The sequence below is a fragment of the Brienomyrus brachyistius genome, chromosome 5, assembly GCF_023856365.1.
Source record: "Brienomyrus brachyistius isolate T26 chromosome 5, BBRACH_0.4, whole genome shotgun sequence".
NCBI classification, from domain to species: Eukaryota; Metazoa; Chordata; class Actinopteri; order Osteoglossiformes; family Mormyridae; genus Brienomyrus; species Brienomyrus brachyistius.
In genome coordinates, this window is record NC_064537.1 from 2,431,529 (window position 1) to 2,553,424 (window position 121,896).

The 121,896-nt window shown below is 51.0% G+C and overlaps 8 protein-coding genes, 1 long non-coding RNA gene and 1 pseudogene across 72 annotated transcripts in view; 5 read left to right on the forward strand and 5 right to left on the reverse strand.

Moving 5' to 3' along the window:
- The window catches only part of sun1a (Sad1 and UNC84 domain containing 1a), a 17,576-nt gene extending 12,370 nt beyond the window's left edge, over positions 1-5,206 (reverse strand). For 3 of the 9 annotated variants that reach the window (XM_049013244.1, XM_049013239.1, XM_049013235.1), the window contains exons 1-2: positions 2,722-3,112; positions 1,453-1,538 (exon numbers count right to left, since the gene is read on the reverse strand). In XM_049013244.1, coding sequence (XP_048869201.1) covers positions 1,453-1,538; positions 2,722-2,787 — 152 coding nt within the window. In that variant the 5' untranslated portion in view covers positions 2,788-3,112. The other 6 variants (XM_049013241.1, XM_049013236.1, XM_049013240.1 and 3 more) reach the window with 6 other exon arrangements.
- Positions 5,207-5,329: 123 nt separating this feature from the next.
- Positions 5,330-14,735, forward strand: LOC125741832 (centriolar coiled-coil protein of 110 kDa-like). Of its 50 annotated transcripts, none has more exons than XR_007397892.1 (16): positions 5,330-5,526; positions 6,399-6,567; positions 7,698-7,826; positions 8,726-10,085; positions 10,495-10,616; positions 10,726-10,879; positions 11,129-11,241; positions 11,341-11,457; positions 11,567-11,668; positions 11,917-12,033; positions 12,237-12,313; positions 12,418-12,543; positions 12,755-12,826; positions 12,913-13,828; positions 13,922-13,968; positions 14,016-14,735. XR_007397892.1 is itself a non-coding variant. In XM_049013234.1 (14 exons), exons 1-14 carry the CDS (start codon positions 5,501-5,503, stop codon positions 12,986-12,988), a joined length of 2,757 nt encoding a protein of 918 aa, XP_048869191.1. In that variant the 5' UTR covers positions 5,330-5,500; the 3' UTR covers positions 12,989-14,735. The 50 variants fall into 50 exon arrangements, 1 of the variants encoding a protein (XP_048869191.1); XR_007397910.1 differs by lacking the exon at positions 13,922-13,968 and having other exon boundaries at positions 14,016-14,062; positions 14,157-14,735; XR_007397888.1 differs by having other exon boundaries at positions 12,913-13,735; positions 13,782-13,828; positions 13,922-14,735.
- Positions 14,736-18,779: 4,044 nt separating this feature from the next.
- LOC125741835 (gastrula zinc finger protein XlCGF8.2DB-like) lies at positions 18,780-20,444 on the reverse strand. Its single transcript, XM_049013246.1, has one exon. It carries the CDS (start codon positions 20,420-20,422, stop codon positions 19,391-19,393), a length of 1,032 nt encoding a protein of 343 aa, XP_048869203.1. The 5' UTR covers positions 20,423-20,444; the 3' UTR covers positions 18,780-19,390.
- A 5,872-nt stretch (positions 20,445-26,316) lies between these two features.
- LOC125742560 (rho GTPase-activating protein SYDE1) lies at positions 26,317-47,799 on the reverse strand. 6 transcript variants are annotated; one of them, XM_049014666.1, is made up of 10 exons: positions 47,637-47,799; positions 47,461-47,544; positions 44,737-44,947; positions 34,604-35,419; positions 31,901-32,782; positions 30,916-31,148; positions 30,703-30,829; positions 29,795-29,976; positions 28,128-28,398; positions 26,317-27,925 (listed from the first exon to the last, which is right to left on the reverse strand). In XM_049014666.1, exons 3-10 carry the CDS (start codon positions 44,819-44,821, stop codon positions 27,420-27,422), a joined length of 3,102 nt encoding a protein of 1,033 aa, XP_048870623.1. In that variant the 5' UTR covers positions 44,822-44,947; positions 47,461-47,544; positions 47,637-47,799; the 3' UTR covers positions 26,317-27,419. The 6 variants fall into 6 exon arrangements, with proteins under 6 accessions (XP_048870623.1, XP_048870621.1, XP_048870619.1 ...); XM_049014664.1 differs by having other exon boundaries at positions 44,737-45,053; XM_049014662.1 differs by having other exon boundaries at positions 44,737-45,469.
- A 4,877-nt stretch (positions 47,800-52,676) lies between these two features.
- LOC125742564 (cytochrome P450 4F3) lies at positions 52,677-65,730 on the forward strand. Of its 2 annotated transcripts, none has more exons than XM_049014671.1 (13): positions 52,677-52,907; positions 53,164-53,374; positions 58,871-59,015; positions 59,363-59,416; positions 60,164-60,291; positions 60,800-60,921; positions 61,448-61,721; positions 62,008-62,074; positions 62,567-62,696; positions 64,201-64,334; positions 64,535-64,599; positions 64,698-64,780; positions 65,061-65,730. In XM_049014671.1, the coding sequence occupies exons 2-13, from the start codon at positions 53,171-53,173 to the stop codon at positions 65,236-65,238; spliced, it is 1,584 nt and encodes a 527-aa protein (XP_048870628.1). In that variant the 5' UTR covers positions 52,677-52,907; positions 53,164-53,170; the 3' UTR covers positions 65,239-65,730. The 2 variants fall into 2 exon arrangements, with proteins under 2 accessions (XP_048870628.1, XP_048870627.1); XM_049014670.1 differs by having other exon boundaries at positions 52,678-52,918.
- LOC125742570 (uncharacterized) lies at positions 62,929-63,531 on the forward strand. The gene is made up of 3 exons (XR_007398132.1): positions 62,929-63,033; positions 63,382-63,439; positions 63,498-63,531. It is a non-coding gene; the product is annotated as an uncharacterized LOC125742570 (long non-coding RNA).
- A 406-nt stretch (positions 65,731-66,136) lies between the features above and the next one.
- Positions 66,137-70,163, forward strand: LOC125742565 (E3 ubiquitin-protein ligase TRIM35-like; annotated as a pseudogene).
- A 555-nt stretch (positions 70,164-70,718) lies between these two features.
- On the reverse strand, positions 70,719-95,311 carry pnpla6 (patatin-like phospholipase domain containing 6). The gene is given in 39 exon segments (XM_049014675.1): positions 70,719-71,737; positions 71,865-72,007; positions 72,247-72,322; positions 72,324-72,335; positions 72,439-72,555; positions 72,863-73,015; positions 73,283-73,431; positions 75,272-75,388; positions 80,136-80,205; positions 80,434-80,550; positions 80,672-80,828; positions 80,910-81,028; positions 81,118-81,300; positions 81,704-81,872; positions 81,993-82,056; positions 82,152-82,203; positions 82,205-82,302; positions 82,402-82,477; positions 83,033-83,146; positions 83,237-83,360; positions 83,466-83,597; positions 84,159-84,364; positions 84,826-84,903; positions 86,388-86,558; positions 87,042-87,148; positions 87,261-87,332; positions 87,760-87,889; positions 88,002-88,082; positions 88,170-88,298; positions 88,878-88,958; positions 89,146-89,305; positions 89,546-89,686; positions 89,795-89,886; positions 89,966-90,048; positions 90,278-90,365; positions 90,671-90,724; positions 91,817-91,899; positions 93,697-93,775; positions 95,210-95,311. Coding segments are annotated over 37 exon segments (4,035 nt in total). The 5' UTR covers positions 91,859-91,899; positions 93,697-93,775; positions 95,210-95,311; the 3' UTR covers positions 70,719-71,659.
- Positions 95,312-98,019: 2,708 nt separating this feature from the next.
- LOC125742568 (ATP synthase subunit d, mitochondrial-like) lies at positions 98,020-101,906 on the reverse strand. The gene is made up of 6 exons (XM_049014673.1): positions 101,767-101,906; positions 101,013-101,143; positions 100,539-100,635; positions 98,947-99,018; positions 98,487-98,549; positions 98,020-98,250 (listed from the first exon to the last, which is right to left on the reverse strand). The coding sequence occupies exons 2-6, from the start codon at positions 101,132-101,134 to the stop codon at positions 98,119-98,121; spliced, it is 486 nt and encodes a 161-aa protein (XP_048870630.1). The 5' UTR covers positions 101,135-101,143; positions 101,767-101,906; the 3' UTR covers positions 98,020-98,118.
- A 5,423-nt stretch (positions 101,907-107,329) lies between these two features.
- Positions 107,330-120,999, forward strand: LOC125742563 (monocarboxylate transporter 6-like). Its single transcript, XM_049014669.1, has 5 exons — positions 107,330-107,502; positions 112,524-112,812; positions 116,702-116,845; positions 117,245-118,078; positions 118,555-120,999. The coding sequence occupies exons 1-5, from the start codon at positions 107,362-107,364 to the stop codon at positions 118,806-118,808; spliced, it is 1,662 nt and encodes a 553-aa protein (XP_048870626.1). The 5' UTR covers positions 107,330-107,361; the 3' UTR covers positions 118,809-120,999.
- The last annotated feature ends 897 nt before the right edge of the window (positions 121,000-121,896 follow it).

A 121,896-nucleotide genomic window follows, 5' to 3' on the forward strand; every position in this document is an offset into this window, starting at 1 on the left:
CAGGCAACATCTGGTGGTCTTCAGCGTCACTGCCAGCCATACTACAGCGGAAGAGGAGCGAGGTCTCCGACAGAGAAGCTAGGAAGCGTGAGCTGCCATCGCAGCTCTGCCAGCCACTCGTGCTGCCCGACACACGGACACTGGAATTACCCACAGGACAGTCCATCCCCAGGAGTCCAGACCGCAGCTCCCCTCGGCCATCATCCTACAGAGAAACCCCCAGTGCGGAGCGGCGGCTGCGATGGGGTTAGCGCCGTGCGCACAGCACAGATGTGACAGGACACGCGATAGTGGGCACCGCGCAGCAGGAAGGCGGCCAAACAGACAGAGCCAACTACCGCCTGTGACGGGGACCTTTGACCGTAATCCAGTGCCGGTTTTCCAGCCGCTCAGGCCCGACGTCTTTCTCAGAGCTGGCACAGTGCCCGAGCTGCAGACAGAAATGCCGTTTCAGCGCACTGTGTACATGGATGTGGAAGGACAATAAAGAACTTGAGTCACGGGCTTTATTCACACAAGGGCAGCAGGCTGAGTGAGTGACTTCAGCTGCAGGTTCAGTCGCTTACTGACATCTGCTGGACTGGTGACGACAGAACCCCCCCCCCCCCCCCAAAATTACTTCAGGCCTGAGCAGGGGAACCACTGCAGCGCCACCTTCCCCAGTGAGGATGAACACTCAACCTCACTCATTTTTAAACAAATGGAAGGAAGCACATTCTGAAGCACCAAGCTGAAGGTCAGAATAATTAACGCTGGCAGAGAATGTTCTCACACTGAGAGTCAACAGCAAGAAAATGAAAGTTAAACAGGGCTGCCCTGCGAAGGCTACGCCCCCCCGCGCGCAGGCTACGGCCCCCCCCGCGCGCAGGCTACGGCCCCCCCCGCGCGCAGGCTACGGCCCCCCCCGCGCGCAGGCTACGGCCCCCCCGCGCGCAGGCTACGGCCCCCCCGCGCGCAGGCTACGGCCCCCCCGCGCGCAGGCTACGGCCCCCCCCGCGCGCAGGCTACGGCCCCCCGCGCGCAGGCTACGGCCCCCCCCGCGCGCAGGCTACGCCCCCCCCCGCGCGCAGGCTACGGCCCCCCCGACGCGCAGGCTACGGCCCCCCCCCGCGCGCAGGCTACGGCCCCCCCCGCGCGCAGGCTACGGCCCCCCCGCGCGCAGGCTACGCCCCCCCCGCGCGCAGGCTACGGCCCCCCCGCGCGCAGGCTACGGCCCCCCCCGCGCGCAGGCTACGGCCCCCCCCCGCGCGCAGGCTACGGCCCCCCCCGCGCGCAGGCTACGCCCCCCCCGCGCGCAGGCTACGCCCCCCCCGCGCGCAGGCTACGGCTCTGCCTTCCCTTTTTGAGGAAAGACCCTCTTTCCCAGCTGTGTCATCAATTTAACAAACAAAAAAAAAAAAAAAGAAAGCCGACTCAAAATTGAGCCACACCGCACCGCCACCTGGCGCTCACCTGGGGGGTGACGTGTAGCCCGTGTTGCCAGGAGGGGGCGAGCGCCGACACAGCGGGCGCGGCTCCACGGCCCTCTTCGGAACACCCTGCACAAGCAAAGGCAGTGGGGAGTCAGGTGACAAAGGGCGGGGGGCTGCTGCTCAGGCGGGACAGTGACTATCACACATGCACACGCCGTCCCACCTCACAGCCGCTCTCCGAGACACAGCACTCACCTCCCCATTCAGTCCTGCGGATGGGGGGGCATTCGAGAGAGGCGGCACTACAATAGCTGGCATTAAGAAGCCAGATCCTGTGGGGCAGGGAGGGGCCACACTTATCTACAGCTCCCAGCCAAAAGCTCGGCGTTAGACAGCCTACAGGAGGCTGGGAGCCACTGATTATAGGGAAATCAACTTTTTAAAAAAGCCGAATTAGAGAAAGAGTTCAAAAAGAAAAAAAATAAAAACTGTTTCCCAATTAAGTGTTCCACAACACAGACAGAAATCGGTGGCTGTCAAAAAGAGCAGCAATTTGCACCTTTGCTTGTCACTGGGGCTGCACCCTCAAGGGTCCGCCCACTGTATCCAATAGCTGTAGGTAATTGTGCCTTTTAAGGTAGAGAAATTGACTCTGTGGTACATATTTGTACCATTGAGGGTGCATTAATGTTTGCCTTTTGGGGATGTTCATCAGAGTCCTTTAAAGGTACATTTACCTACAGCTATAGCGTACAACTGGCAGATCCTTGAGGTGTAAACTTTATTCTTTCGGACAGTGTAGTAACGTTTCCCGATTACAACATTTAGCCAAAAGGGAACAAAGCCGACTGCAACAAAAATAATCAGTCTTCCAATTAACTTTGTATCGTTGGCGTTACCAAAGTAAAATATTGAATCTTAATTCGGCCTTTCGTGTCCTAAACAGAACAGATATCAAAACAAGCTGAACAACAAGGACAACTCCCCCTCCCCCCAAGAAAAAGGCTACTGATGGACAGCATGCAAGGTATAGAGACAGCCATACCCAGCCATAAAAAAAGGTTTTTTATGCAGTTACAGTTTAAATAGCGTGGGTCTCCAGTAAACGAAAAACACATTAACCTGTAACCCTGGCCGTTTAAGTGTGACCCTATAGTATAGGCTACTCGACGGAGGAGTGTTTAAGTATAACTTCCAGCATAAAGGGGTCTGATTTAAATCCCGCCCTCATCCTGACTAATTCTTGGATAGTAATACAGCATATTACTAAAAATAAATATTCGTTTAAAAGGGATTAAAACGCGTCCACCTGCAGGTTCAGCTCGCTCCCTGGAGCGCGCTCCTGTCGACCGCCGCGGCTGCCAGGGATGCGCATCCTGCGGATCCCCGCACGGCCTCTACGGTGGACAGATCCCAGAAATGGAGGTCTGCCGTTAGTCTGTCGAGGGTTTTCAATCCTTAGTCGCCACAGACAGAGGTGCGAAGCGGCTCCTCACAGGCGGGGAAACGGAGCCCGATTGACCTGAGCAGCCCGGGTTCCTCCCCCTTCAAGCGCCGCACGTGTGAAAAAGCGGAGGAGCGCAAACTTTCCTGCGTTATTCTAAGATTTCGCGTTTACCGCTGAGCCAGTCCGCAAGGACACGAGGGTCTTACTCCGCTGAAACCTACATTTCAGAACAAAAAACCAAAAAAGTGTTTTATGTGCAAGACAGACCTCAAAGCGTCCCACGCATTTCAAATAAAAAGCCAGCATTTCCCATTTTACTTTCCCCCAATGAGACAGACGCAGCCAAAGGAAATGCTGGAATACGATAATGGCAACACACCAAGCTCACATTTGATCTATCTTTATCTATTTAAACGACCCGGACTGAGCGAAAAGGGGAAGTGGAGAAACTTGCTGTGGCGTGACAACTTATGCAAATACAAAAACACGGTGGATAATAAACAAGTCACAAGAAGGGCGGCTTGAAGAGGAACATTATTCATTTAATTCATTTTTTCTTTTGAGCATGCCTGCCCACCACAGGGGCGTCTACAGTTAAGTGATAGTAAAAGGTAACCAGAAACTTAAAGCCCTTGCTGAAATCTCAAGTCGCCGTGCTTCGTGTTGTCCAGCCATCCTACTTAAAATGTTCCTGAATTCAGTGACTGTGAACACAAACTATCGGAGTAGAAACGAGGCAGATCATAAACTGTCCCCTTATATCATTTTATTCTGTGTTCACAGCCCATTGTAATGTACCGTGCACCTTGGGTGGCTTCAATCGCTGTTAAAGATTAAATATAAGCTATTATTGTCCCTGACTGGGGAACCCGATAATTAGCGTCATCGCCTTAGAAACGCACTTACTTCTTTGTTCTATATATATATATATATATATATATATATATATATATATATATATATATATATATATATATATATATATATATATATATATATATATAAATACCAACATCAGAGTTCCACTTAAGATAAATCGGAAACGTATGAGCATAACAACTGAAAACCCGCGCCCCAAAGGTAAAATTACCAATGCTTTCTGAACAAATTATACAGAAATAATAGGGCTGCTATTAATTAACCCAGTGAGTCGAATTAATCAGCACTGAGACATTTCCCAGATTAAGGTTGTGATTTCTAAGGGTACCATGACGCAATAGCTCTCTGAAAAACATTTGTAATTTAGGATTCCCAAAAAGGTGTCTCAGACTATGAAATCATAACATCACAAAAATGCAATGGCTCTTTTCTATAAATACTTGGTGAAGGTTCCACAACACAGAAAGAGCCAGGCAGTCTGTCATAGACTAATCAAAATAAAAGTAATTCCCCGAATACCTAACTAATACTATAAAAACGTGATTAGAATAACCAAGATACCTATTTAACATAGAACTAGCCATTACTTTACAAAGTATAATACCATAATACAATGTCTTTCGCCGAGAAAACGGGACAACCCCTACATCACAGCAGAACACCTAACTAATCACTTAAAAAAACTCGACCCAGCTCACATACATTAAGATCAGGCTGACAAACACCGAAAAAGCACCACAGTCAACACAGGCACCTTCATTAGGAACTTGTTGCCAACTCACTTACTATATATAATTTTTTTGTGGTGATTCCAAGTCAACTTGAGTTCTCCTTTTTTGCCGTAAATAAACCGTGATAACCGAATATAGCTAGTAACAAGGAACTTCACTTAAAATGTTTTAAAAGATTCAAAGCGGCGAAAATATATGGGACCTCTGCTATTACGCAGTTATAATAGTATATGACACAGCCCTGACTGGTTTTAACTACTTATATTTCTAATCAATAAAATCCACTTTAATTAAAACCTACTCAATCCGAACTAAAGAGCAGCGATAAATGCGTCACCAAACGGATATTACGTCTCGCAGCCCGAGAGCCGCTTTAATTAACCGGATGAAACGTTACTGCTCTTAATTATAACGATGCTGTAAACTATGTAATTTGTCACATCGCAAGACGCTAGTATGTGTTTTGATCTATGTTAATTTGATATTATATTAAGTATTGGTTTTATTAGATGTCCGCCCCCAAACAAAAACTAGGACTTGGGATAAAATTGCATATTATTGGCTTGAAGATCAGCGGGCTGCAGTATTTGGGGTCTGAGTCAGTGCCTGTCAGTGCCCGGCTGTGCCATACATACACTCTCTGCCTTTATTCACGATACAGCCCATTATAACAAAATCTTATTTTACTAATGAGGCCTATTTTTAACGAGCCCGAAAAACCGCCGCCTATTTCAAAACTATCGCCGAACCTTGCGCGGCGCGCTGTCAGTCACCGACTTTAAGCCAATAGGAGGCGTTAATTTCATAAGCGTGACGTTAAAGGGGCGGAATCATTGCGGTTGCTAAGAGGCGCTGCTGCCGCCGGAAGTTGACGTGCGGGACGCACGGGAGCGGGAGTCGCAAGAAGTATAATACAGACTGATTTAGCAATGACAAATAAAATCATTTAGTGGTCCCGGCCATCTTATCTCTGCATTTCCCTGCCACCCTCCCCAGAAAAGAGGCGCGACGAGCGAAGCGGCGACCTAGATATGAACGTGGATGATCAAGCGCCAAGGTAAAGGAAATGCAGCCTCGTTTATAATCCGTTCCGTGCGGGGCCAGCCTGTCAGCGGCATCGCGATCCATGCTGTCCCGATCCGCCTTACTGTTAGACAGCTAGCTGGCTCTCTCTCTTATACCTTTGTTCTGTATGCGTGGTTTCTCACTTAAACTCACTTAACGTGCCCCGCCTGTTATTTCCTAATGCCGTATAACGCACAGCCCCAGTCAGTATTCTACTAGTCTTAGCCTGCGGGAAATGCGATGGCGATCTGCCACCTTTAAATGATTGACCATAGCATGGAGGTGCTTTATGGTGCTATGGAAACAAAGGCGCAGCGCATACACAACTCAACCGGTAACTAGTGACTACAGGAGACATTCAAAGGAGATCCCGTGAGCCGAGCCGCGTTGGATTGCAGCGCTCCTCTAGGGCTGGGAATTCAGATGTTTGCTCGTTTTTCCTCCCGCTGCCTGAAGACACGCAAGCTAATTGGTATCTAAGAATTGCCCGTGTGTGTAGCTTTGTAAGAAAAAAACTCATGGTTTATGGAATTAATAAAAATAGCAGATGGTATTTGAGTATATGGTTATAATAAGTTACACTTTACCCACGTCAGAAATACTTTTTATAAATTAAGCTGTGAAAATGTAATACAATTACAAGAGAGCACGGGATGTAATAGATGGCAAAATAAAATGTACAGTTTCCAAAGCTGTTATGGGTTTAGATGTCAGTGTTTGCTCCTGTCACACACTGGTTTGCTGCGTCACGCTTCTCTTTGTCTGCTGAGGGATTCCACTGGGCACCGTAGGAGCTGCTGGTGTGCCGTCTGGGAGGGCAGCAGGATATAGCCAGTCTGCTTCTCCCTCTGTCGCACCGTGCAGCATGCCGGATGGCGGACCGCGGATGGAGAGCTACGAGGAGTTCTGCTCACGGAGCCTGGCCAAGCTGCAGATGGAAGCTGAGCATCCGGCATGCCGCCGCTCTGCTGGGCCACCGGTGGCGGCGCGCTCCAGCATCCGGTTCCATGGCATGGCTGTGCTGTCGCCGTTGGTAAGCTCCAGCCCGCCCAAGTTCAGCTCTCATCTTACCCTTCAGGAGCTAAAGAGTCCAGCCAGTGATCCAGGGTCAGACCTTTTCACCATGTCTACCTTGCCAAGCCGTGCGAGGGAAACCTTTATTAAAAAGCTTCTGCAAATCCTTGAGCTGTTCACAGGGTTGGTGATCTCCGGTTATTCATGAGCGCTGTTGGCTTCCTTCTGTCGCCCCAGTCAGGGGGTGGCCATGCCGTGTTCCTGTGCTGTTTGGGTTAGTCTCCAGGCCCCCCAGTTTAGAAGCTGGATGGATGTTGTATTTATTGTTAGAGAAAGAGTTACACCCCTCTCTCTCTCTCGGTTTGGTTCTGTCCTTATCCTGTTGCCTAGTAACCAAACATGATGCTCATTGGTGTAGCTGTTGTTGATACCATAGCAGTTGTAGGCGGTTTAAGAGTAGGACACACTCACAGGCTGGTGCTGATCTCTCTGAGTAGTTAGACGTCAGCTCTGTGGTTCCCAGGGACCCCTGCAGGTTACTGACTACAGCAGGGATGAACTAACCTGCACTTCATGCATTCATCATGCAGAAAACTGCAAGTGGCTGTTGGTGTCACCTTAGATCATAGGTGGAAACATGATCATTTCTTCCACTCTCTTTCCCGCCTGAAATGTTGCTACGTGCTGCTTGGTCCTCAGAGTCGAGCAGGTGCTCGGTTTGTCCTGCCATTATCTGGCAGGAAGCAGATCACTCCGCATCCACTGACCTTATCTCGCTTCTGTGTGGCGCGTGTCGGTTGACAGTGGGACAGTTGTGTTGAGGCGTCTCCCGTGTTACTGGGCTGGCAGTGGGTCGGGCAGTAACTGCCCTGAGTGTTAGATGGGTCCAGGCCCCGTCTCTCAGCGACGCTGAAACGGTACCTAGCAGTCGCAAAGAAAGCTCTCCTTCCAGTTAACCTCAGAGGTCTGGCCAAAGGGGGACGTGATGGAGCTTAGGGGGAATGGGACAGTCACCCAAGGGGGGAGTCCGGGCTCCCAGGGATCCATCTGGAAGCTTCTGCAGTGTGCAGTGTTGCTGAGGAGGGCGAGCGTTGCTGCCGGTGCTGCACTGACACGGTCTCTCCCCCCCTCCCAACCCCCCACCCTCAGCTGAGTGTGCAGCAGCGCCTGGAGATGAAGCAGCACCGGCAGAAGGCGCTGAAGCTGGAATCCGAACGGCAGAGTCTGCGCAGGGCCGCGCTGCTGGCCCGCGTCCAGAGCATCCTGGACAGCGTGAAGGTGAGCCCCTCTGCTCCGCCCCCACCCGGGGTAGCCCCGCCCCCACCCGGGGTAGCCCCGCCCCCACCTGGGGTAGCTCCACCCCCAGATTCACCCTCTCTGTTGAGCTTTTTTGAGCCCTCTGATTCTGTAAAATGAAGGATAACATTTCTGATGCTACACAGCATTCTACCAGCGTGAAAAACTCAGGACTGATTGTCTGCCAGAGCCGGGAGGGACTGTAAACCCTGCTGGCTATATTGGCATGAGCGCAGGATCCTGGGATATTTGGATTCTCAGTTTCCTATAATGGCCCCTTGGGCTTCAGCCTGGGATAGCCTGTGCATTTAAGCACTCCTGGCCACATGGGAAAACTTCCCCTATAGCTGCTCTGCGCCTCAGTGGATTAGGCCTCTTTGTCTGTGATCAGAAGGTCAGTGGTTTGAATCCCGGGGATGATGGACCCCTGAGCAAGGTCTTTAAGGCCCAGTCACTGGAGGGTCACTGGATGCTGGCCAGCTCTACACTGTGACCCCTTTTGTATTTGTGTCTCATGGAGAGCAGAATAGTGATGGGAAATCCCTGTTGTGTTCTAAATATTCACTCCTTGTGCTATTCACACTGACCCATGAATTGTGTTCCCAAGCTGGGAAAAATATAGCAGCTACGGGGGGGGGGGGGGGCTCCTGGTTGCTGTCTCACGGCATGCTGAGTCTCCCACCCAGTGCCGCACTTCGGCTTCACGTAGCTGCGATGGGCAGCCTCTGCTCATGTATGACAGCACTGCCAGCCTGCTGGCACCAGCAGGGCACTGCCAGCGTTTATAATGAGGCTTCGGATCCCGTCCACATGCTTCCCCTGGAGTCCCATCCCAGCTCTGGCTGTCAGCGTCCCCAGCATGTCTCTCCCCCATCTTGCAGGTGCGGCAGACAGCAGGGGAACCACTGGCCCCTCCTGCCGGTTGCTCCCAGAACCCGGATCCCCGGAATGCTCTTGATCCTCCTCCAGAGCCGAGAGGCCCTTCTAGGAACGGGTTGGGTAGCCGGACTGCAGGACCCGGTGCCGAGGAAGAGCTGCGAACGACGAAGGGCCCCGTACAGCTCAATGGGGCAAAGGGAGGAAGAGGGGGGGGAGAGGAGGAGGAGGAGGACAGTGAAGGAGGACAGAGCTGGAGCCTGCAGGTCCTGCTGAGACACTCCAAAGAGCTCCTGGAGGAGGAGCAGGACCGCAAGCGGGCCCAAGCCATCAACGGATCCGCGCCCACATCTGCAACAGCTGAAGAGGCTCCTCTTAAGGGAAACAAGCCAAGCACTGCTGGGACCCAGCCGAGCTTTAGCCCCTCCCACCGTCCAGTCAGCAGCACCCAGCCACATCCCAGTTCTAGCTCCACCCAAACCCCCTTTAGCTCCGCCCAGTTCCAGCCCAGTGCTAACGCCACCAAGCTCCAGAACAGCCGTAGCCCCACCCATAACCCTCTCGGCTCCCCCCAGCTTCAGTCCAGTCCTAGCTCCACCCACAGTCCTGTCAGCTCCACCCAGCCAATGCATAGCCCCACCCACAGAGCTCTTAGTCCTGTCCGGGTGCAGCCCAGCTCCTCCCCAGACAGCTTCCCAGACTCTCTGCTCGGCTGTATGCCGCACAGCCTCACTGGCTCATACGCCCAGCTGCCCTGCCCCGAGCCCAGCCTAAGCCCCCTCCCTCACCGTCGCCGGCCACGCCCCGTTTCTGCCGGAAACATCCTCATCTCCTGTCCTATGAGCGCTGCAGAGCTCAGTCCCCAAAAGGCCCCAGAAGGGCAACCATGGGCAGCCTGGGGACCAGGCGTTTCTGCCACCTACACAGACTGGAGCACAGCGGACCAGCCCTCCACTGTCGACTCTCTGCCGCCCTCCACAGGCAGTGGTTGGCCTTGCAGCCCCTCCTGCCTGAGTTCAGTCCACAGCGCGAAGAGCCCTCCCACATCCAGCCCGTTATTGCTAGACGGCATCACGCCAGACTTCCGCAGACACTCGCAGACACTAGACAGTCAGCTGTGCCTCCCTCACCAGGCTGAGCAGAGCCAGCAGAGCGTGCTCCGTTTCCCTTGTAGACAGCCTCAGCTGGTCTCCAGCCGCCGCTCACCACCCGCACCTCTCAACCAGTCCTACGATGTGGAGAGCCCATCCCCCTTACTACAGCGCCCCCATGTGGACACGGACCCCACTCCCAGAGATTCCGGGACGAGTGCAGGACACCAGAGTGCTGTGGTCACACCGGAGGGGAGACAGGACCCCAGTGCAGGTGATGCATGCTGTACGAACGTCTGTTGCACATTACAATGCAGTTTCTCCACATGCACCTTGTGCCTCAGCGGGTTAGGGTGCTGCATCTGTAATCAGATGGTCGCTGGTTCTAATCCCAGTGTCAGCAGAGTGATGTCATCATCAGGCCCCTGAGCAAGGCCCTTAACCCCCAATCACTTTGATCCTACTTCCTCAAATGTTGATTGCATTGGATAAATGTCTGCTAAATAAATTAAATGACACTTAATATATCAATATACTGCTAGTAGTCATGATAATATTTAATAACTGCTTCTATGCACAGTGATTTCTGCATTTTAAGCTCAACTGTTAGTACTGCCGTGTAAAATCTGCAGCTAAATCCATACATGGACATTCAGAGCTGTGCGTGTGTACGTGTCTCACAGGCAAAGTTCAGTGGCAGCTCCAGGCCCTGGAGGAGTTACAGTGGCGCCTGTGGGAGGATCATGCCCAACAGCTGTCTCTGCTTAGAGCTGAAAAAGAACGGGAGCAGCAGCGCCTCCAGCAGGTTGGAATGTGACATGACAAATAATAAAATGCATAGGTTACTTAAGCGAGCCTCACTCAGAAGGATTTTGGTTGCTTAGTGTCTTTGCCCTGCGGCTCACTGTGTGTAGCAGCTGGAGGAGGACAGGAGGCCAAAGGAGCAGAGTGGAAGGCTGGTCCAGGCTGAGGCCACCGGACACCAGCGGAAGGCTCTGAATGACAGCTGCCCCCTGAGCCCCATGCCCCTCCCAGACGGATCCCCCGGGCTCAGCAGTCACAGCACGGGTATGCAGGCGGCCCTTGGCGGATACTAACCCTGATACTCTGTCACTACAGGGACAGTACTTAATGCACCAGAGTGTACATGTGCAGGAACTTAGGACTGTGGATGATAAAGATGCTAATGCAGAAGGGGCACGCAGAAGGCATGCTAACTGCTGTGCTGATCCAAACATTAGTAAGACTAATGCCCACATGAGCTGTAGTAACCAGTAAAATGCTGACAATAACCTTGGCTAACCCATTTCTTTCCAGGTTACTCCTCTTTCTTTAGCAGTTCTGATATGCCTTCGCTAGCTGTCCAGAGCCCTGCTTACCTGAGGGGGACTTCCTGGGGGGGCAGCAAGCCCAGAGGCAGGCACAGCGAGGTGGGTGTGAGTACAGCATGTATATGCTCTCTGCGTGTGTATGTGTGTGTGTGTTCCCTTTTTTTTTTCCCCCTGGATGTGACATGTTGCCGGTCCCAGGTGATGACCCCCGAGCAGCAGAGGGCGCTGTGTCGTGTGGGTGCCATGGCTCGCGGGTTCCTCACACGCAGACTTCTGAACACGGCGAAGCTGAAGCACTTGCGGCAGACCGTGAAGGTAGGAGTGTGGAGACAGCTGGGTTTACACACACACACACACACACACACACACACACACACATGCAGGGACACAGTGGCCTTCATGGTGTGTGTGTGTGATCCTGCAGGACACACAGGAGTTCATCCGCTCCTTCCAGAAGGAATCTCCTGCGATGAGGAGCTCACTGTGCACCCAGGACTTCACGCTACAGGAGAGAGTCCAAGCTCAGGTGACCAGGCGTCACAGCAGCACACGACCATCTCCAGAGAGTCACATGACTGTACTTCATATTATTTATGACTTTCCACTTCTTTGCTGGTCTTCTTCAGAAATATATATATTTGTGTATGATTTCTGATATAACTGATATTCTGTCCTACTGTAACCAGCGTGCTGCATCACATCTTGTACGAGCTTCCCCTGCAGTCTTGCGCTTGTGAACCTGTGTGTGTGTCTCTGCTGTCCTGTGCCTCGCAGCTGCGTGCTGCCCTGTTCGACGTCCACGACATCTTCTTCGTGATGCCCCTGAGAGACAGACTGGCACTCCTGCGACAGGACAGGGATCTGAAGCGGGAGAAGAAGCTGCGAGAGATGGTGAGCTGAACACTTTGGCCGCCTCCACATAACCAAGTCCCGCCCCTTTCTGAATGAGCCGTGCTCATTGGCTCGTGGTGGTACAGATTAATAATCCTATCGAGACCCTTTCTCCTTCATCAGCAAGCCTGAGACAGATGTAAAGATGATATTTACTGTTTGGATGTTTTTAATACGAGCTCCATGTCCCATGTGGATTGTAGGAGAAAGCTAGGAGTTCCCAGGATAAGGTGACACTGTCCACAGCCACCCAGAAGTCGATGGATCGGAAGAAGCAGAGGTGAGATGTGACAGAGGGCTTATGAATCTGCTGGTTAAAATGACACAGCCCAAGATAACAGACTATGGATCTGATCTGTCTTTCTCTGTCTGTGTCTCACTCAGGGTGAGTAACGCGGTGGGACAATGCCGGAAGTCCCGGGACAAGCCAAAGAGTCCCATGGCGAAGAGGTGCGGCGCTCTCTGCTCCGAATCGACGTCCCGGGGAGGGACTCCCAGCCCGGTGCTCCGGTGGGTCTCATGGGGCTTTGTGATTGGATGAATGTCCCAGGGTGACAATTAGGGCCCTTTGTTTACTTAATTATTGAATATCAATCAGTGTGGTAGCCCAGGTATTTAGTGTAATTCCTTTGCATTTCTAGGGCGTAGAAGCGTGAATCTGTGCTCCTCACCGTGTGTTTTATTCTTTCCCCGTCTTGCACGTGCAAACCGTTCCGGACAGAAACCCGGCTCGGGTCTTGCAGCCGAACCAAGGCCAGAACGCCCCCCGTCCAGGGCAGCTGCCAAGACATGGGTGAGAGGCGGGGTGGTCGCCGTGGCTGGGTCCATACACATGCGCTGGAGCGTAACACGGGCTCCCCGTCCCCCTGCACCTTTCAGGAGCCTGTACAGGAGGAAGCCAGAGGAGCGGGTCAAGCGCTGTGACAGCCTGAGGAGGCAGCACTCGCTGGGGTAGCAGCCCCCCATCTGTAATCCCCGAAACTTCACCTGTGTGATACGCCAGCAGAGTGTCCCTGTGCCAGTCACAGTGCTCTGTAAAGCCCCTCGCTCTGAAACTCTGCAGCCGATCCTCATTGTTGCTGTCTCTGTAACTCCAAACTTACCATGTTTTACCCTGACATTTCCATGCTCTTCTCACACACGCACAGATAACCTCTTGCCAAAAAAGTTACAAAACCTATTTAATTATATTCTGCCAGATTAGTCTGTTTCCCATGGGGTGTAAGGAGGTCCCACGGTCTGTTGCGTAAGCAGAACATGGCACATGGAGACATGTTCGTGGATCATAGAAGAAAATTCCATGTCATCTAACTGTCTCACTGCACAGGTGCCATTCCCTGTGCCCTCCCCCCATCTAACCGTCTCACTGCACAGGTACCATTCCCTGTGCCCTCCCCTCATCTAACTGTCTCACTGCACAGGTACCATTCCCTGTGCCCTCCCCCCATCTAACTGTCTCACTGCACAGGTACCATTCCCTGTGCTCTCCCCCCATCTAACTGTCTCACTGCACAGGTGCCATTCTCTCAGCCCTACCCCATATATCTGTCTCACTGCACAGGTACCATTCCCTGTGCCCTCCCCCCATCTAACTGTCTCACTGCACAGGTACCATTCCCTGTGCCCTCCCCCCATCTAACTGTCTCACTGCACAGGTGCCATTCCCTGTGCCCTCCCCCCATCTAACTGTCTCACTGCACAGGTGCCATTCTCTGTGCCCTACCCCATATATCTGTCTCACTGCACAGGTACCATTCCCTGTGCCCTCCCCCCATCTAACTGTCTCACTGCACAGGTGCCATTCTCTCTGCCCTACCCCATATATCTGTCTCACTGCACAGGTACCATTCTCTGTGCCCTCCCCCCATCTAACTGTCTCACTGCACAGGTGCCATTCCCTGTGCCCTCCCCCCATCTAACTGTCTCACTGCACAGGTACCATTCCCTGTGCCCTCCCCCCGTCTAACTGTCTCACTGCACAGGTACCATTCCCTGTGCCCTCCCCTCATCTAACTGTCTCACTGCACAGGTGCCATTCTCTGTGCCCTACCCTCATCTAACTGTCTCACTGCACAGGTGCCATTCTCTGTGCCCTACCCTCATCTAACTGTCTCATTGCACAGGTGCCATTCTGTGTCGCCCCGTCCCCCAAATGCTGTTTTATTCTCCCTTTGCCTCTTAAACAGGGCTTCACTGTTTGACAGTGTAACTCCTCACTGCAGCATCACTGCGTCCATTCCCATCAAGATTGGTGCTCAATCTCAGACACTTGAGCTCCTTGACCTTGTCACTAAGGTCCTGTTTAAAGTTCTGACTGACCTTTTTCGTTCTTAGTTTTGTATCGTCCCTAAGGCTGATTTGACCATAAAGTGAGTGCCCTCAGTTTGGGAAATGTCCAACTTTACACTTTTGAAGGAGTCTGTGCTTTGTGTTTTCGTGACAGACTGGCAGTGATGTGGCATGTAAACACCCACAGATATGTCGGGTCAGTGTGTTTTGGTATTGGTCAGTGCCCACAGCCCCTGGTGCCCCAGCTCTCATCCCAGCAACATTTTGCGACTGGTTCTAATGGAATTGGGTATTCATTGTGTTTTTATGGTTACAGTTCCTGATTCATTACACTGTGTTGTTTTTGTACTTTTACCAACATTTTACAGTTATGTCGTGTTAATAAATTTAACAGTAAAACTAATTTAAACATTTGAGTATAATATTGTCCTCTCTAAAATAAATGAGTTTATAGAATACAGAAATATTCATAGGTTTAAATTTTAATGTTTGGGCCTGGGAATGTGCAGTGGCTTTGCAGTCAGGCTCTGTAAATGCGGCAGGATGGCCTGGGAATGTGCAGTGGCTTTGCAGTCAACCTCTGGAAATGCAGCAGGATGGCCTGGGAATGTGCAGTGGCTTTGCAGTCAACCTCTGGAAATGCAGCAGGATGGCCTGGGAAGTGCAGTGGCTTTGCAGTCAACCTCTGGAAATGCAGCAGGATGGCCTGGAAATGTGCAGTGGCTTTGCAGTGAGGCTCTGTAAATGTACAGCAGCAGAATCATCTCCCGACCCAACTCGCATGCGCTCCTGTAGCCCAGCAGTGTCGACACCCGCCTTCCCCTGCAGGCATGAGAAAAGATGTATCTGTGCACTGATTGGCAAGTGCTTTGTTCTCTTAACACTGATGCTCTTTTAGGGTACTTTTCATACTGGGGAGGGACCTCATTCCTGCAGCAAGTGCTATTAGCATTTTAGTAAAGTAGGAAACCTGTAAAAAACATTGCGAATTCACACAGGAGAAAAGCTTCATCTTTGCCTTGAGGGTGGGAAGAGTTTTGGGCAGCTGGGAAGTTTGTAAGAGCACTAGAAAATGCACACAGGAGAGAAACCTTTTTTCTGCACGGACTGTGGGAAGAGCTTTGGGCATATAGGCAACTTCAAGGAACATCTGCGAATTCACACAGGAGAAACTACTCGTGCACAGTGCGTGGGAAATGTTTTAGCCATCTTGGGAATTTAAAAGAACATCAGCAAATTCATACTGGAGGGAAACCATACAGCTGCATTGAATGTAGGAACATTCAACAGTTTCAGCAATAACAGCAATTTGAAAGAACACAGGTGAGTTCTCACTGGGGAGAAACCCCACCTTTGCACCGAGTGTGGAAAATGTTTCCAACAGTCAGGAAAACTGAAAGAGCATCGGCGTATTCCCACGGGAGAGAAACCACACTCATGCTATGAATTCGGCAAGCGCTTCCGTCAGATAGGACACTTGAGAAAACATTAGCGAACTCGCAAGGGGCAAAAATGTAAATGAAGATCTTCATTCGTCGAGTTATAAAAGTTACTTTACGATAATTTCTTTGTAAAAGTAGCTCTCACTGCAAAAAAAGGTTGGAAACCCTTGTTCTAAACCACGTATCCTAACAGCCAGATAGAGACGTTAGGACGATTCCAAGGGCCCCTGGGTGACTAGGGGCCTCAAATCTAAAAAATAACTGGATTGGTCTGGACTGTGGGGCCCAATATACAGAGGTGCAGATTTCAAATCTAGACCAAGATTTTGTTTCAACCAACCAGTTGAGTACTCTGTGACTGAGACTCTTTATACTCATCTTGGTCTGGATTTGTACTCTCTCAACCTGAAATCTCCACCTTTCTCTATCTCTAGCAACACCCCTGGCTGTCTGTGCGGGGCATCCTGCAGTGTTCAGATTGTAGGCTTGGGTGGCAGCCCACAGTTTTTCTGCAATAAAATGATTGCAGGTTTGTCTATGTAGAGAAATGACTGTTGTAACCATATGTAAACACTTTTTTAATGTCCCCTTTGTCCTGTCGGGCAGCTTTAGCAGAATCAGGGTCTGAATGCCCTGCTGTGCCAAACATGTTTGCTTTGCCATGAGGGGCTGTATGAACTCTGCACAGGCCCCTCATGTTAATCGATTTCTTTTTTTTTTTATTTGTTTATTTCATTTTTAACACACGTAAAATATTGCAGTGGGTGAGCTGGCCGAAGATATGGACAGATATGTAAACAGATATGTAAACACTTTGCTATATGTAAATTAAGTTTAAAAATATGTTTTGCGGGAACTGCTAAAATTAATTTACATAACGTAAGTATACATTTTTAAAAAGCAAGAGTGTGTTTTGAAGATGAGCTGTATAAATGTGTTCATGAAAGGTATGTGTGTGTTGTGTATATAGCAAACCAGAACAAAACAACTATATTATCTTCCTTTGGCAGCTATTGTGTGTCAGTCACTTTTTTTTCTACAGAACAGCGAGGAAGGTCTTAGACCAGTTTTTTTTCCAGAGTTTCTATGTATTCATATTTATCTTATACCCCATAAATAAGCCTGTCAAGTAAAATTCAAGCCTCTGTTAAGTCTTGTAATCACAATTTTTTGTGGCCCATCAGTGTCCCCTAGAGGGGGAGGAGTTCCTTGGTGCTCCGGCTCACAGCAGGTCCCTCCTGCCTGCTCACCATGCTGACCAATCCCACTCAGCACGGTTTGGCCCCACCCACTTCTTCAAGGCTATGCACTCTTTCTGGGGTGGGGGTGTGTTGCATACGCAACAGAGCACCAGCCCCCCACTCTTCCTCCATGTCCTCAATCTACCATCTTCCCCAGCCACCCCCTGCCCCTGCCCCCACCCCCAGCTCACTAATCCATCTGCTTCATTCCTTCCTCTCTCCACCTTGTGATGACATAGATGTGGTTTTATTTAACTTCCCTGAACATGGACGAACAGACTTTACTTAATTTGAGACATACATACCCTGTCTTTATCATAGTTACACCACACTGCGTCTTCAGAACTAAACAGCTCCTTGCACGTTTACCATACATCTCTTACATGCACCTCACTGGAAGATACCAAGGTGACCAGAAGCGAGGGAGCCCAGAACAGGAAGGATATTTCAGCCGCACATCAGCAACCCCACATGTTGGCATTACAAATTGTTTATGATTTTGATTTGGGCAACAGCTTCTGAGTGGGTGTTCTTTGTGCACATCTTTCGCTGAACTACAGGAACTGTAATACATGAAAATCCCAGAAGAGTGGCTTGGATGCCGAAACCACTAGGTCTGGTATGAAAAATCACCACCTAGATCGCAGGTCTTAGCCGTTCTAATGCTTTGTCACACAGTGACCTCCTCGTGAAACAGAAGCTTTCACTTCTGCAGATGTTTCAGGTCAGCGGCCCCTGTGGAGGCATGGCTGCAGGAAGATCTGGCCTGAGACACTGGAAACACTGGATGTGACACGGATGATGTGGCCCCCAGCTATCGGGACCCACACTTCTCAGCCTGCCTGGGGAAGCTCACGCCAGCGGAGAGGAGAGGAGCCTCCACCTACCGGCTGAACCTCAGACTCAGGAGGAATGATGCAGGTTCTGGCCTGGCAGTGGAACAGTGCATGGCACAGTTTTCCGAAGGGATTATGGGAATCTGGAAAAAGGGCTTTGTGGACATGCGGTCTATGGTGGTGAAGCTGATTGAAGTCATCAGATGACACATGGGATTCTGGTCATTTTACTCTGATGAGCCAGAACATCACTATCGTGATGCATCACTGCTGTAACCGTCGGTAGAATCACGCGTAATTTGTGCCACAGTAGCCTGTCTGTTGGTTCCTACCAGACAGGGCAGTCTTTGTTCCTGTCTATGGAACAAGTTGCAAGTTGGAGTCCCTGCTTGCAAGACTGGATGTAGATTAACATCATACCCGGGATAAAGAAACTGCTGGTTAAGGGCCTTGCTCAAGGGCCCAACAGAGTAGAATCACTCCTGACATTCACAGGATTCAAACCAGCAACCTTCCGACTGCTGGCATAGAGCCCAAGCCTCAGAGCCACCACCACATGATAAGGTGAAGAGTTCAGAAACCCAGAGGTCCCTCAGAATAGAACCACTGCTCCTTTGGATCAGGAGTAGCCAGCTGAGATGTTTGGGCATTAAATAAGGCAGCCAAATGGTCATCACCCAAGGGAGATGTTCCAGGCATCTTCCACTTGGCAGAGACCCACAACATGCTGGAGAGACTATATTTCCAGCTGGTTTAGGAACCTCTGGGGATCCCCCAGAACCAACGAGAATCTAAAGCAGTGCGAAGAAGATAAAGAGGAAATTAGGCAATAAAATCAAGCAAAAATTAATTACAGTTTTGCAAATATAACGACCACAAACTTCAGCGACCCAGAGAGTAGTGCCAAGAAATTCTGTTTAAATCAGAAAAACACCAAGTTTCTCCAAAAGGAACCTGATTTAATATGATTTTCTAAAAATATTTGTCCTGGTGCTCCAGCAGGTGTCTGTCTTTTGGAATTCACAGGTCAACTCCAGGGCAGCTTTAGTATCATAGCCATGATGCTATCACCATGGTAACCCTCAACGTCTCCAGATCTCTCGGTTTCTGAAGGACGCTTGGTTGGTGCCTCAGAGGAAACCAGTTCCATGCATATTGACATATATATTGATGTCTTGTCCTTAATAAACCATAATAAACCATGAAGACCCAGAAATGTTCTAAAGTGGCTTATACTGGAATGGGGGGATTTACAGAACAGTTTCAAGCAAACTGAAAAAATGAGAAAACAGACTAGCCATGTTTTTTGTCATGAAAAATTTATGGAATAAAACACTTGTACCCAAGTGTAAACAGCAGCTGTTGGAGATCTCCCATGACAAAAGGGGCCAACTTCTCAGATACCCAGATTTGTTTCAGGGCTTAAATCTTCAGCAGATTGAGTTTCTCCACAAAGGCTTCAGATAGGTGACATATAACTCCGTGCATTCATTTGGTTGACTCCTCCTTCAGTATAATATTACATGCTCGTCTCTAAAGACATAAAGTGTCACTGATGTCTGTCAGTCGTGTGCAGTCGCTGGTGCTCTTCCAAGTGCTCTGGTTCGCTGAAGTCCATGTCACATTCGAAACAGGTGTGATTCTTCTTGGCCAAATGAAGGCGCTTTGCATGTTTCTTCAGATTTCCCAGCCGGCTGAAGCTCTTCCCGCACTCGCTGCAGGAGTAGGACGCTCCCCCGGTGTGGATCCGCTGGTGCTCCTTCAAGCTTCCAAACTGCCTGAAGCAGCGTCCACACTCTGTGCAAGAGTATGGTTTCTCCCCTGTGTGGATTCGCAGATGCTCCTTCAGGTTTCCCCTTTGACCGAAGCACTTTCCACATTCAGGGCAGCAGAAGGGTTTCTCTCCCGTGTGGATTCTCAGATGCTCCTTCAGGTTTCCCCTTTGACTGAAGCATTTTCCACATTCAGGACAGGAGAACGGTTTCTCTCCTGTGTGAATTTTCTGATGCTCCTTTAGGCCACTTAATTGTCCAAAACTTTTCCCACACTGAGTACAAAAATATGGTTTCTCTCCAGTGTGAATTCTGAGGTGTTTTTTAAGGTCTCCTTCTGTATTAAATCTCTTATCACACTGTGTGCAGCAGCAAGGTCGCTCCCCGGTATGAATACGCTGGTGTTCTTTCAGGTTCCCTAATCGAGAGAAGCCTCTTCCACATTCCGTGCAAAAGAACGATTTTTCTCCAGTGTGGATTCGCCGGTGCTCTTTCAGACTATGCAAACGCTTAAACGTCTTTCCGCAGTCCATACAAGAATGTGGTTTCGCTCCTGTGTGAACTTGCTGATGTTTTTTCAGATTTTTCAGACAAGTGAAAGTCTTTCCACACTCACTACAAGAGTGTGGTTTTGCTCCTGTGTGATTTCTCAAGTGTTTGCTCAGGGTCTGCAAGTGAAAGAAAGGTTTTCCGCATTCGCTGCACGCATACGGTCTCTGTCCTAAATGTATTTTCTCATGCGCCTGCATGTACTCTCTCTTACTGAAACTCTTTTTGCAATGCAGACAAGGCCACCTCTCTCCCAGCATGTGATGTTCACTCACTTCCTCGATCTGAGTGCTGAGCGGGTCTCTAGCACTGTCGCTGGGCTCACAAACATACGCTTCTGCCTTCATACAGTCAAGGTCGCTCTCTGTTTTGAGCACAATGTCACCGATTTGCTCATAGTTGACCTCACCAGGTTCACCCGGCTCAGATTTGATTGGGTCTGAATGGACAGGCTCCTCAGCCGTTTGGCTAGTGAGGTGCCCTGATTGGGCAGGGTCCCATCCGTGCATGTCCTCTGCTTTAATCTGACTGCAGTGGAAGCTGGGGAAGTTCTCGCGCTCTGGTGAGCACAGAGACATGCTGGAATTATTTACAAACATCTCTAGAGACATACGAAGTAGGTTCAGGCTCCTGCAGTGACATGTTCCAACATGAAACAAGACAGCATCTGAGAGCTTCACCACAGCTCAGGCTGCAGGGTCTCGCCCCTCTTGCCTGGGACTCCGATAGAATCAGAACCAAACTGTCCGCTTCTCCTCTTGCATGTTGGGGTCTGCAAAATGAACAACACAAATGATTTCATGCTGCACAGGAAAGGAATATTAATGACATTAACATTTAGCAAATATTTATCACTTGAAATAAGCAATTTACACTAAATTTACACTAAAACAAATGCATAACAATATCTTTTTTTACATTAACTTCAAATCAGGAATATGCATAATTTTTGCCATATTCTAGATCCAACCCGGCGCAATAGGAAGAAAAAAACACTGCAAGAATTCAATGCACAGAAAAGGCTTCCGTATCTGTCTGGCAAAAACATATAATTGACGGTCTGGATAATTACTTCTGGTCTTTAATTAATATTTAAGTATTTGTGTGATAACATATGGTGACATTAGACGCATGACAGGAGATTCCCCAGCATGCAAAAACTGACATAAGAAAATCAAAACTGCCATTTGGTCGCGGATTCTGGATATTGCAATTGCACAACAGTTTGCGCTCACTGCTGTCGATAAATACGGTAATGTTTAGAAAATGATTCTCCACGTCCATGCCTTTAGCTGTTACGGTGCGGAAAGGCAGCTGCAGGCATCCTGGACCTGAACGTCTCGTCGATCCGGCTGTTCTGCATCCTTAACGAGTCACGGGTCCGGCCCGTGTTTAAGTGAACTAGGGAAGGGGATTCGGGCGCAGCACCCATGACCAAGCTGCTGCACCGAAAAATAAAATGAAAATGAATAGGACAAAGTTTACCGCCGCTCTTACTTCCGGGTGGCTCCGGTCCAGCTGCGCCAGGCAGGTTTTCCAGGTCTGATCAGCGACGCTGCAACTATGACAGCTGGACGGCTTCCTCCTTGGCGAATGACGTCATGCTGCTAGCCGCTGGATGTGGCGCGCAGCGCCCCCTGCCGCCCGACCGCGGAGCCAATGATGAGTTTTATACTATATTTACATATATCGTCGCACAATAGTGAAGAAAAATAATCTTAAATTCTTAACATAATCACACGTAGACCGAAAATCCCAAGGTAAAAAAAAACTCCCCCGTATGAGAAAAATATCTTTCACTTTGGGGAGAAAACAATAAAAAAAAGATCGAATATTAACGTGTATTTATACACCTAAACGCTAGTGGGCGCGTACATGAAGGAAAGGACGAAGTTATTGTGAGCATTTCATTCTCCACGCGGCTTTATTCCTCATTCGTATGTACCGTTGTGAGCGAGGCTTTCTCAGTATGTCGTTGATATTAAGAAGGGATTGAACTCGATGGTTTTCACATAACCGTCATAACGGCATTTAAAAAAGTCTTTTAATTGTAATATATATCTGTGTAACCCACACGTAATCTGTCGATATCTGTATGCTGACCACACATGCTTATGTCAAAAACAAGATTAGGCTTTCTCTGATACTTGATACTAGTTATTTTTTTTCTGCACAAATTCTCTAAAAAGTCTTCTGTTTTAAAGATGGGCTATACTGCTCTGGTCATGAGATTCTTTTAGTTTCTGATCTGGGATCAGTGCTGGCCCCGTTTAGCTGTTTTTTTCCTGCAAACGGGATCCATCAAGGCCTCTACTGCACCGCGTGGGACATGAACCTGCTTTAAGCGTCTGAGCATGGCTGCCTGGTCCGTATAAAGCATAAGCGTGGGCATTTAAAGTACCCAGCTCATTTCCTTCATGTGAGCCCTGACAGTACCACTAGGACCTTCCGCAGTTCGTGTTCTGCTTTTGGTCTATGAAGACCACGAGGCGTTTACAGACTCACACAGGGTGGGTTTCTGCGTGAGGTTTCATCACACTGGGGCCCTCGGAAAAAACAAAACCCCATGAGTCCCAACCAACGCCGCCTCCCCCAATACGGCAGATTTATTACCATTATTTTAGATGATGTCAAGGTTAATAATATCAAACAAAGAATTGAATAAACACAAGTTCCTCATTTTCACTTTATGAAAAAACACAATACACAAATAAAGCAGATTAGTTGTGTCAATGTACTAGATAATATGCAGTGGCGGCTGGTGAAAAAAATTCTCAGTGGGGCTGACGTACTAATAGATGTCCCTTCTTAGTCCAATATAAGTATTGAAATGAACAGTCAGAAAATGACAATAATTTCACAGTCATAATGTAATTTCCTTACTTGGCTGAGTGATATTTATTTCGGGCTTGTCGGGTCCCAGCTCCTTATTTTTGGATTTTTTCCACCATTGTCCTTCTCGCAAAAAGGTAATTCAATAACGATCTCACCGAACTCTCTGGAAGCTGCCCCTCGGCTGTCGTCGTCGAAATCATCTCTCTCTGACTGACTGACCTGAGAGCGATCCAAAACTTTCCCGCATTTTCTGTAGCAGGGGCGCAATTTCCAGCGCCCCAAGACCATTTCATTCGGCGATGCTGATAGGCGAAATCTTTATTATATTCGCATAGCAACCAAACACGATTGGCTATTTCGCTACAAGAAGAGAAATGGTTTGTGGAAATCTGTTAGTGGAAATTCACTGTTGAATGAGAGTCAGTTTGTGGTAAAGTTGTTTAAATAATTCATCTTATAATCGCCATCTCGACAGGCGTCATCACAGGCGTCAGGGGAAAATCGCCATCTCGTCTGTCGCCATCACAGGCGTCGGGGAAATCGCCATCTCGCCCGTCGCCATCACAGGCGTCAGGGGAAAATCGCCATCTCGCCCGGCGCCATCACAGGCATCATGGGAAATCGCTATCTAGCCCTGGCGCCATCACAGGCATCATGGGAAATCGCCATCTAGCCCCAGCGCCATCACAGGCGTCAGGGGGAAATCGCCATCTCACCCGGCGCCATCACAGGCGTCATAGGAAATCGCCATCTCGCCCGGCGCCATCACAGGCGTCAGGGGGAAATCGCCATCTCGCCCGGCGCCATCACAGGCGTCATGGGAAATCGCCATCTAGCCCCGGCGCCATCACAGGCATCATGGGAAATCGCCATCTCGCCCGGCGCCATCACAGGCGTCATGGGAAATCGTCATCTCGCCCGGTGCCATCACAGGCGTCATGGGAAATCGTCATCTCGCCCCGGCGCCATCACAGGCATCATGGGAAATCGCCATCTCGCCCGGCGCCATCACAGGCGTCAGGGGGAAATCGCCATCTGACCCGGTACTATCACAGGCATTGGGGAAATCGCCATCTCGCCCGGCACTATCACAGGCATCAGGGGGAAATCGCCATCTCGCCCAGCGCCATCACAGGCATCATTGGGAAATCGGTATCTTGCCCGGCACTCTCACAGGCGTCAGGGGGAAATCGCCATCTCGCCCCGGCGCCATCACAGGCATCATGGGAAATCGCCATCTCGACCGGCGCCATCACAGGCGTCAGGGGGAAATCGCCATCTGACCCGGTACTATCACAGGTATCGGGGAAATCGCCATCTCGCCCGGCACTATCACAGGCATCAGGGGGAAATCGCCATCTCGCCCAGCGCCATCACAGGCATCATTGGGAAATCGGTATCTTGCCCGGCACTCTCACAGGCGTCAGGGGGAAATCGCCATCTCGCCCCGGCGCCATCACAGGCATCATGGGAAATCGCCATCTCGACCGGCGCCATCACAGGCGTCAGGGGGAAATCGCCATCTGACCCGGTACTATCACAGGTATCGGGGAAATCGCCATCTCGCCCGGCACTATCACAGGCATCAGGGGGAAATCGCCATCTCGCCCAGCGCCATCACAGGCATCATTGGGAAATCGGTATCTTGCCCGGCACTCTCACAGGCGTCAGGGGGAAATCGCCATCTCGCCCCGGGGCCATCACAGGCATCATGGAAAATCGCCATCTTGACCGGCGCCATCACAGGCGTCAGGGGAAAATCGCCATCTCGCCCCGGCGCCATCACAGGCATCAGGGGGAAATCGCCATCTCGCCCCGGCGCCATCACAGGCATCATGGGAAATCGCCATCTCGCCCGGCACTATCACAGGCATCAGGGGGAAATCGCCATCTCGCCCGGCACTATCACAGGCATCATGGGAAATCGGCATCTCGCCCGGCGCCATCACAGGCATCATGGGAAATCGGCATCTCGCCCGGCACTATCACAGGCGTCAGGGGGAAATCGGCATCTCGCCCGGCACTATCACAGGCGTCAGGGGGAAATCGCCATCTCGCCCGGCGCCATCACAGGCGTTAGGGGGAAATCACCATCTCGCCAGGCGTCATCACAGGCGTCATTGGGAAATCGGCATCTCGCCCGGCACTATCACAGGCGTCATTGGGAAATCGGCATCTCGCCCGGCACTATCACAGGCGTCAGGGGGAAATCGCCATCTCGCCAGGCGTCATCACAGGCGTCATTGGGAAATCGCCATCTCGCCCGGCACTATCACAGGCGTCATTGGGAAATCGGCATCTCGCCCGGCACTATCACAGGCGTCATTGGGAAATCGACATCTCGCCCGGCACTATCACAGGCGTCATTGGGAAATCACCATCTCGCCCGGCGCCATCACAGGCGTTAGGGGGAAATCACCATCTCGCCCGGCGCCATCACAGGCGTTAGGCGGAAATCACCATCTCACCCGGCGCCATGACAGGTGCCAGCATCATAGATTCGATTGAACTTACTGAATGTTCAGGGATTTTGTTGAAGCTGACATTGATCGTAAATGATTCGGAAGGACGTTTCAGACCAAGCCGTTAAAGTTACCATTCATAGCTACTGGGAAAAAAATGGTTATTTTATTAAAACACCTTGAACTTGATAGCAAGAAGACAGAATGGCATGATGTATAAACCTCTTCATATATCACAGGGCACCCGGCAAACAGCAGGGGGCAGCAGTAGATGAAAAATACCACGGTTCCGCTTCCCTTGACTGAGTACGACGTTAACGATGAGCATCGCATACATGCTGGATGTGCTAGGAGCCAGTAAAGGTGTGAGGCAGCAGATTCTGGTCGGCGAGTGGGTTTTAGGCGTTTAAGCTTTTGCGGGAATCACGCTGTGCTCTGCTTGTGGAGATATATCCAAAAGTCTGAGTCTCCAGACCTTAATGCAGACAGTGAGTGAGAGAATAAGCAGAGAATAGAGTGTAAGGTGGGCTTTGATTAACATTGTCTGAAAATAGCTCAGAGACCGCAAGCTGTCCAAAGCCTTTTATCAATGTCCTCAATTAACTCCCTGTGCGCCACACAAGCCGAAAACGTTTTATACGTTTTATATAAAAAAATACAAATATATAAAACAGCAGTAATAAGCAGAAACATCTTTTATTATCTATGGAATAATAGTATTTTTAAATATAGGCCTGGTAATAAAGGCACAGACCGTAAGTAAATAAAATCTAGATACTGATTATAGGATGAATTTATTTGAGGAGTTGGAGAACATCCACATGTTGTTTATTGCGGACAGAAAAAACACTTTTGGCTTAAATATAATACTGTGCTTTATTTTTTGATGACTGTAATTTTTGGTAGATAACACTGTATGGCATGTTACAGTACCCCATTTATGACACGCACACACAAACATTTACAGATATAGAAAATAAGACAAGTGCTTGTTGTAGGTGCAACATCAAGTAATACTGTTTATACAACTAAACAAAATACACAAAAATTACGCAAAAGTCACGCGACCCAAGTCGACCCAAAAGAAATGTTTGGCGTCGCCCCGTCAAAGAGAAGGTCTGCTGTTTCACACAGGGGACAGAAAAGACCCACCAACACATATGGCTGTTGAATTCCTTCTCTGGTTTTGTAGAGTCACAGTTGGGCAAATACCGTACCGTGCCTAGGAACTGAATAACAGTTACAAAAAGTCACACTGTATTATAATAAGCAGCAAGTACAAAACTTACAAAAGGTGTGGTACGAAAGTGCAAAAAGGACGCCGTCGACAGTCGGGTGAGTCGGGTGAGTGAGTGCAAGCAGAGACCTGCTTCGAGCTCCCCTGCCTTCAAGTTAGCTGATAAATACTGAATAATAATCTAAACTAGACAGAGCCCACCGGTCTGATGCACGACAGAAAGGGCTCCTTCACTTTGGTTTGAATGTGCCCTGCGCTTCTCTGGGGAGCAACATCAGCCTTAAGGAAAGATTAATCGAAAAAAATTAAAAGAGGCTAATGTAATGACAACGTTACAAAATACACAATGAACCTCAGATGTACAGATCAGGCATGAGACGGTATTTGAAGCAATTAACGGCTGTCAATGTGAGGTTTTTTTAAAGAGCTTATTAATGTCGATTGTCCAGAATGAAAGGAAACTGCTTCATATCACGCTAATCAAGCCTGATGCAAGAGCTCAATTACCTGTCAGAGACACTCTTTGGAATTACAGAATTACATACTGTGACGGTAAACAGTGCCCACGTAATGTCGGCAGTATTAATACGCCTATACATAAACCGATTGAAGCAAAAATCATTGCTTGTCGTCTTTGGTCTTTCAAACAGAGCGTTAAGGAAAAAAAGGAAAGTAATAATCAGCATTTCGGCGTCCGCCCTGCCGCTCCGCCTCTCGTCACCGTCAGAGGCAGATGTTGATCTGTTTGGCCAGCTCTCTCTCCAAATCAGAGATCAGAGTGTCAAAGTCCTTCAGACTCAGCCGGCAGGTGAAGGGAGCATCCAGGTCCAGGGCTTCAGTCTCCAGGGAGAAGCTGTCCACATAGACGCCTCCTGATGGGGCCCAGCTGGCCTTCTTTATGGCTCCCTGCTCGCGCCTCCTCCTCACCTCCTCCTCATCCTCCTCACTGTCGCTCCCCGCCACCTCGTCATAGTCGGCCTCGGCGCTTGTCAGGAAGTCCCCCCCGCAGATGCTCCAGTCGCCGGCGTACCTGTTGCAGGGGGGGCTCTCCAGGCGGCCCCGCCCTCGCCGGGACACCACCACCTCCTGAGGCAGTTCCAGGCGCAGAGGCAGGCGCAGGCCTCGCTGGCGTGGGCCATCCTGGGAGGCGGGGCGAGCAGCAAGCGGCGGGGCCAGTCCAGAAGTGGGGGGCTTGGAGGGAGGCTCACCCACGGCCCGGTCCACAGGGACTGAGGCAGGGACACGAGGGAGAGGGTCAAGGAAGGAGGAAGCAAGGAATCATGGGACACAGCCTGAGTCATGTGACCACGGCAGGCATGCTGTTCTTCATCTCGACTTAAAAGTTAAATGAGAATCATAGATGGACCAGGGGATGCACAACACCCCCCCCCCCCTCCGCCCCACCCCCCACCCACACACATACACACTCACTGGGCCACAGCTGCAGCAGGTAATGCAGGACCTCGATGTGTTTCTTGAAGTCCACGGCGCTGGTGATGTCCTCGCCGTGCGAATACCCCCGGCCCCCTCTCTGGGTGCTGGTGCCAGAGTGGCCCACCGGGGCCCCGGGTCTCCAGGATTCCTGGCTGGGTGCAAGCAGTACGGGTCCGAAGCACACTGCCAGGTTCTGGCAGGTCATACGGTTGCTGTGGCTGTAGGAAGCGACCAGGCTGAGATGGTCCAGGAGCAAGGTGAGCGTGGCCTGGGGGCAACAGAACAGAGGGGCATCAGAGGAAGAGGAGTGTCAGAGAGGAGCGTCAAAGGGAGGAAGAGGAGTGTCAGAGAGGAGTGTCAGAGAGGAGCGTCAAAGGGAGGAAGAGGAGTGTCAGAGAGCAGCGTCAAAGGGAGGAAGAGGAGTGTTAGAGAGCAGCATCAAAGGGAGGAAGAGGAGTGTCAGAGAGGAGCGTCAAAGGGAGGAAGAGGAGTGTCAGAGAGGAGTGTCAGAATGAGGAAGAGGGGGTCAAATTGAGGAAGAGGAGCATCAGATTGAGGAAGAGGATAGTCAGTGAGGAGCATCATAATGAAGAAGAGAAGCATCAGAGAGAAGCATCAGAATGAAGAAGAGGATAGTCAGTGAGGAGTCAGTTTTGGAGATATCTGCCGTGGTGTTGGTCTTCTCTCAAATATGATGGCACTGAACGGAATTTTTTCTATGGTGTTTAAAGTGACAAAAACACTACATTTGAAAAACTCAACAGCAATGACTCTGACCAGAAATCATGACCCAGTTATCACATCAATATCGTCTATGAACCATGAAACACGGTCGGGGAGCTTGCGCTATTATTATCAGTGCAGTGATTCGATTGGTGCGTGGAGTTTGGTAGAAGAAAATAGTTCCTACATTAAACTGCTTATTAGAAAGTCTGAATTTTCTTCAGTAACTGGGTCATGATTGCTGGTCAGACACATTGTGGTTTAATGTATTTTTCTGGCACATCAATGACCACAGAAAGAGTGTCATTCACTCCCATTATATTCCAGAGAAGCAGCTCCAGGATAGATGGATGGATTGATGAATGGATGGATGGAATATTTCCATCTTTTTCATGCAGTGACTAGAAGCCCTTGTCCTTAAGAGCTATTTTAATTGGTCCCCATCTAACAGTCCAATCACCAGAGCAGGTAACCTGTTCAAATTAATGAATTAAAACAGAAATTAACTGAATTTTTGGCTGTAATAAAATGTGATCGACTGACAATGATTTATAGGTCTTTTGGGGGGGGGGCACATGGGGTTAAACTCCACAGCCTGCAGGAGTGCAAACAAAAGCCGCAAGGACAGAGGGAGGGCACGTTAGTGAGAGCGAGACCCCCGGCACCCCCGCTAACCTCAGTGGACCCTGATCTCCAACAGGACTGGGATGGAAAAAATATTTCAAACAAATAAATAAATCTGACATATTTGAGGCGAGAGCCACATCTGGCAGTAGTTGGTGGGCAGCTGTGAGACTGTTGTCAATAATTTTCCGTTAATATTTGACTCAGCGACTGAAAGTGGGTTACTGTCAAATAAACGGAGAAAGAGGGAGGGAGGGAATGAGAGCGAGGGCCAGAAAGGAAGACGAGAGGGAAAAGAGAGAGAGAGTGAGAGAGACCTTCTCTGGTTCCGGGAGACACTCCAGCAGAGCCACCGGGCTTTGGGGCTGCTGCAAGTCCACATGCGTCCGGAGGGGGGCGCCGCGGGGTGGTCGCAGGGACATGGCCTCCAGCACCACCTCATAGAGCGTGCGCGTGATGAGCGGCGAGGGCAGCTCGCGAAGGTAGTCCTTCAGAATGCCTGGGGGAGGGGGCAGTGAGCGGGGAGGGTCACAGCACTGGGGGTCACACGGACCCCCACAGGCAGAGAATATTCTAACAAACACGGGCAGCTACCGAAGATGCGTGGAACATAACACCCATTCCAGTAGATTATAAACATACAGGCCCGGGAAGAATAAGCATCTAACCCGTGTTTTATTTGGACGCCGCCTCCATGGTAACGGGCGGCGTCGCTGGCGGGAATGCGGGTGCTAGCCTTCCCGCTAATGCTAACACGGCCGTGCTGCCAAGGTGCCCCGCTGAGCCGGCAGCCGGCCGCCTACGTGAGACGGTAAACAGATGCGGGCAGAGTCTCGGGAGACCAGAAGCCTCCGTAACTGCCTTGGAATGCCAGGCTGGAAAATTACACTCCATTCCCACAAGGTAAGTACTTCTGTTTTAAAGTGAAAAAAAAACACTAATTAAAGCACCGAAGCTGGGTGGCTGCTGCCAGCTTTCATCTGAATTTGAGTTTCAATGGGGAGGAGCCACACACTCACAAAACGGGAGGGGGGCCGTCCTGGGGTGGGGTACAGTCAGGTGACCAGCACATTCACTGGCTTACATCGTCCCCTTCCTATGCCTCTTGTGCTAAAAGCCTCCCCAGACAAAAGATACACGCTTCTGGGTCGTACCATATCGCAGGGGGGTGTGGGGTGGCCTGTCCCGCCCCCGGTTATCAGGCAGACGGCGAGTGCAGACTGACCGGTGATGACATTGATGTCCGGGTAGATCTCCTCGTTCAGAGTGACTGCGGCACTGTCCCGCTCAAACGCGTCCCTCAGCTCCTTCTTCACGGCCGCCGAACCGCAGAGGCGATACAGGCCCACCACCTGGGGGCGCCAGAGGTCAGCGATGAGCACACACAGGTACACCGTCACCAATCGCACAGACACTGTCCCCAGCCCCGCACAGCCACCTTCAGTCCCCTCTTTTCAATCTCCGCCACGCTCTTCTGGATCAACAGGGGAACTTTGAGCGCAGAACCCTCCTTCTCCACCAGGTGGCGCAGTTCCACACCAAACACGCTAGCTGGCTGGAGGTCGCTGGGCCGTGGGGGGGCCGGCTCCCATTGCTCCAGGAGGGTCAGCTTCACATAGAGGAGGCCCCGCGGGTCCAGCTTCACACACAGCTGCTGCGAGCGTGAGCCTGCTGGGGGAGGGAAGATTACCAAGTGGTCACTGGAGTTTCAGACTAATCCTGATCTAACCCCTCCCCCTTGAAAGAAACCACAGCTGAACACTGAGATGCCAAATTGACTAAACTTGGGAAACAATTAGTTCAGACTGAGTGCTTGGGAGGTGGAACATGCCGGAAAGCCGGGAGAGAGCCTGTCTGAAATCCACCCACGCAGCTCTGCCAGTCAGACTGAGCACCAGCCACCCCCAAGCAGCTCGGAGAACTAAAAATACGAGCGTGTGATGTAATGAGGTGCGTTTAACGCACTGTGTACAGAAACGCCTCGCCCGCTCTCTGAAAAGGCCTCTGTTTGTTCACCAGGGGAATGTCGGCCCCACACACGCCACCTCTAGGAATCGCTGCATTACTGCAGTCATCTGTTGAACAATCCAGCTGATGCTCTGATCCAATCAGCTTGCAGTGATGGGTGTGGGCCCCTCCTGCTCAACCCTCCCCCCCCACACTCTGCCATGATTCGTCCGGCTTCACGACCAATAGGTCTCCATGTCACCACCCCCTAACCCTGTTAAAAACATTTGTACTGCCTGCTTCTCCTCACGCACACACACACGCACACACACACACACACACACAGGCACACGGCACACCCTGGAGGCCAGTGTGTCTGGTTTTCTCTCCCCTCTGCCGCCTTGCCCTTTCCCTCACAACTCTGGGCTAAAGTTGGGTTTAACCAAGGCACCATGAAGCTGAACTGAACGGCTCACCTCTGAAGAGTGGAGGGATAGCCACGCCCCCCAGGCAGCAGACTCGGTTGCGGGCTGGGGCAGCGGGGGCCTGGGGGGTGCTGGCGGTGGGGGAGCTGGGCTGTGGGGCTAGGATGACTAGCTTGAGCAGCCGGGCGCGCTCAAGCTCCAGGTTGAAGGTGTGGTTGAGCGGGAGGGCGGCCCCACGGCATACGAGCAGCGCCGTGCGGGCCCTGGTCACGCCGTCCACCTGGATGGCACAGAACACCTCGCGGGCCACCTCTGGCTGGGCTGAGCGGAACAGCTGGTCAGCGCCAAGCAGGTGCACTGTGAGCAGCCCAGACACCCGCTGGGCGCAGCGCGGCTGCTCCGACAACTGGTACGGCTGGAAGGACCCGGGGTCCAGCCCCGCCTCCCCAGGGGGCGGGGATGTGCTCTGGGGCGAGGGTGGGGCCCCTTGCTTGGGCAGGAGCTCGGGGGAGTCGCCATCGCTCAGGTAGCCGACCTTGCCGGAAGAGCGCCCTCTAGAGGAGCAGCGCTGTGGCCGTGCTGGGGCACTGGTGTCCAGGTGATAGCGGCTGATGACGTTACTGGAGGCCTCCTTGCGAGCATCGGGCGGGGAGCTGCCCCCAGCCCCGCCCACAGCCCCGCCCACAGCCCCGCCCTGTCCTTGGCCATGCCGCTGTGAGCGCGAGGAGCGCAGGCTCAGCTTCCGCCGCAGTTCTGGCAGCTTGCGCATCTTCATGGACAGCCGCCGCACCGTGCCGGGGGACTTGATCTTGTCCATGACACTGCTGGCCCCGCCCCCCTTCTTGTGGGACCCTGGGCTGTCCGAGGGTCCCTGCGCGGTGCAGACACCCCCGGCCACCGCAACCGGCACCTGGGCCTCCGGCTGGGCCAGATCTGACAGGAAAAAATGACAAAAAATAAAGGATGAAGACGGAGGGTCATTATGTGCAATTTATGGCGAGAAAAAGCAGTCCCAAAACGGACGGACTCGCAAGCGGACATCTGCACAGCCGAAACCTGTGTTTGATCACAACTCCGCCGGTATTTATAGAGAGAGCTGCACTTGCAGGGGTATTATATCCAAAACTGGCAGGAGGCGCTAAAAATGTGCAGCCAGGTTTACCTTTTAAAGCCTTTTCTAAACGAATACCGGAATTGTGAATGAGTGAAGAGCGAAGCGGACACCAGCTGCAGTGCGTATGTCAGAGCGTGAAGTAAAAAGATAGAAAAGGTCCAGGTAACCATAGCGATGACTGAGTGGGACCCTTGGGAAGTGAGTTTCTGCAGTGACATACCCAGGAGTGATGGTTAAATCAACAGAAGATTGGTTTTGTGAAAGTTTTAAAACTTCTGTGCCAAATAGCAATAGTTTAAGAATTAAGACGAAGACTGATATAAAAATCAACATTGTAAAGCTGTTGTTTAGTCCTTTCTGGGCACCGCAATGTTAAGACCCTCCATTCACGTCTCTCAATATATCCACTACCGAGAAGCTACAGCAAAACCCGGCAATTCAGAGACATCTTACTGTGTGCCTTATAGGATGACCACTGCAGCGACATCGGAGAGTTTGAGTGTGACTCTGGGAGCAAAGAACTGGAGCAGCGGTGGGGGGCGAGGGGTGTGGGTGCCAGACCCTTACGTAGATGGGCTTGAATCTAAATAAATGGAGCCTTCTTTAGGCAGAAAAGCGGCCTGTTCTCTGAGGCCTGGCAGCCGCATAAGTGCGCGAATGAGCAGGGCGTCTCTGGACGAAAGACTGTTTGCGGACGGATGTCAGTGGTCGGCAGCAGCGATTATTTGAAGGGGACAGTGGCCTGCGATCGGCCGTCCACGCGCCCCAGGCCTCTACTGGGAACAGAACTGATTTATGTCATAGAAATTCCTTGGCAGGCGGAGCTTTCCGCTGCTGACGGTGCGTGCCGGCGACGACCACATCTGCCAACTAATGGCCCGGCGATTTATTTTCCACAGCCTGACAGCTGGTGGGCCTGAAACGCGGCCGGCTGGGAGGGGACGCTAGGTGAGCCTCATCGATGGGCCCTGCCCCTCACTGGAAATGCTGGGGCCACTGTGCATCTCGCTGTAAAACCACTCTCCCCACCACCCCAAGGATTTTGTGTTTTCTCTGGACACTGAGACGTTCTTTGAGTTCCTCTCAAGAACCGCAACGGGTAACAAAATAGGAACCACTGGAACACGGCAGCGAGCCATCAGCTCGGAGAGCGAAGGTGTCCTTCACTCACGCTTCAGCTCCTGACGCGCGATTTTGTTTGCAGAGAGACCCGCAGAAGGTTGACGCTTGTTCAATTTTGTGCCGCGTCACCAGCGTCACGACCAAACACGAATGCACACCCATGCTGGGGTCTGACGCTGGGATGCAACTGGAACAGCAGCACAGCAGGCCAACAGCAGCACAGCAGGCCAACAGCAGCACAGCGGACGCTACTGCTGGGAACCCGAAGGCGGCAGAATCCACACTGGGACGTCTTCACTGACATTAGATCTACCTTCAGACAAAGCCGAAGCTCTCCAGCAGCCCCGTGACGTGTGATCAAGGGGATTTAATCTCAGCGGCTTGGGCTCCTACTTTCATATTACTGTATACTGTATGGTAATACGTGTCACCTGTAAAAAAAATAGTTGGGGCTGAAGCCCACCAGTCAGGCCTCAAGCCTGCCATGATTTCATGGTTCTAAGCTGCGGAACTCGTACCTGGGATCTCCCTCCTGCCTGCTGAGGCCATTTCCACGGAGATCTCCTTGGAGGGGGGGTTCCCAGCGCTCCCCTGTGTGCCACTGCTGCCACGCCTCTCCGCGGGGAGGCCGCAGTCCCTGGCCTGGACATCCCTCTGGTTCTCCCCTGATGCCTCAGTGTCCCTCCTCTTCCAGGGGTCTCCGTAGTCGACCCTCTCTGTTCCTCCTCCAAAACCACGCAAGTCCTCCTCTTCCGGGATGGGGTTGTACCAAATGTTGCTCTCCCCATCCACCCCTCGCCTCCACTCCGTCAGGCGGCTGGGGAGGGAGAAGGGGACCACCTCGGCCACGTGGGGCTTGCCACTGGAGAGCACCCAGGCACGGCTGCTGCGTTCCAGGCTCTGGAGGTATGCCCCCTGGCCAGGGACCTTTACAGCGCTGGAGGAAACACAAGCCCCCACTGACCGGGTGAGCTCTGGAAGGCCTGCATTGTAGGCCTGACAGGAAGTTCTACAGATCCCAAGCTCCCTCTCGAAATGTCTGCTTTCCAGGCCATCCTCCACTAAGGTCTTCTGGCTCCAGGCCTGTCGTGAGACCTGGGCTTTTCCTGAGCTGTTCTCCCAGTCCTGGGCTCTGGGTGCTGGGCTGTGAGGTCCCTCTGAGGTAGGGGGTTCCCACGACAGAGAGGGAAGCTTGGCCCAGTTCTGTTTCTTGGCCACGGTTATCTGGGTCCCCCGTCTGACAGAGTCTTGCACCGGCTGAGATGGGGGGGCCTCGGCCTCTGCCGGCGGCGATGATGAAGAGCTTGGGGGCACGTTGTTCTTCCCCGGAATGTCTGGGAAGGCAAACGATGGGCGTTATTTCTATTGTTAAAATCACAACTGCTGCCATCTGCATTTTTTCCTGCTTTTGAGGTTTGAGAGAAATAAATAAATGCACTAATGCATAATAGTAACTGTGCCTGTGGGTAATTATTTGCTGTAATTAACCAATGAAAATAAGCAGAATGGGTATCTCATTTACTCCTGATATAGCTCAGCGTGGGCCTATTAAACTCCGCAGCCTCAGGCTTTGAAACAGAGGAGAAATGGATCCAAGCTCTTGTACAACCAGCCGGCAGCTTCAGTAAACAAAGGCCGCTTGTCGCCAGTTGCCTGCACGCCTCTCCGTTCTGATTAAGTGCGGCTGGTGGGTCATGCTGCAAACACGGGTGAGGGGCAGCCTTTGGGTACGGAGGTGCTTCGCCAGGCAAGGGTCACGAATGCCGAATGCGCCAGAAGGTTGAAGGTCACACTACTGCCACGGCGAGACATAAAATGAGAGGCACGAGCACGGAAGGTAGCTGGAGGACAGCTATAGGGGTGATTAATCGGTGCGGTTAAGAGAAGATCAAGGCAGGACCAGTCACACATCAGGCTGAGAGACTGGTTACAGGAATCCAGTTCAGGAATTAGTTTCAGGAATGGTAATAGATTGAGTGGAGGGACTAGTTAACTGAGAGGGTTAGGGAACGTTTCCTGCATCTCGTAAAAAAGGCTCAGATGAATTCCTTGTCAGCAAATTCTTTTTGGCCGGTGAGGATAACCTGCTACAGCCTACATGATTAGCATGATTGCCAGTTGTCATCTTATTTTACTAGGTGTGGACAGACCGTATAACAAGTGATAATTCTCCCCAAACAGCATGGGGTAAAGGTCAAACACCTTTAATGACAGCCAGAAGGCTGTTAGCTCAAATCCCCACACGGGATGCCATATGTTTCAGGCTACTTAACGAAATGGTTCTGGAGGTGTTTGGTCGTTGAGATGTAGGAAGTGATGAGACCATGGTGAGGTTTGCGGTCATGAAGCGCGATGGACCCTAGAACGCCAGACAAATGGGCCCGACTCAGGATTCATTCTGCAAGCTGCTAACCAACCAGCGCCATGGATCAACACAACGAAGTACAAACAGTGTTCCACACGTCTGCCAAAAATCACACTGCATTTCGCAGTGGTACTACAAACGATGAGCTTCATGGAGCTTGAGCGGCATTATTATTATATTTCAATTCATACGATTGTTTAAAACGTTGGCTTTATGTGCAGCACAATGAACACAAGGCCGGCTTGAGAAGAGCAGCAGACGTTTTTAGCTCCTGCACTCAAACTTCGGATCCTGCATCGGAAACGTTTGAAATGAAATGAGAACCATATTTGTCAACAAAAGCAAGAAGGCAAGAATACAGGAATAGTCAGGCTGGAAGGAGAGAGGAGAGAGGGAAGCAGGAAGGCGAGGGGGGGGGCGGCTGCTCCTCCTGTGACACCCTGCACATCTGGATGGCCTCGTGGTCCTGCATGTGACTCGGCGTCCCAATGTGAGCTGCATCCGGCCGAGGGCACGTCATGAGTCACTGAGCTGCGTCCCTGTCTGTCTGCAGACCAATAAATGACCCATTTACATCCTTCCACCCGTCCATCCATCCATGGAGGCCTCTCTGCGCAAACACGTGTGTGTAAGGAGCCCCGCATTGGCCATGGCCCTGAGTGTGAGCGCCCCCTGCTGATCGTGCTGTTAGGGTCATCAGGATCCATCGCTCCCACTACAAGCCACTGTAGACACCACGATTTGCCCCCCCCAAGCTGCATGAGGGTGGGCTGATTTAATCTGGCCGTACAGAAACGCAGGCAACATCAGCCAGGACACAGGCCTCCCCGATCCTCATTAATCAGCGCGGCCTGTGTTGCCTGCCCCCCCCCCCGGATTCTCAGAATGCATTCCAACTGAGAGGAAGAGGGGCTCATCCCGTGCTGGGGGGGGGGGGCAGATAGAGAGGGAACAAACAGCCTGATTCTGTGAAGGCCGTGCTTGGGTGGGGGGGCTGTCAATGAGCGGCCTGTCCTATAGCCCCCCCACAGCTGGAGGGGGGCAGCAAACACATGCGCACAGACACACACACACACACACACACACACACACACACACACACACCACCCCATTCACTATTCATCACAGTGCTCAAACAAGAAAACATAGACTTATATCTTACAAATACTCAGTCTTAGTTCAAACTGCCCCTCCCACCCCAACACACCTGTGTGTGTGTGTGTACGTGTGTGTGTGTGTACGTGTGTGTGTGTGTATGTATGTGTGTGTGGCTCTCGCTCTCCTTCTGCTTGATGTTGATGTCGTAACTCTAGAATTGGTTTGTCGGGAAATATGTGCATCGGCCAATGGCTGCACTCAAATGTTTACATTCCGAATTAAAAGGTTTTTGTGACAGAGGTGCGGCTGGAATAGAGCCGGGGATGGGGGGGTCCCGGGTGTCTGTCTGTGAGCAGGACCCCTGGCCGCTGGCTCCCCTTTCCAACGTCACTGTATAATGCCAGCGTGGAAATTTCATTAGGTTGGCATTTTTTAGTAACTTTAGTGTAGCGTTCAAATTGTACAATGGGATCCGACTGGGGGGGAGGGGCGAACCAGAGGGCAGTAAGAATGTTCTGGAACCCCAGAAGACAAACGGTGCACAAACCTAAAATGGAGTCCTCCCTCCCCAGTGTCAGCCCGCCCCCCACCCCCATCTCCAGGGTCCAAACCTCCCCCTGGCCAGTACACATACCAGGAACCCGCAGGCTGCAGCGATGGCTAAGCCCTCTGACCAGAATCTTCTCCAGAAACCCTCAGTCAAATAATGCAATAACTGTTTGGGGTGAAACCGCACCAGCAAGCAGACCAAGAGCGATTCCGCGCAACAGCCGCCTTCTGAAAATCAGTCCCCTAAATCTAATGGAACAACAATAAAAATGGAAATAAATAAGACTTAAAATATTTAAGCGCTCAGTTTTGTGGTCTGAGCCTCCCTGCCTTTGTAGGCTTCCTCTGAAATGTGCAGAAATTTTCCCAGAATGCACCTTGCAAACCACCATAGAAATTCTCATGAAAAAGTGACCGGGGGCAACATCTGTGGGCCCAGAGGCTGAGCTCCATCTTAATGGAGTGGAGAAGGACACAAAAACAGGCAGGAGACATGGGGTCCATCACTATCTTACAGATCAGCTCAACATTTCAGGAAGACCGGGCGTTTTTCACGTGCAAAATTACAGGAACCCTTTTGCTTAGCTGATCAGCTGATAGCGAGTTATGTTTCAGGAAAACACCAAGATTGGCTGTTTTCTTTACTGTTGTTGCTCAGTTACATTTATTACCAGCGGCAACTGACATAAGTTAATAGCCAGTAACATCTAACTCCTAAAAGATACGAGAGGCTGATTTTAGGTTCCTTCTGCTGTTGCTGTGTTTCCGAAATCACAAACAGGAAAGGAAGTTTCTTTCCCTCGTATCCCGCCTGCCCCCCCGGCACTTCAGACACGAGATGCCAAAACTCTCTGAGACAAATTTAAAAAGCGGCCATTATTGATTTGGTAGGAACAACAGCATGTAATCTGCAATGCTCCCAATGACCGTACACGGACATTTCTTGGTTGCCGGAAACCTGGAGATGATGTCATAATTTGTGTGTGTGGGCAGATGCTACCCAACATGCTAAACAGTAATCTGACCCAACACTGTGGTACCCTGCCCTAACACTGGGGTAACTGGACCCAACCCTACTCCGCCCTACTCCACCCTACTCCGCCCTACTCTGCAGCTTTTTCTTATTGTTGCCACCGATACTTGCTGAAAAACAAGCTTGTCTTTAGTTCTCAGTTTATTTATGTTCTGTCTGAAGACCCTGTTTTAGAAAAAAAAATAAGTTTGCTTGATATCAGCCCATGAAGATCTGTTGTTTATGAGTGTTTTTGTCCCAAGACGTCCCTAATTATATAGAGAAGCGTAAATGGCTTCTGTAGGCGATCCAGCAGGCCGCACAGGAAGGGGAAGTAAAATAAAAAATAAAAATGAAAATACTCGCCAACTGAAAGGCAGGAAGAGCAGCAGAGGGGAGCGGCGTGGGGGGAGCGGCGTGGGGGGAGCGGCGTGGGGGGAGCGGCGTGAGGGGGAGCGGCGTGGGGGGGAGCGGCGTGGGGGGGAGCGGCGTGAGGGGGAGCGGCGTGGGGGGGAGCGGCGTGGGGGGAGCGGCGTGAGGGGGAGCGGCGTGGGGGGAGCGGCGTGGGGGGAGCGGCGTGAGGGGGAGCGGCGTGGGGGGAGCGGCGTGGGGGGAGCGGCGTGAGGGGGAGCGGCGTGGGGGGAGCGGCGTGGGGGGGGAGCGGCGTGGGGGGAGCGGCGTGAGGGGGAGCGGCGTGGGGGGAGCGGCGTGAGGGGGAGCGGCGTGGGGGGAGCGGCGTGAGGGGGGAGCGGCGTGGGGGGGGAGCGGCGTGGGGGGAGCGGCGTGGGGGGAGCGGCGTGAGGGGGAGCGGCGTGGGGGGGAGCGGCGTGGGGGGAGCGGCGTGGGGGGGGAACGGCGTGGGGGGGGAACGGCGTGGGGGGGAACGGCGTGGGGGGGAGCGGCGTGGGGGGGAACGGCGTGGGGGGGGAGCGGCGTGGGGGGAGCGGCGTGGGGGGAGCGGCGTGGGGGGGGAACGGCGTGGGGGGGAGCGGCGTGGGGGGGGAACGGCGTGGGGGGGGAACGGCGTGAGGGGGAGCGGCGTGGGGGGGAGCGGCGTGGGGGGGGAACGGCGTGGGGGGGGAACGGCGTGAGGGGGGGAACGGCGTGGGGGGGAGCGGCGTGGGGGGGAGCGGCGTGGGGGGGAGCGGCGTGGGGGGAACGGCGTGAGGGGGAGCGGCGTGAGGGGGAGCGGCGTGGGGGGGGAACGGCGTGGGGGGGGAGCGGCGTGGGGGGGAGCGGCGTGGGGGGGAGCGGCGTGGGGGGGGAGCGGCGTGAGGGGGAGCGGCGTGGGGGGGGAACGGCGTGGGGGGGAGCGGCGTGGGGGGGGAGCGGCGTGGGGGGGGAGCGGCGTGGGGGGGAGCGGCGTGAGGGGGAGCGGCGTGGGGGGGGAGCGGCGTGGGGGGGAGCGGCGTGGGGGGGAGCGGCGTGGGGGGGAGCGGCGTGGGGGGGGAACGGCGTGGGGGGGAGCGGCGTGGGGGGGAGCGGCGTGGGGGGGAGCGGCGTGGGGGGGGAACGGCGTGGGGGGGAGCGGCGTGGGGGGGGAGCGGCGTGGGGGGGAGCGGCGTGGGGGGGGAACGGCGTGGGGGGGAGCGGCGTGAGGGGGGAGCGGCGTGGGGGGGGAGCGGCGTGGGGGGGGAGCGGCGTGGGGGGGGGAACGGCGTGGGGGGGAGCGGCGTGAGGGGGAGCGGCGTGGGGGGGAGCGGCGTGAGGGGGAGCGGCGTGGGGGGGGGAACGGCGTGAGGGGGAGCGGCGTGGGGGGAGCGGCGTGGGGGGGAGCGGCGTGGGGGGGGAGCGGCGTGGGGGGGGAGCGGCGTGAGGGGGAGCGGCGTGGGGGGGAGCGGCGTGAGGGGGAGCGGCGTGGGGGGGAGCGGCGTGGGGGGGAGCGGCGTGGGGGGGGAACGGCGTGGGGGGGAGCGGCGTGGGGGGGGAGCGGCGTGGGGGGGAGCGGCGTGGGGGGGAGCGGCGTGGGGGGGAGCGGCGTGGGGGGGGAACGGCGTGAGGGGGAGCGGCGTGGGGGGGAGCGGCGTGGGGGGGGAGCGGCGTGGGGGGGAGCGGCGTGGGGGGGGAGCGGCGTGGGGGGGGAACGGCGTGGGGGGGGAGCGGCGTGGGGGGGAGCGGCGTGGGGGGGAGCGGCGTGGGGGGGAGCGGCGTGGGGGGGGAACGGCATGTGCAAGACAGGCACACGAGGGGCAGCTCCCGAAAATTAAACTGTGTGTTAATACCACGAGGGGCTGAGAATGAGCATGCCTCTGTCCTCTCTCTCTCTCTTTCTCTCTCTCTCTCTCACACACACACACTCTCTCTCTCTCTCACATGCACTCTCTCTCTGTCCCTCTCTCTCACACACACACACACACTCTCTCTCTCCCTCACACACACACACTCTCTCCCTCTCACACACACACACTCTCTCTCACAAACATTCTCTCTCTCCCTCTCTCTCACACACACACACACACACACACTCTCTCTCTCCTTCTCACATGCACACATACACACACTCTCTCTCTGCCCCACTCTCTCATACACACTCTCTCTCTCACGCCCTCTACTCACACAGTCCCCATAATATAATGCATACCTGGACCACACACACACACAGTCTGCCAGCTTCTCTCCCTATTTTAGGCATAACAAGGAGTGGTTGGGGGGGCAAAAGTAGAGCAGGATGTTGTAAAGCAGTGAGGTGAGAGTGGACACAATGACGGCGACAAGCACCATGACGACAGGCCCACATGGCCTGCTACGCCATCGGCACACTGACGGCGACAAGCGCCATGACGACAGGCCCACGTGGCCTGCTACGCCATCGGCACAGTGACGGCGACAAGCGCCATGACGACAGGCCCACGTGGCCTGCTACGCCATCGGCACACTGACGGCGACAAGCGCCATGACGACAGGCCCACGTGGCCTGCTACGCCATCGGCACACTGACGGCGACAAGCGCCATGACGACAGGCCCACGTGGCCTGCTACGCCATGGGCACACTGACGGCGACAAGCACCATGACGACAGGCCCACGTGGCCTGCTACGCCATGGGCACACTGACGGCGACAAGCACCATGACGACAGGCCCACGTGGCCTGCTACGCCATGGGCACACTGACGGCGACAAGCACCATGACGACAGGCCCACGTGGCCTGCTACGCCATCGGCACACTGAGGGCGACAAGCACCATAGCGACAGGCCTCCATGGCCTGCTACGCCATCGGCACACTGAGGGTGACAAGCGCCATAACGACAGGCCTCCATGGCCTGCTATGCCATCGGCACACTGAGGGTGACAAGCGCCATAACGACAGGCCTCCATGGCCTGCTATGCCATCGGCACACTGAGGGTGACAAGCGCCATAACGACAGGCCTCCATGGCCTGCTATACCATCGGCACACTGAGGGTGACAAGCGCCATAACGACAGGCCCACGTGGCCTGCTACACCATGGGCACACTGACGGCGACAAGCACCATGACGACAGGCCCACGTGGCCTGCTACGCCATGGGCACACTGACGGCGACAAGCACCATGACGACAGGCCCACGTGGCCTGCTACGCCATGGGCACACTGACGGCGACAAGCACCATAGCGACAGGCCTCCATGGCCTGCTACGCCATCGGCACACTGAGGGCGACAAGCGCCATATCGACAGGCCTCCATGGCCTGCTACGCCATCGGCACACTGAGGGTGACAAGCGCCATAACGACAGGCCTCCATGGCCTGCTATGCCATCGGCACACTGAGGGTGACAAGCGCCATAACGACAGGCCTCCATGGCCTGCTATGCCATCGGCACACTGAGGGTGACAAGCGCCATAACGACAGGCCTCCATGGCCTGCTATACCATCGGCACACTGAGGGTGACAAGCGCCATAACGACAGGCCTCCATGGCCTGCTATACCATCGGCACACTGAGGGTGACAAGCGCCATAACGACAGGCCTCCATGGCTGACCCTGTGCTAGACCACAGACTTTGCTCCCAACAGCACATGTGTGTTTGTACATCTTGAGGGAGACAACGAGGGGGTGTGTGAAAACTAAAGAATTCCACTGTAGGGTACTTCATCATTGCAGCAATGCAGAGGATTAGCCAGCTCGTTAGCGTGTACATCCGGTCTACATCACGGAAATTTGATTTTAAGCAAGAATCATCAGAGGATAATGCTGCCCTATCCCACAGGGTTAACGTGGCCTTTCCACCGCTACTAACTCGCTGGGGTTTTAGTGCGAGACCAACACTGCCCTTATGGTGCCTAGAACCTGAACACAGTGCGAACATCAGCATTTATACACTGTGTTCAGCGGCACAGACACCATGTCAAATTTATATGACAAGTAACATTATGACAATAAATTATTTTATACATATAAAAGTTGTTAAAAATACACAACATACTAACACATATCATAACAAACAGGCCAATAGTATGACCCAACAGATGAGTACAAAAGTAGCATTAATCAGAATTATAACATTTAAACTGGTTGAGTGACTAAGAAAAACAACAAACCAAGACTATATGATTAAAACAGGTCTATGTCTTAACATAAAGGGGCGGTTCAGGAACGGTATACAGAGACTCCACTGTGGAAAAAAAGTTATAAGAAGTATTGGAAAAAATATCACAGTGGCCCTTTCAGCTGGCCAACACCGCAAGCTACTATACTATCCGGTGCGTCAGGGCGCCCGCCTTTATGAAGCGGGTTCACGAGGGGCGCGCACACCGCGGGTACGGCGCCCCTGTTCAAATTGGCCCGGGGACCCGAAGGAGCAGCACAGTGCATGCTGGTGGAGTCTGGCTGCGTCTGCAGTTTGGTTTACTGATGTCTCACCGTACTGAGGCACGGGGAGAGTTTGACACAAATCGGAAGCAAAACCGAAGCAAAACAATACAATACAATAAACCTGATACGTGTTCATCCGCTCCTCGCACTTTATTAACTACACGTTTGGTTCATGAGCAAATTAGAGGCCAACGTCCGGCTGACAGGTATCTGGAGGGCCGTCCTGTGGCCGATGGCCCCTCCCAAGCAGAGCAGCGGCTCTGGCTCGTGGATGTTTCGCTTATTTGCAGACGAACTCGTGTCCATCTCCTTATTTCATCTAACGGTGCGGGGATATTCCCAGTGCCGCCATGCAGTACCTCTGTCCCGTGTGAAAGTGGCGCTTGGTGGCCACACGAATGCAGGGAATGCAAACACTGCAGTCACTTTTCGCCGTCCCAGTTGCAACACAAGTCCGACTCAGATTTACTTTGGAGGGCTACCATCCCCTAACGGCACGTAGGCGCTGTCATGTTAATTATTAAAAATGACCAAATATGTTTGTACGGAGAACGACTACTTTCCCCATTTAATGCATACGGCAATAGAAGATAAGAGGAGAGGACCAAAACATATTAGGGCATTAAAATACTTGGAATGCAATTCTGTAATGTGCCGAGCAGAAAGAAAAAGTTTATTTCGAAACCAAGGCTTTATTTCGATGCTCTTTTCTCATGTCTGATACACTGCTTGCTATTGTCGGTCGTAATGTACAAAATATTACAGCACTAACCATATTAACTTATTATAAATTTGATATAATTAAGGCATGTAATGTTGCCCATCACACTTACCTTCAGGTTTCGGGTCTGTTTTCCTCCGGGATCTGTCTCTACCTCGAAGCCGAGAGAAAGTCCTCTTCAGCAGAGGCTCTGCCATGATCTAATCCCACAACGTGCTGCGCCGATCGGGGTGTGGAGAAGGACAAGCCGCCGCTGTCAGACGGGGAAGGCAGCGCCTCCGTGCGCCTCCATGCCTGAGCTCCCAGCTCCGTCAGCCCTCCGCCTGTCCCGGTCCCCCGGAGAAATTTCACAGGAAACAAATTCCAGGGATTCTTTCCCAAACTTTTTTTCAAACCTCCTCCAGCAGAGAAAGGGGCTCCTTAGTGATCCTGCGTTTATGGGAGCTGTAGTTCAGAATTCCCCACATCTTGTATAATTAGGGCTAAGTATGTTTTTCCCAGCAGATCGCGTGGGTTACACTTGAATAATAATTGACATTTTTAAAGGAATACGTTACAATCGAGTATTTATCTCAGTCATTTAACGAAAACAATTAATGGTCTCATGAATCCTGCGATTACACACTGAAAAGATCCGCAGATGAATTAATAGAGAAAAAACAGCCGAACCTTTCGATGGGGGCAGTTCCACTTTCCAGCTCAGAAAGGCACCCAGAACATACACTGGACACCTACTTCGGCCGCAGAGGAAAGGACGTGCAACGCTTCCGACCGGGCTCTCTGTGTTAAACCCTTTATCAGGGTAATTCATTCGGACTGGCCGTAAAATGGTAAAGAGGGTCACCCTGAAGGACAGAGCAACTAATTAACCTGATGCACTGTGGTCAGTCCCACGCAGCTTGGCTCACAAAGCAGGCGGTACGTCCTGGGTGGCGATTTAGAGGCGCCAATTAGGGTAACTGCGTGTCGCTGTACAGGGAGGGACCCGGAGTGCCCAGATCGCGCGGGCGTGCGCACGCACGCACACACACGCACACACACACACACACACACACACACACACACACACACTCGTCTCCAGGTCTCCACTCATTACGGGAGAAACATGATTATTGGGGGGGCGTGTTGTATTAGCTGGTTTTGACATGGGGGGGGAGGGGGCTACAACCTCCCCACCCCCCATGTAATTTACGCCCATGATTGTGGGACAAGTTGGCTCTTCTTGAAAATGCAGTCTAATTTCTTTTAAGCTCGGAATTAGCCGTGGTATAGTTATATTTTATTAAGACAAATAGATGGTAACCCTTGTGTTGGCCTCTAATGAACTACAGAAAGAACATTCTCGGCGATACTGTTCCAGGAATTTCAGAAAATTCACCCATTGGTCTTATAACGGTCACTGGCCGCAAAGTTCTCACTGAGCTCGCAGCGGAGTGACAGCTGTAATCATTAGCGCGTCTTTCAGACCGCGAATCTTACACAAATAGCTAATTACTTGTTGAAAAGGAATTTCACATCGCTGGCTGAGGGGATGGATGGAAGTCCAGAGTAATCGGCGCAGTAAGAAGTAACACTTAAGGACAGAAGTGCGTGTGAGACACAGGACATGACAGCGGTGACACTGGTGACATTAACCTTGTCTCCCTGTATTCCCAAATATAATCCCAAATGCACCCTCCATATGCCCCCACGCCCACACCAACATTTGTTTTATTTTTTTTCTTCGTCCGCCGTTTAAGGCCAAAAATAGACCGCGTTCGTGAGTGTGAGATAATTTCAAGGAAATTCAGCCCGAAGCAAAACATGTTCGCTGCCAAGAAAAGGGGTCTCTTTATAGAGGAAACAAAGGACGGGAGGGGGGCGCAAAATTGCTTATGTGTGTGTTTGAGAAAATACGTTTGTGTTATTGAATATTTCAAGCGTCAATGTGACACATGCGATTGAGAAGTAACAGGTCGACTTTACGTTTCAGTCTGGACGATGCAGAACTCTAACACACTGAATTTCAAACCTTGTTCTATCACGGTAGGTAATTCATTAATACCAATTTATAATTCACTGATCTTCATTAAACTTAAGTAGCATAGCTTAAAAGTTAGTAATAGATAACGTGAGCGTAATTATTCGACTTGTCCGTAAATGGTCAGATTCAGGTTTCCTGAAAGACGTTAAATCGTCGCCTTAATATCGACATGAATGAATTGCTATGAATCGATGCATTGGCGCATAATGTTACATTGTTGTCTCATGTTCGGGAAGCGGAAGAGGATGTGGTGAGGATGGGGGCTTTTTCTGGTTTCTATACTTTTGGGTCGCTTCCAAGTGACTAGGCAGAGCAGCTGCTTTATCAGGCCAGATTCCGAGGCTGCATTCAGTGGGGCGCAGGTTCAGTTGTACGACAGCGCCCTCTCGCGGTACATTAAAAAGATTCCGTTCGATCGCAGTTGCATTCCACCGACATTATCGTAATCCTCCTTATGTTTACCATTTTATGCCACTGAAACGTCTGTAACAAAACATTCAGTAATTAAGTCTGCATGAACATTTAAATGGGGAAGAATGGGAATTATTACTCTAGTACGGAAAATGAAAACAACCAAAATGTTGTGGTTTAAATTAGTCTCTTATTGAAAAAAGTTGACAGTTGAAGCTGTTTTAGTCTTGTAGATAACTATCCGAATGTGCAAAGTGTGAGCAATACGTTCCCTACTGCCACAGAGGATTTGCAATTGAGTCCCTGCCGCTCGGCCACGCAGAGCCGGCCGGCTGCCGGGCACCTGGAAAGGCATCAGGAAACGTTTACTCACCACTTTCCAAGCTTCCGAGCAAAACCCACCTCAAAATGTGTCCAGATCCGCCATAACTCGACCGCAACAGAGGCGAAGTACAGCGGCTTTTGTATGTACTGCATAATTGCCACCTGAAATAAATGGAAAGCCTGTGACAAATGTAGCCGGACAAATACGACATAGAATTTGGCGCAGAATATATGCTATAATTTTTATCGCTTACATAGAAGAATGCGTAAGGTTTCCAACTATTCGTACTGTCGTTACTTCTTTAAGTTCATCCAGTAAGTTTTATAAGCCGGCTGCGGAGTCTATCAGGCTCAGCCGAGGACGGCTGCTGGCCGGACGCTGTCAGCGTGGGCCTGGACTCGCAACCTTATTGCTTTTGGGCTGTTTTATTATTGAGGGGTGGCTGGGCGCATTGACTTTGCGATAATTATTAATCAGTCTTACATCCCACTGTAAAGCTATCACAATTTTGACTTTAGCCAAGCTGGGCACCGCATTTCTGTCCACGTTTCTTAAAGGCTTCGGCAGGTTGCCATACAGAGCATACTCCTATGACGGGACGATACACCTTTTTCTTCAGCTCCAAAAGCTCTCAGTTTTCCCTTTTTAGTGATCTGTGTCTTATTGCTACCCTCATGTCAGCATTTAACTGTCACGAGGATAAACAACAAGAGATGAACGCGGGAAGCTGGCAGCACACTCAAGAAAACGCAGGTGGACACGTGACCCCTCGCCACATCTGTCCCCAATGGCTCCTTTCTCTCTAGGAAATAGAAATATTATACGTACAAGTGGCAGATCAAGATGCCAGGCCGCCCCCACACAACAGCTCTTCTGGTGAACGCCTCTCATTTTTACTTAATAAAGTTATGCTACTTTATGACCATTAGATTAAACCATCATTGTACAGCCGCTGCTTTAAGCATTTCATGTTGGCTTTGTATGTGTTTGCCTGTGTGTTTCCTTCGTTGTATGAGGCCACACACTGCTTCACTGTCACCTGTTTCGTTACAGTATTTCGTATAAAAGATGTTATGCATAAAACTTAAACCTCCACAATATGGACGCTGTGTTCCACACACTACACAAAAACTGCAAATTCTGTTTTTTATTTGAAAACGATTATAAACCTTTTTCCTCGTTGGAATTCTATACTTCTTTGGCATGGTGGGTTTAAAAACACACCTCCACTCTGTATGTCTGTGTGTGCGTGTCTGTGTGTGCGTGTCTGTGTGTGTCTGTGTGCATGCGACGTGGGTGTGTGCGTGTGTCTGTGTGTGCATGAGTGAAACATGTGGGTGTGTCTCTGTGTGTGTGTGCATGTCTGTGTGTGCGTGCGACATGTGGGTGTGTGCGTGTGTCTGTGTGTGCATGAGTGGGACATGTGGGTGTGTGTCTGTGTGTGCGTGCGACATGTGGGTGTGTGCGTGTGTCTGTGTGTGCATGAGTGGGACATGTGGGTGTGTGTCTGTGTGTGTGCGTGTCTGTGTGTGCGTGCGACATGTGGGTGTGTGCGTGTGTCTGTGTGTGCATGAGTGGGACATGTGGGTGTGTGTCTGTGTGTGTCTGTGACTGCGATGAACTGGCATTTCATCTAGCCTGGGGTGATCCCCAGGTGACCCACAGAGCCCTACACGGCCAGGGGTGACCCCCAGTGTGTGAGGTGACTGTGTGTGAGGTGACTGTGTGTGAGGTGACTGAGTGTGGGGTGACTGTGTGTGAGGTGACTGAGTGTGGGGTGACTGTGTGTGAGGTGACTGAGTGTGAGGTGACTGAGTGTGGGGTGACTGAGTGTGGGGTGACTGAGTGTGGGGTGACTGTGTGAGGTGACTGAGTGTGAGGTGACTGTGTGTGAGGTGACTGAGTGTGGGGTGACTGAGTGTGAGGTGACTGTGTGTGAGGTGACTGAGTGTGAGGTGACTGAGTGTGAGGTGACTGAGTGTGAGGTGACAGTGTGGGGTGACTGTGCATACAATAGACCTACTATTCTAATATATGTATATAGCATACAATTAAGTGAACAATGTATTGCAAACAAATTGCACGAATATGTGGATGCAATTACTTGTATTCACCAATATGATAAATAATTATAATGGCTCCATTGTCATGAGTCAATAAAACATACAATTCACATTAATGACACTGGCCACGAGGGGGCGCTAAACACGAGTATAATATATCATCAGTATAATATCAATACGTTTTCGAGGCGCCCAGTCAGCACTTCATAGTCCACAGGATCGAGGGTGCAGTGCTCTGAAACATGACTGAAAAACTTGCAGTTAATTTGCAGTTAACAATGGCAGAAGTTGAGGGAAAAAAAACATTTTCCAGTAATCTAGACCAAAAGAAATTGTAACAGGCCAAAAATTACTGGGTGGAATGAATCACGGAAGCAGTTCCAGGAGCTAGTGCCGATCTTCCCAAAGCCCGATTAACGGTTTCAGCACCTGAGGCATACAAATTCACGGTTCTGTGTATTCTGACCGTTTGAATGTTTTTACTGGCCTTTTCTTTAACAAAATGCAGAAAAAGACCTAATGTGCTCAATCTTACGTTCAAAAGAACGACTTACTGTAGGTGAGAACATGTAAGAAGGCTTAAGGATATTATGCAAATGACCAAATTGGACTTGATTTTAGTTGTACACAGGGGGGCGTTGCTAGATTAAACTGGGCTCTCTGATAAAACGTCACCCTGGGCTTCCAGTAGGATAGTAACTTTCAAGCTGAAGAAATATGGATCCCCTACTGTATTTTTTTTGAGGTAGGACTATGATCCATATTTTTCAATTTCCTTTGTCCTGGGTATGATGTTAAACTGCATCCAGCCCTACAGACGGTCCTCATTGGCCCTCCAGCTACTGTAAAACCACTGGAAATTGACCCGGCATAAACAGGGACAGTGCGGGAGTAGCTCCATGAAGGGGATCTGGGAGCCTTTGGGAGCCTCATACCCGGAACAGTTGAAACCACCAGAGAGATAATTGGGTCAGGCCTGTTGGAGATTGGGGCTGGTGCAGTGCTGAGGTGTAGCCTGGCAGGACTTAGGTCCCAGTTTGATGCGGCCCATCCGAGTAGGCATGTGGAATGTCTTCTCTCTCCAGCAAGATCTTTCTCTGCTGTCCAGGGAGCTTCATAAACTCCGCGTTTCGGTGGCAGCACTCTCTGAGGTACGCAAACCGGGGAGTAGCTAGATCTCATTTTACTCAGAACTTCGCTCGGTGGTTGATGGGTGCCCACGAGGTGACGCTCCTCTGGTCACAGGTGACTTCAATGCGACCACTGGCACTGTCAGAGCTGGCTATGAGGATTATGTCAGTCTCCATAGGTCTGGAGACTGGGGTGAAAGTGGCTCCATGTTCCTTGACTTTGTGAAGAGTCAGGGGCTGCGGGTCACAGGATCCTGGTTCCAACACCCTGAGCTGCATCGTTTGGCTGTCCTCCTGGCATTGCAGGCAATCTTTGCTTCCATTTGGGAGTCAGGCATCATCCTAAGTGGCTGAAAAACGGGACTTGTGTTCCCTATCTGGAAAAGGAAGGGTGATCGCCTGGATTGCAGCAACTACAGGGGGATAACACTGCTTTCAGTGCTGGGTAAGGTCCTTGCTAGGGTTATCCTCAACAGGATCCGTGATCACTAGTTCATCTACCACAGCAGTCTGGTTTTACACCTAAGAAGTCTACCATCGACCACATCCTGGCCCTGGGGGTTCCTATTTGATCAAGATACCCTGTAAGACATCCTGAGACTTCGCGGGATCCCCCCGAAGTTGCTGGACGTCATGGCCGGCCTGTACACTGGTACTGTCAGTGCTGTGCAGAGTGGAGGGAGAACCTCCACGTTCTTCCCAGTTGACTCTGGGGTTTACCAGGGGTGTGTTCTGGCTCCTACTCTCTTCCGCACTACGGCCATGTGCCGCATTTCCCTGAGGGTGATCCGGCTCACAGGATCCTCAGTGCTGAGGACCCGAGCGGCTGGACCAGGCCGAGGCGACGCCCACGTAACACCTGGCTGCGGCAGATGGATGGCCACTTCCGGAGGGTGGGCTGTCACCAGCTGGAATCCCAAGGATTTTCGCTGTGTGGTGGATGCGGCAACGCACTGCATCAGTGCATGCTCCCCCAACTTGTCCTGACCTGACCAGCGCTCCCTGAATCTGCCAGTGTATCTCTTGCACCTCTGGTGCTACTGGCATACCACACATATCATATGCATCAGTCTGAAAAGATAATACTGTATAACTTGATCGTTAGCAACAAGCTAAGCACGCTCCAGATTATCGGAGAAACCCTTACCAGCGCAGAGAGGGACGCGCACCTAACTGCATGTTGCCTGACCGCTCGTGATTGACAGCGGAATTGCCTAATCGTAAATTTAACATGTGGAACTCAACTAGTTCGACTGTACTGCAGGTATCCTGATCGTTCACGTTAGTGGTTTGGTAGGTTTTAACATAACTGGAAATATTTTCTGCGTTTAAGTTCATTTTATTGCCTGCAGCTGCCGCTGTTTGTAGCTGTGCATTTGATAAATAAACGTTGTTTTTAGTAATGCTATACACACTAATGCAAAAGGGAAGTATGTCTTTTTTGTGGATATTAAATACACTTGATTTATTTTAGGTAAAGTTGGCGGGAAATTCACCAAGGACGATTCAATAGTCGCATGTCTCCTTTACCGTGTCAGATACAGCTACTGCACTGCCTGCTACACCGCAAGACGCTTGTTCCGTTCGCAACCCCAACAGAGTCGAAATCGTCGGGATTTAACCCACATTGCACGGAAAACATAAATAACACGGTTAATAAGGTTTACTTTTATTACATAATCCATTGTCCATAAGCGTTGATGTAGTTCAACGCATAGGACACAAACCACAAGGGGCGTCACATGCATTTTCATACAATTTAGCGATTTGTACACCTAAATCCAGCAGCCGAGGACGGGAGCACGCGTCGAGCATGCAAATAAAATAGAAATACCATTAAAACTGTGTATGTATATATATATATATATATATCATTCGTAGTGTGCTGTTTTAAAACATTTAATACAATTGTCCAAAATAATCCTTTGACTGCAGTCCAACACTGTGAGACAGTAACACATCAAATGATTTTCAAACTCCGTTATCTAGAAGTTGGCCGGCCTGCCAGCGTAAGATAATATCAATGCTTGGTAGAACATAATAAGGACTTGCACTTGCTTAACATTGACTTCGGTTTCTCTCGGACTCCCGGGCGAATAGACCAGCGCTCGTTACCAGCTCGCATTCAGCAAAATCAGGAAGTTAGAAAACAGCCTTTAGTCTACAGCCAGCAAATTTTCTTTAGGGAAGTTGCAATTGGTTTCTTGCAAAACTTAGAAGCTGAAGTCTGTGCAACACATCGGACGTTTGATGAATACTGTGCAGTTCTGAAGATTCTGCCGTTCTTGTGAAAACTGCACTACGAAGACCTATTTTTCCAAGATTACACAGGTGTTCACGGGGTGGGTTATACAAGTCAAACCGATAAACGCATTCTCTGTTTAATTGTAGTAGTGCTTCTGGAATAATTTAGAAATTGTATTGCAGTGTATTCTGATTTCCTAAGGTTTTATAAATGGTATCCTCTGTGTTCTAATCCCAGAATTATTAATCCCAGTATTAAGGATGATCTGAGCAGCAACGCAGGGAATCCTATGACGTATCGTATCACTTAACGTGCTTTTCGTGCCCTGTCTTTGCCTCACAGGACGGCGATGAAGTATGAAGGGTTGTTGGGCCGTTTCCTGCCCCTACTCTCCTCCGTCTGGGGGGTCTGCCAGTTGTGCCTCTTCTCGCTTCTGGTCGCCCTTTCGCTCCGGCTCTGCTGGGAGCTCCTGAAGTACTGGAAAAACGCCAGGAGGCTGCGGTGCTTCGCGCTGCCCCCCAAACGCAACTGGCTGCTGGGGCACCTCGGGCTGGTGAGTTAAAAGACGGAAACAAAATTCAAATTCAAAGAACTTTATTTGCCCCAGAGGGGCAATTTTAAAACGCAGTCAATAAAATGCGAAGTAGCACAGAGCAGGGAAATGTAATACTTTATTAATGATTAATTATATTGGCGAAACGGAAAAGGGGCTGAATCTGAGCAAAGAAACTTCAAGAAAAAAGTTTCACCTAGGGTTCGATTTGTGAGGTGGTGATCTGCCTTAAGATCTGAATTTCTGACGAGCAAAAATGCACGTTCATCGCCCCGATTGATGGAATTTTTGGAGAATCATTAAAATGTGAAAAAATCGCACACAATTTTTTAAAAACAATAAAAAAATATTAATATAAGTCTGAATTATATACGTGTCTTTACAAAACAAAAATGTGATTTTAGAGGAGGCAACAGGTATCGAGTTCTCACTGAACGTTGTCTTTTGAGGTCGTTACCCCTCCCCCGTGTATTTAATAAGCGTGTTTCGACTGTTTATCTGAGTATTTCAAAACACACAAGTGGACTTGATTTTGTGGCCTCCCCGCCTTATCCCACTTGTTCAGATGAGTTGCGCGGTCTGTATGCCTAAAAGACAGCATTAACGTGGAAACGTTAACTATGTAAGGGGGGGCAGGTAATAAATAACTGCCGCAGCTCCAGTGCTTTAAATATCGCGTTACAGTTCGCGGTGAAACGCTGTGTGGCCACGGCGCATCTGCTCTTCGGGGTTCAGTGCACACATCTCTATTCACACCGTTCTGATATAGATACGGAATTGTGTGCTGGGAGATATTTGGGGACATGTTCCAATTAAGGTATTACATTTGGCATTAAATCTGTTGGAGCGGCAAATCGTGCCGTTTACATTTCAAGAATTATATGTGACATTTAAATGTTAGAGTCTTTCAAAGTGACTATACATGGAGACAGATAAAATGTGAGGTATAGTTACACAGACTAATGTGAGAAATGCATATGTAAATAATCTTTACACCCACGAGCCTCAGACGCCACCAGATCTCGGCTTGGCACATCAAGCAACAGTCAGTTTTGGTTGTAATAGATTAGAGAACTACATAAATACGGTACTTGGGGTTCAAACTATTTACTGTTTCATCTTGCCGAGTGTGACTCAGCGTCTTAGGGTGCCGTGATCGGCGGCTCGCTGCTCCCCGGCGTCGGCACAGCTCTTCACCCCAAATGCTCCAGGGACCGCCTGGCCCAGCGCTCTCAATTGTGTGATGCTTTGGATCAAAAGTCTCTACAAAAAAAACTACTACATTGCACTTATCCTGCTAATCAATGACATCACATTGCAAGACACGCCCACTTGGCAGTAATAACAAAACAAGTAACAGCTCCTACAATGGCAAGCCCATTTAACAATGACATCACACTCCAAGACACGCCCACTTTGCAGTAATATCAGTACAACAACAAATTTACTTTTTTAATAGTAAATTAATAGTTAAGTGTTAATGCACTTAATTTATATAGTGCATTAAGACAATATTACATTGTCTCAAAGTACAGGCAACACCTCCTACAAGGCACGCCCATTTAATGATGACATCACTCTACAAGACATGATCACTTGGCAGTAATAGTACAAGTAACACCTACTACAACACATGCTCATTTGGTAATAATAGTATAAGTAACGCCTACTACAAGACATGCTCATTTGGTAGTAATAGTACAAGTAACGCCTACTACAAGACATACCCATTTGGTAGTAATAGTACTAGTAACGCCTACTACAAGACATGCTCATTTGGTAATAATAGTACAAGTAACGCCTACTACAAGACATGCTCATTTGGTAGTAACAGTACAAGTAACGCCTACTACAAAGCACGCCCACTTTGTAGTAATGTCACGCTACAAATATAGAAGTTTAACATTGACTGTACTCTTCATCACTAAATGAACTGAGGGCAAACGTAATGATAAATGTATTAGGCTATAACCAGTTAGACTTTATCCAATAAAATCAAATTGAACTGAAAAAATTATTTAGGTTAGACAGGCTAAAAAATAAGCTATATAAATAATCAGTCTTTATCATTGTTAATCTAGGCAAGTTTATGCCATTGAGCTATTCTGAGAAAAATGAACTGGTTTATGTGATTAAGAAAAGTATTAGACGCACCTCCTGATACTTGTTACGCCCCTAAAGTGTTACACCATTACACATTACACCATTACACGTTACGCCCTTACACAGACCCTTCCCTGGCTCTCCCAGATTTGTCCATTCTAGATATTTCCTGTTCTCATTGACTTTGAATGATGACAGTCACAGTTTCCTTAAGTTCACGTATGTCCGTAAGGTGCGTAATTAATGTATAAACGAGTTCCTTAGGCCTGTGTTTCCCAATCTTTGGGTTCCTGAGCACCAGGTTGGGAAAAACTGCCTTAGGCTGTTTAGTAGCTGACACAGAAAACAGAGAACATGTGACTGCCAGCTCTCACGCAACTGGCGTGACACTCCAGGTCTCACACTCTCACGCAACTGGCGTGACACTCCTGGTCTCACACTCTCACGCATCTGCCGTGTCACTCCAGGTCTCACACTCTCACGCATCTGCCGTGTCACTCCAGGTCTCACACTCTCACGCATCTGCCGTGTCACTCCAGGTCTCACACTCTCACGCATCTGCCGTGTCACTCCAGGTCTCACACTGTCACGCATCTGCCGTGTCACTCCAGGTGTCACACTCTCACGCATCTGCCGTGACACTCTGGGTCTCACTCTCACGCATCTGCCGTGACACTCTGGGTCTCACTCTCACGCATCTGCCGTGACACTCCAGGTCTCACACTCTCACGCATCTGCCGTGTCACTCCAGGTGTCACACTCTCACGCATCTGCCGTGACACTCTGGGTCTCACTCTCACGCATCTCTCACGCATCTGCCGTGACACTCTGGGTCTCACTCTCATGCATCTGCCGTCACACTCCAGGTCTCACACTCTCACGCATCTCTCACGCATCTGGCGTGACACTCCAGGTCTCACACTCTCACGCATCTGCCGTGACACTCCAGGTCTCACACTCTCACACATCTGGCGTGACACTCCAGGTCTCACACTCTCACACATCTGGCGTGACACTCCAGGTCTCACACTCTCACGCATCTGGCGTGACACTCCTGGTCTCACACTCTCACGCATCTGGCGTGACACTCCAGGTCTCACACTCTCACTATCATGCAAGAAAACCTACAGCAAAAATATATTTTTCCATTATAAACCTAGATTAGCTCCATCAACAGCGTTGGGGTAGTTTTCAAACCCCACAAACTATTTGCATGCTGATAAAACTGTTACCTGCATGTAAATGGTTGTGCAGACTTGGCTCACATTGAAAATCTCACACCAGGAAGCCGACGAGTTCCATCCATGGCGCTGTATGTATATTAATGAAAAACTACAGAGTGTATTGGAAACATGAAACAAAATCAGGATCAGCAGTGTCTGTTTTGCTTGGCTATGAGACCTGAACAGTATGATTTTCACAGCCACAATCAGAGGTGGAGATTTCAGGTCCAGAGAGTACAAATCCAGACCAGGATTTTGCTTTAACCAACCAGTTGAGTACTCTGTGAATCTTTATAGTATAAAGATTCACAGAGTACTCAACTGGTTGGTTAAAGCAAAATCCTGGTCTGGATTTGTACTCTCTGGACCTGAAATCTCCACACTTGGTGGAATTTAAAAGAAAACATGGTGTTTTTTTTTCATTTTTCCTCTTTGGATGTCCTTCAGTACACCCACCCAGGTGGCCATGCCACACATGATCCTGGAAAATTGTTGAAATATAAATGACTGGGCCATTGTGCTGTGCTTTCGCACTGCAGCAGCCTGTCGGAGCTGCATACAAGGAGAGACAGAAGTGCTGTAAACCTGCCCGTGTAACAGGCGTGACTGTCCTCAAAACCAACAATGCGGGGTTACCCACCCACGGGGGTGTCAGACGCGCACACTCGCGCACACTCGCGCACACTCGGCCTGACCAGCTAATGAGTGGTGCAGTTTGCAAGGCAAACCTAAAAGTGATAATGAGGGATATTTCCCAGTCTCCCCCACGTCAAAATCTCGTCCCTCCCCAAGCCGATCTGCACACCATCGCGCTGATATGGAGGCTGCAGGGGATGTTCTAAGCTGCTACATACTCCTCATGCCAATATGAATCCATCGGAGGTGCAGTGCATTATAATGTTGGGGGGGGTTGTATTTTGGTTAATCTCTTATAATTATAATTCTGCCCCCTGGGGTGTGGGCACGGACTGTGCCCCATGCTCAAATTAGGCTTAGGAGATGGAGGCTGGAACTGCTGATTACATTTGAGAAATAAATCAGAAAAGGGAAACTCCTATTGATGTATGAAATTATCTTGTTTAAAGATTACATTTTACCATTACATTCAAATTGCTAAGGGGTAAAATGAAAGTAAAACCTTTCCCTTTACTGATGACTAAGATCTGCCCGTGTTTATTGTTCACCTGATAGTAACTTTAGGATGTTCTCTGGGCTCCTGCTTTGAGATCAGATCACTGGCAAGATAACTTCATTTACATGAAATTACTTAACACACACTTTTATCCCAAGCATTGTGCAGTCATGAAGGCAGCGTCGGACAGCCCCTGGAACAAGGAGGGGAAAGTTAGGGCGTTTATGGGTGTAGCACGTATTCAAGCACGATGGCCATTCAGAGCACAAAGCATGAAATAAAAAGAAATAACAGGCATAATAAAAGGGGAAGGAAAGCGCTTCACTTAAGGGCCCGATGGCGAAACCTCACTGCTGACCGTAGGATCTGAACCGGCAACCTTCTGAACAAAATGTCAGTATCCTAACCCACAGAGCCAGATACCGGGAGTGTTGGGGTACCATACTGTCTTTCCATTGGCAGGAATGTTAGTTCACTAGTATGGAATCTTAAATGCTACTTAGCTGTAGATGGATTATGACACAGCGGATGGGGAGTAGATAATAGGTTTGGGTGAAGGGGGAGGAGGACTGGAAACTGATAAAACTGGCGTGTTTACAGTGTGCTTCAGTGCTCTGGGCGTGTTTGTACAGTTCTTTGGAAATGTTTCCAGTGCAGGCCAGTGTTTGCATCATAAAAACAGCCTCGAATCAGCTGGAAGATTTATTTCAGACATACACTAGAAGTGCCTATAGGGGTGCAGTTTGCATGATGTGTCCGAGCTCAGTGCCATCACTGTGTCGACATGTATAGATTACATCATGAACCAAACGTCCCTACAATGTAATAACAACCTGTTACTTTGGTGTCATGAGACCCACCTTTCGAAACCCCACAAGGGGAAACTCAGTTTTATAAAAATCTGACTCAATCAGATTGGTTTGGTTACTTATGTTTTACGGTTATGGCTGGGTAGGGGTTAGGGTTAGGGTTAGGGTCGTTACAGTTGGGATCAGGGTTGTGGTCCCCACAATGATACGTGTTTGCATGTGTTCCCAGATGCAGAACACAGAGGAGGGTCTGCAAGCAGTCGACCAGCTTGTGAGCACCTACCAGCACTCGTGTGCCTGGTTCCTGGGGCCTTTCTACACGCTGATCCGGCTCTTTCACCCTGACTACACCAAGCCCATCCTCCTAGCACCTGGTAAAAAAAACTCAGCCGTGCTACGTGGGGTCACTCAGCCGTGCTACGTGGGGTCACTCAGCCGTGCTACGTGGGGTCACTCGGCCGTGCTACACAGCTGTAACATGCTTAAAAGCAAAAAAACAAACACACACAAACTAGGGAAAGAGGAATTTGTAGCATGTCGCCAATGGAAAGCGAGATCACGCCTCTTACCTCCGTCATACAGAAGACAGCCATGTTTATCCATCTATCACGAAGAGATCATGCCTGTTACGTCAGTCATATGCCCAGCAATTCTCCCCCAAAGCAGATGTCCCCTCCTCACCTCCTTTTCCTGTCTACTTGCCTTGACCTGCTCCCTGCAGTCGCCGTAACCCTGAAGGACGAGCTGTTCTATGGCTTCCTGCGTCCATGGCTGGGTGAGTAGCCACTTCTCTCTCTGCTGAGTGACTTCCTGTTTTTGGGGAGACTGTAAGGGCTGTGCTCCCCATTGCAGGTCATGGCCTCCTCCTGAGTAACGGGGAGTACTGGGGAGACTGTAAGGGCTGTGCTCCCCATTGCAGGTCATGGCCTCCTCCTGAGTAATGGGGAGTACTGGGGAGACTGTAAGGGCTGTGCTCCCCATTGCAGGTCATGGCCTCCTCCTGAGTAACGGGGAGTATTCGGGAGACTGTAATGGCTGTGCTCCCCATTGCAGGTCATGGCCTCCTCCTGAGTAACGGGGAGTATTCGGGAGACTGTAATGGCTGTGCTCCCCATTGCAGGTCATGGCCTCCTCCTGAGTAACGGCGAGTATTCGGGAGACTGTAATGGCTGTGCTCCCCATTGCAGGTCATGGCCTCCTCCTGAGTAACGGGGAGTACTGGGGAGATTGTAAGGGCTGTGCTCCCCATTGCAGGTCATGGCCTCCTCCTGAGTAACGGGGAGTACTGGGGAGATTGTAAGGGCTGTGCTCCCCATTGCAGGTCATGGCCTCCTCCTGAGTAACGGGGAGTATTCGGGAGACTGTAATGGCTGTGCTCCCCATTGCAGGTCATGGCCTCCTCCTGAGTAACGGGGAGTATTCGGGAGACTGTAATGGCTGTGCTCCCCATTGCAGGTCATGGCCTCCTCCTGAGTAACGGGGAGTACTGGGGAGACTGTAAGGGCTGTGCTCCCCATTGCAGGTCATGGCCTCCTCCTGAGTAACGGGGAGTACTGGGCCCGCCACCGGCGCCTCCTCACACCTGCCTTCCACTTCGATATCCTCAAGATTTACGTTGGCATTTTCAACAAGTCCGTCGACATCATGCATGTGAGTGCTTTGCCCCATAATTCGGCTGGAGGGCGGTACGGAGGCAAGGAGGGTGTCAGATATCTCTCAGATCTCCTCTCATCCTTATCATTTCATCTTGAGTTTTTCTGTTTCTTTAACCGGTTTGAAATAAAGAGACAAAGACACTTTGTGATTTGCATCCCATAAGTCACATCAGTATGTCTCCATGGCGACATCTGTCCTTTTTTTTGCCCGTGACACATTTTGTTTGAAACTCTAAATTTGTAATGGGCAGAGTTTCTAATGTCTGCATATCAGTGAAGGAAGCTTGCATTGCACTGGTGTGTGTTAAGACGTCGACTTCCTGTAAGGGCTAATCGTACAGACAGATCAGGTATCAGTGTGACGCCGTGAGAACAGCGGAGGCAATCTGCTGACACTTCTGCCCTGTGCATTCTCAAGAATTTAACCCCTGGAATCAAGTTTATATAATCTAATGTAATCTAATGTAATCTAATGTAATCTAATATAATCTAATCTGTTGCAGGAGAAGTGGCGCCGCCTGGTGGCAGAGGGACACAGCTGTCAGGAAATGTTTGAGCAGATCAGCTTGATGACGCTGGACAGTCTTCTGAAGTGCACCTTCAGCCACGACAGCAACTGTCAGGAGTGGGTGACCTCAGGGTCACTGTGATCTCAGGAATCAGAGGTCACAGGGGCCAGCCTGGATGGGCTCACACACACACACACACACATACACACACACACACAAACACACACACTATGAACAATTTAAAGGCAGTCATTTCCACACAGACACGCGGAGAGCCTGCAGACTCCATACACACTGAGCTGAGGACTGCAGTCCAAGCCTCTACCTAGGAGGGGGGGGGGGGGGGGGTTCCCTCATTAAACGTGTTGCAGCACGGCAGTGCTTCTTGGGGAGTGAACTTTCAGCACCAAACTGGTTCTGCCAGGAACCAGGAAAACACATCAAAGATGGCTCTCTCCCAGAACCTGCTTTACACAAACAGAATATGTGCAATTAGAATTTTTTTAAAGGATGCATATGAAATACAGAATTTCAATATTAATTTTATAAAAATATCAAATGTGCTTGAGCATAGAGACACACATGCTACGCAATGATGCCGCTCGCTGGCCTGGCTCTTGAGCTCCCCCTTTTGGCCTCCAGGCATCCCAGCGAGTACATTTCTGCCATCTATGAGCTCAGCACCCTGGTGGTGAAACGGGAGCATTGCATGCTGCACCACTGGGACTGGCTGTACTGGCGCACGGCCGAGGGCCGCCGTTTCCGCCGTGCCTGCGCCGTGGTGCACGAGTTCACCGCCAGCATAGTCCAGAAGCGGCGTGCACAGCTGCGCCTGCAGGGGGAGCCAGAGAAGCCGGGGGATGGTCGCAATACGAAGAAAGTGACTGACTTCATTGATGTGTTGCTGTTGTCTAAGGTATGTGCGCGTGCAAATGTGTGTCCGTGCACGTGTATGTGTGAGTGCCTGTGTGCACGTGTGTGTGCACGTGTGTGTGCATGTGTGTGTGCATGTGTGCGTGTGCATGTGTGTGTGCATGTGTGCGTGTGCATGTGTGTGTGCATGTGTGCATATATGTGAGCTATTTGTTTATTACATTAATGGGGGCAAATGTTTTTAAAGGAATCTGTTATTTTGACATTGCGGGGACCATTTGTCCCCACAAGGATAACCTAAATTTTGTAAAACTCTGTGAATGATACAGGATGATGACGGCAAGGGGCTCACAGATGAGGAGATCAAGGCGGAGGCCGACACCTTCATGTTCGAAGGTGGGCCTGCTCTCACTCCCGCAGGGGCCGGAGCTCCCACTGCTCTTGCAGCTGTCGCGTCACCCCCACCTTTCATCTCCTACCCCTCCCCTTCCACCCTATGGAGGGCCATAGACTTGACCTTCACCTTTCTATTGGTGGTTCAATAGTCAGCAGCACTGCCTCACATCTGCAGGATTGTGGGTTCGAATCCCATCCCATGTTCTTTGCATGCACATTTTATGTGCTCTCTCTGTACAATGTTCTCGCTGTGCTGCACAGAGTTCCTCCGCATGGTCCAGCTTCCTGTGCTGGATTTTAATCCCACTTCCGCCCCCATGACCCCCATGACCCTAAGATGGCTTGGGTCCAAGCACCAGTTACTTCAGGAGAGGAGAAAGCAAATCCTGCCCCTTTAACACTCCCCTACGTGTCTGTTACTGTGAGCAGTCTGCATCTGGCCCTTTTAAAGCACATCTTTCTCTTTTTCTCTTGACTCCTCCTCTTCCATAGGCCACGACACCACGGCCAGCGGACTCTCCTGGGTCTTATACAATTTGGGCAAGCATCCGGAGTACCAGGAGCGCTGCCGTGCCGAGGTGGACGACCTGCTGCAGGGCAGGGACAGCGAGGAGCTCGACTGGTCAGAGTGCCACACTTCCCCCCCCTGTCCTCCAGAGAGCAGCAGAGGGAGCCCTAACCCTGACCAGACCCAAAGGGGGAGCCCGTCCTCCAGGGGGCAGCAGAGGAAGCCCTAACCCTAACCAGACCCAAAGGGGGAGCCCATCCTCCAGGGGGTAGCAGAGGGAGCCCTAACCCTAACCAGACCCAAAGGGGGAGCCCATCCTCCAGGGGGCAGCAGAGGTTGCCCTAACCCTAACCAGACCCAAAGGGGGAGCCCGTCCTCCAGGGGGCAGCAGAGGGAGCCCTAACCCTAACCAGACCCAAAGGGGGAGCCCATCCTCCAGGGGGCAGCAGAGGTTGCCCTAACCCTAACCAGACCCAAAGGGGGAGCCCGTCCTCCAGGGGGCAGCAGAGGGAGCCCTAACCCTAACCAGACCCAAAGGGGGAGCCCATCCTCCAGGGGGCAGCAGAGGAAGCCCTAACCCTAACCAGACCCAAAGGGGGAGCCCATCCTCCAGGGGGCGGCAGAAGAAGCCCTAACCCTAACCAGACCCAAAGGGGGAGCCCATCCTCCAGGGGGTAGCAGAGGGAGCCCTAACCCTAACCAGACCCAAAGGGGGAGCCCATCCTCCAGAGGGCAGCAGAGGAAGCCCTAACCCTAACCAGACCCAAAGGGGGAGCCCGTCCTCCAGGGGGCAGCAGAGGGAGCCCTAACCCTAACCAGACCCAAAGGGGGAGCCCGTCCTCCAGGGGGCAGCAGAGGTTGCCCTAACCCTAACCAGACCCAAAGGGGGAGCCCGTCCTCCAGGGGACAGCAGAGGGAGCCCTAACCCTAACCAGACCCAAAGGGGGAGCCCATCCTCCAGGGGGTAGCAGAGGGAGCCCTAACCCTAACCAGACCCAAAGGGGGAGCCCATCCTCCAGGGGGCAGCAGAGGAAGCCCTAACCCTAACCAGACCCAGAGGGGGAGCCCGTCCTCCAGGGGGCAGCAGAGGAAGTTCTAACCCTAACCAGACTCAAAGGGGGAGCCCATCCTCCAGGGGGCAGCAGAGGAAGTGAAAGTTAAATGAGCAAGATGGCAAAGTTCCAATTCACACTTTCCCAGGTTTGACATCTCAAATCTCACATTAGAAGAACGAACAGGTGAAATATGCAGAAAAATTTGTTCCTTTAAACAGGAGAAAATAAAACTAATCCCAGCCCCAAGCATCCAAGACATTTAGGCAGAAAAGCCCAAGACCAAACAGCAGAGGCAGCATCCGGCGCAACTAGGAAAACTAAGCAGGCAGTCATCTAATAAGCCGGTGAACTGAAGCGAGAAAATATGAAGGTACCCTCTAGCTCCCTCTGGTGGTCAGGATAAGACAACACTTTGACCTCATCTCAGTGTCTTCCTCCTTGTTGCATTTGGAATGTCCTTGTCTATTATATCACAGCCTGGTATTAAAGTGAGTTTAAAAAGTCATCATTGGGCTGAGGTTTATTCTGGGCCTGTGACACTGAGGTGCTGGTTATCGCCACAGGGACGACCTGTCCAACCTGCCCTTCATCACGATGTGCATTAAGGAGAGCCTGAGACTGTACCCCCCCGTCCCCGCCGTCACACGTCGCCTTACCCAGGAGATAACAGTGCCTGGGAAGCGGGTGATACCACCAGGTAAGGGGGGTGGGGAGGGCCATGAAAAACGGGGACAGGGAGAATGAATGGTTTGTATATGGGTGGGAAAATCATGGTTTGTAGTGTGAAAAAGGGAGTGAGAGGGGTGGGGTCTTATAGCACAGGATACATCGGAGATGGTGTTACGTGGATCGCCTGGTCTGAAGAACAGGAAGAAAGCTGCCTTGTTTCTCTGTCAGGAAACATCTCCCTGGTGAGCATCTATGGGACCCACCACAACCCCCACGTCTGGCCCGACCCGGAGGTTTGTCTCCCGCAGGCAGCTCCATCATGGTGCCCCCAGCTTCATCCTTCCCATGAACCTGCTGCCAATCCTTAACTTTTCTCTCTCCGAATGCCAAGGTTTACAACCCTCTCCGCTTTGACCCCAAGAATTCCAAAGGACGCTCTCCTTATGCCTTCATCCCCTTCTCTGCAGGAGCCAGGTAGGCTGTGCTAATCAAACACTGCACACACCACAAATGAATATGAATTGACATTGTCACAGTCCACACCTCTGTTATTGTCTTCCTGGTGCCATCTTGTGGCCAAATTAATTCACAACATTCTTCTAAAGAATGGAGAGTTTAAATCAGTTTTTCCTCCATATATATTACGTTTATACATGTAGGAATAAGCATAACACAGATCTGAGGTTTTTTTAGAGTGAGACAGGCAGAGAGCAATACATCATTAATAGGTGCGCCTCCTTGTGGGCACCTGTAGGAACTGCATCGGACAAAACTTTGCCATGGCGGAGATGCGGGTGGCAACTGCGCTGACTGTGCGGCGGTTCCGCATCACACCCCGGGACAGCAAGGTGCGGCGGCTGCCTGAGCTCATCCTGCGCGCCGAGGGGGGGCTGTGGCTGCAGCTGGAGCCGCGAGACCCCCCCAGGGGGTAGCTGGGCCACGTGTCCGGTTGCATTTCACCACCTTGCCTGCTTTACCTCAAGGATCTTACTTGTTATTTTCAGGGAGCCGGTCGAAATTAAACTTGTGCTTTTGTAGCTCTGCATGCTTTTTTTTCGGGGGGGGGGTTGAGTGTGTGACACCCCCTCGGGAGGCCTTGCTCTGCCTGCCTGATGACCGTGATGTTTGTCCTTTTGCTCAGACCCAACATCAGTGTATTAGTACAACCAAGTACAACCAATTCCTAAGCTCATCCACTATGTCTGTATTTGAAATAAATGCACAGTAATTCATAACAATTAATGTGCTCAGGTATATAATGCATTGTATTTATTATTTCATTTCCTGTGAGGCACTTTGAATGACCTGAATTATGTCATAAAACCCTTTGAAAATGTGCTTTGCATATAAACTTGACTAATGTTACATGATTATTAGACCAAACAAATACAGGACATAAATAAATGTTGTCTCCCACAAAGAAATCACGCCTGTCTTCTGAATACATTACAGTAGGATGACTGTTTTTACTTTGTTTAACCGGATCTTTCTGGTAACTCCCCGCCTGGGTTGTAGCACCCCCCCCCCCCCCCCCCCCCCCCAGTGTCGCCAGGCTTGAGTCGCCTCTCCAGGGGAAACGATTAAACTACACACGTGTTGTTCATGGCTGCATTTTGCTGTCATTGTGCCAAAAGGATGCAGGTGTCAGTTTGCACACGGCCCCTCTGGGGCGGCCTGTACCCCCCCACACTGACTAAGCACCCCACCCCCCCAAACCCGGCCACACTGCTGCTTCTCGATTGGCTCCCCCTCGCCTCGGATGCCGGTCAGCCCTCCTGTTCCCGGACAGCCCCGTGCCCCTCATCTCCCCTCTGTTTGAAAACACCGAGATATAAATACACCCCAGCCCACAGCTTGCCGTCACACAGCGAGCAAGCAGGGGGGGGGACATCCTGTCGTCCCGGCGAGGATCTGCGGCATCAGCCCACAGGGCAACGTTGCGGAAAGCCACCTGACCGAAGGAGCCGTGTTCGCGTGCGATGGAAGGGGAGACCGCGGAGACCACAGCGCCCCCCGCAGCCCCTGAGCCCCTCTGCCCGGGTTGCCAGGCGGAAGACTCGGCCCTGCTGCCCTGCGGGCACCGGCTGTGCGCGAACTGCCTGCAGCAGTGCCAGCGGGAGGTGGGCGCTCCGGGCTGCACCGTGTGCTATGGCCGCCAGCTGCTGGATGGAGTGCTACACCACCTGCTCGACTCTCTCTTCGAGGGCCAGCCGCGGCGAGAGGCCACCCCCGGAGGGCCCGGGGGGCCCGGCGGGCTCTGCGCCCGCCACGGAGAGGAGCTCACCCTCTTCTGTGTGGATGACGAGGAGCTGGTGTGCACCTCCTGCCAGGAGAATGAGCACGAGGAGCACCAGTGCTGCCCCCTAGAGGAGACTGTGCACGACTGCAAGGTGAGGGGTACCGTCCATATGAAACCTGCTCAAACTACACACGATCGCACACACAAAGGACAAGTTATACGTCTGTTTAAACTGCTGTGCGTTTGAGGAAAGGGCTCCTTTCAATGTCCAGCTGAACACACAGCTGAAGGTGCTTAGATACAGCGGGTTACAGCAGGAATGGGTTAAACCACTGTACCCTTCAGGCAGGTGCAGTGAGCCCCGTCCAGCTGAATGCATAACCCTCCACACCTGTTGTGGAGCTGTCTGTCTCACTGTCATGTGTCGGCTCAGAGGGAGCTCAGGGCTGCCATGAAGCCCCTGCAGGAGAAGCTGGAGGATTTCACTGCAGCCAAGCAGAGCTGCGAGGAGCTGGCAGAGCACATCAAGGTAAAGGCCCCCGATGCAGCAGCCCGTCCCCATGGCGACACTGCAGGCCAGAGCCAGACCCCACCTTCCTGTACCATCCTCCCTTAGGGCCAGGCCCAGCAGAGCGAGCGGCTCATAAAGGACGAGTTCAAGAAGCTCCACAGGTTCCTGAGGGATGAGGAGGCAGCCATGTTGGCAGCTCTCAAGGAGGAAGAGGAGCTGAGGAGTCAGACGACGAAGGACAAGATGGAGAAGTTGGCTGGAGACATACGGTCTCTGACAGATGACATTCAACTGATGGAAGAGCAGCTGGCTGCTGATGACATCACCTTCCTCCAGGTAAGTGTCCATCATGGAGCTGGTCAGCCCCTTCGAGGTCACAGCTAGGCACAGCAGGGATTGGTCACAGATCAGAACTTCTCTTTATCTTTGTCTTGGTATCTCTTTATGTGTGAACAACTTCTGCTGACCAAACTGCACCTTTCATTTCCCTTCTGTTCTGCAGAACTTCAAGGCAACCATCCAACGGTATGTGTTAGATGACCACTGATCCCACCACATACCCTGAACCCAGCCACACTGGGGGCCGTCACCTTGATGTGGCTTCCTGTTGGCTGTGATCATTTGCAGAGCACAGCGCCCCCTACAGGAGCCAATAACTGACTTCGGTGGCCTGATTGATGTACCTAAACACGCAGGGAACCTAAAGTATAGGGTTTGGGAGAAGATGCAGGACAGGGTCCAGTACAGTGAGTGAATCTGCGAGTGTGAATGACTTGTTCTTGCGTAATGATTAACACTAATTAGCTCAGCCAGTGATCAGTATTCTTATATATAATCACCACTAGTACAGATTTCTCTCCATGGACATTCTAGGTTGGAGTGCTTGACCTAATTTCTCAACCCCCCAGCCCCTGTAACACTGAACCCCAACACGGCAGACATCTGCCTCTCGGTGTCCGATGACCTGACGTCTGTGAGGTACCTGGACGAGGACCAGCACCTTCCCGACAACCCAGAGCGCTTCCGGTCCTGTGAGTGTGTGCTGGGCTCCGAGGCTTTTGATTCGGGGCAGCACGTCTGGGATGTGGAGGTGGGGGACAACTCGGAATGGGCTCTGGGTGTGGCCCGGGAGACCATCCAGAGGAAGGAGTGGTTCCCTCCAAACCCAGAGCGGGGTTTGTGGAGCATCGGCCTGTCGGCAGGAGAGTACCCGGGCACGGGGCCCCTATCGCCACACCCCTGCTGCTGAAGAAGAAGCCTGAGAAGGTCCGGGTGCAGCTGGATTGGGACCGCGGCCGACTCACCTTCTCCGATGCCGTTGACAACACTCTCCTCTACAAGTTCAAACACAAGTTTGCTGAGAAGGTCTTCCCATACTTCTCCAGCTCCTGCAAGCGGCACCCATTGCGAATCCTACCAGAGAAGGTCTGGGTCACAGTGGACTAGCGCCATGCACTACTGAGTTACCAAGGAAACCAGATGCTAACGACACACTGCTAGCAGCCTTTGTTGACATATTCTTGTCAACGTCTAAAAAGAACCAAAACCTAATCAGGACTAATCATCATATATTTTGAGTTTTCAATTGAAGGAGACACAGCACATCCTAATCTGAAAGGCAAAGCTTCTCCCTTGAAGGGGTGACTTTAGTGAAGCCCAAGCTCATAGCTTGTCTCCCGGTTAAAGGAGGCAATCATCAAATGGTTAAGGTGAGCAGTATCTTTCTGCAGCCAGACCGAACTACCACCAGTAGAAGGTTCTCCAGAATGCCTACAGAAAGCCTTTGACCGCACTCTGTAATCCCTGTGTAATTATACCGAGTGCCTGTCCCTTTAATGATTTCATTTTTATTTTTAGGGCTTGTTTTCTCTTTCAGATCTTGCTGACATCTGATGCAATTGCTGCTACTCTACAAATTAGCGTATTTTTTTTTCGTATTCTTATGTAGGATAAACCTTAGGCAGAACTTCATCACAGCAGGTTTTGTGAAAACGCTTGTCTTTCGCTCTGTTTTTCAATTAGTTTTTGCTCGATTGTGGATTTATTCAGATTTGTGATTTTTTGAATTTGCTCAAATATAAAGTGTATCGCTGCTTTCTTTCCCGCCCCGTCCCTGAGGTTTATAAGAAGCAGCATTTAATAAGAGCGTTACGCAACCATTTAATCCGTTTTAATGCTCACGGCATCCACCCCCCGCCGCCCGGGCACCTGCCCTCGCTCGTCTTCCTCATGTCACCCCGAGACTCAGGTTACACTCGACCCAAAGCAGCCGCTTCAGGATCAGATCCCACCATCCGAATTATTGCATTCGGCCGCTCTGGCGGGTTGGTGCGCGCAGTGACGCAATGCGCGCTCCAGCGTCCCGCTTCTCTCTTTCCGAACCTGCTCTCCTCATCACGCCCCCGTTTTTTTACATTCGACTTTTTGTCACTTAAGCTTTTAATGCTGCCAATGCCACTTTCGCGTCGATCATTGCATATTGTTGTATTTTAGGTATATATTTATGTGATAATCCAGTTTATTCCATTCGGCCTGTGTCCCTAACATCTTAAATACTTCATACTTAAATAGCCGCCTTGCATTACCGAAAGGTCGCGTTATTCTTAGAAAGAGTGTTTCTGGATTTGTAACTGATGACAGTATAGTTAATAGATATAAGTTAGGATAAACAAGGCATTAATTTAACACAAGATGTACACATTTTCAGTGCACAGTGCACTTTAGACGCTTACAGCTTCTGACTAAGACTCACTCCCTCCTTCTGACTTTTAGTCCTTTTCCTTCGGTTGCCCCACCTCGCGCTACACGGGAAATGTGAGTAGTGCGACATATAGAACATTAACAAAACATACAAAAAAAAATGACAATAATTTGTAATAATACCATTAATTTCAAATTGTAGAAAACCTTACAATGAAAAATGTGCAAATTAAACAACTAACTTTGATTAATTATACGTTCTATGATCGTAATATTTGATTTACTATTTATTCAATGAATATTCATATTCATTTAACGTTTAATACCGTTCAAGCAATAATTCACGTCATGAGAATGTTATCTCTTCTGAAGTGCTTACAGCTTTTTAATAAAGGCGTGAATAGAAACTACGTGTTTGAACAGATTTTTTCCTTAGTTCATTCTATATTCAGAAGCCGGTCCACGAACGCGACTCGGCGATCAGGAACAACAAGTTTCATGAGTGACACAGACAACCTGAAGCTGAAAGCAAACTTACTTAAATGACGGCAGCGCTGAAGGCACATCATTCACTTATCTGTGCTTTTTCTCGCGGACGGTGGCCGCTTCGCAGCTTCACCGATGCCAGACGTCGCGTTTGAATCATAAAGCCAGAATGTACTATTAAGAAAGCGGGATGAGACCGTCCCTGGAACAATTAGGGTTAACAGTCTAACTCAACGATCTCTCTGATGAACTTGGGATTTGAACCAGTGACCTTCTGAGCTGCATCCCTCCCATGACATTAAAAAGCCAGACCTGCTGGTGTGCCTCAGCACAGAGACTGAAATTATGCTTTTATTTAATGATGAAGGCGATAACCCCCCCCCCCCCAAGGCTCATGTTTTTCCCAAATGTTCCATGTATGCTGGGAGACGCATCAGCACCAGTGCATGCTGGGAGCTCTGATAAACCACACACTGTGGGGTTAAGGAACATTTATTGTTCAGCGTTTTAATACCCTCCTTTATACATTCCTTAATTAATCTCATATCGGCCATATGTATTTATCATATTGCCATTTATATCAGATCAAAAATAAAACTAAAAAAACTTAACCCTAGAGGAACTTAATCTACATGAGAATCAGTGCAAACAGCTAAGCGATGCTTAAAAAAGAAACTCTGTACAGAACGGGGACCCAGCCGAGATCCGTCTGGGGGTTAAAAGGCCAAAATGGAGAGTAAAATGAGCAGAGCGGGCGTCTGGCGGACAGTTCGAACCAAGGGTGCCCCCCCCCCCGGCCCAGAAACAGTGTCAACAGAAAGGCAGTAGATGAATGGGCATCCTGGCAGGGGGTGGAGGGCTCGTTGTGGTGCAGGCGTGCTAAGATGTGCCAGTTATGGTCTGTGGCGGCCGGCTATGGGACTGTGGGGGGGACTTATGGTTTCCGGTGAGAAGGGGGTCATCAGTCCATGGGGGGGGGGGGGCAAAACGAAAGGCAGTCTGACGGCTCTGGGGGGCCAGGCGTCTTACACACTCACACACGGTATGTTGTTTTCCACACAGGACTGAAGTTTTTGGTAAAGCCTGGATCTCTACTGTACACCATGAAACCACAGGAAGTGTTCAATCCTGCCAGTGCTGAGCTGCTCCTGGATAAAACCGTTTCCTGTTATACTGCTCACTATCGTGTCGTATCATGGAGTTGTGAGGTGGAGGCTGTCAGGGGTCAGGGGTCAGTGTAGAGGTCAAAGATTCACCATATCAGGAAATAAGAGCAAAATAAATAAAGGGGTCAATGAGGTCTGGCTGCAGGGGCGCCGCCTTATGGCACTGAGTCTGCAAGTCGTCAGCTCATCCCAGGGGAGTTACCCCCCCGGCCCGACCCAGCCTGGCCCTGTCGCCGGCTCCGCCCCCCCCGTCAGCAGTCGGAGATCTCAGAGCAGGTGTTGGAGTCATTGGGCAACTTCCTCCGCTGTCGTACTGACTTCTCTTCGTCCTGAACACAAAAAAATACGCCACCTACTGACAACTGCGTGCAACTGTCTCCTTATGAAAGTCAGCGTACACAGTCCCGCTGGCATGAGGGGATGTCAGAGCAGCCCGCCACTGGGCCCTGCGCTTACCGTCTGGAAGACTCCGTTTGGCCCCCATTCCCCGGGGGACTGGTCCTCGGCTTCTTCTACCTCCTCCTCCTCCTCCTCCTCTTCCTCCCGTACCGTGTCAATGCCGTCCTCCTCAAACTCAGTCAGGCAGTCAGACTCCTCCGCTGAGGGGAGGGGGCAGCAATGGAGGAGGTCAGATCACATCAGAGAAGCTAAAATGGCTGCCTTCCCCCTGCCCCCCCTAACATAATGACGTTTGTTTCACTGGCATCCCTGAGGTGTTTTGCGGAACTAAAAGCAGCTCATAAGCCAGAGTGGGCATGACGACAGCTGGAGTGAGGAAGCCGGTTCGATCGTCAGTGAGCTGACCGGTTTGGACCGGTTCGGACCGGGCTCGGCTCACCCTCAGCAGACACGTAGCTTTGCACCGGCTCGATTCGGGACACGATCTCAGCCAGGTCGGTGAAGTCGGCCCCGGGAACACGTGCAGGTCTGAGGGAGGGGTCAAAGAAAGGACTCAGCGGGGTGTGCTCACAGGCATACATCAGTACATGGGGTTACGCTGGGGGGGGGGGGGGGGGGGGGGGTTACTCACATCCGCCTTCTTGCTGTCATTGTAGTCAGCAGAGCGATGGTCTTTCAGCATGTTGTTGATGATGTCACCCCGAGCCCAGCCGGAGAACAAGACTTTACCGTGCTGTAGGCCAACATCCTGAGGAGGGAGGGGGAGGGAGAGAACGAGAGCGGGGAGAGAGGGAGAGAGAGAAAAGAAAGGCGCGAGAGGGAGGGTGCAAGGGAGAGGGGGGAGAGAGAGAGAGAGAGAGAGAAAAGAAAGCAGGGAAACAGAGAGAGAAAAGGAGGGAGGGGAGAGAGGGTGGGAAAGAGAGAGGAAGTGGGTGAAAGGAAAGGCAGGAGAGGGAGCAAGAAAGGGAAGGAGGGAAGAGAAGGGAAAGAGATTGATGCAAAAGAATTTACGGGAACGCCGAGCCTGCGGGAACGCCGAGCGCATCCACACTCACGTGGATCTCGTCGAACTTGCCGAAGTCCATGGTCTTGAAGCGGTCGATGGGCGGCCGGATGTACTCGCAGTAGGCGCTCTTCTTCACCAGCTCCAGCTGACGCACGCACGACACGTACGCCAGGCGCGACTGGATCTCCGCCATGTCCGGCACCTAGGGGGCGCCACCACCGAGCCAGTCAGCATTCGTATGTGTGCTTATCTATGGATTCTGGTCGCCAGGAACCTCAGACAGTCCTGCTAGTCGTCAGATCAGGATATGGGACATGAAACCATCCAATGCGAGTTTGATATTTAGGCATCTGAACATCTGAACTTGGCCGACATGCAAAGGAAGTTCTATTTTCTCCTGAACATCATTATTGACAGACACACGACTCTGTCTGATGAGGTCTCTGCACCGAGGTTGCCGACAGCCCACCTTGACTTTCTCGGCCCAGGGGTTGATGCGTTTCCAGAGCAGCCACCAGCCGGACAGGCAGTCGCCATAGTTGCACAGATCGGTCTCATCCTGGCTGCCCACGTCAATGGCGATGACCGTCTTGGCGCCCACGCTGCGGGCGATGTCGGCTGGGGACGTTGGGGCAGAGACACGGATACAGCAGCCGGCAGCGCGAGCGGAGCAGTGCATCACGGCGCAGGATCCAACGCACAACACTTTGGCTCCATGCGACACGTCAACCGCTCTCACATGCAGACACACAGCCCGCGAAGGACCAGGACATTCGGACCTCAGTTCAAGGCTTTAAACTACAAAAAAAACGGCCTTTCAAACTTAAGACGAACTGTTTCTGTTTTGAGACAAGATGGCTGAAAATTAGCAGTTATCTGCCAGTGCAATAAGAAATTTGTACTTGGTATTATGTTCCGTAAATAAGACAATATGCTGAAATGCAAGTAAATTAATATTATTCATAAGATGTGTTGTTAGCCAGTTTATTAATGAAATTAGAATTTTGACTCAATAAAAGAAAATTTTACTTCCTTAAATTTTATTTTTTTGCAGTGTGCCTCTAAGTGCTACTCTTTGACCAAATTGCAGGGCTACATAGACAGGACTCGGCTCATAAAGTCAACTTTGGGAGGGGTGTCCCTACAAGCACACTCACAGCTAGAGATCCAATGATCTTCTCAAATAATTTGACTTGACTGAGGCCTAGACTTGCACTGAGGTTCCTCCTGGGTCTTTGCTCTGGGGTGAGTCGACAAGACGCTCAGCGATGCCGAACCGTTAGATAGACTAACCCCCCCCCCCCAGGTGCTGGTACAGTCCGTAATGTGAGAGGAGTTACCCATGCCAAGAAACCAAAATGTCTGCCTACGAAACATCACGGAACACTACATCTGGGGGGGGGGGGGGGGGACACACAGACAGACACTGACATTTGGGTAGAAGAGGCTATATCAGACACAGGTATACTCCACTGCATCACAGCTCCCAGTTACTGCATTTACACAGGTGCGCAGTCCCTGCAACTTCATTAGAGGGTAGAGTTGTCAAAGTAGCCAGTGAGCATGTGCCAATGGTGTCTGGTCTAGTGATGGTGGACTGGGGAGTATATCCGGTCAGACGGCCAAGTTTCATCAGAGCAGTTCTGTAAACAGATGCTGTCCCAAGCAAGCGTGTGATTGGCCACTTGATTAGGTTCAGCATGCCCAGCTGACCAATTGTAACCTTCCAACTGGAATACTGTGCACAAGCCCCTCCCAGATACATTTAAATTTAGTTTGCTAAGGGTTCCGGGCCCATTGCATTCTGGGTGCCCAATAGGACATCAGATAACTTTGATGTGAGAAACAGCACATTCATCTCCAGTTGTAAGACCTCAAAACAAAAAGGTGTTAAGATGGTGCACTGATGTGGCCCATCGGAAGGGCTGCTCGTCACCATCGACCGCCAGACCTGTGTCGCGCTCACAGTGTGAATATAACACGGCCTTCATGGACAGGGCCCCGTGTCAATAATCTCAGGATCAGCAGGACATTTCAACGACGTCCAGATAAAACGAAATGGAACACGGTGGCGGGAATAATCTGTCGCATATTTAAAATGACGTCTCAGTTAATCACTGAAGATCAATTAATATTTGACACAGATTTTCTTTATATAAAGAAATCTGTATCATAATCAGAGGCAGAACAAATTTTTTATCACAGGATGGAGTTTACAACATCCTAAATTCCTATTGGTGGGAGCATGTCAGGTGACATGTCTGCCAGCCAATCATTTCACAGACCCTTATTAGATTCACACTGTAATACAAACTGTAGTAGTCAGACTCTGAAAATTCACAGCACAAAAAACCTTAGTACCTACCTATGTGCCACGTGGGGCTTAGGGGACCCTAAATGGCCCCCCCCCCCGCGCTTATAGTTTCCACCCTGCAGACAGGTGGGCGGCTCTACTTGCCTGGGAGGTTGTTAGTGTACCCTCCGTCCATGAGCAAGTCGCCGTCTTTGGGGTCACACAGGGGAGGGAGGTACCCGGACAGGGTCATGCTCGCCCTGACATAGCGCCACAGAGAGCCTGGCACACACCGGGGGGAGGGGAAGGAAGTGAGTGGGGGGGGCACAATGTCTCCATAGGGACCCGGCAGCGTCAAAAGAACACACCACTAGTCGCTGACAGGACCTGTCACACCGCGCCCCCTGTGGGACTGTGCATTCTCCCTCCCCCTCCACACTGGCTGTGTGTGTGTGTGTGTGTCTGTGTGTGTGTGTCTGTAGGTAACGTCGATCAAAGCCAGGGTGTGGGGGTCGGGGGTCACATAGAGGTTGGGCAGCGAGTAGCAGGGAGTCTCAGTCGACCTCCAAATCCCATCGCATGGACCTTCTGCCATGTGTGCCTATGGGGCAAAGAGCAGACGCACAGCCAAGCCCTGACGTCCAGATGAGGTCCGCTTCGGGTGGCGTGGCTGCAAGTTAAAAGCCAAACTCAAGAGTGTTTAGAAGCCAAGCGACCCACCATCACTGGGGCAGTGGTCTCAGGCGACTGGGTCTGGAGATCTGACTGGCGGCTTGGGGCAGATGGCTGCCCCTTGCCTGCAGTACCGGTGCTGACCAGCAGGGGGAGCAGGAGGAGACAGGGCACAACATGGATTGGAAGGAGAAAGCAAAGCTTCAGTGGGCATGGGGGGTGGTGGGGGGTGGGCTGGTGAGTGATTTCACAATCTGTGTGTGATTTTCAGGGCAGGTGGGTGTCTCTGAGCGCTAAAAGTAGAGAGCCTGCTAGGTAGGATCCAGAACACACACTCTGTGCCTTGAGTTACACCTTTAGGAATATATACACACAAGCGGCCGTGTGTATTCATCCGAGGGATAGGATCAGAGCCGGCGGGAACATCACGGAGCGAGGCGGCAGGGTGCAGGCAGGAAACTCGGCAAGAAAAACACGCCTGAGACTGCAGCGGAGACCAAATGCGCGGAAATGCGATCTGGCCCAAGCAGAACCCGTGACCCGTGACAATGAAAATAAACACAGGAATCCCAGCCTATACCTCAAGCTCACAGAAAGACCTATAAAAGCAAATTCTGTCTACTTTGCTTTCATTGCCGTCGCTAAACCCAACAGGTCAGATCACCTGACCCCTTGCTGCTTCCTATCCAGAGTGACTTGAACCCCAGAGGTGTTAATCCACGTGTTCACAGTCCGCCAGCTTCCCGAACGGAGGCCGTGGGGCTGGGGAGCTACAGGCAGAAGCTCGTAAAGGTGGTGCGGAAAGCGAGGCAGTGAGCCGTCGTTCCCGGGACGGAGTACGGCAGGCTGAAGACGGAGCTCGTAGCGAGAGACAGAGAGAAGCAGCACAGAGGCTGTGCACCACAAAGGGTTCCGCATTCATAGCTACACATACATGTAAATACACAGGTGGAGACGCTGACGGAGGTCGGACACCTACCGATGGACCCAGAGATGGAGGTTGGAGGGGAGAAACCAAATCAGGATAGGTTCATGCAGGGGGGGTGCAGGGTTGTGTACCTGCATGAGACGGGTCAGGCCAAACTGCGTCAAATTAGGGAGTGGGGTGGCTGCCAATCATCACTGTTTGAGTCCAAATTCTGGACTGGGGGGGTGAATTAGCCCCACCCTCACTTGACTACCCACAAGCACTGCATCTCACTTTTCCTTCCAAGCCATGGGCTCCCAACATCTGAATGGTTGAGAGGGGGGTTAATACCAAAAACAACTGGTGGGGAGAGGGGGCGTCGAAGGTGGTGTAAGAGGTGGGGTTTGGGGGTGGAGGGGGGTGGCACAGCTCTGACCTGGGACATTGTTTACATAGCAGCCATCCACCAGCAGGTGGCCGTCTTTGGGGTCGCAGAGCGGCGGTAAGTAAGGGGTGTAGGAGGCACTCGCCCTGACATAGCGCCAGACACAGCCTGTCGGATGGAGATGGACACGCAATCAAAATGAGCCCCCCCCCCCCATCCCGTGAGAGACAGAGCAGCGGAGGAAGAGAAAACGGAGAGATGGGCGGCTGGAACTGGGAAACGCAGTGTGTGGGTGAGAGGGCGGATCTTAGGGGCTGGCAGAGAGGCGGCCCTGATCTCCAGCCCACTGCTTCGTGATGGTGTCGGCATGCAGCCTAGCGGACAGGAGGCTCAGTCCGTACAGTCGAGATCCGGCAGGCGGGACCGAAACACCACATCGAAAACAGACAGACACACACACTTCTGCCGTAATAAAAGCAGCCGTGAGATTAGCGTGTGTGAGTATGCAGGAGTAACAGCTGTCGTGTAAAAAAATATACTCCAGTTTGAATTCATTTTGCATAAACAGCTGGGTGTCTACCAGCAATCAGAGGAAGGTCTCATGTTATGTTCAGTGTAGGTAAAGCTTAATAAGTTTCATATATGTGTATTCTGCGTTTTTATGAAAATAAAATACCTGCCTTTGAATTGGAACAGAGCAGAAAACAGAAGCTAAACAGAGCAGAAGAAAATGCTAAGACAGGCTAAGACAGGCTAAGACAGGCTAAGACAGGCTAAGACAGGCTAAGACAGGCTAAGACGCTGCGCCAACAGCATCCAGGAGGACGATGAAGCCGACACCATGTGCCTTCAGGTCTCGCTTCCCGCCGAACACAGGAGTCACACTGTCAGCGGGAGGGAGCACCAGTCCTGCGGCTGACAGGCACCCGACGGGCCAACGAAGCTACTCTGCAGGCCTGCCATCCCGCCCAGGGGGTGCCTCCATCCTCAGGAAATGACACCCCTTCTAAGCAAGCAAAGCATTCTGGGTAAAATGTAATCCATTACCTAGGCATAAATTCATAAATTTGACTATAAATGCACTGGTACTAACTGGTACAGACCCCAACCTGCACATGATCAGAGATGATTCCCATCCACAGCCTCTGCAGAACAGAGAATGACACTCGCAAACGTTAATAAGGCTGACCTTTTCTGCTCTGACTGCCTCTCCAGCCAGAGCAGATTCTGTCATGTGATTTCGGGTTTGTGTCGGGATTAGCGTTAGCCATGTTAGGGAGCTGCATGGGTGAGTGACTAACATTTAGGGGGGCGGGGGGCTATTATGTGAGATGCTCTACAGCGCCCTCTAATGGGGGCACAGATACAGGTTACTACCATCACTACCACGCTATGCCCAGGCAGAGAAAGGGCGGGGAACCATACAGCCAAACGAGGTGCTAGCCAATACACACTAGGGGGCGGGGCTTAGCAAAACATACAGTGAGTGCAGAGCTTAGTGCAGGCAAATAAGAGCCGCCAGCCAAAAGCGGCTTGAGTTGAACCCACAAGAGCATCTAGCTAAGGAGCAGCGCTGAAGGCCGGAGAGATGACATACCTGGGCGCTCTGTAGGCTACGCACATCGAAGCTGGAATGAGCCGCCCTGAAAGGGGCTAACAAACTCCTGTCCAGAATCGTGTGTCTTTGGGGTTGGAATAACGAGACGAAGCAGAACTGCAGGCTAAATTCACCAAAGGCTGGGAGCTGTGGGGGTCAGCAGGGTGGAATGTTCTGGATCCTACGATTCACTCAGCAGAGGCAGGACCAGGGACTGGACACCGCTCTGATTAGCTGTCAGGATGCTAGAGGGCAGTGCTAGTAGGTATGAAGGTATGTGGTGTCATTATCTTTTTACTGTCAATATGTGAACGAAGTTAAGAAAAAAGACCATATTACAGACTAGGACACATCCAACATGATGTATAGGAAGAGAGGAAGAAGAGAGAGGAGAAGAAAGAGAGATCGAGATTTTCTTCAGAGATGAGTAACAGCTGGCATGGAGTGAGAGGATGACGAGGGGTGTTAGGACTGGGGTCACAGCAGCCCCCACAGCCCAGCTCTGTGATTGGCTCGCTGCCATCAGCAATTTGCATGAAGGGACGCCACCGACCAATCCAAAGCAAGGGTGCCATGGCGATGCCGTAATGGCATGAGCATGTGACCACACTCTGATTAGGCAGTCGCACAGGTGAGCTGAGTGGGGGCCGCAGGACCCCGGATGGAAACTGAAGGAGCCATGCAGAAGAGGGAGGGGCGATGGGGGAGGGGGGATACTGCCCGTGCTCGCTACGGTTAGCAAGATGGCGCGGCTCAGCCTTAGGGCTGACCAGGGGGGTGCAAGGCAGGCAGAGAGCCGTCTGTGGGACAGGGGCTAATAATGTGGGGGTGCAGTGGAGGCAGGCAGGCCCGTTGGGGTTTATCAGAACCAGAGGATATGGATTAGCCCGATGCTAATGGGTCAGAGCGGGTCGGCTGCTACCTGTGGTAACAGGTTACAAAAGCTGTGTGTGTGTGTGTGTGTGTGTGTTGTGTGCGTGCGTGCGTGTGTTCATGTGTATGTGTGTGTGTGTGTGTGCATGTTTGTGTTCGTGTGTATGTGTGTGTGTGTGCATGTTTGTGTTCGTGTGTGTGTGTGTGTTCATGTGTGTGTGTGTGTGTGTTCATGTGTGTGTGTGTTCGTGTGTGTGTGTGTGTGTGCGTGCATGTTTGTGTTCATGTGTGTGTGTGTGTGTTTGTGTTCATGTGTGTGTGTGTGTGTGTGTGCACACACGCTTGTGTATCTGTGTTTTAGAGACACTGTAATGAGGAAATTCACCTCCTATAATGTTGTTCTTTTATTCATTTCACAACTACTTGTTTCAGCAGAAAAGCTCCTTAATCAAAGTAAAACATAAAAACACTGCTGGTTTTCACCCGAACGGCGACTCAGTACCACTCCCCCAGAAGGCAGACCTTCTGGCACGCTGACATCGCTGTGATCGCTCACAGTGCGCCTGGACGGGGCCCGCGGACGGCTGCCACTCACCATCCTTGTGCACCCGCATGGCCGAGGCCGTGATGTCCGTGGTCACGTTGAAGTAGGGCAGCCACAAGTCCTGGAGCAGGCCAGAGGGCAGTGTGAGTGTTGGTGGGGGGCAGGACAAACACAATGCAGGTTACACCCAAAAATAGGACACGGGTCCCCATCACTTAAACTCCCGAGAACGACTTTGGCCAGAAGAACTAGATGTAGCAGCGTTAGCCAGGACGCAAGTGGGCAGTGGAGCAGAGGAGCTACAGATGCTCCTCAGACCCTCCAGTGCACCTCTCCCTCGCGGCCTCACCTCCACCTGTTTGTCCTGGAAGACCTTGTAGATGCTGGTGTTGAAAGCAGAGCCTGAGAACATGGAGGTGATGGGGTAGGTGAGGTCCAGGACTGTCTTAAACACCGAATTCATGCCCTGGGTGGAGGAAGGGATGGAGGAGAGAGATCAGCACTAAACAAGCAGCTCTGAATCGGCTCAGGAGTTTCAAACCCGTCGAGCGGGGGGATCAGAGGTGGGTGGGACCGGCCCCGCCCACCTTAGCCCATTCGCGTGCCCTCTGTTTGGTCCGCACAGCGCTGCGCTCCTCGGCATACAGCGCCCCGATGAAGGAGCCGATGGAGGTGCCCCCGACGATGTCGATAGGGATGCCCGCGTCCTCCATGGCTTTGATCACACCCACATGGGAGCAGCCCCTGTGACAGGGCAGAGGGCAACACGTCAGCGTGCCTGTGTGCGCGTGCGGCGTCCGTGCGGGCGAGCAGACGCGGGCTCACCTAGCCCCACCCCCTCCGAGGACCAGGGCGATGCTGTTCCCCGTTAAGACGCGGGCCAGGCGGGAGAAGTCACTGTGCCGGTCTGCTGTCTTCTCAAAGACCTTCTCGTAGACCTCCCTCTGTCACACATACACACACAGGGGTGTCAGAGGCTGCCCCTCCACCCAGTGTGGCGTGCGCTTATGTGTGTGTGTGCCCCGCTTGGTACCAGCTTGGCAGGGCTGCGGCGGGAGAACACCCTGCGTGGGCACTTCAGGTGCAGGTGGCCCGAACACCAGCTGCGCATGTTGAGCCACTCCACAGTACGGCAGGGACCAGGGCCGTCTTCGCGGTGCAGCAGCACTAGCTGCTTCAGTGCTCGCACCGCCGTGTTCTCCAGCATCTGCTCCAGCTGCAGCGGGCAGGCAGACAGGCGCCAGCAGAGGGCGTGGCAGTTAAACAGGGGGGTAAGTTATGAGTGAGAAGCTCTGCCCCCAAGAGCAGATAGAAATCCGCACTGCCGCGCCCCTCCTCTGCCCACCCCCACCCACCTGGGCTACCCCTCCCTGACTTGCCCCACCCACCTGGGCTACCCCTCGCTGACTTGCCCCGCCCACCTGGGCTACCCCTCCCTGACTTGCCCCACCCACCTGGGCTACCCCTCGCTGACTTGCCCCGCCCACCTGGGCTACCCCTCCCTGACTTGCCCCACCCACCTGGGCTACCCCTCCCTGACTTGCCCCGCCCACCTGGCCCACCCCTCCCTGACTTGCCCCGCCCACCTGGCCCACCCCTCCCTGACTTGCCCCGCCCACCTGGCCCAGCGCCGGCTCCTGGTCCCCCAGCCCCACGATGAGGATGCAGTCGGCCTGGCGGATACAGCGCTGGGTCCAGGGTGTCATGCTGTTGTCCGTCTGGTAGAGCACGATGCGGTGGATGTCCTCCTGCTGGGCCAGCCAGCCCGACAGGCGGTACTCATGGATGCTGAGGACCCCGGGGGGATTGGGGGGGGGAGGGGTGTCAGGTAACAAGGGGAGGGAGCTGGCGCAGAGAGAGAAATTCCAAGACTGGCTGAAAATACTCCAGGCTGGCTGGGGGACTGACCTGTCCAGAGCTGATGCTCCCAGTCTCTCTCGGATGATGTCACTTGTTAGTAGCAGGGTGGGGCCTGTAACCATGGAGACAGAAGTTAAGATCCAGGTCTCCTAAATGAGATTTATGAAGTATGCGGGAAAGGCTGCGGGGCGAGTGGGCGGGGCCTACCAATGGCACTGAGTGCGTGGCTGAGCTCTAAGTTGAAGGCGTTCATCGGCACCCTCGTCACACACAGGCAGCACAGCCACCGTGGAGAGATTGCTGGCGGGGTTAGTGACGTCAGGGCTGGAGGCCATGCTGGACAGGCCCAGTGCCGACCCTGGGGGGGGGACAGGGGGGGTTACTGCTCTACCTGTAAAGGAGGCTGTGAAGGTTAATAGCTGTGAGTGGAGGGGCTCACAGGTCCACAGGCACCCACCAGAGAAAGGGCCCCGGGTCTGCTGCAGGTTTCCAAGGATCTTCTGGCCCAGGAGATGGATCAGCCTGGTGACCACCTAAGGTACAGGAGAAGCAGGCCACATGGGAAATGGGGAGACAGGACACACACGGAGTCACTGACAGACAGACACACAGACACACAGAGTCACTGACAGACAGACAGTCAGCCACAGAGTCACTGACAGACACACAGAGTCACTGACAGACAGACACACGGAGTCACAGACAGACAGACACATATAGAACCACAGATAGACAGTCACCCACAGAGTCACAGACAGACAGACAGACAGACAGAGTCACTGGCAGACAGACAGAGTCACTGACAGACAGACACACGGAGTCACTGACAGACAGACACACAGAGTTACAGACAGACAGTCAGCCACAGAGTCACTGACAGACAGACACACATAGAATCACAGATAGACAGACAGTCAGCCACAGACAGACAGACAGAAATAGAGTCAGACAGACAGACAGTCACCCACAGAGTCACAGACACACAAACACACAGAGTCACTGACAGACAGACACACGGAGTCACTGACAGACACACACAGAGTCACAGACAGACAAACACACAGACCCCGCCCCCGCCCAGCCCCCACCTGAGGGTATCTCCGCTTGATGTTATTCAGCGCCCCCTCTGGCAGCTTCACCAGCTCTGTGTCCCGCACTGCGTGCACCGTCGTGGCTCGTGGCTGGTGCGTCAGGGCCTCCACCTGGCAGAGCAAAGGCACAGGGGGCCAGTGACGGACACAGCAGCCTCCCCGAGAGCACGCCTCCTCCCCGCCCCCCACGGCGTCACTCACCACCCCGATGAGGTCCCCGCGGCCGTACTCTCCCACCAGCTCCTTCTTCCCGTTGGCCTTGCGGATGACGGATCGCAGGCGGCCGTTCAGGACGATGTAGGTGCAGTCAGACTGGTCGTCTTGCCTGGGGGGAGGTGATGGTTCATGCGTGAGGGGGAGTGGGAAGCCGGAGAGCTTATGCAGTGGCCAGCCACCAAACCGAGGCGGAGCCGCAGAGCACTCCTCCAACCTGTAGAGGGCGCGTCCTGCCTCCACTGCCATCCAGTCGATGGCGAAGTCCATCTGCCTCACGAAGGGGGACATGCGTATGGCCACAGTGTGGGCGGCACTCAGGACCACGCTGGGCTGCTCCCGCATGATCCTGTAGGGGGTGACATGGAATGGTCAGTGGACCAGGAGGGTCATTCCATTTGTGTGTCACAGGGCTGTGTGATGGGGGTGTGACACACTCTAGCCCCGCCCATCAGCATGTGCCAACTGGCCCTACAGACAGCTAAACCCCGCACTCTGTTTATCCGAAGTGGAACAGACACAGGAAATCATCACGGGGGGGGCGGGGTTACCTTCCCTGCTTAAGAGACACCATTTTTTTGCCTGCCCGCCCTCAGTGCATTAACATGCAGTGTTTTGATGCTCAAATGGCAGAATAGTGTGAGGAAGAGAATCCCAGAATTCAGAGCTACGGTGAAAACATTCAGTGTCACGGGGAAGCTGATGGAGGGGAAGGCCAAGGAAACATTGTTACTTTCATCTTTTTTTAAATCACCTGACCGATCAGAGGAGAGAAGTGTCACAATGGGCAATATTTGTTTTATTTTATTAAGAGCTAATACCTTAAAATTAGGAGCTTTCCAATGGCGGTTCTTTTTTTGAGCCATTTGCCAAAGAGGTGTTTGATTTAGACCCAGAGACAGAGACTCACTCGTAGAAGTCAGACTTGGAGATCTTGAGGAAGGTACAGTCTCGCACAGCCTTGATGGTGAAGATAAGCGGCTCGCCTGTGAGCACGGCCAGCTGACCCACCATCTCGCCCGGCTGCGTCACAAACAGGCAAACGTCTTCCTGCTTGTCGATCATGCGCTGGTACACGTGCAGGCAGCCCGACAGCACAAAGTGTAGGCTCACGTCCTGGGAGGGGGGGGACAAGGAGGCCGTTAGCCAGGGGGCGGGGTGATAGATTTAGGGGCAGGGACACCGGTGAGATGGGAAGGACAGTGGGCGGGGCATTGATACAGTAGGATGAGTGGTGGGAGGGGCACTGATGCAGTGGGAGGAACAAAGAATGGGGCACTGTATTGCGGTGGGGGGGCACTGATGTATGAGCACGCTGATCAGAGAAGAGACACGAACAGACAGTACATATAATCTAGCACCTTTGGGCTGATAGAGGAAACATGCATGATGTAGGTCAGAGTGCAGGCGAGATAGAGAGAGAGATAATGAGGGAACAGGGCTGAGAGAGAGTGAGATGGAGGAAGAGATGGAGGAGGGGCAGCGTGAGAGACGGAGAGATGGGGAAGTGGCTGTAAGCGAGAGAACAAATGACCTGAGGAGACCGAAGAGCAGCTTAAAAGCAGAGCAGGACCCACCTGGTCGCCCTGGCGTGCCAGTACTGCTCCGGCCTTGGCATAGTGCTGTGACACCCGTCCACTCAGCAGTGTGGGGTCCTGAGAGAGAGGGGGCGCTAGTGAGGCGAACGCAGCAGGCCCCAGACTCTCAGCCAATAGAGAAAGATCTCTCCAATGATACATCTGATGCTTTTGTGGTAGCTCAGTTTCGCATGCTGCGCAAACGTTAGCGTTTCCTGAACGTTGATGATGGCCCACTGTTTTAACAAGCAATGCACTGACATATTGGAATTTATCTTCATGCACTTACATTTAGCCCAGACTGCCTTAAACCTGAAAAGTTATCTGGCTAAGCAAGGAACCCTGCTCTGCGGAACAGGCCTCAGGGCTGCGGCCAGTCATATCCAACCAGAAACACAACCCCAAGGACCTACCTATCGCCATCTCTAACGTCACTTCTCATTTTCCTCTGTATCTTCCTGTTTGACTGCGATCACATTTTCAGTTATTTCACTGAGGACGTCACATCCTTCCCAGCATGTTTTAGATGGATGACACTCGATTTTCTTCCAGCTTAGATCACACTCCCTGGTATTTCTCGATAACTCTTATCAAGTGCATGAAATCATCATCTGGCTTGCCGGATGTCCCCCAGCATCCCTGTTTTCACAAGCGCTAATTGGCACCAATCTGGTCTCCATGATGAACTGCTGATGCATGCTGCTGTGCCAGCAGAGGCACTAACCTTGACCCCCCCCGATTGATAAAAGGACCCCTCCTGATTAAAAAAGTTCAGGCCAACCTCCAATCTTCCAATCACACACACACTCACACACACACACAAACACTCACACACACACAGACACACATCCACACACACACAGACACACAGACACACACACACACACACACACACACAGCCCTAGAGTGGCTTACAAATTACCCAGCAGAGCAGGCTTTATGAGCATATGTCAGCCCCTGTACCACTGTCACGTGCAGAGCCGCCCCCCGTCACGCGCAGAGCCGCCCCCTGTCACGTGCAGTGCCGCCCCCTGTCACGCGCAGAGCCGCCCCCTGTCACGCGCAGTGCCGCCCCCCGTCACGTGCAGTGCCGCCCCCTGTCACGTGCAGTGCCAGTTTTATTTTATTTTATACTCTATATAAGGGATTTTGCGAGAACCAATACATTGGTGGCAAGTCAATGCCAAAATTCTGAAAACAGGCTTCCTGCAGTACCATAGATACTGGGGGGGTGTGATTCTGACAGACCTGACTGGAGCAGCACAAACACCTACAAGTGAAGCACCCCCCTCCCCCTTTAAAAATAGCCAAAATAAAATGCTTCATGCTCTTCAACCACTTGCACTAAATTCACAAACATGGCCCAGTTCAAATTGTCACGAAATGATAACAGAGTGCAATGATTTTGTGCTTATTTTGTTATTAAAAATTTAGCTTAAACCTGCCGACCAACTGGATATTTTTCTAAGCTACTGACCTGGGCTGCGTATGTCTGTAAGCTCATTGCTCCTGCCGATGCGATGGCTTTGTCACCCTCGATGTTCCCGCGGCCCATGGCTCACCTCGATCCTCATGAGCTTCTGGATCTCCTTCTGGGCCTCCTCAAAAAGCGATCCGGAGCCCCGACTGGGCAGCACCTCCTCCGGGCTCTCCTCCTCAGGGTACAGGTACACCCCCGACGGGACCTCCTCCACCGTCACCGACTTTCTTTCCCGCTGCTCCTGCCCCACCAGCTGGGGACACACACACACACACACACACACACACACACACACACACACACACACACACACACACACTCGCTCGTGAACATACTCCACTGACCTCCCCCCGTCCATTAAGTCAGAAATAACCAGGCCCTGTATCACTTTCCCATATCTACTGTCAATTGCAGAAGTGTGCAATCCCAGCTTATAACAGCTACTGGGAATACTGGTCTATGTTGAACCTTACATGGATCGGCACCTTACTCAACATCACCAAACTGACCGTCTGAGGTATTTAACCAGGTGATACTAAATCACAAATCATGAGACCCAACAGACCTTTTGCCTCCACATCTCCAGCTGTCCCCCATCCCTCCCCCACCCCCGTCCTCCCTACGCCCCTCCCATCACCACTCCCTTCCCCCCCCCCATACACCTGCACCTATCCACTATACTCTGCCGCCCATCTCCTCCCCACCCCACCCTCCGCCGCCTTGCCCCCTTCCCCACCCGCGTGAAGGTGAGAGTGGGGGGGGCTCCCTCCTCAGCGGACACGGAGATGCGTCCCCTCTCATACGCCATGTCGAAGTCTGACCGCACTCCACTCTTCTGCATGCCTGGGGGGGGCGGGGTCAAAGTGAGTGCCAAGCAGACACAGATACACCAGGGACATTCCTGACACTTTTATGCTGGGGGTCTGTAAGAGCTGCCGTCTCGCACGGGACTCACCTGCGATGTCCACGGGCATGGACACGGCCCGGCTCAGCATGGGAGGCAAGCCGTCCCTGCATGGCTCCACCCCTGTGAACGGGCGGAATGCGAGTCAGGCCTATGGCATGCCCCCGCCGCAGGCTGACTGGGCCGACAGCACAGAGAGGATAATGACTCTCACTCCTGAGTAACAGAACACACCCTCCAGCCTCAGAGGGACCGCCCCCAAACCTCATAGGCACTGCCCCCAGCCTCAGAGAGACCGCCCCCAAACCTCATAGGCACTGCCCCCAGCCTCAGAGAGACCGCCCCCAAACCTCATAGGCACTGCCCCCAGCCTCAGAGAGACCGCCCCCAAACCTCATAGGCACTGCCCCCAGCCTCAGAGAGACCGCCCCCAAACCTCATAGGCACTGCCCCCAGCCTCATAGGGACTGCCCCCTGTTCACAAGCTCCACCCACCCGCTCAGCTCATTGCGACCCCCGCGGCCCCCAGTGACCCCCCCCCCCCACCCACCTGCTCCCTCCAGCTTGGCCACGGCATCGCGGGGCTCCTCCACCATGCTGCAAAACCTCCTGCTGTGTCGCACGGGGCTGGTCCTGGACGGGTGGGGGGAGGCAGATGGCAGACGCAGAGGCTGCATTTCCTGGGGGGGGGCACAGAGATGCTTAAAACTGGGGATACCACTGCTGCAGAACTATATATTAACCTGCTGCCCCCTGCTGGACAATGACCTCACCGCCCCCCGCTGGACTCACGTGGCTGAAGAGCTCATTGGTCAGACCCAGGTAGTTGTGTAGAGCCAAGACTGTGACCCTCTGGAGACGTACCATGATGATCTGGGGTGGGGGAGGGCACAGGTGAGAATCGATCATACAGACAGAGACAGACAGACAGACAGACAGACCAGCAACAGTGGTCCCCACCTGCACCACCCGCACCAGGCTCTCAGGGTACTTCTCGAAGATGGAGAGGAAGGCCTCGACGGGCAACCGCAACACGGTGGAGACCTCAGCCGCTCGTGCTGACATGGTGCGGTACGGCTTCTGGTGACCCTGTGCCGGCATGGAGCGGTTAGACATAGCGGGAGGGGGGGGAGGTTCAAAGGTTGTGGCTTCAGGGCCCACTGACATCCACTCAGCCTCCCACCCAGCAGCCAATCGCAGCGCTCGCTCCGCCTCCCACCCAGCAGCCAATGGTAGCGCTCACTCCGCCGCTCAGCCGCCCACCCAGCAGCCAATGGCAGCGCTCGCTCCGCCTCCCACCCAGCAGCCAATGGTAGCGCTCACTCCGCCGCTCAGCCGCCCACCCAGCAGCCAATGGCAGCGCTCGCTCCGCCTCCCACCCAGCAGCCAATGGCAGCGCTCGCTCCGCCGCTCAGCCTCCCACCCAGCAGCCAATGGCGGCGCTTGTTTCACCGCTCAGCCTCCCACCCAGCAGCCAATGGCAGCGCTTGTTTCACCGCTCAGCCTCCCACCCAGCAGCCAATGGCAGCGCTCGCTCCGCCGCTCAGCCTCCCACGCAGCAGCCAATGATAGCGCTCACTCCACTATTTAGCCTCCCACCCACTGGGCTAGAGGTGGGTGTGGGGGAAGGGAGGCACCATGTGACAGCATGTGGTGGCGGGCACTCACAGTTATGACGTCCAAGATGCTGAGCAGGCTGTGCACACTGTCGCCCGGAAACACCTCCTTCACCCCACTCTCCTTACCGTCCTGCACGAGGAAACAACGCCACACGTCTCTGCAGGACCCGGACTCGCACAACAGTGATTTGCTGAAGCAAGTATGCTTGTGAAAGTCACAGAGAGGCACAGGACAGCTCTCCTGCGACCCCGTGTCCCCCCACCTTCCAGATTAAAGCCCCTTCCTGACCCATATTCGCCCCCCGAGATGCACCCACCTGGCCGGTGAGGCAGAGCTCCAGCTTGCCATCCTGCACCACGTAGATGCTATTGTCTGGCTGCCCGGGACGGAACACGTACTCCCCCTGCTGGAACTGCAGGAATACCATGTGCTTGCAGAGCTCCAGGAAAAGTGGCTTCTCAAAGTGGCCCAGCACCCTGAGCACAAGGAGGGTGGGGTGTCACGGGCTAAGGATGCATCGGGTGCACAGGACAGGCCGCCGTGGACGGACCCACCCTGGTGCACAGGACAGGCCGCCGTGGACGGACCCCACCCTGGTGCACAGGACAGGCCGCCGTGGACGGACCCCACCCTGGTGCACAGGACAGGCCGCCGTGGACGGACCCCACCCTGGTGCACAGGACAGGCCGCCGTGGACGGATCCCACCCTGACATACCGTACATTCTTGAGCATGTAGAGCACCTCCGAGGGAAGATGAGAATTGGCCACGTCAAACTCAGTCAGGTCGGCCTCCAGAACGGACGGGGGAGGCTCCTTCATCTGCAGGATGGGCACCTCCTTCTTAAAGCGCAGGATTCTGGGGGGGTGGGGGGGGGCAGAGGTACCAGTAGAATATCATTAATGTCATTAAAGGGGTGGGCAGCCAGTGATATGATGTGGTGAGAGCTGCCAGCAGGCCACAAACTTTTTGGCAATGTTGAGCATCTTCTGCTTCTTCTTAAGGCGGGGCCGGGTGGAGGAGGTGGTGCCCACCAGTGACGAGGTAGACTGGGACACCTGGGGGTGGGGGACGGGCATTGTGAAAATGGGTGTAGCCTGGCGCTCAGGTCCCACACACAACTCCCACTGCCCTCACCTTGCGCATGATCTTGCGTCCGTAGAACATGACTTTGTCCCTCTTGCGAAATCTGTACTTTGGGGTCTCCTGAGCCTGAAGATCTAGAGAAGAGGGAAGGAAGGAAAGTAAAAAGAGAATGAAACTGTCACCTGGACAGTGGAGGGATGGAGAGTGAGCAGAGAGTGACACTGTTACCAAGGGAGAGGAGTGAGGAAAAGTTAACAGAGAGTGACACTATCACCCTGCGGGGAGGGGGGAATTAGCAGAAAGTGACACTATCACCCTGTGGGGAGGGGGGCGCTGGTACACACGAGGGAGGCGGACACTCACTGCGGAGTTGGATCCTGCGGAGGACAAGGAAGATGAGGACGGCGATGAGGATGACAGCAACGCCGGCACCAATCACGATCCCCACCATCTGCGGGGGGGGGGGGGGACAGAAGTCATCGAGGACATGGTGGATGACAGATCAACAGGACACTGTCATCAACAGGACATTGCCAAACAAATTTGTGTGGCTAATACTTTATAAGGTTATAGCTACTTATAGGTCATGTGAGCTCCCACTGCCCGTGTGTTTATATACATGCACAAACATACATACACATATATGCACACATGCACATGCACACATTCGGTCACACACAGACAGACAGACACACACACACACACACACACACGCTCTCTTCCACACAGACAGACAGAGTGGATGTAAACACTGACCATGCTGGTTTGAAGCTGATCTTCCACAAAAGCCTTGAGGTTGAGCAGCCCCTCCTGCTGACAGACACACAGGTCACCATTCCACGATTCACCTGCGAGTCACACGTCTCGACACCTGCACACACAGCCAGACCCCCAGGCGGCACCGGCCAGCAGAGGGGCGAGGCAGAACGTATGATGTGTTTGTGTCTGTGTGTGCGAGCGGGTATACCTATCCTTATGGGGACACAATGTCCCCATAACGTGATAAATATCCGTTTTTGTCCCGTTATGGGGACTGGTTTCCTGGTCCCCATAAGAGAAAACTCTTTTATAAAAATCAGTGACTGCTATTAAAAAACTAAAAATGCACAAACTCTTGTATTTTGTATGGTTATGGTTAGGGCAGGGTGGGGGTTAAGGTTGTCATAGTTAGCGTTAGCATTTTTCCCGTAGAGGTGAATAAGCGGGCACCATAAGGATAGGTATACCCTACTGTATGTGTGTGTGTGTGTGTGTGTGTGTGTGTGTGTGTGTGTGTGTGTGTGTGTGTGTGTGCGAACAGCCCCCCCCACTCCAAGTGTCTCAGACTATCTGCAGATACACACATGTAATAAACATAATCCACACACACAGACACAAACACACACATTCAACACACAGTGTAGCAGGTGAACAGCTCAGGGTGGACAGACAGACAGACAGACACGAAACACACAGTGTAGGAGGTGATGAGCTCAGGAGAGAGACAGGCAGGCAAGCGGGCACAGATAGACGAGCAGGCAGGCAGGCAGGCAGGCAGATAAGGAGACAGATAAGCAGATAGACAGGCAGGCAGGCAGGCAGAGACATCCAGAACACACAGCCATCATTTGGCCAATCCGATCTCATGGCCGAAGTCGCTGCTGAGACCACACCCACCCTAAGGGCACCAGCCAATAAACATCTATCAGGGGCATCAGGTGCCCTCCATAGCGAATAAGAGGAGAACACACTTTGTGGGCCAATCTGCCTCACAATCATCCGAGCTGAATGTAAGTGGGAGTGCAGGAGGGCAGCGGGGGGCACATCACCATGACAACCAGGGCTGGCATGTAAATGGGACAGTGCCACTAGCTGGGGGCACAGGAGTCCTGTGCTGGACCCTTGGAAAGGGGGGGGGCTCACCTCAGTGGGGTCCGACTCCTGTTCCGATGTGCTCTGTCCCATTCTGACTCCGCCTCCTCACAGGGCTGGTCCATCAACAGCCACTGGAAAGCAGGGGAGCCAAACGTGATGCCATGGACATATACACTCACAGAGGGACACACTCAAAGAGGGACACACACACACTCACACAGGGACACACACACACACAGGGACACACACACACACTCACAGAGGGACACAGAGGGACACACTCACAGAGGGACACACACACTCACGGAGGGACACAGAGGGACACACTCACCGAGGGACACACTCACAGAGGGACACAGAGGGACACACTCACAGAGGGACACACACACTCATGGAGGGACACAGAGGGACACAGAGGGACACACTCACAGAGGGACACACTCACAGAGGGACACACTCACAGAGGGACACACACACACATACATACACACACACAGGGACACACACACACATACATACACACACACAGGGACACACACACAGAGGGACACACACACACACACAGGGACACACTCACACACAGGGACACACACACACACACAGGGACACACACAGAGGGACACACAGGGACACACTCACAGGGACACACAGATCATATATTCCTATCAATTTGGGGACCCTCCGTTAATTGCTGTGGGAAAAACTGTAATCCCAACACGGTAACCTTAACCCCCACCCAGCACAAACCTTATCCATAAGTAACCAGACAAAATACATGACGTGACAAAATACATTTTTACTTTTTTGACTGGGGGGGGTCACAGATTTTCATAAAATTGAGGTTTATATTGTGGGGACTGAATATAGGTCCCCTCAAGAGTCTCCGGTGACATGTAACAGGCACAGAGCTCCATCCTGGGGGGTAAACAAACACTGCGGGGGGGCACAGACACGACCGGAAAGCTGCCTCCGCAAAGAGCCCCACGGGATCAGGGGCCGGGACTGGGGAGCATCTGTGCACTTGCTGCAAGGGGGCGCCGTAGAGTCAGTCTGTGGGGTCCATCCCGCTCCTGCCCAGGTCCTCCTTCACACACAAAGAAAGCCAAAGCACCTCCATCCTGTCCCAGTGTGTCTCTCTCCCTCGTGCTCTTCCCTTCCCATCTGTTCCCCAGGAAAATCCACAGAGGCAGAGAGGATTCTGGGTAGCAGCCACACTTAACCTCATCCCTAGAGCGCAGCCCCCTCACACACAGACACACATAAAGGAGACAGTTCCTCCTCTGCTCTCTCCTTAATCACATCAGAGCCCATTCTTATTTTTCCATACGAGGACAAACAGCCTAACATGTAATCACATGGGCTCAGGCAGTCAGCTGCTTCTGTCTCGAGCAGGTCTGGTGGCAGCTGATTTCCAGGTGGCTGGAGTTCAGAAGATTCACTAACTTATTTGTCATAGTCTGGAAAATCCATCACAGAGCATCAGACCTAAGAAACAGTCACATTCTACAGCCAATCAAGCCTGACACCAAAGGTCCTTTATCATTTTACCTCTGTCATCATTTTAGGCAATAGAATCTTCCTGGTAACTTTCCTGGTAAATTTCTGAAGTGCCAGCGATGAATTCTCCAATTACCCCCCCCCCTTCTTACAGGCTACGGCCACACACACCTCCCCCCCCCCCCCACACCCCCCCCCCCCTTCTTACAGGCTACGGCCACACACACCCCCCCCCCCCCCCCCACGCCCTCTCCCCTTCTTACAGGCTACGCCCACACACGTGGGGATGACCCAGCCAGGTGACTCCTGGCCTGAGAGTGCAACAGAAGAGCGCCGTCATGTGGGCCCTTACCCCTTATCCCACCCCCTTATCCCTGTCACCAGGAAAACAAGCATGGTTAAGTCACACCCACCACAGAAACTATGAATACCTTCTAGCTTGCTTTCTCTCCGTCTGTATAAATGATGTAATGTTTGCCACACACTTCTGTCAAGTACCTTGAGGAGATTCTGTTGTGGGAAAAAAGTGAATTGAACTGAATATATGGGACATATGCCACTGAAGTTAAAAACATACAAGTAAACCTTGGAAATGTAATCCAGCGGCGTTCTGGTTACCATTCAAGCCTTAGTCATCATACCTGGGTTTATAGACAAAAACACTGTAAGGAAAACCTGCAGAGCGCTATTGCCCATCTACTGTTTCTCATTGTTTGGGAAATGCTTGGATGAATAAGTTGGATCATGCTTAGTTTTAAAACCTTTCACTCCTCCACACATCGCTGACACCCCCCCCCCAAAAAAAAAAAAAAAAGAACAATACCCCAGTGTCCCAACCCACAGGGAGAAACGCAGCACCCTTCAGCCCGCAGAGGGATGGCAGAGTCACTGACCCGTGCCTGATCTCCCAGAGATCCCTGCGCATTCAGGAAGAATCGTCCTCCTCTCTGGGCCGAACCCTAGATACCTAACCTGCCAACTGTGCAAATAAAGATTAAAAAGTTTGCCTATATTATTCTTTAGCATGGTATTAAGTGCACAGTTCTCTGGCTAAAGGTACCATGGGGGGAGAACCAACAAAATACTGGAACTGGGGGTCCCCAAAGCACCAGCAAACTGAACTTTCACCACGGTGTGTCAAAACCGACAGTATCACTAACAACTTTAACACTTAATTTCCAGAATATTCTGCATGAGATCAAATAAAGTATATTTATCCATCTATCTATCTTTCCACGGCCACGAAACCCCGGAAATTGACTCAGACTGTACAAAGGTGGAGAAACTGCAGCCGCGACCTGGTGCAATAAAACGCAGTTAAACTGCGTTTCCACATCTGTCACAATAATTTCACAATCATCAGGATCCTACCAGGCAGATTACATAGAAGACACGAACATCCGATTTAAACGCGGCACACTGACCGCAAACACCCGTAGATGTTACCATAGGGGGTCCGGGCTCAGCACAGCCACCCAGCGCGTCGACGCAGATAAATAGGAGATCGCAGTGCGGAGGCGCCGGATGCCCCCGTTAAATCACCCCTTAGACGGGTCACCATGGGCCGTTTCCCCTCTCTAAACGCCAGTTGTGAGTTTGGGGATATTACAGAGGGTGATCGCCATCAGCTCTCATCCGCTCCTCGGCACCAAGTGCACATGTTTTGCGCGATCGCCGCCATCGCCGCCGCCGCTGCTGCTGTTGTTGTTGTGACCTGGGTGCTCCGGTTATATACCGCCTGCCCCGAAGCTGCATCCCAGGACGCAGGACGCCCCGCTGGCTACGCGGCTCATAATATCAGCATCAGCAGATCAAAAATCAGTCAGCGAGACAGCACAGAAGAATCCGCTTCACGGACCCGTCTTCCCCATGCATGCCCTTTTGTGTACCCTTACTCGTTTTAAATGTCGTTTAATAGATATTCACCGATTAAGTCGACCCTACCTGGGTACTGCTCCCGTCAATCTCTCCTGTCAAACAGCGCCGACACCGGAAGCACCCTTTCAAAAGCAACCCCGCCCACCTCACAGGGATATCCAATCACAGACCGGGAGCGTAAGGCATCCGTTTCAATCAAGATCTGGGATTTGATCCTTCGGCCCCGCCCGTCGGCGGCTTTATCCAATCGCGCTGCAGAGCCGCAGTAGGGGTTTGGACCGCAAGCCTCGATTGGCGGCTTTTTCTCGTGAATGACCGTGACCTCAGCCAGTGTGCGGGGAAATAAACAAAATCCGCAGCGTTGTAATACTGCATTCTGAGCGAAGTTTGTTTAATCCAGTGTCTAAACCGGTAGGTGGGTGTTCATTTGCCAGCTTGATACGTGCAATAACGTTTTATCAGAGTAATATTGTATAAATATTGATAATATTAAATGCCCAGTAGTTTTCAAGTTCGAGTTTGCCCTTGAGATCTCTAACGTGCATGTCCATTTGACGTTTCATGTTAAAACTGCCAAGAGCCAGTAGATATGATTGGCACCTTTCAGGCCAGCCCGGGCGTCGATGACCCCTAGGCGGCCCGGGTTTTTCCTCTCTCCTAGTTCCCTGGATGGGGTTCCCGTGGGGTCCCCGAGGACCGAGTTGGGAAATGCTGTGCTAGATAATTCACAGCAAAGGCTGTAAAGGAACATCAGATTGCAGTGAGTGAAAATGGACAGCAGTGTGTGTGTGTGTGTGTGTGTGTGTGTGTGTGTGAGAGAGAGAGAGAGAGAGAGAGAGAGAGAGAGAGAGAGAGAGAGAGAGAGAGATTAAGGTTAGAATGCTCCTTACATTAAAAACTTCAAAGATGGACTTCAGAGTGCTAGAGATCAGACTAAAATTTGACTTGAGGGTACAAGGGATATTGTATCATGGGGCCAGGTAGGGGGTGGGATTTTACAGCGCAGAAGAATCCTAACAAGGGAGGAGAATAATATTTTGCTGTCCTGTGGACACCTTCACTGGACATCAATGAAATCACTGTAAATACAAAAACAATGAACCAGGAAGAGGTGAAAATGCTGGAGAGGTGCTTTCAAAGTCTTACAGAGCAAATGTAAGTGAAAGCAGCCGTTTGTGCTCCTGGGGCTTGGGAGGCTCTACCAGAGCCTGGAGAACAACACAGAGAAGGCAGGAGGAAGCTGCTACCCTCAGGCTGTCTGCCTGCTGAGTGGGGGCTCCTACAGCCAGCAGGCCGCCTCACTCCAGGGACTTTACACCATTATATACCATCATCTTACATCTGTATTACAGCTACTGTTATTTTGCAGGTATTTTATTTTAATCGTTTTATTGTTTTTTATTGTTATTTTAGTCTTAATTATTTGGATCTTTTTTATACTGTTTATGCATATGGGGTCACTGTGACAGACATGAGCTGTTCTGATGAAGCTTGCACACGCGCACATACACACACACACACACACACACTCCCCCTAGAAGGAAGGAACCCTGGGAGGAGCCAAAGGAGCAGCAGAGGAAGCCCTAACCCTAACCAGACCCAAAGGGGGAGCCCATCCTCCAGGGGGCAGCAGAGGGAGCCCTAACCCTAACCAGACCCAAAGGGGGAGCCCATCCTCCAGGGGGCAGCAGAGGGAGCCCTAACCCTAACCGGACCCAAAGGGGGAGCCCGTCCTCCAGGGGGCAGCAGAGGAAGCCCTAACCCTAACCAGACTCAAAGGGGGAGCCCGTCCTCCAGGGGGCAGCAGAGGGAGCCCTAACCCTAACCAGACTCAAAGGGGGAGCCCGTCCTCCAGGGGGCAGCAGAGGGAGCCCTAACCCTAACCAGACTCAAAGGGGAAGCCCGTCCTCCAGGGGGCAGCAGAGGAAGTTCTAACCCTAACCAGACTGAAAGGGGGAGCCCATCCTCCAGGGGGCAGCAGAGGAAGTTCTAACCTTAACCAAACCCAAAGGTTCATGTCTCAGTGTGGAGGGCACATTGTGCGATGTGAGGCAGTGAGAGTTTATCTGAGTGGGCACTCACCCAGTGTCTGATAGGAAAAATTTTAAGTTTAACCCCTGAAGTCAAGATGGTGCCCCCCAGGCAGAGTGTTAAATTTATCTTTAGTTAAGTGCAGATGGTGTGATGGTATCAAGTAACGTCCTCCCAACCTGGGCTGTATTCCCAGTGACTGCTGCTGTTATATCCACAAAGAAATTGTGGATATCATTAGCAGTAAAATACCACTGAGTGTTCAGAATGTTGTCTGTTCTAGCCCAATATTGCTGAACAAGACGTTGAACCAGAATTGTTCCGGCAAATGATTTGCCAGGAACTAATTAGATGTCTGTAGTGTTCATGTCACGAATACAGCAGAGCGACTGGCCAGTAGAAGTGAGAACTGGTCTGCCTGATGATGGCGCTGTACCAGAACATTCTGCATTCTGGCCTGGTTATTCTTAGGCCAGGGTGGGCCACTAGCTGACCTTGGTCTCCTGCAGCGTTTTGCAGTGTTCTGGCTTTTATACTCTGTTTCAGTGGTTCCCAACCGGGTCCTCTGGGACCCACAGAAAGTCTGAAGTTCTGCTCCCTCCCAGCTCCCTACTGGGCCTTCTGTGGGTTTGCGGGACCAGATTGGGAATCACTACCCCACCATAACCCGAAACTCTAGCATGTAAGTACCGCTGTTTGATTCTGTCGTGCTTTACGGAAACCGTGTTAGGAAAGACACTATATAAAACTACTCAGTTGAATGCAATTAGCAGCACGACCAGAAACTATGTTAAATTCCACAACAGCATATTCTGGGGACTCCAGTTTAAAAAACAGACTGGTAATAAATGCAGAAGATTTTATTATGATGGAGGAAGCACAGACCCACAGGGAGGAAGAGGCGCAGCTGTGCGAGCGACGCCCGGCTCACTGCGACGCCCGGCTCACAGCTCAGCGATGGGCTTGTGTGGCCAGTACGGGTGCTTGACTTTGTCCAGCTTTGTCTCAGGGAAGACACTGTTCAGGTCGTCTATGGTCATCTGGTCGTATGGGATCATATTCTTAAATTTCTCCAGCTGCGAAGGAGCGAGACGGCTGCGTGACACATCGTAAAGAGGAAGCGATAGCGACTGACTGTCATGGCTCAGCACGCTCAATCTTAACATGGGTGTGAGCACAAGCCACGGAAAGAGTAATCCTGTGAGACACAGCAGGCAGGACACAGGACCGCTGGCACGGGGGTCCTGACCGGTATGGAATGCAGTCGGCATGACAACATGCCAGATGGACGGGCGAGCCTTGGGCGCCTCACCTCCTCCTCATAGACAGCAATGCGGGCTTTGGACTCCTGGATGTAGGCTACAGCACTTTTGCTCTGAAGAACAAAGAGGTCAAAGGTTAAAATAATTCAACAGCAGGGGGCGCTATTTCAGATAGTGGTACACAGCGCAGACAGCGATTGCAATAATGACATCATACAGTAGTTTCACCCTTAAATGAGTCAAACTGGGAAGAGAGATGCTGTAAGACTGGCTGGAAGTGCAAGGTTTCGTTCGGCTGACTCGAAGGCCTTGAGTGACCTGGGGCTCTTAAACGGGTTCAGCTAGATTTAATTGGTTACCTGACCAACCCAGCATATGGTGAAACTGTAAGCAGCACAGCAGGCCAGGAAAAGGTGTCTGTCAGGCAGACAAAAGCGATGGGATTCACAGTGACGGTGCAGCAGGCCAAAGACGGCGAACCACGACACCCCACCTCGCAGTGACACCTACCGCCTCCTGCTCCTGGGTATCGATCTTGCTCGTCTGCGTGTCAACGGGCTCCGGGACCTTCAGGGCGGCAAACTGCAGGTGGAAGACGGATCAGGCTGATTTACGAGGATAGCCGACTTGGGTGTACTCCAAAAACCGTGGAGCTGGTATCGATAGCTGGCCCTGCCAGTTTTGTGTTTATTAGCTGTTAAATAATGTTTTTAACTGAATGAACTGTAGATCCTTTGTTCTATGAGGTCATAGTGTAATATGGGAGTTTCCTTATTTTATCTGATGTAACACAACACAATCAAGGGCACTAATTAATGCGACAAACCAGATCCATTCAATGAGCCACCAGCCGAATTAGCAAAAAATAAAACAACCACATGATGTTCTCTGGCCATTATTTAGGAAGACAAGATACAGATCAGAACTGGACACTCCCATCCAATTACACATGTGCTCTTGGGCAGGAGGTCACTAGGACGACCACATATCAGTACAAGATGCCTAATCTTATTTGACAGACATGGAGAGCTTCTCCGAGTAGGAGCGCCGGTCTGACCCAGCTGACACCATGTGAGATTATGACAATAGATTCTTACATATATGATGCATGTTCTAATTAATCTTTGTGCTTAATCTCAGATGCTGACTGAATCACATCGTAAACATGTATTCAGGAAGTAACTGCAATTTGTCCTTAGTCAACCTAGAGGAAAAAGGTACTCGACCTGTAGCAGTGAGACAAAAATATGATTTATGTCTCCATGAATTATTTCTACTGTGTTTTCACTTTTGCCCACAAATAGCCCATCCACAAGAGGCTGGGGACAAGTTTGTAGCCTCAGACTGCCCCAGCACTGGATGAGGGCTCCTTACCGCCAGGATGCCACTTTTACACGATTTACACAGCTCCTCACCACTCATTTTACACCATCCCAGTGCAAAGTGTCTTATTTCAAAACAAATACAGTAACTGATCTCACTGATTTTCATTTTATTTTCTTCATAGTATTATTTCGTTTTTTGTTCTTTTTATTGTCGTCTTATTTGTTTTTATTTACGTGTAGTTTATTTTTCTTTGAATTATATATTTCCTTTTGAGCACAATCCAGCCAGCAAGATTAAAAGCATTTCACTACAATGTATTTTTGTGTATTTTTCTGTATGTGACAATTGAAAGTCAAAACACAAATAGGCTACAATTAATTCATGGAAAGGAAGTTAATTGCTAGTTATTAAACTATATGGAAAAAAAAATCACAAGAGTGCCAAACTTGTAAACAAAATTGGTTTGATGACTTAAAAAGATCAAAGCCTCAAAGCAGAAAGGGGTAACTGAGAAAACCAGTCAGTCATGTGACGCCTCCTCATTGGTCTGGGTGGGTCTGGGTGGCTGCATGTTACTCGGCTTAATGTATATTAGCTCTGTCCCAAGCAGACTCGGGTGATGTAACCCAGCCAGTCCCAACAGGAAAAGCTATGATTTATGGGATAAAGGTGTCCGGCTGGGGAGTGACGGACAAGCTCCTAAACGGTTGGGTTAGATTCCTGCGTTGTTTTTTTACAGTTTGACGCAACATGTCCCCACACGGTGGTATCCATACCCTCTTCTCAAACTCGTCCACGAGGCCAGGCTTGGCCACTGCCTTCCTGTAGTAACTCCAGTCGATCGTGGTGGGTTTTTCGGGAAGCGAGGACAACCTGCCGGGGCAGAAGCTAAATGAACCACAAGGCGGACTGTGTGTGTATATAAATAATATATATATTTGTTATAGTGTGTGTATATAAATAATATATATATTTGTTATAGTGTTATGTGTGTGTATATTATATACAGACACATCGTGTGTGTGTGTGTGTATATACACACACACACACATGCATACATACATACACACACACACACATATACACATACATACATACTCACTCACACTCATATTCACACTCAGGGAAAGCAGAAAGCTGTACCAGTCAGCAGTATGCATTTTTCATAGGTATATCCTGACAATGTGGGAGGATGTGCACGATTATAACAGTCAGAAGCGGCGTAAGGACAGGGGTACTGGCAGCCCGACCTGGCGGCCAGGCCATCGCTCCGTGTCTTCAGGGCATTGAACAGAGACTTCTGATTGGGCGGCACCCTCTCCGCAAAGGAGACCCAGTCTATGGCCTTAAGTGCAGCGCGGCGCCCAGACATCTGCCTAGCCTGGAGACAGGGAGCACAAGTTAGGGGCTGAAGAGGAGGAGGAGGTGATGCGAACGCCTGACCTACCCACACGAATACTTTAAAACTCACAGCGTACTGGTTTCAGTTTAATGACTCTTTTGAGCTGTAGTTGTTAACGCAGAAGACGTTAAGGACACTGGAATGAAGTGTCCCTGACCGCTGCAGAATCCCGTTTTGGGTCTGATATCAGACGTAAAGTATGTGAACAAACACCTGGCTCAGTGCCTGCCGTCTTTGCTCGGTAATTAAAACTCCACTTCCCATAAATCCCCTCGGCTACCGACAGCTGCTGAAACCCATGATTTTTGCAATCGAGCCTTTTATTGTGGTATTTTCACAGAAAATTGGGTATTTTTATGTCATTCTTCTGCCAGCAGACGGGTAGGGTAGGGGCTCCGATCCTAGCGGCTGGGACCACCGACCCACTGATGAGTGACGCTCTAAAAGCTGCCAAGGTCAGGTGGGTCCCCCTCATAACGCTCATGCTAACCACCCGCAGCACTTATGCAAGCCATATAATGCGTTGATTCACCCCTAAACACATGCAGGAAAACTTTTGCAAAGTCTGCAAAAAAGACTGAGGAAACCTAAAACCCACTCACCTTGAATCAGCTGCAGACACGGGGGAAGGAAAAAATACAGAAGCGCCGGCTGACAATCGGATGCGGAAGTGACGCATTGGAGGAGACGCGGTTAACTCCTTGGTAGCCTGAGATATGGAGTGAATCTCAATGGGCCGTACTTGTGTTCTCGTGTATTCCATTGCCGATGACCGATACAGAAAAAATACAAATATAGAAAACGGTAAAAATCCTCGGATGTTGTTCTTGCCACGCCTCAAATATCAAGGGCGCATTGGTTGCATACGCGCCAAACGAGCCCAGTCCCATAATTCATTACACCCCAAGTTATTTATTTGGAGGCAAGGTAGGAAGACCGATCTTTCCAAGACCACAAGTGTGGACTTTGCGCTCTTGGTATTGAGATTCACCTGGGGCTCTGGGTCTTTGAAATCGGTGTGGTGGGAAACGCAGGCTGATGGTGATTTTTAGGGGTACACAGTTGTAGTTCAGTTAGTTATTTTCTTATTGGAAATATAAATGATTATCCAGCCACCTTGCACCGCATAAGTAGCTGGAAGATTGAAAATGGATGGATTATGTCACAAACCTTTAATTTGGTTAATCTTTACTGTTGCAGTTAGGCGTGAGGTTCTTCATCCTGATCTTAATCTATGGCATTACGCTGTGGATTAATTGTGATCCTCGTTTGTCTGCATGACAAATTCCCTTAGTCATTGCACGAACATTGACTAATGCTTACAACTGAATATAAATACACACCCAATGCAAAGATAAGTGGTTTGTTTGGGCAAGACCTTAATTAGGTGAACAACCTTCGGCTGCTCGTTCTGAGACTTTTGCCTCCAAATGTCTGAGTGCTGTTTTACTAGCACACAGCTACACAGTACTTGTATAGAAACTTAATTGCATAGTGTTAAGCAATTGGATGCAAACAACACAGGTTTCTTGTGACAGACCGTGGATCAGTTTACTGTACCAAGGGTAAACATTTGACCAACATTTAACACCAACTGATTTAATGACAGTCTCTACCTCTCTGCAATGCAACTCAATACAGAGCTGTAGTCTAGCACAGCACTGAGCACTCTGCCCAAATCCAGGCAGGCACATGGGCTCCCCAGAGAAGCATATCTGGTTGAAGAAGAGTCCATCCAGAGGTACTTACAGCACAGCAAGCCAATAATCAGCGAAGGACTGGCTGTCGGGGGCAGGGCCAGCAAGCTCAAGTTTGCTTACAAAGGTGAGAGTGGCTGAGTTTGCCATTTGCCATTATGTTCATTGTAAAATGGAGACTTTACTGGATGAACTCTGGAAGGGCCTCCATCCCTGGGGAGGTTCTGAAGGCCGACTCTGACCCAGCTACCCCTGTTTGTTTCCTGTAGGTTGTACGACATTCTACAATATGGTTGGTGGTCAAAGAGGGGATATGGGATGGTAAGGACACGCCCTGCGACTGGGGGTGTTTGGGAGCAGAGATGTGTTGGTCTGTGTACGGGTGTGTGGTTCTTGTTGGTCCTGGTTCTGGAGACCCTCTGTTCACTGGGCCTTGCATGCCTGATCTAAAAGTGTGGTTCTGGAACATTCTAGATGACTGTCAATTTAGCTTTCATTAGGTGCAGGGTCATGGCGTGGATATCATAGGCCTACTAAAACAATGTGCGGAATTTACTATCACTGACTGAGCCGCACGCTGCCAGGGGGAGGCGCTGATGGGTCACTGCTTAGGGTTCCGTCAGAGGGAGGCGCTAAGCCCCTCAGCCCCCCAACTGCCCATTTCGAAGACGCCACAAACACGGCCATGCATTTTGGGATATGGCTGGGCCCACAGCAGTGATGTAATATGTAAACATGAGTAGGTGCAGTGCTGATGGGAGAAACTTCAGAAAAGCCTGCAGGCTGGATTACTGCGCACTGCGAGGCAGTGCCTGTTTAAAAGGAGCTGCACTAATTACAGTCCCTGTTGGTTGGGCCTGTCGGTGATTCACAGCATGCAAACAGCCCACGAACCCGTGACATTTGGGCCAATCAGGATTTGGGCTCAGCAGGATTGCAATCTCCCTCGAAACCCAAGTAGTTGACTTAAATAATTTTGGCGCCAAATATGACTGATGTGCATTTGTTTCAGGTGGCATCCAAGCATCATGGTGTCCTAAGGAGACTGATACCTGCAGGCTGCTGGTTAAAACCTTTATCTAGGTGTAAGACAGAGAGGTCATAGATGCCTTGGGCTTGTTCAGTGGTGATAATACACACCCAGATCATGTGACACATCTCTTGATCTGGTGCCAACCCTGTTTTCCTAGTCTGCCCCCCCTTTTGCTGGGCGTTTCTCCTTCATTTCTCTCTCCTAGTTCGTTAAACCCCCCCAAAACCCAAACGACATCCCCCGATCCATCTTCCTGTCTCCGTGTCGTGTGCCTGTTCAAGTTGTTGTGTGCATCACCCACCCAGCCAGAGTAAGTTTTAACATCTATATACATGTTACATGGGGTGTTTTGCGGCATAAGAGCTGATTCTTAGTGACCGTAGCTGATTGGCTATTTCAAACTGGACCAGGACTGCGAAATCCCACGGAACCCAACAGGATGTGGCTCAAACAATGCGGGCACTAACTGTGCATAGTAACAGACCACATACCCCGGCTTTCAAAGACTCTGTTTCCCCCCATAACTTCCTGGGTTTGTTGTCGGTAATCCCGTGCTCCCGCTTAGGACTCGGTATTTTAGATATTAGCTGCTGGTGTGGTTTGGTTTGGTCTTTCTCCACTGCCCTTGTAGGTCTTGCCAGCAATTGGGCTAAATCATTCAGGGACCCACCGTGTCACTGTGAGGAGTCACCTGGCCCGTTTGACTGAGGTCACGGAGGCAGCACTCGGAGGTTTCTCCAGCCTCGTTCCTTAGCCGATTGGCTGGTCACAGTTTGACCGCATCACCCCCACCGACAAATAAGGAGCCCACCTGTCCATCCCTCTCTGTAGCACTCATTCCCACTCCCAGCTTCTTCTTCTGCATTTGTCCGGCATCCATTTTTTCGTCCTTAATTGTCAGCTTATCATCCTTTCCAAAGAATATGTATTATTTCTAATCCTACCAGTATGGATAATACAAGCAAAACTACTCTGCAGAATTTCTCTGAATTCCCCAGTCTGAAGCTCTCGTCACCATGACACCTGTGTCATTAATCTGCCCCCCCCCCCCCCCCCCCCCCCCCCAAATGCAGTTTGTTTTAGATCGGACGTGGCTGCCTGTCCTCTGCTCTTCTTGGACAGACAGTCTGCGTATGACTGCAGCTGTCGACGACATTGGTGGGTGACGATAGCCTGAGGGTATCTGGAAGACCGGGGGACGGACTGAAGGGGGAGCTGGAGAGGCTGGCCTTGCACTGCACTGGATAGAGGACAAGATTTCTCAAGGAATGCCGAAGAGGAGGGAGGGGCGGTCACCCTCTTAAGAAACCCAGCTCACTCTGCCTTCCTATTGGCCCTTCAAAGCAGGAAGTCCCACCCAGACAGTCATAAACACATTCCAGCCGGACCTGCCACATTTTGAGAAGCTGAAAATAAGTGAAGCAAGCATGCTTTGTCCGAGCAGGTGTAAGAAATCCCTTTCCGGTATGATCTTTTGTGTCTCATATTTCTGTGTGAAGAATTTATCCCGCTCAGTAAAAAAAAAAACCTGAAATCTTTCTTTCTGAAACTAAATACACCAGGTCATCAAAACCTGTTCTGTAGGCAGTAAAACTCGTAATCTCAGTATTTTTATGTTCTCTGTGGTTTTCTGTGGAGTGCATGCGTGCCTTTCTCCACGGGTGCTGGTTTTGCTGTTTATGAAACATATCTTTCAGTGCGTAGCACAGTGGAGGACTGTCTCCTGCCACCGGTTGCTTGTTTAGCGAGTACTTGGTAAGGGCTGGGTGTGCAGGTGCCGAGGTGAGTGCCAGGACGTCCACGTGTAGGGAGCATGCCGCAGCGTGCCTGTAAACATGCCGATGGTTTGGCACGGCCCGCGTGTTTGGCTCGCAACATTTTTCCTGAGTCAGGGATAAAAAATATTGAAAAAAATAATTGCAAGGATGTTAGGGTCACATGTTGTCATAGTGAACTCCAGTGGGTAACCCCACATTTTGGGTATCCCTGCTTGCTCCACCAGTCAAACACACACCGCGACTTTATTCATTTGCAAGAACAAATAAATTCAGAGGATGTTCATCATTTCAGTACCTTTACTTGCAAGAAAATGTCACGCCTTTGATTAATCAAGGTAACCTCCTCTAGCAGTTATAACAGCAGAGAAAATCTGAGACATTCTTTCTACGAGGAACATTAAATACTGCTCCGTGTCATGGGATGAAACAGTTAACTAGTTAACTATTTAAAGTTAAAGGACAGCCTGGAATTTAACTGCCATCACCACACAGCCAGTTAACAGGACGTCAGACATGCACTGTTACGTTCTCTTTCCATGTTATACAGGAAACTTGTTTTATTTGACTTATATTTTCATTTATAGTTGTTCACTCAACTTCCCAGTGTTCAACAAGAATAAAAACTCTGACGTCTATGAAATAAATGGAAAAGCATCCTGTGGTGTGCCTGGTAATGTAGATCACAGTCTAACACAGAGCTGGGCAATCGTATCCGCAAAGGGCCGGTGTGTGTATGCAGGTTTCCACTGCAACTCCCAAACCAGTTTACTAATTAAAAGAGTGATTGGCTGAAGAGTCCTCACACCTGCGTTTGAACAGCTGTCCTAAAAGTTAGCCCAAAAGCCTGCACACACACCGGCCCTTTGCGGATAAGATTGTTAACCCCTGGCCTAGAATCTTCCAGACTGCAGCCTCAAGCCCCCAGTGTGATGTTCATAATGGCGGATACTGGTTTTGCTGCTCTTTGCTTTCTGGAAAAGCCATCACCATATTGTCCCTCTTTTTCCGCATAAATGAACATTTCTAATGTGTTGCATTCCCCTGCAGAGCCTCTCCCGCCACGACCTCTGACCCCTCACTCATTTCACTCCATCCACAGATGTCTTCATCCATTAGCCTGGATGGTATGGAAACTCTAAACCATTACTGGCGTTTGCAGCGCTGTGTGAGATTTAAGTTTCACTGAATAGCGATTTCAGTATCAATTTGGCGTGATTATCCTCCTTTTTCAAACGCTGCTTTTCCAAAGTTTATCGATAAATTTTTGGTAAAAGAAAGGTACTGTATGATGTAAAAACGAGAATTTTGTGTGTGTTAAAATGAGGTCAAACACAGTGTGTGTTTCATAAACAGCGGCTGTGTCAGAACTAAGTAAAGTTAAAGGAACAAAGTAGACAGAAAATATGGAGGTAAAATGGTAAGTTTTGTGAAATCCGGTGTAAATCTCTTATAGAATGGAAACAAACCCAAGAACTCACAGATATTACACTTCCAAACAATTCACTGTGTTCTTTATTGATTTATACCTAAATATGCTGATCTTCCATGCTCTGCTTCATGTGAGCATGTGTGCATGCCAACTACAGCCCCCCCCCCCCCCCCCCCCCCCCCCCCCCCAGCACACAGACAGAGACTGCCCTGGGAGAGAGTAGGTGTCTCCATCTTCGTTGAGGCGGAGGTGTGTGTGAAATGGGATGTTTCATAAGAGGCATTCCTGAGCCCCATCTGTTAGAAAGGCTCAGTCAGCTCCTGGCGAACGGGTGTGAGCTTCAGCGACGTCTGACAGGGACTGAAAGTTCGTGTGTGGTGCCACAGGGACCGCTCCGTACGGTAAGGGCCTTCCAGCTGACCCCCCTCCCTCCGCACACCGGGACTGTATAGTTACATGCTTAGAGTTACGCGGTTCTGACCTACTTAATGCTGTGCTGTCAAAACAACCGTCAACTTTTTCTGTGAATGGGGAGAAGTCGCGAGCTCGTCTTTTACGGGACACTTTTGTCGAGGGGCTGCTGTGAACGTTGTGTGCTGAGGAGCCCTTCTGCTGTCATGCCAGCTAACCGCTGACAGACGCAGCCGAAACATCTCAGGGAAGAAGAGGTACAACAGGAACTGGCATGTCTGCTGAAAAGCAGGACCGTTACGCTACACTTCGAGTGCCTCAGGAGTAGTCAGGCAGCTGCCAGGCAATTCGCTTTTCTAAGTTGAATTAACAATTTTCAGCGAGTGCCAGGGATCTATTGGCTAAGATCACTGTGTGTCCGCCCTCCGGGGGCTGTTACGTGATTGTGATGTACCAGGAACGGTAGGGAGTATGGGGGGGGGGGGGGGGTCCACTACTTCACACCGATGTTGGTCTGGGTATCTTAATGATACTATGCTGCTTAATCATTAATTATCATTTTTACTTTTTGTTCATTAATTTCTTGCTTTTTCGGTTTTACGGCTGGATATCTGAATTAGGCAGCTGGGGGGGTGCAGACTCCCCCTCCAGGGCCTGGGGGGTGCACTTCACTCTCCTTTATCATTGCACTACCTGTCACTCCTGCTGCTGTCCTCAATTCTCACACGTTGCTCCCGTCCCGCTTTTTCCTTAAACTGCAACAGAAGGTGCTGTGTATCTTAACACCTTATTCTCACAGAAATATCACGATGTCAGGGCTTTTTACAAAACCCATACAAAATACCAGCGCATCCAAACTACAGTAAGTACTATTTAAATGACAATGGATCCATGAAACAACGAAATTTAAAAACAAGTTATTCCACATTCTGAGAACATGGTAAACATTGTGATTTTGACATTAGTCGTCCAGTTTTACATACTCTGTCGTTCATAGTCCAAATAGGTGTAAAATGTGGTTTAGAGATATGTTAATCACTTTGTTGAAAGTTTTAACTGAATTTTTATATAGAGCTTTTAAACCGTTTTAATAGTTTTTCAAAAATTATACTATGATAATTTGAATAATGTGGCCATGCGTGGTATTCGGTGCAAAAGACAAACTCTCCCTCGTATAAAGGCAGACGCAGTATGTTCAGTGTTATGAATTAAACAGAGAAGCGTATTTTTGTGTAAATATGTGTTGCTGTATTTTTCATGTAGCCAAGTAATTTCTGACGTGACACTGGTGTCAGACTCTGTGTGTGTGTGTGGGTTTGCATAGATCACATTTGGGGACAAAATGTTCCCAAAGTGCGGTAAAGCCTGACACTTACTTACTTGTGGGGACACTTCTTCAGGTCCCCATTTAGATAACCTCAATTTTATAAAAATCTGTCAATGCCATCAAAAAAGTAAAAGTGCCAAAAGTCTTGTATTTGGGTTGGTTACTTATGGTTAAGGTTAGGGCTGGGTAGAGGTTAAGGGTGTCCTTGTCTCGTTTCGGTAAGCGCGGGTAATGCGCACAGGCAGGATCGGGTGTGCGCGCAGGAACAGGCAAGCGGCGATCAGGCAAGGAGCAGGCAGAATACGGGGTAAAAGGGGATTTAATCAAGGGATCGGGGGAACGCAGAGCAGGACACATCTACTGACGCTCACAAACATCATTGACGGACAAGGGACACAGGCAAGACTTTGACTTAAATAGACAGGACTGATCAAAATAACTAGACACAGCTGGGTACGATCAGGGAAGCACACGTGGATAATCAGGGGGGCGTGGCACACACGAGGATCGTACGAGCCGGATATGACAGTCCTGATAGGGATTAAGGTTTTTCCCATAGAAACGAATGGACGGTCCCCATTTAGATAGGTACACCAACATGTGTGTGATGATTTGGGTTGTGTGTTACAGACCAAATACCAACACGGCCTATATGTACATCCACCGGTGCTGCACACTAAGAGGAGCCGTCTTCTAATGACAGGGGAAACCGGGGTATCGAAAGTGGGGGCTGGTCGGATTACCGCGCGCCGCCAATCACCAGGAAAGTTCCAACCCACTTACTCGTTTCAACAGTCCTGGACGGGCAGCCGGTAAATCCCACGTTACTGAATCCGCCCCGGTGACCGAGCAGCACCGAACAGCAGCAGAGAGGCGCAGGTGCCGGTGTGAGCCCCACTTAACCCGCCTAGATCCGATGAAATAGGATATCAAGGGTATAATTCATTAAAACTAAGCGGCTTTTGAAAAGAAACCCGATGTATAAATGTAGAACGCATATTATTCCGTAAATGTGTGTTCACATTGTTCACTCTATGTTATCGGTGTAACTTTAACGATATAATATAACTTTAAATTAAAATTAAGCAAACGTTTTTCGCCCATGATCATCATTTAGTTGCGCGGTCAGTAACCTGGCGCCACCAACAAGGCGAAACTTCTACACGGATTTCGCGGCTCAAAAGTGCGACGCCGGCTGATGTAGTAAACAAGATTCCGGCCAAATGCGTGATCATGCCACTGCAGCCCGGCACGCCGCTGCTTTACCGCGGGAGGGGGCCGGGCGGCCGGGGACTCGCTGTTTGCTGAGGACGGCTATGGAGACCCTTTAAATTCACAATGACAGCGATGATTCTATACATGTGGGTCTTCTAGTGAGTTAAATATATTTAAAAATATACGTTAAAACGTTATTTTGCACACCGAAGTTCTCCAGATAGTTGAAATAATTTGCGATGCTTTACGCCTTTTCTGAAACAAACACAGACAGAGCGAGAGAGTGAGTACTGTGGAAGAGTTGTAAGCAGTCAAAGGAAATGTTGAAAGCTATTTATCTGTGTAGTAGGATAAGTGCATAATTGCTCGCAACAAAAAGAAATCGTTACCATTACAACATATGAAAATTAAGAATAACAAAATAAAAACTATTATTGTAAAGTTATTGTTTTCTAGTTGGACCGCTAGGTGAACACCAGTTCACAAAACTGTCCAGAAGGACACTTTAGTTATTCCATTTATTTGTTAAAAATTCAGATTTTTTTTTTAATAAATATAAAATCGTGTTTCCCCTTTGTGGGGACCGGAAACATCCCCACAACGTCAAAAACAGTTTTTTGTATCATATTGTTGGTAAATTTCATCCCCACAATATCATATATGTATAACAGACATACACATCAGTATAAATCAGTAGGGGGTGGTGAATGAATCCAAAAGAAATATTAGGACGTACACGTCTTCCCTACCCCCAACCCTAGGTTCGTACGCCCATGCAAACACATACTGTTTACACTCATACAAACCGACGGGCTCTCTCTCTCTCACACACACACACGGACACGTCACACGTCTCCTCCCATAAGCAGCGCGACCCCTTTCTGCTGGGTAGCCGCTTCTGACCGCGGCCCCACTGTGCGAAATGGACGAAGTTTGTTCATGTCCGGAATGATGGAGGTGAGTGTTTCCCTGACGGCCGCTTCTCGCCGCAGTCGCTCCCGGCGCTGACCGGCTCGCTGCGCCCAGTAAGCCGGCATGACGCTGGACGTCTGACAGCCGCGGCTACCGACCAAGATTAAGTTTTCAAAACTCTAATTTACTGCACTTTTTAAAATAAATAGCATTCAAAAATTAAACGGCTTCAGCGTAGCGCCGTTGACCAACATCTAGTTTAAACGTAAAAGACTAAACTGAACCGTATCTTAATATTTTAGGTTCACTTCTTAATGTACCAAATACGTCTATATACAGACAGCGTTTCTTATGTGCTATTCGTCCATTTCTTCGTATATACATTACTTGGATGACCAAAATAAATGAGTTCGCAGCCAGTTCAAACTCCCGTTTGTCTTTCCGTTAAACGCGGTTAAGCAGCCCTGCATACATGCGCCTGTCCTCAGCCAAGCAGGAAGCAGTGAAGGGGGGATATGGAAAAACTCCTCCTGATGTCTTCTTCATGCTAACCTATGAAGTCTACAAAATTGAGACATCAACGCTGTTCCGGTCTCCGCACACTTAGCTGATTGTCAACTTCTTGCAACGTGTGTATTAGATCAATATTGTATTAATATGACATCCTATATGTAAGGAAGAGTCATCGCATCAACACAAACGTGCAGATCGCATTTTTGCGTGCGGTTGACTTAAACACACGCCTTTCACGAACAATTTCAGCCACATTATATCGCCTTTCATTTAGGTTGCCCTCTTCTTGTGTTTGCTTGTCAATGACAGCCCCGTTCCTACAGGTACCAGCCTTTCCCATTTCAGCAAGACCTGGGAATATTCCTCCACTAATGCTGTGCGTAAGCTTATCTGCAAAAGGGGGAAATGTAAATGAAATACAATGCGTACCGAGTGGCGTAATCTTGTTTAAATATTTGAACCGCCTTCGAAATATTCCTGTACATATTATATATTTTTATTGATGCGTGTTTTTGCCTGGCTTGTCTCTGGCCTTTAACTTTTCCGTCGTGCACCAGGTGGCTGCGTTTCTGCCAACGTGTCCCCCAGCGACACTTAACATCTCCGGAGATATTTAGGCTAACTGCTAATTTAAATCCGTGTTTCCCGATTAATCGTTCGAACGGGATTACTCTGATTAATATAAATGATGTATCAAATGATAAAATCCGCAATAATAATAAAAGACATCGACCTAACGGTTCATTTATTTGCTGTGGAACAAAAGTGACGTTTCAAGTCTCCTTTCTAGATAACTAAGGATCACACAAAATTCCCCTGCCCCGCCCCCCCATTGAAAACGTTAATCCAGGGGGAGTCTGCCCTCTTCCCCCTCCAGATCCCTACGTGCTGATTGGTCACAACTGGCCCACTGTAAAAGAAGCAAATATTTATGTGTCTACCTGGATTTCCAGTGATCCCCATTTGTCAGCAGACGCCGCTCCCTGCGTGACGTCATTGCTCAGATGACTGATTCTGCAAAATAAAAGTGCTGTTCTTTTGCAGTCCAAGGAGATGGGAGACAAGGTGGAGACCCCCGTGGACGGCACCCTGGAAGAGGAGGAGCAGCACAGTAATGGAGCAGCGCAGGTGGAACGGCGTGGCCAGTGGGCGGCGCCGGATGGCGGCTGGGGCTGGGTGGTCCTGGGGGCCACCGTCCTGGTTTTGGCCCTGACACTGGCCTTCCCTTCCTGCCTGGGCATCTTCTATACCGACCTGCAGATGGCGTTCCATGCCAGCAACAGCGAGACGTCATGGGTTCCCTCCATCATGACGGCCGTGTTGCATGCGGGAGGTATGTGGGGGTGTTGGGTGGCCTGACGCAGTGATCCAGAAGGCACTGAAAGGTGGGTCGAAACCCTGCAAGCACTAGGACCCTGACAGGGAATGGGCTCCCCATCAGTGACAGGCCATATGTGTCAGCTATAAGGACAGAGCTGGATGGGGTTTCCACTTCAAGTGCATGGTGATGAACATCAGCTGAGACTTAGATGATGAATTTTCTTATTATAACCAGGCACAGGTTCTGAAAGAATAGTGTTAAGAGGTGCAGAATGACAACCTGTAAGACAAGCAGCTCCGGATAGGGGCACTCAAGCCAGTGGGGCGTCATGGGAAGGACAGACATGGTAGATGGAAAGTACTGTGGAAGAGCAGACCTGGATTAGCGCATAAGGCCGAAGTGTGACTGCTCTTCTTACCCCATAAGGCTGAGGTGCGATTTGCTGCTTCCGTGGGCCCCAAGCGGCGCCTCTGATTGGCTTGCGATAAGTAACATCAACTGTAGTGAGGAGGTCTGTACGCACGGAGGCGCTCGGCTGACGGTGCGGCATCACAGTCCCATTTGAGTGCTGCTACAGGATTGGACAGCAGCAGCAGCTTATTCCGTCATAATCCCTACATTCTGCATGTTTAAGTAGGAGATTAACTTTCCATTTTCCACATGCTAGGCTGCGTGAAGGCAGCCCCACCAGTATGGCCTCTGGCAGTCGCTCAGCAACCCATAATCAGCTCATGTCAGCCTCTGTTTCATTGAAAAATTAAGCAAAATAAATATCCAGCCGTCCTCAGCAGCAGCATTTGCTGTCGTGCTGGTGTCCCAGTGGTGGCACTGAATGTAGCGTGAAGGAACAGACAGACAAGGTATGGATGAAATGGGGGGGTTATTCTACATGCCCAGGGAAAGTGTTCACATAGGTGGAGAGCTGGTTAGAGGCACTATATCAGGGATGTCAAACTCCAGTCCTGGAGGGTCAGAGTCCTGCACATTTTCGTTTCCCCCTCATTTAACACACCTGATTCAACTCCTGTGCTAATTACCACACAGCTCTTGAGCTGAATCATTTGTGGTGGTACAGGGAAGGAGCTAAAATACACAGGGCCCCGGCCCCCCAGGACTGGAGTTTGACATCCCTGCAATGTATGGACAAAGGTACTGGGACACCTGGCCATTACACCCACAAGAACTTTTATAACGTTCCATTCTAAATCCATAGGCATCCATATGGAGCTGGTCCCCCCTTTGCAGCTATAACAGCTGCCACTCTTCTGGGGAGGCTTTCCACAGGATTATGGAGAGTGTCTGTGGGGATTTTTGCCCATTCATCCAAAAGAGCATGTATGAAATTGGGCACTGATGTTGGTCGTCACACCATTATCTGTCCTCCACCAGACTTTACAGTTGGCACGATGCAGTCAGGCAGGTAACATTCTCCTGGCATCCGCCAAACCCAGACTCAACCATCAGACTGCCAGATAGAGAATCTTGGTTCATCACTCCACAAAACACGTTTCTACTGCTCCAGAGTCCAGTGACAGTATGCTTTACACCACTCCATCAGACACTTGGTGATGTGAGGCTTGCATGCAGCTGCTCGCCCATGGAAGCCCATAACGTTAAGCTCCCAGCGTACAGTTTTTGTGCTGAGGTTAATGCCAGAGGAAGTTTGGAACTCTGCAGTTATTGAGTAAACAGAGCGTTTAGTGACTACTATGCACCATGTGCTAGACAATGATTTGCAATCTTCATAAGGTAAAGTCTTGAGAGGTGGCAGCATCGTTTAGTGGGCAGTTTGTGCAAGACAATGTGAGTAAAATGAAAAAAGCGATGGACGGTTTGCGAGTTACTGTTCTCCACACTCGCTACAGCTTGTGATACACGAGGGACTATGAACACAGAAAAGTACAAGTGACCCTATTGCCAGTAGGAGAACAATTACGACTGCGTATCCTTGGTTGGAAGATATTCAAATAGAACTGCAAAAATGCTTCAAAACGCTTAAAAGAAGATGTACAAACCAGGTGGGAGGGACTTATACACTCACCTGCCACTTTATTAGGCACACCTGTCCAACTGCTCGTTGAAGCAAATTACTAATCAGCCAATCACATGGTGGCAACTCAATGCATTTAGGCATGTTGACATGGTCAAGACGAACCGGTGCAGTTCAAACCGAGCTTCAGAATGGGGAAGAAAGGTGATTTAAGTGCCTTTGAGCGTGGCATGGTTGTTGGTGCCAGATGGGCTGGTCTGAGTATTGCAGAAACTGCTGATCTTCTGGGATTGTCACGCAAAACCATCTCTAGGGTTTACAGAGAATGGTCCGAAAAAAGGGAAAACATCCAGTGAGCAGCAGTTCTGTGGGCGAAAATGCCTTGTTGATGCCAGTGGTCAGAGGAGAATGGCCAGAGTGGTTTGAGCTGATAGAAAGGCAACAGCAACTCAAATAACCACTTGTTACAGCCAAGGTATGCAGAAGAGCATCTCCGAACGCACAACACGTTGAACCTTGAGGCATATGGGCTACAGCAGCAGAAGACCACACCGGGTGCCACTCCTGTCAGCAAACAGGAAACTGACGCTACAATTCGCACAGGCTCACCGAACCTGGACAATAGAAGATTGGAAGAATGTTGCCTGGTCTGATGAGTCTCGATTTCTGCTGCGACATTCGGATGGTAGGGTCAGAATTTGGCTTCAACAACATGAAAGCATGGATCCATCCTGCCTTGTATCAACGGTTCAGGCTGGTGGTGGTGGTGTAATGGTGTAGGGGGCATTTTCTTGGCACACTTTGGGTCCCTTAGTACTAATTGATCATCGTTGCAACGCCACAGCCTACCTGAGTATTGTTATGTATGTATGTATGTATGTATGTATGTATGTACCTAACTGTGCTCAGTGTAACTTAACTGTGTTTCCCTACCGTTTATGGTTGCTGTGATATTGTTGCTTAAGTGCGGTCTGTGTTTAAGGAAGTTTAAGGACTGTGTTAAGAGAGCAACTTCACTCTGTTACTTTACACGGTCCTCTACTTCGTGGTTGAGTGTTAAGAGGTGTGTCCCGACGCATTTGTCCATATCGTGTAGGCGGAGGATTGCTCAGATAGATGGAGAAGTTGTGAGGTACAGCTTTTAGGTGTTTTATGTTGCAGTAAAATACCCCTAAAACGGCGGATGGGGAGACAACCGTACACACACACACACAGGTTTGTAATTATATCCTTGTGGGGACCCTCTATTAATTTCTTTGAGGGAAACTCTAATCCCAACATGACGACATAACCTCCACCCAGCCATAACCTTAACCATAAGTAACCAAACAGAATATGAGACTTTCGGCGAGTTTCGTTTTTTGATCACATTCATAGATCTTTGTGGGGACCTGAAAAATGGTCCCCACAACGTCAAAAGTAACAGGTTTTTATCACATTGTGGGGGACTTTTTTGCACTACAGGGCACGGTGAGAAGGTGCAAACTCCACATACAGAGAGCTGAGGCAGAGACTCAAACCCCAGTCCCAGAGGTGTGAGGCAGCAGCCCTGAACACTGCACTGCCATGCTGCCCCCATTCTGAAACCGCGTGTATTAATATGAAGTTGGCTATGTGATAGTGCTAAGTGGAAAATCACTAATCTCATTTGTACAGCCATCTCTGTATGCTTAACCCGTGTCAGTAATGGGTGTGATTTAATTTTCCAGTATCTCTAATTAATAGGGATGTCCACATACATTTGGCCATATACTTTCCTAGATTGGCTGACGTAGCCAATGCCATCCTGTCACCCGAGAGCTCAGTCACCTGAGGACGGATCATGGTGAAGCAGCATCTTTACCCGTGGTGTGTTTCTCTGGCTCCTGTGTTGGTGTTCAGATGTTTTCTGTGCTTTCTGTATGAAAACAGGCCCATTCTGCAGCGTGTTGGTGGAGCACTTTGGCTGCCGTGCCACGGTAATGCTGGGCGGGGTCCTCAGTGGCGTGGGCATGGTCGCCAGCTCCTTCACCAACACCATCGGCGAGCTCTACTTCACTGCGGGCTTCATCACAGGTCAGTGGTCAGCTGCAAGTAAAGCACAGCCACACAGCGCGCAAAGGACAGGGACGCAGCGCGCAAAGGACAGGGACGCAGCGCGCAAAGGACAGGGACGCAGCGCGCAAAGGACAGGGACGCAGCGCGCAAAGGACAGGGACGCAGCGCGCAAAGGACAGGGACACAGCGCACAAAGGACAGGGACAAATAGCCACAGAGGCAGTACATTGCTGATATAGTGAGGAAGTGGAATTTTAACAACAGTATGCGATACAGTGCAGTGGGCATAGGGTCACAGATCGACCGATCACAGACAGTCGCAGAGCCTCGCATCACAGACAGTCGCAGAGCCTCGCATCACAGACAGTCGCAGACCTTCCGTCCCCCTGTCCACACGCACTCTGTCTCTCCTTGCAGGCCTGGGCTTCTGCTTCAGCTTCCAGCCGGCCATCACCATCCTCCGCTACTACTTTGTGCGGCGCCGCGTCTTCGCCAACGCCGTCTCGTCCACGGGCACGGCCATCGGCCTGTCCATCCTGCCCTTCCTCTCCCACTTCCTACGTAACCAGCTGGGCTGGAGGGGCAGCTTCCTGGTGCTGGGGGGGCTCCTGCTCAACTGCTGTGTGTGCGGAGCCATCATGCGGCCTGTCAAGGGCCCCCCCCAGCCCGCCCCCAAGGTCCTCAGGACTCACGGCAAGGACCCCCTGCCGCCGAAGGGCAGGATGGGGCGGGCGAGGGCAGCGATGCTCGGCATGTTAAGCGCCGTGCGGCGGCACATGGCCTTTGACGTGTTCTGTAACAACCGGCGCTATCGTTACTACTCCATCGGGATCACGTGGGCCATGCTGGGCTTCGTGGTGCCCCTTGTGTACCTAGTGCCCTACGCTACCACCCATGGCATGGAGAAGGGCACCGTCGCCCTGCTGCTCACCATAATGGGCCTCATCAACATCGTAGCGCGGCCGCTGGCCGGCCTCCTTTTCCAGCGGCCCTGGTTCCAGGGCCGCCACGTGTACGTGTTCTCCGTGGCATTACTAATCAATGGGCTGAGCAACAGCATCTGCGGTATGGCGGCCAGCTTCCCGGTGCTGCTGGCCTACGCCCTGGCCTTCGGCCTCACCATGAGCGTGGTGGGATCGCTGCTCTTCACCGTGCTCATGGGCATCGTAGAGGCCAGCCGCTTCCCTGCCGCCCTTGGCCTCCTGTCTGTCATGGAGAGCGTCACCTTGCTGCTGGGACCGCCCCTCGCAGGTGGGTGGAGATTGGCATTTGAACTATAGAACTTTATTTAAACTGGTTCCACTTAGACATTAGCTTATGTGCACACAGTACATTTACTCTACAATCTGTTACTCATTACTTTAGAGTGGCAGAATGTGCCTGTCAGTATTTTCAGGCAGATAGCTGTTAACAGTGGACAGGCCTGCGTACAGGGGTAACTGAGTGCTTTAGTTTGTCATTATTTGTGTAGGTGTAAACTTAGCTATGACAGGCACACACATGTTATATGACGTGGGCACACAATGTCTCCAACAGCCTCCCCCATGGTCCTTTGACTGTGTTTGAATATAATAGGGCGGGCCACCATTGTCAGGTGACAGGTCTTTTGTTCCACCCTATTCCTGAGATGTTTCACATGAGTATTCAAGGTTACAGAAATCGGGCTTTGGGAATCATGCCAAATCCTCAGGGTTTCCTAATGTCGTGCCCCTGTCCTGATGTTTCAGGCATCTTGGTGGACACCACAGACGAGTACATCCACGTGTTCTATGTGTGCAGCATCATTGTGGCTGTCTCTGCAATCTTCATCATGGTGTCGTTCTACTGGCTGAACCACACCGAGAGCAGGCTGGCCGCGGGGCCCCACAAGTCACTCCCCGAGCTCTCGCTTGACATAGCGGACTGTCAGGACGGCGGGGGGGTCCCATTGCAACGAGTGGAAGCCCCCTCTGGAGAGGTGGTCTGTGCTAACATCGCATGAGCCGGACTCAAGTGTGGTCATGAGAAGAGAGAGCCCCCCCAGACAGGCAGCTATGGAGAAAATACCCTGAGATATTTGCTCTACAGAGGTTTCTGTGAATCACACACACGCACACACACACGCACACACACACGCACACACACACGCACACACACACGCACACACACACGCACACAGTTCAAATCCAGCTTGGAACCGTCTGTCACCCAGATCTCCAGGAAGACCATGCCGTCCCCTCGGGAGCTGTTTGGTGAGTGTCTGGGGGGTGGAGGATTAGTGCCCAGCAGCCTCCCTGAGCTCTGCTTTCTGGTTGGCGTTAGGGGGCAATGATCAGGGGGGGTTGTGCTTCTTTCTGTAGTTTTATATTTTTGTGTAAACACTGGTCTGTGACCTCCTCACCTCAGAAACGGTTTCAGGGTGAAATCCACCCAACGTTCATGCGAGATCGGCCTGCAAAGTGCCTTGCGATATACTGGGTGCAGCCGACTCTCCCTGCCTCCCAGCAGAACCAAACCCTCGCATTCAGGCCAGAACACTCCAGCTCTCAGCTTCCTCTCAGGCCAACTCCAGTCCTCTATTATTACTGTATTATGTGTTAATTTTATAACACAGACTGACAGAGACAGCATCGGAAAACCGAACCGCTCTCAACCAATGAGATGAGAAGGAGCTTTGGAAAAATAGCAAAAAGCACCAAAACATGGCGGCATGGTGGTGCAGTGGTTAGGGGGGGGGCAGGGTGGTGCAGTGGTTAGGGTGGGGGGGCATGGTGGTGCAGTGGTTAGGGTGGGGGGCAGGGTGGTGCAGTGGTTAGCACTGTTGCCACACACCTCTGGGACCCGGGTTCGAGTCTCCGCCTGGGTCACATGTGTGTGGAGTTTGCATGTTCTCCCCATGTCGTCGTGGGGTTTCCTCCGGGTACTCCAGTTTCCCCCCACAGTCCAAAAACATGCTGAGGAGTTATTAAATTGTGTGAATGTGCCCTGTGATGGGCTGGCCCCCCCATCCTGGGATGTTCTCTGCCTTGTGCCCATAGCTCCAAACCCCCCATAACCCAGAAGGATAAGCGTTTTGGGAAACAGATGATATTGTTAAACAGTTCTTAAGCTTATCTCAGGTAAAGACAAAAACAACAGAAAACAGTCGGTGAGATTGTATCCCCAGTAAGGACAGCCTTTCTGTAATTGACAATGTGAAAAAAGACATTGAGGTTTGTTACGTTAAAGGCGTCGGGTCTGTTCATGTTTCAGGCCCCTGACCTCAGGTTGCACTTCTTTCAGAAAAATGTGCTTGTGTCAAATTAATCTATTTTTTTATTTGTGCTGTATTATCACTGCAGCGAGGCACGACATACACGGTATAACCTGTCTCCTTTGGGATCTTCCTCTAAAGTCTAAAAAGGTGAATTGTAGATTTCTGATTTAGTGTGCATGTGGAGAAGGAGCACGTAAGTCTCGGAGTGTATTTGTATTTAATCTTCAGTTCTATTTAATATGACAAACAGAGGGAAATTCATCTTAGAATAATTAGAATAAAGCTCAGTGTCGTAGCATGGGATAGGATGTCGATGTGTGTTTAAATCGGTGGTGCTCCAGCAATCTGGCCCCTGAGTGTGAGATGCCGCTGTGCCGGAATGTAATACAGTCCTGAGGTTCAGCTGGATGGTCCCTCAGCCCATGTCCGGGGGGGGGGGAGGGGGCATGGACAGGGATGCATGAAGCAAAATTCCCCATTCCTCATGGTTCCTGCACCCCTGCTCGTATGTGCATGTAGAGCCTGTGGATTCCCATAGAGCAGTGGATCTCAAACTCAATCCTCAGGCCCCACTGCCCTGCTTGTTTTCCACCTATTCCTGCCCCACACACTGCTGATTACCTGGATCAGGTGTGTTCAGTCAATCAGAAGCTGAAAGACAGCTGGGACTTGTGTGTAGGGCAGGTATAGCGGGAAAACAAGCAGGGCAGTGGGGCCTGAGGACCGACTTTGAGAACCACTGCCATAGCACCATGTGCTCTGATCATGTGACTGCCGTAGGACCATGTGCCCTGATCATGTGACTGCCATAGCACCATGTGCTCTGATCATGTGACTGCCCAACCGTCTGCATCAAGGTTTAGTACATTGAATACTGACCAGCTGATGTAACACCACAGTGATCTCTGCATTAAAGTTTTATCAGTTTATTCCATTACATCTGCTTCTTTCTTTCACCACAGTATAAGTATGTTTAATAATCTAAATGACAGTGTACTTGTTCTTTTGTAACTGAAGGTTTCTTCCATTTTTCCTGCATGACAAAGCAAACTTTCACGTAATTCTCTTCAGAAGCCGACGTCACAGAAATATGTCTCATACTGTATATCCATACCTGCAAAAGCCGCTTTAATATTAGGCCACTTAAAAAAATGGGTTTTTTTCCGAATTCCCGAATTTTTTTAATTATTTTATTTCGTTAAAATCGCATGGAAAATGCCCAAGAATGACGAACTTTGAATTTCCCGCGCATTCCACATCGACGTTTGATCCACATTGTGTAATCCTAGTCTTGGAATGGTTTCATGAACCTAAATTTGTCTCTACCTGAGATGGGCTGGTGCAAAGATTTAAATCTGGGGAAGTGATGTGGTACATGTTCTTAAGTACTTGTTTGTAGAGTTGCATTTCCTTGTTCAACCATTCAGGTTCCTGTATTTTGTAAATTCCTCGTGTTTTAACATGTTTTAATACACTTTCTTTCTAGATGTATATATTTTAAATGTTGGTTGTTCATTTAGAATGGGAATGACAAACAGAATATTGGTTTAAAATAGTATTTTTATATTCACGAATGAAACATCAGCATAAAGTAGCCAAATCCATAGTTGGGAAGGCATTTATGAGATACACAAGGAATTTACATTCTTGTATTTTCTTACATTTAATATATTTGAAACGCAACAAACGAAGAACTGAGGAGGCGTACTAAGTAGGTCTGCTCTCTTCGGTATGTATTTTCAAATATGTATTTTCTTACATATTTGAAAGTCCAAACAGTCAATCAAAATTTGTAAAAAAAAAATAAATAAAAAAATCCCGCCCGCCCTACCCA

What these genes read in the sequence shown, in the direction of transcription:
- LOC125742564 (XM_049014671.1), top strand. Translation starts at nt 53,171, where the DNA reads ATGAAGTATGAAGGGTTGTTGGGCCGTTTCCTGCCCCTACTCTCCTCC. An exon ending in ATGTGTTGCTGTTGTCTAAG is followed by an intron (nt 61,722 to 62,007) that starts GTATGTGCGCGT and finishes TGAATGATACAG; the next exon opens with GATGATGACGGCAAGGGGCT. An exon ending in GACAGCGAGGAGCTCGACTG is followed by an intron (nt 62,697 to 64,200) that starts GTCAGAGTGCCA and finishes TTATCGCCACAG; the next exon opens with GGACGACCTGTCCAACCTGC.
- LOC125742563 (XM_049014669.1), top strand. Translation starts at nt 107,362, where the DNA reads ATGGGATGTTTCATAAGAGGCATTCCTGAGCCCCATCTGTTAGAAAGG. An exon ending in CACAGGGACCGCTCCGTACG is followed by an intron (nt 107,503 to 112,523) that starts GTAAGGGCCTTC and finishes GTTCTTTTGCAG; the next exon opens with TCCAAGGAGATGGGAGACAA. An exon ending in GGCCGTGTTGCATGCGGGAG is followed by an intron (nt 112,813 to 116,701) that starts GTATGTGGGGGT and finishes GTATGAAAACAG; the next exon opens with GCCCATTCTGCAGCGTGTTG.
- LOC125742568 (XM_049014673.1), bottom strand. Translation starts at nt 101,134, where the DNA reads ATGTCTGGGCGCCGCGCTGCACTTAAGGCCATAGACTGGGTCTCCTTT. An exon ending in AGCGATGGCCTGGCCGCCAG is followed by an intron (nt 100,636 to 101,012) that starts GTCGGGCTGCCA and finishes CTGCCCCGGCAG; the next exon opens with GTTGTCCTCGCTTCCCGAAA. An exon ending in TTGCTGTCTATGAGGAGGAG is followed by an intron (nt 98,251 to 98,486) that starts GTGAGGCGCCCA and finishes GCTCCTTCGCAG; the next exon opens with CTGGAGAAATTTAAGAATAT.
- LOC125741835 (XM_049013246.1), bottom strand. Translation starts at nt 20,422, where the DNA reads ATGCTGGGAGAGAGGTGGCCTTGTCTGCATTGCAAAAAGAGTTTCAGT.
- LOC125742560 (XM_049014666.1), bottom strand. Translation starts at nt 44,821, where the DNA reads ATGGCAGAGCCTCTGCTGAAGAGGACTTTCTCTCGGCTTCGAGGTAGA. An exon ending in AACAGACCCGAAACCTGAAG is followed by an intron (nt 35,420 to 44,736) that starts GTAAGTGTGATG and finishes TTGCCTTCCCAG; the next exon opens with ACATTCCGGGGAAGAACAAC. An exon ending in TTGAAAAGAGGGGACTGAAG is followed by an intron (nt 30,830 to 30,915) that starts GTGGCTGTGCGG and finishes TGGCGCCCCCAG; the next exon opens with GTGGTGGGCCTGTATCGCCT.
- LOC125741832 (XM_049013234.1), top strand. Translation starts at nt 5,501, where the DNA reads ATGAACGTGGATGATCAAGCGCCAAG. An exon ending in GTGGATGATCAAGCGCCAAG is followed by an intron (nt 5,527 to 6,398) that starts GTAAAGGAAATG and finishes CGCACCGTGCAG; the next exon opens with CATGCCGGATGGCGGACCGC. An exon ending in AGGAGAGAGTCCAAGCTCAG is followed by an intron (nt 11,669 to 11,916) that starts GTGACCAGGCGT and finishes TGTGCCTCGCAG; the next exon opens with CTGCGTGCTGCCCTGTTCGA.